Source organism: Panthera leo, chromosome A3, assembly GCF_018350215.1.
Source record: "Panthera leo isolate Ple1 chromosome A3, P.leo_Ple1_pat1.1, whole genome shotgun sequence".
In the NCBI taxonomy this organism is placed as follows: domain Eukaryota; kingdom Metazoa; phylum Chordata; class Mammalia; order Carnivora; family Felidae; genus Panthera; species Panthera leo.
This window is the reverse complement of record NC_056681.1, coordinates 11,822,297-11,964,176: the sequence shown is the minus strand read 5'-3', so window position 1 is coordinate 11,964,176 and position 141,880 is coordinate 11,822,297. Positions and strand designations below refer to the sequence as shown.

At 47.6% G+C, this 141,880-nt stretch overlaps 4 protein-coding genes and 2 long non-coding RNA genes across 13 annotated transcripts in view; 3 read left to right on the top strand and 3 right to left on the bottom strand.

The window, feature by feature from the left end:
* Positions 1–4,041, bottom strand: part of LOC122215436 — a 10,428-nt gene extending 6,387 nt beyond the window's left edge. For 2 of the 4 annotated variants that reach the window (XR_006200377.1, XR_006200374.1), the window contains exons 1-2: positions 3,442–4,041; positions 2,333–2,438 (exon numbers count right to left, since the gene is read on the bottom strand). This is a non-coding gene — a long non-coding RNA (uncharacterized LOC122215436). Of the gene's footprint in view, positions 62–1,798; positions 2,174–2,332; positions 2,439–3,441 lie in introns of those variants that run through there. The other 2 variants (XR_006200376.1, XR_006200375.1) reach the window with 2 other exon arrangements.
* A 10,013-nt stretch (positions 4,042–14,054) lies between these two features.
* Positions 14,055–17,732, bottom strand: LOC122214880. The gene is made up of 3 exons (XR_006200124.1): positions 17,606–17,732; positions 17,384–17,457; positions 14,055–15,661 (listed from the first exon to the last, which is right to left on the bottom strand). It is a non-coding gene; the product is annotated as an uncharacterized LOC122214880 (long non-coding RNA).
* Positions 17,733–39,746: 22,014 nt separating this feature from the next.
* Positions 39,747–110,127, top strand: SLC9A8 (solute carrier family 9 member A8). 2 transcript variants are annotated; one of them, XM_042930700.1, is made up of 17 exons: positions 39,747–39,857; positions 40,310–40,357; positions 41,736–41,914; positions 49,100–49,180; positions 62,233–62,291; positions 67,113–67,196; positions 72,123–72,224; positions 73,338–73,372; positions 78,838–78,981; positions 84,604–84,742; positions 86,203–86,308; positions 95,184–95,300; positions 97,480–97,562; positions 100,139–100,250; positions 103,209–103,429; positions 104,376–104,522; positions 105,454–110,127. In XM_042930700.1, the coding sequence occupies exons 1-17, from the start codon at positions 39,832–39,834 to the stop codon at positions 105,559–105,561; spliced, it is 1,791 nt and encodes a 596-aa protein (XP_042786634.1). In that variant the 5' UTR covers positions 39,747–39,831; the 3' UTR covers positions 105,562–110,127. The 2 variants fall into 2 exon arrangements, with proteins under 2 accessions (XP_042786634.1, XP_042786635.1); XM_042930701.1 differs by lacking the exon at positions 40,310–40,357.
* Positions 110,128–116,679: 6,552 nt separating this feature from the next.
* Positions 116,680–117,918, top strand: LOC122214879 (interferon lambda-1-like). The gene has a single exon (XM_042930107.1). It carries the CDS (start codon positions 117,142–117,144, stop codon positions 117,712–117,714), a length of 573 nt encoding a protein of 190 aa, XP_042786041.1. The 5' UTR covers positions 116,680–117,141; the 3' UTR covers positions 117,715–117,918.
* Positions 117,919–121,857: 3,939 nt separating this feature from the next.
* On the bottom strand, positions 121,858–131,695 carry SPATA2 (spermatogenesis associated 2). Of its 4 annotated transcripts, none has more exons than XM_042930695.1 (3): positions 131,542–131,695; positions 124,768–125,212; positions 121,858–123,838 (listed from the first exon to the last, which is right to left on the bottom strand). In XM_042930695.1, exons 2-3 carry the CDS (start codon positions 125,101–125,103, stop codon positions 122,612–122,614), a joined length of 1,563 nt encoding a protein of 520 aa, XP_042786629.1. In that variant the 5' UTR covers positions 125,104–125,212; positions 131,542–131,695; the 3' UTR covers positions 121,858–122,611. The 4 variants fall into 4 exon arrangements, with proteins under 4 accessions (XP_042786629.1, XP_042786632.1, XP_042786633.1 ...); XM_042930698.1 differs by lacking the exon at positions 131,542–131,695 and adding an exon at positions 128,084–128,997; XM_042930699.1 differs by lacking the exon at positions 131,542–131,695 and having other exon boundaries at positions 124,768–125,049; positions 125,128–125,192.
* Positions 131,696–141,450: 9,755 nt separating this feature from the next.
* RNF114 (ring finger protein 114) overlaps positions 141,451–141,880 on the top strand; it is a 16,012-nt gene continuing 15,582 nt past the window's right edge. The window contains exon 1 of the mRNA XM_042930694.1: positions 141,451–141,613. Coding sequence (XP_042786628.1) covers positions 141,474–141,613 — 140 coding nt within the window. The 5' untranslated portion in view covers positions 141,451–141,473. The remainder of the gene's footprint in view (positions 141,614–141,880) is intronic.

Genomic DNA, 141,880 nt, shown 5'->3' with positions numbered 1-141,880 from the left:
TGCAGTTGAAAATATCGTAACCGGTGCGGTCACTTTCCCCATGCTCTATTGCCCAGATTGCCTGGGGAAATAGAAGGAAAGGAAGGAGAAGGAAGGAAACCAAAGTTAGCAAACCCTCGAAGATGCAGGGCTCAGGGTTGCCGTAGAGGTATTTGGACTTTTCCTGGAAGGGCGACATCAGAAAATCCTCCCATCTCCAACTTGCTAACACCTCTGTATGACACGTCCCTCCCCCTGCTTCAAATCCTTCCATGACTTCCCGTTGCTCCCAGGACAGAGTTCAAACTCCTTGTTATAAAAACCTGCAAGCACCCTGGCATCGCCCTGACCCTCTTTATCTCATACTTAGGCTCCAGTCAGACTGATCTACTTTTAGCCCTCCAATATCCGATTTCACCTCTAGGCATTTGCATGTGCTAATTCCTCTGCTCTTTCCCCATTTCAACTGGCTCTCTCTTTACTATTTAGGTCTCAGCTCAAACGTTGTCTACTCCAGGAAGACTTCCTTGATTTCTAGACCGGATCCAGTAAACCCTTGCATCTCTCATTGTACCTTATGTTTGCTTCTATTAAAACACTCACTAAGGGGTGCCCGGCTGGCTCAAGTTGGAAGAGCAAGCGACTCTTGACGCCAGGGTTGTGAGTTCGAGCCCCATAACGGGTGTAGAGATTATGAAAACAAATGAACTTAAAAAAAGAAACACTTGTCAGACCAGTTTTGTAGTTGTTCTGTTCTCATGATTGGAGAACTTGTCTTTGCTTTCCACTATTCCACTCCTAGCTAGTCCTGCTGGCCAAAAGCTGTCTTAGGCCCAGGCAGACTCACAGAGGTAACTACTTCCCGTAGATCTCTCCATTAACTCCCTACAGAGCCTGACGTGGGGCTTGAACTCACGGACCGAGAGATCACGACCTGAGCTGAAGTCGGACGCTCAACCAACAGAGCCACCCAGGCGCCCCAAGAAATATTGTTTTTTAAAAAAGAGAGTGAGACAAGGGGGTGGGGAGAGTATTATTCAAAAATTTCAAAGTCACACAAGACAAAGAAAGACCGATGCCCCAGATGAAAGGAAATTAAAGAGACATGACAACTAAATGCAATATCTGACCCTAAACGGACTGGTTCTTGTGCTGGAGGAGAAAAAACACTTTAGGACATTTTTGGATCAATTAGCAAAATTGTATATTATTGTATATAATTGTATATTATTGGAATTAGTAAAATTTGTATATTATTGGAATGCAAATGGTAGAAAAGGTAGATTAAAGATTTTTTATCAATAATTTTAAAGTATGAAGATTGAGGGGCGCCTGGCTGGCTCCGTTGGTGGAGCACGTGACTCTTGATCTCGGAGTCGTGAGTTCAAGCCCCACGTTGGGCGTAGAGATTACTTAAAAATAAAACGTTAAAAGGAGCGCCTGGGTGGCTCAGTCGGTTAAGCGTCTGACTCTTGATTTCAGCTCAGTTCATGGTCTCACAGTTCGTGGGATCGAACACCGTGTCACACAGTCTGCTCGGGATTTTTCTCTCTCCCTCTCTCTCTGCCCCCTCCTGCTCATGCTTTCTCTTAGGTGTTCTTTGTCCCATTTTTATTCATCCAACTCTTCTGTAGGTTTGATATTATTAACAAATAAAAAAAAATTCAACACAAAAATTACAACGTTAGAGGCCAAACTCCTAGGTTAGCCCCGTCTTACCCTCTACATGGTAAACGCTTGCACAGGGCTTCAGGAAACCTTCAGACTAACAAGGAAGTTTACACAATTCAGCCCAGAGTGGTGGGGTCCTGATGAATTATTAATGCTTATTCAGCTGCAAGAGCTTCACGAGGAAAGAGTCAAAGAGGAAAGTGGGAGAAGCCTGACCGGCTGTAGAACCAGAACAATCTCAGACAAGTGGCAGCCTTTTTTGTTCTGCCTTCTGTGCTTTAAACTTCTAAAGTCTGCAGGTGGATCCGTTAGGGCACGTTTGGGCTGCAGGTAACCTGACACTCAGGAGAGCCTTAAATGTCCATCTTTATTATCTCAGGTAACAATAAGTCAGTAAGTAAAATGTTTTGGGACTGGGAACTTCGGCATCTCAGTATTAGGGCAACGGGTCAGTTTCTTGAGGATTCCCTCGGCCATTCCCTTAGAGTCTCAAAGTAAGTGCTGTAGCTCCAAAAGTCACATCCTAGTACAACCGTGTCCGAAGAATGGAGGAATATATGTATGAAAGAAAAGGGGTTGGGGAGAAAACTTGTCTCTTTTAACAGAAAGGAGAATCCTACCCAGAAGCCCTCAGCACACTACCCCTGCTGCCTCGTTGGCCAGGATTGGGTCCCATGCTTACCCCAAGACTAGGTCAAAGGGAGACAGGATTCCCATGCTGGCTTAGACCAAACAGAATTCATCCTCTGGGCCTTGCATGCTGCTCCTTGGTCCCGCAAAATTCGGTTCTGATGGCCAGGAAGAAGGGAAAAGAAGCAATCAACAGAGCCTGCTTTATGGTTTTGGATATTTCCTGAGTAGGAGCCTAATATTCTCCTTTTGTGATCTGAACCAAAGAATAACTTGGAGCCACAAGGGTGCCAAGAAGCCCAGAGCCCTCAAGATACATGGCCTACACCAGGGACTCCACACTGACCACAACCGGCCCTGCCTGTCCAGAATTCATTCCCCCACGTTTGCACACACCGCTCAGTACTTCTTCAGGGAACTTCCTCTCCCTGTGTCCAGGTGGGGCCATCCCTACCCCAACAGGCATGTGACCAGACCTGGACAATCTGAATGTCACCTTCCTTTGGTGACAGTGACTGGTTCAGAGACAGACCATGTCCTAAGTTAGTCCAATCCGAGCGGATGCTGGAATTACAGTAGGGTTTTCAGGAAATGACCCTCCTTTTCCCACCGGACTTGTACCCAGCAGAACGCAGGCCTGGAGCCCCACTTGCCATCTTGTCAAGAGGAGTCTGACAACGGAGCCAACGCACTGAAGAGAAAAGGCAAGAGATGGCAAGAGACTGTCTGGCGACCTCATCTGAGTTCGTGAATCCAGCTAGGCCTAAAGCCAGAACTCTTCGGTTACTTCAGCCAGTCCTTTTTCAGTTACTTCAGCCAATAAACTGCCTCTTTTGCATAAGCCAGTTTCGAAAGGGTTTTCTTCACTTAAATAAAGGAGTCCTAAGTTTCTTAACCTTTGGAGAAGCGTGTTTGAAAGACAAATTCCCGGGTCTGGTCCTCAAAGGTTATGACTGAGTCCCCCCGGGGCTGGGGCCTGAGACTCCACTTTGGAACGAGGTCCTCCAAGGCCCCCCCTCGAAGGTGGTCCCGCTCACCACAATCTGAGACTCTAGGACCTTGGGGAAGGACGGCCTGTTTTCCTAACTGGGGGTAAAAGGAAACCCAGACCTTTCGATCACAAAGTCCAGCTACCTTCTTGGCACAGAGTCGGGGAAATACCTTGCATTCTTTCCCAATGACTCTGGAGTTGAGGAAATGAAAAGTAGTTGATTTCTCAAACAGGTTATTCCGCCACCTTGAACGTTGGTAACTCCCCTTGCTCCACGATGTTGCTAAAGCGACTCAGAACACTCAGGCAAGAACGATTTCCCGGCCAAACCCAGGGACTGCAAACCCTGTCACTTGAGGGGCCAGATAGGGAGGGCAAACCCGAGGAGCTATGGGAAATAGGCCTGCCTGTGGGGAACAGGAGAGCTCAGGATGGACCAGGCTAATAGACGGCACTTAAAATTATACACTGCGCTGGAACCAGGGATGCACTAAGGCCACCTGGATCTGATTTCGCTTCCTCAGCTCAGCACCAGCATCCTCGGAGGCGGCTTCATCCTCAGAGAACACCGGCCCCCAACCTAACGTCCCAAGGGTTTGGGGACCGCAGCAGAAAAAGGTTCATGTTCCCAATCGTCTCGGTAGAAGTCCAGGAAGAAGCTGTCATTGGCCTGGTTGGGGGTCACGTGACGACCCCTGAACCAATCGCTGTAGCCAAAGAGGTATGGTGGTGTGATTGGTCAGCTCCGAGTCATGTGCCCATCCCTGGAGTTGGGGGATGGGGTCGGTCTCGTTTTAACCGCAGAGACAGAGACCCGGAAGTGGGGGGGAGAGTCGCGTGCCTTAGCTTGGGTTCCCGCACGAGGAGACCCTGACACAAAGATCTCGAGTACAAGTAGATTACTTGGGAGACGATCCCAGGTGGCACCATTTGGAGCTTGAGGGAATGAGACAGGGAAAAGAAGGCAGTCGATGGAGGGTGTGTTTTCACACGAGTTACTACTATAGTCAATCGGAGCTTAATCCCATCGGGGAACTCTGGGAGCCAGCATAGAACGTATGCCTCAGAGTTATCCCATTTTAGGGTTGAAAGCGCTAAGAGGTTTAGCTACCAGCGCCTGTCGATCCTTGTTGGAGAGCTGCTCCCACCGGCGTTAACTGCCAATTGCATAACTTTAAGTATGCAAGAGCAAACTGGTCCCTGGTGACCTAAGAAAGTCCTCGAACATGGACTGTTAGAACAGCGGCTAGGTCAGGAGATTGGAAATGGGCAGTTCGAGCAGAGTGACCAGCCACCCCAGTTGGGGACAAGAAGGGTTCTGGTCAATGGTAAAACCCAACTGCGGGATTTGTGGCCAATCCCACGTCGCCTGAGACCCCAACTCCAGTTTGAGAAGTTTATCCTCTGTACTGTCTCCTCTTCCTAACAACCTTCTCTTTCCCTGTATCAACTCCTCTTTGGCTAAAAGACGGCCGGGGCTCCTGCCTATGCTCTGTCCTGGTTGTTGGACCTCCTCGGCCCCCAGCTGTGCCCTGCCTCCTGGGAACCCCAGTGATGCCAGAAGCTCTGTCCAGCTCCCCAAATCCCCCATGTCCTACCATTTTGTTTTTCCATCATCTCAGCCCTGGGAGTCCAGGGCTTGCAGAGCTAAAAAGGAAGGATCAGAGTAGAGAAGGCACGTGCCGGTGTTTCTCACGGAAACAAAGTCAGGACTCAAACTCCTGGCCCAGGTGTTTCCCTCTGTACCCCTCAAAATCCTTAGTGTCTGTCATTCAGCTAACTAGACATTTCTCCAGAGCTGAGATAAAATCCTCCCACATGCCCCTGTGCTCAGCAGGGGGCAGAGGGCATGGCGTGTAATGTGGTCTCAAGAAACACTCTGCAGAATACCTCTAGGGTCCTCTTCCCTCTAGCTCCCAAATGATCTCAGGGATTGCTCGACTTGTCCAAACACAAGTTATCCCTTCCGTTCCCCAAGCCTGTCCCCCACCACCCCAGACAGCTGGAGGTGGCTTTTAGTGTTTGTTTATTTATTTAGTTATTTTGGAGAGAGAGAGGCAGAGAGCAAGCAGGGGAGGGGCAGAGAGGGAGACAGGAGACGGAATCCCAAGCAGGTTCTGTGCTGCCAGCACAGAGCCCAATGTGGGGCTTGAACTTGCAAACAATGAGATTTTGACCTGAGCTGAAATCAAGAGTCAGAAGCCCAACCGACTGAAGTACTCAGGCGCCCCTGGAGGTGGCTTTTACCCCAATAACAACAGGATCCTGGAGAAACTGGAGTTTCTCAACATCTGCACTATCGACATTTGGGGACAAATGACATTGGGGGGTATCCTGTCCTGTGCCCTGGGGGATGTGGAGCAGCATCGTTTGGCCTCCACCTACTAGATGCCCCCACTATTGTGATGATCGCAAATGTCCCTGACACTGCCAGATGTCCCCTAGGAGACAAAGTCACCACTGGTTGAGGACCACTGATAGAGACCATGGATGTTTCCTGACTATTCTATGAAGGATAGCCATAAGCAACTGAGAGAATACGGTCATTTTCATCGAGCTGTAGATACCATGTACGTAACAACCTCGAGCCCGTCACACAAACGCAGCTTGCAGTGAAGGCTCTGGCAACCGCTGCCCGCCAGTTGGCTTCTCCCAGTGGGTCACACACAGATTCTGGCACCGGGGCCACCAGCCGCCTCCTCCCCACCCCAACACACGCGCAGCACACACAGAACAATGGAGCCCTCTTTGGCTCTCTGAGCTACTCCACACACCCACTTAGCTCTATTTTCCTGCGCCGGAGAAGGTCTCTAGGTTGTGGGCAACTGTGTTTATGCTAAGGCAATAGAATGGTCTCCCTGGCCTCCAACTTCATGGCCCATTAATACATTTAACCTGAGTTTTTTGACCTTGGCACTATTGACACTTAGGGCTGGATAATTCTCTGTTGTAGGGGGCCATCCTGTGCCCTGAAGGATGTCCAGCAGCATCCTTGGCCTGTACCCACCAGATGCCAGGAGCACCCTCCCCCCATTATGACAACCAACGTTTCTAGACATTACTGCGTGTCGTTTGGGTTACAAATTCACCCCCAGTTGAGACCCCTTGTCAATCTGTCCTGCAAACGCTAAGGTTCATAATGTCACCATCCCTTTACGGATGAAGAAACCAGGGTATGGATAGGAAGGGATAGACAGGAAGACTTGCCTAAGCGGTAAAGGGCAAAGTCAAGGATTAGCGTTAATGTCCCAAACCAGTGATTACCAAATTCTCCAACTGATAAAAGCCTTGTTAACCGAAGTCCCAGACCCACCCAGACCCAATGCCTCTGAACTTTTAGGGATGCGGCGGGCAGTTCTGTATTTCCCAGCTATACAAGCCAGACATCAGCAACCCCCAGAAAACAGCAGTTCTCAATATGCCACGGCTCCCGTCCTCTGTCCTTACAGCTTTTCTCCTCATATGCACCCCCAATGTGTTGACATTACCTTGCTTATCAAACAAAACCTGCTTCTAATGTAATCACTCATACATATTCCAAATGGGATTAGCTGGATTAGCAAACTGAGTTAAATAACTGTCACTCATTGAGTGCCTATGAAAAAGTCAAAGGTGTCCCCAAACAGAGAATGAAGCCAACAGTGTGTCAAAGCACTGTTACTCTAACTTCTGCTGTATGTTGGGCCTTTTAGCTGGGTTATTATTTTTTTTAATGTTTATTTCTGAGAGAGAGAGAGAGTGAGTGGGGGAGGGACAGAGAGAGAGGGAGACACAGACTCCGAAGCAGGCTCCGGGCTCTGAGCTGTCAGCACAGAGCCTGATGCAGGGCTCGAACTCGTGAGCCGTGAGGTCATGACCTGAGCCAAAGTTGGACACCCAATACCGACTGAGCCACCCAGGCACCCCTTAGCTGGGTTATTTTTAAGGCCCACAGCAAACACTGGAATGTAAGAACCATTCTCATTTTAAAGAAGAAACTGAGGCACAAAACTTTAAGTGAGATCGAGCCCAAAGCCACATACAAAGTGAGAAAAATGTCATTACCTGCCTAAACCCACCACTGGCAAGTAGATGTTATGGCATTATCGTGATTCACTTAGGCTCTATAGGATTTACATGTATATGTGCACTCAGACACAGAAAATTCTAGCTGGAGACAGGCTCAGCCTTCCTCTTAAACACATGGCCATCCAGTGTTCCCCACCCCCAAATTGAGGTTCTGTAGGCAAGAAAGAAGGGGCAGGATGGTTATCAGATAGGTACCCATCAGTGTCTCCCTCATTTTATAGATGGGAAAGGCCCCACAGCGAGTTAATTGGCAAGACTGGACCTCGAGCTCCAGTCTGGGCCAGCAGACTCTCTGCACTGTTCCAAATGAGGCCTGAGTATCTGCTGGAGGCTGTTTCCTGGGGAACAGCAACCAGCCACTGGCCACAGGGACACACAGGAGCCCCCCTCCCCTGACAGCCCACCCCCCCAGAGACTCTGCCCAGAATCCACCTACTTAAGGAACAGAAGGTGACCCTTTGGTCACTAGGGAACTCCTTGTCCACGTGAAGCCCTGTGAGTCATTCTCCAAGGCTCCAAAAGGACTTCCAGACAGGGGCCCATCCCAGAAAGAAATAAAACGTTGGCTCGAGGCCCAGACTTTCAGGGAAACCAGCTGGCTCACTGGGGTGGGGGCAAGGGGAGGGTCACCTTGAACTGAAGCCTAGAAAAGAACTGTTTTCTTATTCAATAATTTGCGCATCAACTATAGTTATGCCTTTATTCCTTTATTCAACACATATTATTGAGAGGGGCAAGGTACCTCCTTATACCCTTTTGAATTGTATGCGTTTGGTATTACAAAAAGCACACACTCCTTTGTTCAGCTTTGTTTTTAGTTAATTTTTAATAACAAGTGATACATAAGCACATTCTCCTTGTAACCAGCATGAGACAAGGTAACTCACACCGTGACTCACAGGTAGTCTCTTTCCAGACTTCTTTTGTGCATATCCATGCAGATCCACAGAAAAGTTTTGAATTGTTTTGTGTGTGTTTGCATGTACGCTATCATGAATTTGTTTGTAATTTTAAAAAAAAAATGAAAATAGAATTTATTGAGATGCTATTATGTGCCAGGCCCATCTAGGTGCTAGAGATACCGCAGTAAACAAGGTACAGCTGCTCTGTGAGTCTAGCGGGAGATAGAGCCAAACAAAGCGATCGTTACAGTACAATCTAATAAGTGCAAAGAAAGTGGAGAAACAGAGTCTCTTGTGAAAGTCCAAAAGGGTACCCACTCCAGCCCAGGGTGTGTTCGGGTCCAGAGAGTATTCGTCGGGTGACAGAATACCCACTAACTAGTGAAAAAATATAAAGTGAAAAAAAAAAGAAAGAAAGGGAGGGCAATTCACTGGTTTATGAGAAATCGTGACATACAGTTGCCTTCACACATGACTGGATCCAGGGGCTCAAGTGATGTCAAAATCGACACCTCTGTTTCCTTCATCTCTCTCGTTCTCTCTCTCCACCTTTCAGCTCTGGTTTCCTCTGTTTTGGATCTACTTTCAGACAGGCTTTCTGCACTTGTTGGCAAAGATGGCCAGCGACAATTCCAAGCCAACTCAAGTGTTCTTTGTTGCAGGAATACATGCCCATCCAGGAACCAATCACCCGTGGCCAGGGGGATGGGATATGCTGATTGGCCAGGCTCACCCAAAGAGCTGGGGGTGGGGGAGCTCTTACCGGAACCCTATAGATAAGTGTAGGGGCGGGAGTGGTTCCCCAATGGGAAAGTGAGATGCTGTTTTCTGATCCAGAAGAAATCAACGTTGCAAGGTCAAGGTAAAAGATCCCCACTACTGAAAGTTTCCAGGAGAAGTTGACTTCTAAGCTGACAGGGAGAAAAGAAGCAGAAAGGGCGCATCTGGTAGAGGAAACAGCATGTACGAAGTTGTGGAGAACATTGCTTGTTCCAGAAATTGTGAGTGATTTGGTGTGACCCGTGCGTACTGTGGGAGGAGGGAGAGGAAGTGATGAGGTTAGAGAGAAAGACGGGATGCCTTGGGGGGGGGGGGGGAGGGGATTGCAATTGTAGCCGGGCCCCTCCCCTCCACCTCTCCACCCCCATCCCAGTCCCAGGACCATGACTCAGTCATGGGGTATTCACACTCCCCGGCTTCAAGTTTGGCACAGCTTCTATATCTTGAAAACGTGTCATCCATCAGCAGACCACATCGCCCCATTGATCCACTCTGTGGGTTCCTGAATGTCAGCTGATTGTCACAGATCAGACAACAACTCTTCCAGAGTTTCGTAAGGCAAAGGAACTCCAACTTGAAAATCAAGGGAGGATTGATACATACGACACAAGCCGGATGCATAGCACACAGATGTTCACGCAAATTTTCTGTTCAGTTGGAAAGAGGAGAATCACATTATAAGCAGGTCTACAACCGCCTTTTTTTTTTTTAAGTTTATTTATTTATTTTGAGAGAGAGAGCACACACAGGGGAGGGGCATAGAGAGAGGGAGAGAGAGAATCCCAAGGAGGCTCCAGGCTGTCAGCATGGAACCTAGCACAGAGTTTGATCCCATGAACCGTGAGATCATGACCTGAGCCGAAATCAAGAGCCGACTGCGCGACAGACTGAACCACCCAGGTGCCCCTGCAACCACCTTTCACTGAGCTGTCCCTAACAGCTCAGGCTTCTTTCCTCCTCAGAAGAACCTTATGAGGGAAACGCTTTGGCTGTCTCCACTTCCCAGATGAGATCAGGATTGAGGAGACTTGCCCCAAATCTCACATGCATGAGCTCTCTTTTATCCTCGCTGCGGTGCATCCCCAATTTAGAAATGGGAAAACCGAAGCCCAGAGAATTGAAACCAGAGTCATACAGCAACATATGCTGCTGTGAGGAATGAAAAATGGTGCAGCCTCTGGAAAACAGTTTGGCGTTTCCTGCAAAGGTGAAACATAGCATTACTAGCCATAGCACCCAGCAACCCCACTCCCAGGTGCAAACCCAAGAATGGAAAACGTACGTCCACGCAAAAACATGCGCGTGTAGCTTTAGAGCGGTGTTATCGTAGCCAAAAGTAGAAACAAGCCAAAATGTTCAACAGCTGATGAATGAATTTCAAAAAATGTGGTCTACAGCCCCTCTGGAAAACAGTATGGAGGTTCCTCAAAAAACTAAAAATAGAACTACCCTATGACCCAGCAATTGCACTACTAGGTATTTATCCAAGAGTTTTGAAGGGGCACATGCACCCCAACATTTATGGCAGCACTATCAACAGTCACCACAGTATGGGAATGTCCAAAGAGCCAAAGTGTGGAGCCCAAATGTCCATCGACGGATGAATGGATAAAGAAGATGTGGTGTGTATATGTGTGTGTGTGTGTGTGTGTGTGTGTGTGTGTGTGTGTGTATAATGGAGTATTTCTTGGTGATCAAAAAGAATGAAATCTTGCCATTTGCAACTACGTGGATGGAACTAGAGGGGGTTATGCTAAGCAAAATTAGTCAGAGAAAGACAAATATCATATGACTTCACTCATGTGGAATTGAAGACACAAAACAGATGAACGTAAGGGAAGGGAAGCAAAAAGAATGTAAAAACAGGGAGGGGGACAAAACATAAGAGACTCTTAAATACAGAGAACAAACTGAGGGTCGCTGGCTGGGTGTTGGGTGGGGGGATGGGCTAGATGGGTAAGTATCATAAGGAAGACACTTGTTGGGATGAGCACTGGGTGTTATACATAGGGGATGAATCACTGGAATCCACTCCTGAAATCATTATTGTACCAGATGTTAACTAACGTGGATGTAAATTAAAAAATAAAATTTTAAAAATCCAAAAAAGTAATATAAATACATAAATGAATGAATGAATGAATAAAGTGGTCTATTCATAAGAGATACATGTTACAACATGGATGGATCCTAAAAACATGCTAAGTGAAGGAAAGACCCAAAGAAGCACGTATTCTATGATTCCATTTATATGAAATGTCCAGAATGGGCAACTCTGGAGAGATGGAAAGTAAATTAGTGATTGCCTGGGGCTGGGCTGGGCTGGGCTGGGCTGGGCTGGGGGGTTGGAGGGAAATGGGGAGTTACTGATGATGATGGTTTGGGGTGATGGTGAGTGTCCGTGGGATCCAGAGCCAACGGCCAAGAAAGAATTCTCGAAGACGTCTTTGGTGCAAAAAGTGATTTTATTAAAGCACGGGGACAGGATCCGTGGGCAGGAAGAGCTGCCCCAGACCCTGCAGAGAGACTGGTTATATGCTTGGGAGTTGGGGGAGGTAAAGTCCAGGGGAAGTTTCCAAAGAGATTTTCATGTGCTAAAGAAGACTCAAGGCTACAGGAAGCCTAGCCATTGTCAAGCTCAGGTTGTTTCCCTCTGGCAAATCATTACGCTTTACTCTGCCTGCCTCTAGTGTTTGTCAATGGGCTGTAGGTGGTAAGGAAATTTAATTTTATCTGCCATTTCCTTCTGCCTTTGTTTCCCACATCAACTGATAATGGTGCGAGGTTTCTCTTTAGGGTGATGATGAAAATGCTCTTTGTGGGGTGATGGCTGTGCAGCTCTGAATATATAAAAAACCACTGAAGAGTGCCCTTGACATGGGTGAACTGGATTGTATGCGAATGATACCTCAATAAAGCTGTTAAAGAAACAAGTGTGATAGGAAGGGCTATGGTTATGACCATGGCCCCTGTTTGAGTATCTGCTACTACGTACTTGATCAACAAAAGGGGAAAGAGGTAGAACGGAAAAGCTCTCAGACATTTCAGGTTTGGCTACATCCAGGAGCTCCAGAAAGGTCAATGGGCCTTGTCATGCTCAGATCTGCCTCGGTTGCCTTTCCTTTCAAAGAGAAGGCCTTGGTCACCCCAGGCTGCCTCACTCTTAAACATCCCCGCCACCCTGGGAAGTACTGCACAGCTTCAGTAAAGGTTTGGGGGAGGGTTCTCACTGGCCTGGCAGGGATCACCTTTGAACTACTCACTATGACCAGGACAATTTGTTGCTCTGAGGGCCTGGGGCTAGGTGACACTGTCCATCCTAGAGTCAAAAAGTATGGTCAGCCGCACTCAGACCACATGGTCAGAAGTGGGGGCAAGAGGGTCCCTAAAAGATGACTGGGGTTCTGGGCAGGTGCAAGCCACAGATGCCCACAGTACTGCGGGATCATGGACCCACAACCCAGGTTTGACTCCTGCTTCCTCCACTTGCGAGCTCTGTGACCTTGGCAAAGTACTAAACCTTTCAATGCCTCACTACCTATAAAATGGAGTTAACAGTCCTGTGTCCCTCACAGGCCCGTTCTGAGGTATAAATGAGATGAATTCAGTGACGTGCTTACAGGGGTGCCTCCCAGACGATGAGCAGTCATTACAGTATCTGTTACTATCACGCACGCACTGCTAAACCATCTCCGGTTACCCATGTCACTTTGGGGGACAGCAGGAAAGCAGATACTAAAAATATCAATCAAGTAGGAGTTTGAAGGCAACCGTGAAGACAGAGGAAGAGACAACCCTGAAATTTCATGGGTGACTGGCTCAAGAATGTCCACGGCGCCTTGACCTCCCCCAGCAGAGTATCTGTCATTGTTCTGTAATTGCTCAACCCCATCCCTGGAAGCTCCCTCTCTGACTCTCGGTGGTGATGGGCTCTGAAGTTCATGCAGTTTTAGAAAAAGAATACAAAGCTGTAAATATGAAATAAGAAAGTATTTATTGACAAAGAAAAAAACAGCTCGTCTCGAGTTATTGGACACTTGGAAAGTCAGGACCCTTTCTTCTGAGATCTCTTTAGGCAATTTTCAGAGAAGTGCTTCCTGACTGTACCCTAGCTGCCCTTCAGTGACCCCAGAACATTCTAGAACTCTTAACACCTCCCAGTACCGGTAAATCGTGGTAAACCTGCCTTTGGGCCCAATAACGATTTTCAATAGATGTCTGTTGAATGACTAATTGGTCAAATAGCTACACCCTGGATTTTCACAATGGACAATGCACACCCACAGGGCTAAGAGCCATATGCTTTTTTATTTCCTTCCTTTATTCTTTCATTTAAACAATGAAAAAGTTTTTGTGAAATCTCCTCTCCTTAAAGGCAAAGGTCCTGCCTGACTGACTTCAAGGTCTTTGAAATGAGACTGACCTGGGTTATAACTTCTGATTCTGGTGAATCACCTGCCTTCTCTGAGCCTCAGGTTCCTCCTCCAAGCAATGGGCCTCATTGAAAGGAAGAAATGGGAATCATCTCAAGCATGTAATTGACTTCACACACTCCCTAGAACAAGTGTCTAATAAAGTAACTTCTGTTACATTTCACTTTTTACTGGTTTATTTGGCTAGGTCATATCTCTAAAAAGTACAAAAGGTTGAAAAGTGGGTTCTCTTCTTCCTTGTTCCTTTCCCCACCCATTTCCCCTCCTCTGACACAACCACTATTATGGGTTGCAAAAAATAGTTTCAAATTTACAGAAATGTTACAAGAATAATTTTAAGACTTCCAGTATACCCTTTACCCAGATTCACCAATTAAAAAAAAATTTTTTTTAATGTTTATGTATTTTTGAGAAAGAGAGAGCGAGCAACGGAGCACAAGCAGGGGAGGGGCAGAGAGAGAGGGAGACATAGAATCCCAAGCAGGCTTCAGGCTCTGAGCTGTCAGCCCAGAGCCCGACGCGGGGCTCGAACTCACAGACTGCGAGATCATGACCTGAGCTCGGCTGCTTAACTGACCGAGCGACCCAGGCACCCTTCCCCCGATTCACCAATTTTTAAAATATTTTGCCATGTTTGTTTTATCATCCTCTCTTTCTTCATGTGAATATTTGTATTCGTTATTAGTATTTATTTTCCTGAAGCATTTGAGAATAGATTACATACATTATGCACCATTTACCCCTTAAAATTTCAGCACATACTTCCTAAAACAGGGTATTATTTTCTGTAACTAAGTAAGCATGGTTACCAAATTCAGGAAACTTACTTTGATACAATACTTTCATCTACCAGCCATACTCCCGTTTTGTCATCTATCGCAGTAATGTCCTTTAACATCATTATTTCCCTCTAGGACAGGACCCAGCTCAAGACCATGTTTTGCACTTAGTTATTATGTCTCTTTAGTTTCCTCTAATCTGGAATGATTCCTCAGCCTTTCTTTGTCTTCTGTGACATTAACATTTTTGAAGATTACAGCCCCATATTGCATAGAATGTTCCTCATTGTGGATTTGTCTGCTTAACATTGCTTTGTAAAAAATTACCCCAAATTCCTACAGGACAGGAATTCAGAATCCTGTATTCAGAAAGAGCATGGTGGTGAAGCCTGTAATAATAAGAGACTTATTCATTCACCTGTCTGTTGATGCTGGCTGCTAGCTGGGCTTTAGCTGGGCTCTTGGTCTGGACATCCACACAGGGCATCTCCGTGTGTCCTGAGCTTCCTCACAATATGGTGGCTGGGATGAAAAGACGAGCATCCAAGTAAGAGAGAGAGAATGGAGGAAGCCATATTGCCTTTTATGACCTAGTCTTGGAGGTCATGCACTGGCTCTTTGACTGTTTTCTATTAGTCGAAGAAACTACTCTGTTCTGCATAGGTTCAAGGGCAGGGAACGTGGACTCCACTTCTGGAGGAGGTATGCCAATGTCACTTTATAAGCAAAGCATTTGGGGTGCAATAAATATTGGTGTGACCATCTTTGGAAAACACAGTCTGTTCCAGTTTGATTCAGGTTATGCATCCCCGGCTGAAATATGGTTTAAGCGGTTTGTATTTTTCTCAGGGAGTCACATGGGGAGCGACATAATGCCCCTCTCCTCTCCTTGATGATGTTGGTTTTGACGTTGATTTTGAAGGCATAGTTCTCCTTAAAACTGATACACAATCTGATTAGGGGACACGCGAACACCAATGAAATATTTGGTTCCTTATAAATTTCTCTGAGCTCTCAGATGAAGCATTCATTGATAATTTTTGCCTGAATCGGTCTGGGATGGTTTTAAAATATTATGTATATTTTTGTTCACATAAATCTACACATTCCCCCACTTTTGTTTGTTTTGTTTTCTTGTAAAGATTTATCTTGGAGTATATCCCATCGTGGTACAGTCGTTTCCAAGGTTAGCTTTCATTTTAACAATGATGGGTAAGTATACTTTTAGCGATGGTTGCTCATGCTACTTTGCTGCTTTTCCTCATGTCTCTGACCTTGATCATGTTGGATGTGCCCCACACCTCAGTCCTCAGGCATCTTCTCCTGCTGTTTCCTGGCTCGAAATAGCACCTCAACACTGACATCCTGGATGTATGTCTTCAGCCAAGACCTCCACATCCACGCCAACCTCAGTCTCTTTGGTACCACCTTCAAAACACATCCATTATCAACACTTCTCTGCTGACACCATTTCGAGCCAAACCACTCTCATTTCTCATCGGGATTGTTCCAGCAGCCTCCTTACTGGTCTCCTTGCTTTTTTCTTAATAACTTACTCTCAAACCAGTAGCTGAAGTTAAGATAGAATCAGACCACATCCCTTCCATGCTGAAATCCCTCTAATAGCTGCCATCTCACTCCGAGGAAAAGCTGAAATCCTCCCCTTGGCCCACAAAGACCAGAGGGATCTGCACCCTGCAACTTCTCTGACTTCAGCTCCCTGCTCTCTTCTCTTGCTAGAAAGTCCTTTCTTCACATCCTCACATGGCCCATACTCTCTCCTTCTTCAAGTCTGTGCTTAAACATCACCTCCTCAAGGAGGCATTCCTGAACAAAAGTTGCAGTCCCCCCCCAACCCGACTATGTCTTGCCTTCCATATCCCCATCTCTGCTTAATTTTTCTCCATAGCTCTGGTCACCATCTAAACCTTCGTTAACAAATCAGCTCTGAGAGAGCAGGGACCACCTCTGCTTCAACACAGAGACGCCCCCAGTACCTAGCACAGTGCCTGGTAAGTTGATATTTATTGGTTCAGTTGATATTTATTTCATGGATGAATAAATGAATGAAGCACCTTTGTACCAAACACAAACGTGCCTACAGCCACATGCTTATTGGGTACCCAAAAAGGGTTTGAATTAATGAAATAAAGAATGGACAGCACTAATCCCACTTGTGAGATCAGTGATCTCACTGCTGTTCACAGTGACTTATTGAAATTTCCCTGTCTAAACAAGTCTGTCCCACAGTGCAGGGGCTGATAATGCGGGCAGTCAGGCTGGCTGGCACCAGACTGGACCCGGATGTGGTAATCAGGCCACATCACAGGGGGAAGGGGAATTTTGTGGCCAGAGGCTCCAGGGGTGGGAGCCAAGTTGGGTATTCGGGGAAGCTGACGCCTATACCTCAGGATGAAACAGAAACTGCAGTGGCTGGTAAGGAGGGTTGCCCACTAACGGCTTCTGATACACCACAGATACTTTCTGGAGGAAACTCTTTATTGAAATGTAACATACACACAGAAAAACGCACACCTAAGTGACATTTGCACAAAGGCAACACACTAGGGTAACAGCCCCTAGACAAAGGAACAGAACGTTCCTGGTCCCTTAGAAGCCCCTTTCCAGTCTCTGCCACCACCCTCACCAGTAACCATGACCCTGATTTCCAACACCAATGATTATTTTTGCCTGTTTTTGAACTTCCCATAATGGCATCATACAGCATACATACATAATTCTTTTGTATATTACGCCTTTGCACCACAGTATGTTTGCAGCAACAAACTTTCGACCTCACCTCTTCCTCCACAAGCTCAAAGTGGGGGTGGAAACCTAATAACTTTGCTTGGCTGGTTTCAGTGCACCAAGCCATTCCTTGGAGCCTCAAAGCCATTACGTGGCTGCAATCGTCATTGTTTCCATTTCACAGATGAGAGGACTAAGGCACAGAGAGCTTAAACAATCTGTTCAGCTACCAAGTGAAGAGTCTACATTTGAACTCGGGTCTGTCTGATCTCTGAGGTCATTTTCTTACCCACCATGCATGTTTCTTATTGATAAAATGACCGTTTATTGAACACTCTACCTGGGCTGAACATTGTTCTTGAGCTTAATTTGATTTTCCCAGCCCCTGAATGAGTAATATACCTTTCTCCTTGCTTGACAGATGACGATGAAGCCAGGATTCAGGGAGGTAAGTAACTTCTCCCAGGCCATACAGTCTAGAAAGGCAGGACAATAAAGATTTAAACTTGACTATATTGACTCCAAAGTCCAATGCAGGGTGGTATCGGTGCCCAGCATGGATGAGCATCTTTCAAATACACCTACTGAGTTTTTCAAAGAAGGGACAGTAACAATAGCAGTTACCTTTTGTAGGGTTTCTCTGAGCCAGATGCTTTGGGTCAAGATTACAAATGATCCCCAGTACGTTCCTGCCTTCTCGCCACTATTAACAGAACAAAGGGTTTTTAGCTGGACACATGGCTTCCCACGGCTTCACCACATATCCCAGCCTTCTTTGCAGTGAGGTGGAGCCACGTGACTAAGTTACAGCCAATGGGAAGCTCTTCTCCCACACAGCCGCAAGACCAGCTTCCGGGTCCTACCTTTCCCGAAGAATGGTCGATGCTCTTCCTTCCACTGTACCCCTTCCCTCTGGCTGAGATGACAGCCATAGTACTGGGGAGCCATCCCGGACCTTGTAGATGAGGATGCCTCTTTAGGGATGAAAGAGGGCAAGGTGAAGGAAGCCCGGGGTCCCGCCCCCGTGGAGCCGTGCCTTCCTGGCCCTGGAGCACTGACACCCACACAGTTCCAAGAAAGATTAAAAAAAGAAATTAAGGGGCGCCTGGGGGCTCAGTCGGTGGAGCGTCCGACTTCAACTCAGGTCATGATCTCGCAGTTTGTGAGTTCGAGCCCCACGTCGGGCTCTGTGCTGACAGCTCGGAGTCTGGAGCTCATGCTCTGTCTCTCACATTGTCTCAAAAATAAATAAACGTTAATTTTTTTTTTTTTTTAACAGTTGAAGAAAGGAGGAGGAGAAGGAGAGGAATACACAACAGAGGCTTTATGTGGTCTGCAAAGCCTGAAATATTTACTATTTGACTTCACAGAAAAAGTTTGTCACCCCCTGCATTACACCATTTTTTTAACCTCTCAGTTTCTCTGCCTAGGAAATGAGGGTGTAGGCATTTAACAAAAGCAGGGACATAGGTATCAGAGTCACATAAGGCATGAATTGAAAGAAGCAGCTGGGTTGGGAGGGCGCTAAAGAGGTTATGGTTAAACAGATGCTGTTTATTGAGAAGCCACTGGCTTCTAGAGAAAAGATAGGTTAAGACAGAAGCAGGGTTGCTGCTGTCAGAAAGAGTGACCTTTGGGCAGGGGGTGTGGTTCTCATCTCTGCACAGGGTGCGATGGGGGTGTTGGACGACATCTGTCCTCTTGGTTTTATCTACTCAGAATCAAGTCCTTGTCCTCTGGTAACAGCACCCTGATTTTCCTGGGACCCCCCCTTCTCTACTCCCTGTCCCTGGGAGGCATATGGGATGAACTCCATCCTCGGCTCCAGGGAGGCCAGGTGCCCTAAGCTGGCCAATGAACATGGCATCCCTGTGCCCACAGGGATTGGTTCGGGGATGGGCACGCATCCCACGTGGACCAATGAGCCAGCCCTCGGGTTCTGGAATCACTGGCATTGCCTTGTTTTTCTTTCTGCTGTTCTAGAAGGGTGTGACGAGGGCCTGCAGCTCAAAAGTGAGAGACTCAGCTCCTATAACTGACGAACCCCTGAATCTAGCTAGCTGTACCTGAAGCCAGCGTATCCTTGGACATGTTATTCTCCAGGAGCCCATATGGCTCTGTTTTGGTTTACATCACCCTGGCAGACGATGTTGGTCCTCTGCCCACATCCCCCCTTGGCATTCATCGTTGTGAGGCTCAAAGACCTAATGGTTGCCAGTCCCCAACCCCTGTGCTCTCTGTCTGAGGGCTTTGTCCCCATGTGCATTTAGCACAAACAGGTCTAGAATGTATTTAGCACAAACAGGTCGGAGGGTTCACCCTCCCCTGAGAGCAGCCTTAACCGATGACTGGCAGGAGTTGGTGGATAAACACCCCTACTCTCTGGAGCCTCAGGTGGAAGATTCTGAGGACTCTTCTACTCCGAATCCTGGGGTTCCACAGTGGGGTTGAGCCTCCGTCGCCCAGAGTGACTACCTGCTCAGTAACTTCCTTCGCATTGCCTTCTTTCTCTTCCCTTTCTCACTTCCTGCGTCCCCCCCCCCCCCCCCCCCCCCCCCCAGGGATCCTCCTTGGGATCATCTCTTACATAAATTACACACAAATCCTTGACTCGGATCGGCTTCTGTGAGAACCCAACCTGAGCGCTTCCCAAGATCGGTTTTCTGTCACTCACAGACAAAAGTGCTCTGGCTGACACAGGGTTCAAGCATTCTTTGAACATATTTGCGTCATAACTATATTTTTCCAACCTGCTGTTCAGCTGACAAGCAGCACGTGCACTGGCCCACTGGTGTACAAAGCAGGAAGGGCCCCAAGAAGAGAAACCCCACTTGGGCTGGACCTGGGACAGCTCGGTGATCCACCCTGCCTGTTCCCTCCTTCCCACACTTCAGCCTTTCCCGGAGAGCATTCATTCTGAGGCTCCATCCGGCTCTCCCGCCCGCCCTGGGGAGACAGTCCAGCCTGCTCGTCAGACTCTCTTTAATCTGTAAGACCTCACTGTTCCGTCCTGCCAGTGATAAGACAGTCTACGCAGTCTTCCTGTCCCTGACCTTTGAAGGAACAGTGTGCATCCAGGGCCTGTGACGTTACCTCTGGGCATAAAAGCAATAGGAACAGGAAGACTCCTAAGAGGTCACCATTCATTCATTCATTCATTCGATGAGTATTTATTGAGTGCTTGGGCAAGGCATTCTGAATTGAAGACGGTAGAGTTAATTGGAACCCGCTTTAGGAGAAAAGGACTTGCTAAAGGTTTTAGGTAGCACCCTAGATGCTCAACAACCACAAACGGTGCTGGCAGAAGCACCCGATCCAGGAGAAACACCTTCACTGCTGAACTCTTCCAACAGAAATGTTGCCAGTGCTCCTCAGCTCAGGACTTAGGGAGGTGAGGATTGGCTGATAGCACCCCCCCCCCCACTATTCCCTAGAAAGACCAGACACTTCTAGCACTGTGCTTGCCTGAAAATGCCACCACTTGGCATCCCACAGCTTGTTTTTGCCTCTAAGGCTCACCAGGGGAACCTGGGCCACAGAAGTCACTCCTATTGCAAGGACTTCTGGGAAAGGTTTTTCGTTGTTGGTTTTGTTTATTTAGTTTTCATTTTTATGTTTGTTTGTTTGTTTCTGTGTTACTTTCTAGCCTTTACTGTGTAGGAAGCAACCTTAGAAAGGAATTGGGGTAGAGTAGGCAGGCAGGTCTGTAATGCCTGCCGTAGGCCCACAACAGTGATGAAGTCAGGAAAGTTCTCTGCTTTCCAAGAGCTCACGGTTGACGGGGGGAAACCAACACTGATGAAGTAATTCGAGAAGGGGAAAGCATTACTTCAGGGAAATTTTCGAAAATTATGGGAGCATAGACCAGGGGGACTTAACCCATTCCAGCAGGGCCTCCTGAAAGAGGTGTCATTGTATGTGACTTGCGAAGGTGCTTAGAGGCTAACCAGGTAAAAGAAGAGCAGGAGGGTACAGCGTTTTAGGCAAGGGGAAATGTCACGTGCAAAGGCCCAGTGGCAGAGAAGGTGAGGGTTTGGGGAGGGATAGAGAGAAGGCCAGGTGGCTGGAGGACAGAGAACAGGGGCAAATGGGGAAGGAGACAGAAGGGTGAGAAGAAAACAGATCCTGACTTTGTAGTCCATGTTGAGTTCAACTGTCTCCTGAGGACAATGGTGACCTACCAAAGACACATGAGCGGGGCAGTGACATAATAACAACTAATATCTATTGAACACTTATTCGGTGATAGACCTTTTTCTAAGCACTTAACAAGTACCACTTAGTGTCTATTTGCAATGATCCTAAAGACCAGGCTCTACAGAACAAGAGTGAGTTTCTCAGACCTCTCTCTGCACCTCAGTTTTCACCTATGCACCGTGGGGGTAATAATAGAACTTGCCACAAAGGGTTTTCACGAGGATTACACCAAGTGGCACATGGGAAACTACGTACGTGTTAGCCTTTTCAACTAGTATTCTCGTCGTACACATGAAAGAGCGGAAGCCCTGGGAGATGAATCAACTCGCCTGATGTCACACAGCCGATAAGCAACGGAACGGTCAGAACAGTAGAGGAGAGGCGGCCTGGTGGGGATGGAGAAGCCACATCTTTATCCATCCTGGGAGCGATGGGAACCGGGGACCGCCCCTCGGGGTCCGCAAGGTCAGCGTTCGTTCTGATTGGTTGGTGCCTGGGTCAAGCCACTTGTTAAACCTTTCAGGATGGCCCCTGCTATTGCTATATATATCGATATCGATAGAGATAGAGATAAAGATAGGGATATAGATAGATATATAATATTGTATTGTGGCTTTAACAACTACATAAATAGTACTAGACTAAGGGTTTAGTTCTGAAAATTTCTCACTCGACAGTGTAAAGACCTATTTAGATCTAGATTATTCCTTTTTACTGCTCACTGGTATTCCTTTATGGGAGTATGTCACCGTTGATTTACCCACTGATGTCCATCCAGTTGGTTCCAGTGTTGGCCAACTACGGGTGAAGCCACCACACCCATTTTCACATATGCTGGCGCTCCTCTGGGGTGGATACCTGCTGGTCACAGGGTACCTGCATTTTGGAGAGTATGGAAAGTTCCCATTTCCCCACTTCCTCACCAATAATAATATACCAGCACCATATATGGCACTCATTATGTGCCAGGCACTTTCTTGGCATTTAACATGAAAGAACTCACGGAACCCTCCCACGAAACTTTGAGGTAAAAACAATTACCATCCCCATTTGATAGATGGAGAAATGGAGGCACAGAGTGTTGGAGTGACTAGCCCCAAATCACTCAGCTAGGAAAGACAGAGCTCAATACGAACCCAGAGAGGCCGGTTCCAGAACCTGAACTGTTAACCACTGTTCTGTACTTTGGTATTTTCTGATTTTTCAAAGTGTTGTCTCTGGCTGTGAAACATCAGAAAGTATTTGAACTAGCGTTGCCTACTTTGGACAGACCTTGAGGCTCTTTCCATCCATTTGTTAGCCAGTTAGGTGTCCTCTTTGGAAAAATGCCTCTTTTTTTAGCCTTGGCTGCCCCTGAATTTCTGATCTTCAAAGCAAATGCTCCTGGAGTCCAGGACTCTAGGCAGAGCCTGCCTGGCACAGGGTAGGTGCTTGGTAAAAATATACCAGACTGGACTGGCAGTCTCTCACCCACCTTTCCTCCCAGAAGCCTGGTGGTGATTAATAACACTTCTGCTTATATTACTGGCCCATCATGTTTGTGCTGGACACACGAAGAGCTCCCTGGCTCCCAATCCATTTTCTCCTCTGTGACCTGACTCTAGTTTACCTCCCTGAACTCACTCATCTCCTTGTTTCTCATGAACCCTGTTGGCCATCATCCTGTCCCTTTAGCTGGCCAACTTCACTCCCACCTCAGGGCCTTTGCACATGTTCCCATGGCAACTCCATCTCATCCTTCAGGCCTCAGTTCAAATACCACCTCCTCAGAGAGGCTTTCCTGACTACCCCTTTTTTTTTTTAATTTTTTTTTTTAACGTTTATTTATTTTTGAGACAGAGAGAGACAGAGCATGAACGGGGGAGGGTCAGAGAGAGAGGGAGACACAGAATCTGAAACAGGCTCCAGGCTCTGAGCAGTCAGCACAGAGCCCGACGCGGGGCTCGAACTCACATACCGCGAGATCGTGACCTGAGCCGAAGTCGGACGCTTAACCGACTGAGCCACCCAGGCGCCCCTGACTACCCTTTTTCGAGGAAACAGAGGCATGAAAAGATTGAGCATAATGGCCAATAATTATACAGCTGGACTATGGGTAAGGTTTTTGAATTTTGTTGTCTTATTGTGTGCCTGTATTCCCAATTCGTTCTGATTTCTAATTTAAAATTAACTAAGAGCCAATCCTGAGAGAGGACAAATGAGCTTCTGAGGCTCGTTTTGCCAATTCCTCTGGCTCAACACTCCAGTGAGATTGAAATAAGATCCCAGCATTTTGCCACCTCCAGGATTTCCTTCCTCCCCACTCCCACCCCCCGACCACCTGACCATTGTCTGCCCTTGGCTCTGAATCATAAACCTAAAAGCAAAGCCTCAGATCCCAAAGCTTATCTGCTAAACAGTCTACCTCCCCTTTAGAGGTTTCTGACCAGCAAAATGGGGATAATAAAAGGACTTACTTCCAGGCTAGTATGAGGATTCAGTGTCATGGTGCTTAAAAAGCATCCAGCAGAAGGAAAGCTACTACCGTGTTGGAAATTACTGTGTGATAAGTTCGGAATCAGACAAATCCTGGCTCAGAGCCCAGCTCGCTGTGTTACCTTGGGCAACTCACTTGATCTCTCTGAGCCTCAGTGTCCCCATCTGTGAAATGACAATTTTATTTCATCATTAATTTTTTTTAATGCACGGAACATTCTTTTTTTCAGTTTCATTTATTTATTTTGAGAGAGAGAGCACAAACAGGGGAGGGGCACAGAGAGAGAGGGAGAGAGAGAATCCCAAGCAGGCCCTGGGCTGTCAGGCAGAGCCCAACATGGGGCTCGATCCCATAAACTGTGAGATCATGACCTGAGCTGAAATCAAGGGTCAGACACTTAACCGACTGAGCCACCCAACGCCCCTGAAATAAAGATTTAAAAAATCCATACTGAGCCCATTGGAATGTCTTTTGCTAGAAAGAAGAAGCTAATAAATTCACAGTGTCCTAGCCAGAGTAGGTTATCCTGCCCCCCGCCAGCCCCCTTGAGGATATTCAGCTTAGGCCAATGAAAGACAGTTAGTTAGATAGCCTAGTGCTATCATCCAGGACCCAGGCTCTTTCCATCTCTCTGTTCTGCGGACCAGGTTGGTTCTCCTTGTGATCACAGGGTAACTATGAGTCATCAGGGTCCCAGCCTTTCATGTCCAGTAGCAAAATTGTTTTACTTCCAGACCCTCTGTTGGAAGAGCGAGGGAGAATGTTCCTGGCAAACATCTCTCACTTTTCATTGGCCAGATTGGGGTTACATGCCCATTTTTGGGTACAGGGATGCAATTCCTACGATTGGCTCAGACTAACTGGGCCCAGGCCTGTGGCTGGGCGGGAATGGATGTCAAGGGGTCAACTGCACTGTCCATCAAACCTGCCTCAAAGTGTGGCAGGGGGAATGAAATGAGATCGTGCTTGCAAAGCTTAGAGCACACTAGATACTCAATAAACAGTAGTTCTTATTACTGTAATTATCAACATCGTCATCATTGGGGGCTCTGGCAACAGGCAGATTTCAATTAAACGGTTTCTCCGCCTCTTAGCATGGCCTGATAAAAGTTGCCGACCTTCAGTTCTATTCTGGAAAAGTGGAAATGATAAGAGCTCCTGTGCCACGTCACTATTGTGTGGCAAATCGTTAATGCTCAATCTGTGCTGGTAATGCCGTATTTTTGTTGTGGTTTTTTTTTTTTTTTTTGGTGTGTGTGTTGTGTTGTGTTGCCTTCCCGGTCTTCCCAGTAGCAATTTGGGTGGCCTTTTCCCCCTTCCGTAGATGTGGTTCAAGTGAGGGAGGCATTATCCTCACCTGGATTCCTGCATCCCCCAGGAATGCGGTGGGGGTGGGGGTTCAGGGAATACACGTGATCCAAAATGGATCCAGAATTTTGCTGGTCTTGCCAGGGAAGAGGGTGGTCTCTTTTGTCTCTAGGATTGCTGAGCCAGAGCAGAAGCTGGGAGCTGCTAGGGACTATCCTGGTCACCTCTTGGTAAGAGGCTGCCTGAGAGTAAAACCAACAAAAGGGGAAGCAGAGATAGGAGAGAAGATAGGCAGAGGTCTGTTGACGCTGTTGAGCTCCTAGATCCAGCCATGCCTGAACCAGTTTTGCCACCGGGCTTTTCCTTAAGTGAGCTAATTCCCCTTTCAAGTAGTTTGAGGTTCTGTTACTTGCAGCGGTGAGTTCATAGCGCAGCCTAGCCCCGCTAGGGTGGAGAATCAGAGAAGGAGATAGTCCTCTGAGGGCAGAAGCATGCCTGCCCAAATCAGTTTGGTGTCTTGAGAACTTTGTTCAGGCCAACGCATGGAGTGGAACTCTAGAAGTAACAGGAGTTAAAAGTGCAAACAGTCTGATGAGTGTCCCTGCAGACTTTTTCTCGATGCTCTAATAAACAGACACACACACACACGCACACACACACACACACACACACACACACACACGAGAAATATTTTTACAAAAATGGAATCACACTCTACGTTTTCAGTTCAGATGCCTTCTCCTCAGGGAGACCTTCTGTGACCGCCCCGGCTAAACAGTCCCGCCTCCATCACACTCTCTGGCATCACAGCATTTTTCATTACCCAGATTAACTTATTTCGTTTAGTTGTGCACTGTCTTTCTCTTCTGGCAGAATGTCACCCGTATGAGGACAGGGATTTTTCTCTGTTTGCCATTGCTATGTCCCCAGTGCCTTGAACAGAGTGGCTGGCTATTCAATACCTATTTATTAAATAAATATTCTGTGGCTGGTTGTTTAACTGAGCTGTGTGACCACAGATATCTTTCCAGGGTAATAGATATGGACCTGCCTCAATCTTTGATCCAAATGCATGGCAAACTATCGATTGGTTCGGCCATGTTCATTTTCCCAAACCCAGTTGGATGACTTGAATGAAATAAAAGGCCAAATGAAGCAGGGCTTGGGCGGGTCAGTACCTCCTCACCTGCAACACAGAGCAGGGCAGTTGGGGAGGAGAAACTGGCCAGCCTTTAACAGCCGCATCCTGATTCACAGGGAGAGGACGTGAGCAAACACGGGTGACTTCGTGTTCTAGCCAGAATTTCCCAGGCCAAAACGGTCCTCAAACACACAAAGGCGAGAACAAACAAAGAATTCGGTGACCACTCTGGCCCCGGAGGGCAGAGTTGTTTATTAAGCCCTCCACTCCCTAATGGAATTAATTCCATTTTTTCCATTCCAAAAAACTTTTCCTGGTTACAAAAGTAGCATTGAACTGTTATTATTTTTAAAATTTCCAGACAGTACAGAAAAGCATGGAGAGTGAAAAGCGGTCACAACTGCAGCGCATTTTATAAATTATATCACAGATTTTTTTCAATCTGCTGATACATATTTAATGCTAAAGTGAATTTGCGCTATGCTTTGTCCAGCAGTAATCACTGAAGTTTACTGAGTATTACAATGCATTTGCTGGTTGCTCCCTGTATATACACTCATGTTATTCTGATAATAAGTCTCTGTGGCGAGCACTCAGATTAACCCCATTTGGGTTAAACGAGCCAATATTGATGAAGTGCTTAGAACGATGCACAGCACGTGATAAGATGAGGAAGCTGAAACACAGAGAGGTTAAGTGGTTTAGCCAAGCTCACACAGCCGTAGGTGGCCAAGCTGGGGTTTAGACACGGGTGTCTATAGCTTCAAGGCCTGTGACCTTAACTACTACATTAGGTTGTCAAGGCAGAGGGCAGGCTTCTTCCGACGTCCTTCCTGATGATGATATGAGTCACCGTTTTCAGTATTTCCACTTATTCTTCTATTAATGGATAATTGGGACTTTCTAATATTTCACTATTAGGAAAGAGAGAGGAATTTCCCTTTTGGTCTTCAAATGAGGTAAGAAAACTGGGTGGGTGTTGCCACAACCAGTATTTCTAATCCAAGAGATGTGTAATCCGTGTTTAATGACTTGTGCTGGGCGCTAGTCTAGATATTGAAGCTCCTGAGAGTTTAATGGGGATAAATAAGGAGGTAAGTTTTTAAAAAGAAACAGAATATTATGCTAAGTGAAAGAAGACAGGCACAAAATGTCACATGCGTGATTCCATTTCTATGAAATGTTCAGACAGGCAAATCCATAGCGACAGAAAGTGGATTACTGCTCGCCACGGGATGGAGGAGAGAGAATCAGGCACAAGGTTTCCTGTGGGGGTGGTGGAAATGTTTGGAAATCAGATAACATTGGTGGTTGCACAACGTGATAAATATACTAAATGCCATTGAATTGTATACTTTTAAATGGTGAAGCTTATATTACGTGAATTCTATCTCAATAATAATTTTTAAAACGTTTTCAAAAAAGAGAGAAAGAAACAGCATTCGACATGCGCCACAAGGCCGAGAGTAAAATGTTGGAAGGGAGATAATAACCGGTTGGGGAAGTGGTCAGGGTGGTTGCTGAAGGCTCTTCTGAGGAAGTGACATTGGTGATGGGACCTGAATTATGACTAGGAGGCAGTGATAAAAATATCCGGAAGAAGGTAGATGAAGGATCAGTATGTGCAAAGGTCCTGGGGTGGGGACAAGTCTGGCGTGTTCAAGGGGCAGATAGGTGAGCGGAGCTGGAGCCCAGTGAATTGGGTGCTGTGAAAAGGTACAAGGGGGGATCAGAGACTCCTGCAGGGGCGGGAAGTAGACCAACCCAGGCCCTGCAGGCCACTAAGAGGACTTTAGATTTTGTTCTCAGTAAAACGAGGAGCCAAGGAATGGTTTGAGCAGGAGAGTAACTTGATCTGATAAATGCTTCAAAAGGACTTCTTGGACTGCCATGTGAAGTAAATAGCAGGTGAGTAAGCGTAGAGGCAGAAAATGTAAGCAAAGACCTTTGACACTGTGCCCGAGACTGGAAACGCTCAGTAACTGCCAGTCAGCTTTCATAAATTAGCAATATGCCAGCTTGTCACATTTATTTAAAAACAAGAAGTCAAGGCCACGGTTATTTGATACTTCTGTCTTTGACACTGCCTCGCCTCGCTATTCTGTGAGTCACCAAGCTCTGTCCGTTCTTCCTCCGTCACCCCTCACCCCTTCACCCTTGTATCCTTCCAACTGCCCCTACTTTGCAACCTGGTGACAGATGGGAACACTAGTTTCCAGGCTGCCCCTGGGCATGGCTTTTTTTCTTGCTCCCTTTTAAAAGTATCTTTCCTTCTCTCGTATTTTTTTTCACACTGTATTATCATTTGCAGAACAAAACTATTAAAAAATAACAAATAAGCAAGAGAATAGATCCACAATTCAGAGACAACCATTATTAAAACAACATTTTAATATATGTTATTCCTGTCCTTTCTTATTATTCAGTTTTAGATTTTGATTGTATCAAAATTATATAGTCACATAAATTGAAGAGTCACATTTTCTTTTCTTAAAAATTTTTAAGTTTATTTATTTATTTTGAGAGGCTAAGCAGGGTAGGGGCAGAGAAAGAGGGGCAGAGAGAGAATCCCAAGCAGGCTCCGTGCCATCAGCATAAAGCCCAGTGCAGGGCTCAAACTCGTGAACTGTGAGATCATGACCAGAGCTGAGATTAAGAGTCAGATGTTTAACCGACTGAGCCACCCAGGCGCCCCAAAGAGTCACATTTTCTAAAAACAGAAATCTTTGCTCCCCCCTTCCATTTCCCCCTCCCCGAAGACAACCACTTTGACCACTTTTAGGGGACCTTTTGATATTTAATTCCATAGCTCTAAATAACATGTTTCTATTTCCACTGCTAATTTTTTTTTCAGTTTCCGGTATAATCTGCTTTCCCACTATAGGATGTGAGGATCCTTCTCTCTTTCCCTCCCCACACTTGGCCACAGCACATATGCATGCCCTTCCCATCCCCCCCCAACCCCAACCCCCCCCCCCACCGCCCTCTCAAGACGGTTATATGGTAACTTCAGTGAGATCAATATATTCACTATTTACATAATTGTGACTATGTAAATGCCATTCACAGCTGAGCTCCACGGTAAACTAAGATGTCCTTTGCTTTCCTGCACAGCTTTTTAATTTTCCCTTGAGTTAATCATTGTCTTGTTCCCTACTCCCACCCCAAGCCAAACTAATTTTCTCAACATTTGTTATCAGTTCAACTCCATACTCTTTGCCAGGGTCCAAGTGTCCCCTCAACCTTCTAATGCCTCAGAAATTTTATCCATTGACCTTGTGGAAGAAATCTCTCCGGAGCCTTCAGACCTGTTGGAATCTGGACTGGTACCTGTTGGTACCTAGCTGTCATTCTGGATCTCCCTTCATTTTCTGGGAATGCTATCTGTTTCTCTCTTGTAACGGTTTTGTTTCCTGGGTCATGTGTCTTCCTTGTCTGATCCCCCCCCCCCCCCACCTTTTGGTAGCATAGCCTTCTGTAGCTCCCTGAGAAAGGGTGTTGGGAAATTGAAACGTTGTGCCTTTCCACGTCTGAAAATGTGTTTATCCTTTTGGTTCCCTTGATGATTGCTTGGCTGGGTATGGAATTCTAGGATGGAAATCATTTTCCTTCTGAGTTTTGAAGGTACTACTCCATCATCCACTTGCTTCTACGTTTTGGTTGAGAAGTCTAAAGTTACACTGCTCTCAATGCTTTAAATGTGACCCATTTCCCCCCACTCTCTCCTGGAAGTTTGTTCTTAGTATTTTGAAATTTCATGATGATGTCCTTGCTATGCATTTATTTTTAGCCAACGTACTGGGCACTCAGTAAACTTCTACTCTGAAAACTCATGTCTTTTAGTTCTGGAGAATTTTTGTGAATTGCTTTATCTGTGATTCCTCCCCTTCTCTTTCTCTTCTTTCTTGATAAAATGCCTATTTTTTCAGATGTGGGATTATTTTAGACTGGTCCCCTAAACATCTTATCCTTTCTCTCCTATTTTCTGTCTTTGTCTTTTTGTCCTACTTCCTGGGAGAAACCCTCAAATTTATCTTCCAGCCCTTTCATTACATTTTTAAAATTTCTACTGTCACGCTTTTCATTCCCAAGGGCCCCTCTTTGTTCTCAAAACATTTCTTTTTTATGGCGTCTTGTTCTTGCTTCAGGGTAGCTCTCTGAAAAGTTGTTTTTGCTTTTTTGATTTTTTTTCTCTTGCACTGTTTCTGTTTCCTCTGGTTATTTTTCCCTATTTATTTTAGTCTCAATTTTTTACGTAACAGGGCATGCTCTGATGTCTGATGTGTCTTCATTTTCTGCTCATGTTTAAGTGCAGGGAACCTAGAGGCTGATTATTGTGTATGTTGGAAAGGGGGCTATTGCCTTGGAGCTTTTGCGGGGGACCCCCGATGTTAAAACATCTTTAGGTGATTCCTCCGAGTCTAGTCAGATTTTCTGGAGAAGACTCTCCCAGTCTCCTACCTGGAACAGAATGAATGGCCTGGCTGGCCTGGTTCTTCTGTCGTGTGGGTGGGGCCACCGTATCCAATTTGCCGGGCCCCACTGGATGTGAGCAATGGGGCCGGCCCTGCAGATGCAGAGAAAGACGAGCGGAGCATAGCCCAGCACGCAGACCAGAAAACGGCCCACAGAAAGGTATCCACATCAAATCCCCGGACCCTGTGAACGTTACCTATCTCTGCAGCTAAATTAAGGCTCTTGAGATGAGGAGATAATCCTGGATTATCCAGGTGGGCCCTAAGCACCACCACAGGCATCCTCATAAGAGAGAGGCAGAGGGGGGGCCAGAAACGTGGAGGAGAAGACAGTGCGACGAGCCGAGGGGTGCCAACAGCCACCAAAAACTGGAAGCCACGAGGAATGGACTCTCTTCTAGAGCCTCTGGAAGGAGCACAGCCATGCTGACACTTTGATGTCTGACGTCTGGCTTCCAGGACACCCTGCAGTTGGTGGTGATTTGTTACGGCAGCCGCACGAAGTTGCTGAGGTTGGTTACTTTGTGGTTACTAGTGTCCCCTGCTTTCATTGTAGTGCCGCTGCCCTAAAGCATGCTGGGGTCCACAAGTCCAGACACACTCTGTTTTACTGTCTGCAAAGAATAGACCTTCAGTCTTCTGCCAGCAAGGGTGCCCACATACCTAGAATGCGGGGCGGGGGGTGGGGCGCAGAGAGCATGCAAAAATCTGCTTCTTTTTAGCCAATTTCCTTTATTTCACACCCTCTTCTCCTCTGCCCCCCTCCCACTCCCCTTTCAATTTTACTTTCAATGGTACCTGGTGCCACCAATTCTTGAGTGTTTTGGAGGAATTTTCCGGGTGGTGGTGCTGGTGGTAAATCAGGCTGACCATGGCTTTCCCCTCTGCTGCCTGAGAATTGGATTTTCTCAGTTCCGTGGAGCCCTTTAAACCATCTGCTTTCTCTTCCCCAAAATATTCTTTCTGTCATCTCCTCTCTCTGTTCTCCAGGCTTTAAGAGCTTATGCTTTTTAAAAAACGAATCCCTTCATTGCCAACCTAGTGGGGCCTAGAGGAGGAACAGAGTAGAAGCATGTTTAGTTGGCCCTCTTCGCCCAAGTCTCAGGGGGCTAATCTTAAAATGGCGCTCTCTTCATCTGCTGCAATCCCATTCCTCCTTCCCTAGAGGCCCAGGTCTGACTCAGCTCTCCATTCCCCATGCCAAGAATGGAGCCTGCACACACACGGTAAACAAGGGGATGTTTTTTAATGGATCTTCTTCAGCAGCAGTTACCTAGTGTGATCGCCATAAGCAATGGTTGAGGGGAGCGTCCTAGTTTCGTTTGCCCAGATATGGGAGTGGAGAATTCAGACACCCAAGAAAGAGAAGTCAATGTAGGTGTGTTATCTGTCAATTACATCTTAATTAAAATGACATATATGTTATATAATATATATTTTATATAATATAGGTGAGATTATAGATGAGATATATTATAATATATATTATTATTTTATATAATATAAAGAAAATATAATATACTTCATATAATTATATATTTTTATATTATATTTACACAACATAATATATTATTTTATATAATATAAACAAAATAAAATTTTATAAAATAAAATATAGTTATATATCTTTATATAATATATCTCATCTATAATCTCATCTATATTATATAAAATATATATCACATAGTTTATATATTGTTTTATATAATGTATTTAAATTTTTTAAAATGTTTATTTTTGAGAGACAGAGAGAGAGACAGAGACAGAGTGTGAGCTGGGGAGGGGCAGAGAGAGAGGGAGACACAGAATTGAAGCAGGTTCCAGGCTCCGAACTGTCAGCACACAGCCCGACATGGGGTTCGAACTCATGGACTGCGAGATCATGACCTGAGCTGAAGTTGGATGCTTAACCTACTGAGCCACCCAGGTGCCCCTATAGAATGTATTATATAGTCTATGTATAAAATCTGTGGGGAGAGCATGAAAATTCTTAAATTGCTAGATTTCAGAGTCCTGGAATCTACATGGTATTAGCTTGTTCAGTTTCATTTATAAACTGTATTTTCAGGGTATGTATTTTTGATTAAAATATAATTAGGAAGAAAGTTATTTGGGACATTTTCTATTATGCAGAATGCTAATGCTTATGTTTGTCCAAGGTATTCTTCCATTTCCTATGCTTTCAATGGTCTAAAAACCAAAAATGAATATAGAATTTAATATAAGTAATAAGAGTTGCTGTATGGGCATCAATATTTAAACTCTAATAACAAAAAATTTAACTTTTCTATTTCTCCCTGTGCCTTACAAAAAATTATTCATGAATTAGACAAGGAAGTAAATCTCTGTGAAGTCATAAAAACAGAGTAATGTTAGTTTATACCACCTGGTAAAATACAATGAAATTTGGGGCGCCCGGGTGGCTCAGTCGATTAAGCATCCAACTTCAGCTCAGGTCATGATCTCATAGTTTGTGAGTTTGAGCCCCTCATCGGGCTCTCTGCTATCAGCGCAAAGCCCCCTTTGAATCCTCTGTCTCCCTCCCTCTCTGCCCCTCCCTCGCTCGTGCTCTCTCTCTCTCTCTCTCAAAAATAAATAAACGTTAAAAAAATATAGAACGAAAGAAAGAGAGAGAGAGAAAGAAAAGGAAAGAAAGAAAGAAGAAAGAAAGAAAGGGGAAACTATGGGGGCGTCTGGCTGGCTCAGTCGGTAGAGCATGTGACTCATGATCCTGGGGTCATAAGTTCAAGCCCCACGGAGAGGGCAGAGAGCTTACATTAAAAAAAAAAAAAGAAAAAGAAAGAAAGAAAAGAAGAAGAAACTATAATGAGAGCGTCATGGGTCAAAACTCATGATATCCTCAAAGCAGATTTTCCAAACAAAGTAATAATCCTGGATGTTTGTATCAGCCAAAAAGAAAGAAAGAAATATATATGTAGGCGTATTGTCAAACAGGTCACCCCTGTGCGAAGCTTGCGCTGAACCCCACTGGGGAGCTCTGCTTAGAACACACATTTCAGGGGCGCCTGGGCTGCCTCGGTCAGAAGAGTGTGCAACTCTTGATCTCGGGGTCATGAGTTCGAGCCCCACAGTGGGTGTAGAGATTACTTAAATATATGAACAAACTTTATTTTTTTAAAGTTTATTTATTTATTTTGAGAGAGAGAGAGAGAGAGAGAGAATCCCAAGCAGGCTCCATGCTGTCAGCACAGAGCCTGAGGAGGCTTGATCTCGTGAACAGTGAGATTGTGTCCTGAGGTAAAATCAAGAGTCAAGATTCTTTTTTTTTTTTTAATTTTTTAATGTTTATTCATTTTTGAGAGAGACAGAGACAGAGTGCCCGTGGGGGAGGGGAAAGAGAGAGAGGGAGACACAGAATCCGAAGCAGGCTCCAGGCTCTGAGCTGTCAGCACAGAGCCCGACGTGGGGCTCGAACCCACAAACCGTGAGATCATGACCTGAGCCAAAGTCGGACACTTAACTGACCGAGCCATCCAGGTGCCCCAAGAGTAAGATTCTTAGCTGACTTAACTGACACCCAGGTGTCCCAATAAATACGCTTAAGAAAATAAATACATAAATAAACTTAGAAAACAAAAAAACAAAAAACCCTGCACGTTTCAGACTTGTCTCACCCAGTGGGTGACGGGGCGGGGGGGCATTTATCCTCCGTTTGTGCCAATCATTGGTTGAGGGCTGTTCTGGGAGCATTCACTCCCCGGCACAGCTGGCTTGTGCTGTGCTGAGAGGAAGCCTCTAAGAGGTTATGAACAGGCATCAGCAGAGTCTGCTAGGGGAGAGAGCCAGAAAGAAATTCAGAGTCCCAGGCCCCATACCTGGGACCCAGTAGGTCAGTAATAGGTCTGGACTCTATTTTTTCACAAACCCTCTCAGAAGGTGCACCCGACACCACTGAATTCTACAAGCCCAACCGTTTCATTGCTGCCTAGTAATTCTAGGACCTGTGACGTGCTCTGTGGCCAGGGCCAGATTAAAATACTCAAGTTCACAGGCATTAAAGAATTATACCAACTCATATGTAAATCTATGTGAGACAATACTTAATAATAAACGTGAAGGGAAGGTCAACACAGATTGTGTTTTCCCCATGGTGCTGGTAAGCAGAATAAAGTCCCCCCCCCCAAAGATGCTCATGCACTAACCCCTAGATTCTGCAGTATGTTATATTACATGACAAGGGGGAATTAGGGTGGCTAATCAGTTGACCTTGAGATGGGGAGATCATTCTGGATTATCCAGAAGGGCTCAATGGAAAGAAGGAAGGAGAGTCAGAGCCAGAGAAGATGACCAAAGCAGTGGTTGGACTGAAAAACTGAGACTAAAACAAATAGGGAAAAATAACTAGAGGAAACAGAAACTGTGCAAGAGAAAAAAAAAAAAAAAAATCAAGACGGTGGAAAGGGCCACAAGCCATGGGCCAGCAGTCTCTAGAAGCTAGAAAAGGCAAAAAAGCAGATTCTCCCCTACAGCCTCCAGAAGGAACGCAGCCCTGGCAACCCCTTGAACTTAGCCCTACGACACTTCTAACCTACAGAACACAAAGACGATAAATTTGTGTTGCAGGGTAAGGGTTCAAGAAATGTTAGAAGAGGTAAGGAATGGAAGAAAGACAGAAGAGAGAGACAATCTCCTGCCAGGGAGCTTATATCCTAAGAGAGGAAACAAGATGATCAACTCAGGAAGAAAAAAAGAAGGACAAAAAAATATATATATCTGATAGTGATAAGTGCCTCAGAAACACTGACGTTTAGGACTTTATATCAGGGGTCAGCAACCCTGGGAGGGGCAAATCCAGCCTGCCACCTGCTTTCATATGGCTCATGAGCTAAGAATAGTTTCCACGTTTTCAAATGGTTGAAAACAAGTATTATGAAAATGACAAGAAATTCAAATTTCGATATCCATAAAGTTTTGTTGGAACAAAGCTGCACATATTTAAATCATCTGTGGTTTCTTTCCCACTGCAACAGCAGAGTTGACTCATAGCAGCAGGGATTTGAATGCCCACAAAACCTAAAATATTTACAGTGTGGCTCTTGACAGAAAAAGTTTGCTGGCCGCTGCTTTAGACGGAGTGGTCAGGGAAGTCCTCCCTGAGGAAGTGATCTTTAAGCTGAGACCAGAATGGCAAGAAAGAGGAAGCTTGGGGGGGTAGGGAGGACAGAAAGAACAGAGAACTAAGGCAAGAGCTTTCTCTCTAATTCTATAAGAGCCTTCCCAAGAGGGGCTCTGGCAAAAACCATGATGGGACCCTGAGGTTCTGAGGGTGCAGTGGTGTCCCAGGGTCACAGAGCCGTGGGTCCTCAGTTGGGATAGGGAGCCAGGACTGCATGCCTTGTTCCAGCCCCTTTTAAGCCTGGCACAGCACAGGAGTCTAGGAACTGCATGTTGAATGGCTTTATTTGCCTTCCTGGGGGTAATGACCAGGAAATTTAGATGAGTTCCCAGGAATAGGTGAGAAGGGCCTGGGATTTGACCTCAGGCCTAAGAGCAGATGTTTTATGGCCTCCTGCTTGGTGGCAGGCCCAGGACGGTCACAAAATCCCAAAGTGGCCCTGATAACAAGATGTGGCAAGGACAGTGGGTGGAATAGCAGGTAGAATGGGGCAGCCCTCAGAGAATTCAGGAATTCTCTTTCATCCTGAGTAGCCCACAGCTAGCAGCTCAATACAAAAAGATCTCCCCACCCCCAGTCACAGGGCCCCGGCTCCAGCCAGGTGGGGTTTTCTGAGGCTGGAAGAGGAATAACAGCCTCAAGCTCTCAGGCCCTAAGTGTGGCTCAGAGAGAACCCCACTCTCCATCTTTTATGGGCCAGTTCCTCTCTGCCAGGCTCTGTGCTAAAGGAGAGAAATAGACTGTTAGCCCCATCTTAGAACCAGAAAAATTAAGGCAGTAGAGGGCAACAAGGAAGAGCAGTGTGGCAATAACAAGTCTGTGGTGGCAAAGCCACAGACTCTGCGCCTGAATCCCAGCCTCAACAGTTCCAGCTGTGTGACTTTAGGTAAGTGGCTTAACTTCTCTGTGCTTCAGTTTATAGAAATGCCTTGAAGAAGAAGAAGAAGAAGAAGAAGAAGAAGAAGAAGAAGAAGAAGAGGAGGAGGAGGAGGAGGGGAAGGGGGAGGGGGAGGAGGGGGAGGAGGGAGAGGAGGAGGAGAAAAAGGAGAAGGAGAAGGAGAAGAAGAAGAAGGAGAAGGAGAAGAAGAAGAAGAAGAAGAGGAGGAGGAGGGGGAAAGGGGAGGGGGAGGGGGAAGGGGAGGGGGAGGGGGAGGAGGGGGAGGGGGGGAGAGGGAGGAGGGGGAGGAGGGGGAGGAGGGGGAGGGGGAGGAGGGGGAGGAGGGGGAGGGGGAGGAGGGGGAGGAGGGGGAGGAGGAGGAGGGGGAGGAGGGGGAGGGGGAGGGGGAGGAGGGGGAGGAGGGGGAGGGGGAGGGGGAGGGGGAGGAGGAGGAGGAGGAGAAGGAGGAGGAGAAGGAGGAGGAGGAGGAGGAGGAGAAGAAGGAGGAGGAGGAGGAGAGGAGGAGGAGGGGGAAAGGGGAGGGAGAGGGGGAGGGGGAGGAGGAGGAGGAGGAGGAGGAGGAGAAGAAGAAGAAGAAGAAGAAGAAGAAGAAGAAGAAGAAGAAGAAGAAGAAGGAGAAGAAAAGAATTAAGGAAACAATAGCGGAGCACCACACCTACAGGAAGAACTCAATAAACGTTGGCTGGTCCTAAGCATATTCTCTCAGCTTTGTCAACAGCCCTAAGAGGTTTTGGAGTGGCAGGGGACTTTGGGTGTAAGCCAGACAGCTCTCTTCTCTACCTGGTTCTTCAGGACCGAAACCTTGAGGTCATCCTTGACTCCTCGCTTTCTTTCACACGCCACAGTCCCTCAGCAAACCCTGCCTTCAAGATGTACCCAGAATCCAATCCTTCCTGTCATCTCTAGCACATCACCTTGATCCAAACCACCATCAACTCTCACCCTGGTTAGTGCAAAAGCCTCCTAGCCGGCCAGAGGCCTGTCATCCACCCAACTCCCCACAGGCAAGCAAACTTGTCCCGATAAAAGTCAGGTCAGAGCACTCCTCTTCTCGAAACCCTTCTGTTTCCTAACACATCTAGAGTTAACTTCTTCACTCCTTTATTTATTTGATGATCCTTTATTATTGAGCACCTACTGTACGCTAGGTGCTGTTCTGGAGATGAAACAACAGAGCAGACAAAAACCTCCGCACTCAGGAAGTTTACATCCTTGTGGAGGAAAATGCTTTGGGGAAAAATAACTCGGGGAAGGAGAGGGGGCTTGGGTTTTAAACAGGGTGGTCAGCGAAGTCAGGATAAGGAAGGTAAGCATTAAACAAAAAGCCTAAAACTGGGAAAAGGTGAGATCCAAGGGACAACCCACAAGTGGAGTATTCTAGACAAAGGGCTGAGCAAGCACACCAGTAAGTACCTGGTGTGATCCCAGTTCACACAGAAGCCATTGTGACCACAGTGGAAAATGTGCAGGAGGGAGTGAGTCCATCCACCTCTGAGGGGTAAATGGGGCAGGGTTGAGTCTTGTGAGTTTTCTAAGTCTTTTTTCCTTTGACTGAGATTGGAAGCCAGTGGAGGTTCCAGTTTAAGCAGGGCAATGACTAGAGGTGTTTTGTTTTGTTTTAATTTATTTAAAAATTTTTTTTATGTTTATTTATTTTTGAGAGAGTGAGAGTGTGAGTGAGGGAGGGGAAGAGAGAGAGGGAGACACAGAAGCCAAAGCAGGCGTTGAGCTGTCAGCACAGAGCCCGACGTGGGGCTCGAACCCGCAAACCGTGAGATCGTGACCTGACCAGAAGTTGGACGCTCAACCAACTGAGCCACCTAGGCACCCCTTGTCTTTAAATTCAAGTTAGTTAGCGTACCGTGTAGTATTGGTTTCAGGAGTAGACTCAGTGATTCATCACTCACGTGTAACACCCAGTGCTCCTCCCAGCAAGTGCCCTCGTTAATGTCCACCACCCATTTAGCCCATCCCTCCACCTGCCTGCCCTTCAGCAACCCCCAGTTTGTTCTCTGTATTTAAGAGTCTCTTACAGTGTGCCTCCCTCTGTTTTTCTCTTTCTTCCTTCCCTTCCCCTGTGTTCATCTGTTTTGTTTCTTAAATTCCACATACGAGTAAAACCACGTATTTGTCTTTCCCTGACTTATTTTGCTGAGCACAATACACCCTAGTTCCATCCGCATTGTTGCAAATGGCAAGATTTCTTTCTTCATGATCACCAAGTAACATTCCATTGTAAATGACTGAAGTTTTAAAGGATCACTGGAGGGGGGAGGGTCTGGCTGGCTGAGTCCCAGGAGCAGGCAACTCTTGATCTTGGGGTTGGGTGTAGAGATTGCTTAAATAAATAACTGAAAAATGTTTTCCAAGGATCGCTGGAGCCCGCGGTGCAGAAGGCCGCGAGGAACAACAGCAGAGCCAGAGACAAGTTTACGGTTTAGGCAGCTACTACAGCTGCTATGAGATATGACGTCTTGGACCTGGAAGGAGGTGGCAACAGCAGAGGTGGTGTCCTATCCAAAGACCTTACACAAGGGTACCAGTCCTCCCGACGGGGTCCCTCTTACCCCTACAACCCTGCCTCGTTCCTTCCTGATATGCTCAACCCTACAGACCACCGCTAGGCACATGCAGTCGACTCCACGAACAAATTAATGAAAGATCCAGGACCAGATCGTCATCACCTACTTGAATGATAGGCATACAGTCAGAACTCAGTAATTGTTTACAGATAGAATACTGCACAATTCTGCGAGGCCCAAGTGGCTAGTCCTCTCTCTACAGCGAGGAAAACTGGGGCTCAGATCGGGGAAGTGTACCCCTGGGGTCCCTCCGCGCCGCCTCGGTTAGACGTTGCCTTCTCAACTTTCGGAACGCAGTCCTCCACACTGGATGGAGAGTGCTTGCTCTCAGGGTGAGTCACAACGACCTCACAGGAGCTTCCCTCAAAACGTCCCCGCCCTGGGATGAAGAAAGGCCAAAACTTCATGGGGCCAGAAGGTCCCCAGACGCAGGGCAGTCAGGCGTCCTAAAAGGGCCCTGGCACGGTCCTCCCACCTTCAGGCCACAGAGACGAAGGGACAGAAGGGCCGCCCTCGCGCGGCCGAGGCCCCGCCCCCCGCTCGTCCGCCAGCCCGCGCCTGCAGCGGAAGCCGGAAGCAAAAGCAGTCCCTGCTAGCCCCCGGCTCCGAACTCGGTGGTCTTGGAGGCTCCGCAGGATGGGGGAGAAGATGGCGGAAGAGGAGTGAGTGGGCATTTCCCGGGCGGCGGAGGCGGCAGGGCTGGGCCCCGGCGGGTGTGACAGCGAGCGCCTCAGGCCGCCCTCCGGCCCTGAAAGGCGGAGCTCCTTGTGCCGGTTGGGCAGGACTAACCATGCCGGCGCCAGCGAGGAGGGCGGGAGGGATGGGCCTGGGCCCAGCCCGGCCCTTAAGCCTCCTGGAGGTCAGATCCTCGTGCAGGGAATCGACAGCCCAGGGCAGGCCTCGAAAGCCGTCTGGCCGAAACCGCAACCCAGATTTCACTTTCCCATTTTTCGGTCTTCTGAATATTGGGGAGAGCTCCGCCGCCTCCTCCAGCAAGTCCCCTACCCCTCTACTTAGCCAGCTGCCTCTTCCATTGTAACGGTCATTTTTCTCTTCCGTCTCCTCCACCGAGATTCATTCATTCATTAACTGTTGGCCATTTACTCTATTCCAGGCCCTGGGCACATAGTAGTGAAGGAGGCCGACCAGGAGCCGCCCTCAGGTAGTTTACATTTTAGTGGGAATAGACCATCAATAGGCAAGATGACTTCAGTGCTCTAAAAGGAAATGGAAGTGTTAGGGCGGGCGTCCCTGCAGGAAGACGTGACATGCCAGCTGAAACTTTAAGGACAAGAAGGAGGGATAGGAGAGGGAACAAGCAAGTGCAAATGGCTGGAAGCAAGAAAGGGCTTAGTGTCTTTTAGGGACAGAAAGAAAGGCAGGATGGCTGGAATAGAAAGAGTGAGGGGCTAGCTGAGATGAGATAGAGATGTGTGAGGTGTCCAGTGTCCTCCAGGTACTTCTGGGGGAAGGACCACTCTTTAGTCTGTCTCCGCACGTGCCGGGCACAATCTATTGCATGTTACAGATGCCCTACCTATGTGGAAGGGTAGGTCAAAATTAAGAAGGAACCCCCATGGTTGAAATCTGACTCCCTCACCTGACATCTTTTCAGATACGTCTCTTCAGCTGGGTGGTCATTTCATCTTGGCAGCTTATTTACCCAGTGTGTGCTCTATTGCAGACATTGAACTGGGCCTCAGCAGCGCAAAGCAAAAAAGAGGTGGTATGGCCCCAGTGATTTCAAGTTTGGTCTCAAAGCTTGATTCTGCCGCTGGCTAACTGAGCTATTGGCCACGTTATGCAGCCTCTCTGAGTTTCAGTTATTCATGGGTAAAAAAGGGAAAGTAATCGTCCCCATCTCAGGCATGGTTTGCCTATGAAATGAGAGGTTGTGATGTTACCTAGTCTCTGGCATGAAGCATTACTCAATAAACACCAGCTGTTATAATCACAGTTGCAATGACTATTATATGAATATTGCCCTATTTAACAATCCCACCCCGGAGCAAGGAGAGCACTGAGAAACGGGACAGATGCCATATTACAGGGGACGTTGAGCCTTTGGAAATCTGAGAAGGATTTTGTCAAGTGGGGTGAGGTGTTCCAACCGGATCAACAGTTGGGTAAATTCAGGTGGCTTCGTCAACTTGCAGCTATAATTCAAGGAAAAGAATGTAAACTGGAGAAATAAAGGCGCCATGTAAATAATGTTGGATCTTGGAATGTGATGCCAGTCCAGTGTGCCTCCGTTTGAATCCCTTATTAAATGCCAAAGAGCAGGCAGCATTTTATTTCCACGCTGGCCCCAATTCCCCCCTTGTTTCTGTCCCATAAGCGGCTGGGTTCAGAGCACCTGAAGCCACTGGTACTCTCCTGCTGTGGCAGGCAGGAACTTTCTGGCTCAGTTTGGTTCTAAGACTTGTGAATCCATCATCCTCTTTGCCAGATTCCCCTTCTGCGTGTGTGTGCGTGCGCACGTGTTGGTTCTCAGGGCCCATTTCCCTTTATCTAATACTGCTGCTTTTTATGTCCAACAGGTTCCCTAATACAACTCATGAAGGTTTCAATGTCACTCTCCACACTACCTTGGTTGTCACTACGAAACTGGTGCTCCCGACCCCTGCCAAGCCCATTCTCCCCGTGCAAACGGGGGAGCAGGCTCAGCAGGAGGAACAGTCAAGCGGCATGACCATTTTCTTCAGCCTCCTCGTCCTAGGTGAATGTGGAGACACCCTCGTCTGCCATCCTGAGTGTCTGTGTGTGTTGCCCATAAGGTCCACCCTGTCTAAGCCACCATTTACTTGATGTCAAGTCTTCCTTCCATTTGGTTTTTGCGCTTCAGACACTGAGGGACGATGATCAGTTCATAACATAACAGGGTACTCCTTTTTCTTCGTAAAATCGCCGAGCTTAGCAATTCTGAAGAGCTCTTTCTATAATGTCTTAGATATCATTTGGAAGAAAGGAAGGATTTTTGACCGAGAAAGAACCTTGAGCATCTTCTAGTATAGTGGGTTTCAGGCTGTGCTCGTGAGTGTGTATGCTTGTGTAGATGGTGGTGATAATGGAGGCGGGGTAAGTCAAATGGGAGGGCATCTGCCTTTTTGACCAGAGACAGCATTTTGTCACTTTGCTCTCAGGTTTCCATGTAAATTTTATTAAAGGTTTTGCCGCTGAGTAAAAGATCAGACACCCTTGCCCTAGCACACTTTTTTCCTTCCCCTTTAACTTTCCCATTAACTGTGGTTGTGACTTTTACCATATCTGTGTACCACCCGTGCTGTTATTTACTTATGTAATATTTTTCTTTGAACAGATTCACTCATTTTGTTCAACCTCCTCCTGTAACGGGTGAGAAAATTTAGGTCCAGAGAGATGAAGTGATTGACTTGCCTGGTTTTGGGGAGACTAGAGATTAAAATTTGGGTTGCCAGACATCAGTCAAGAAGTTTAGGTAATAGGTGATAGTTTAGATGCCTTCTGGAGACCGTAGAGAACTGTTTTAGACAAAAACAAAAAACAAAAAAACAAACAGATGAAACTACATAGCCACCTTGGACTAGCTGACTAAGGAAGAAATAGCTTTGAATTTGACCCAAATCCACACTCTATTTTGAAGAGTGAAGTTGGCATATTTATATTTTCTGGTTAATGGTCAAATAGTTTTAATATAATAATTTTGTTTGAAATCCCAGGACTCGAGGTGCCTGGCTGGCTCAGTCAGAAGAGCATTCAACTCTTGATCTCAGGGTCATGAGTTCAAGCCCCACGTTGGGTGTAGAAATTACTTAAAAAGAAAATCTTTAAAAAAATAAATAAAATCTCAGGTTTTCAGCCTGAGGTTTCAGCCTTATCTCTCATAGATTCCAAAAAAACTTAAAAAAATAAATTTTTTTATGTTTATTTTTGAGAGAAAGAGAGAGACAGAGTACGAGCAGGGGAGGGGCAGAGACAGAGGGAGACACAGAATCTGAAGCGGGCTCCAGGCTCTGAGCTGTCAGCACAGAGTCCAGCTCAGGGCTTGAACCCACGGACACGAGATCAGAGTCGACTGACTGAGCCACCCAGGTGTCCTGAAAAACCTTTTAAATAGAATACAGAAAAAGTACACAAACCACCGGCGTTCATCGTCCCGTATGGACTTGATATGCCCAGATAATTTTTTACCTTGTGAATGTAGTTGAATTTTGTTTCTGTTTCTAGGGGATGACTTCAGCAATCAAGGACTCTTGTTTCTCCTTTTTACTCTGTGATGGTAGTTGAATGTAAAGAAAAACAGTTCTTGGTCAAGAAATCTTTAGTACTTGAATCCATAATCTTGAAGGACGAGTATTCCTAGTCTCTTTACATTGTTGTCCGCTTCATAATGGCAGAGAACATAAAAGGCAGAGACCCGGAAGAAAACTTTGGTTTGTAGTCTCCTTTTTTCATGGGAAGATAAAAAGAATAAGTCAGACTTTCAAAGTAATTTTCAGGGTGTGGAGCGTTTAAGGTTGGTTTGTGCCTGAGACCACAAAGCAGGTGGTTATAGTGCTTTTAATCCCGGCCAAACCCAGCACAGCGGTAACACATCTTTGGGGCCAGAAAGGTCTAAACTGTTTACTAGTGTCGTGTATTTCACTTGGATATCTTTTCAAACAGATGGTAAACCTGGACTTCACAGTCACACTAGGGTCAGGTGCGTTTTGTTTTCACCTAATCAGACCGTTGGCAGTCTAGGAATTGATGTCTCCATTTTTTATGGATAGGTCAGCACGCATTAGCAGAGTGGAATGCTTTCTTTTTAAATAAATTTGAAGACATTTTTTCTCTTGTATATTATCAACAAAATATGTATCTTGTATATTGATTCCTGATTAGATGTCCAAACATATAAATCTGATAAAAAATTGGAGTTCATAGGTATTTTGCTGGGGCGCCTGGGTGGCTCAGTGAGTTAAGCCTCAAACTTCAACTCAGGTCATGATCTCACAGTCCGTGAGTTCGAGCCCCGCGTCGGACTCTGTGCTGGCAGCTCAGAGCCTAGAGCCTGCTTCAGATTCTGTGTCTCTCTCTCTCTCTCTGCCCCTCCCCTGCTTGCATTCTTGTCTCCCTCTCTCTCTCAAAAATAAATGAAGATTAAAAGAAAAAAAATTTTTTTAAATAGGTATCTTGCTAACTCACTGAGTACATGAACTGTAGTGAATTGAGGGAAATTGGGGTCCGTGATTTATTCTAGACTTCAGGAACTCCTAACCTGGAACACATTTAACCACTTTTGCTTACTGTTTTAGTCAAGTCAAATGAAATTGTAACTTTTATGTCCTTTAAGCTTGTCAAAGGATTACAGTGTGTTCCCCTTTTTTGAGAAAGGATGCCAAAACTCTAGTTACTTTTGACTTTAGAAGCTTGAAATCAGGGGCGCCTGGGTGGCGCAGTCGGTTAAGCGTCCGACTTCAGCCAGGTCACGATCTCACGGTTCGTGAGTTCGAGCCCCGCGTCGGGCTCTGGGCTGATGGCTCGGAGCCTGGAGTCGGTTTCCGATTCTGTGTCTCCCTCTCTCTCTGTCCCTCCCCCGTTCATGCTCTGTCTCTCTCTGTCCCAAAAATAAAATAAACGTTGAAAAAAAAATATAAAAAAAAAAAGAAGCTTGAAATCAGTTGACTTACATTTAACCCTTGCTGATCTTGGACTCTGCAGAAACAATGGTGAGTCATTTTTATTGACCTACTAGAGTTAACAATTAGCATCATTTGGCACATACATTTTATTTATTTACTTTTTTATTTTTTTTATTTTTTTAAATTTTTTTTAACGTTTATTTATTTTTGAGACAGAGAGAGACAGAGCATGAACGGGGGAGGGGCAGAGAGAGAGGGAGACACAGAATCGGAAACAGGCTCCAGGCTCCGAGCCATCAGCCCAGAGCCCCACGCAGGGCTCGAACTCACGGACCGTGAGATCATGACCTGAGCCGAAGTCGGACGCGTAACCGACCGAGCCACCCAGGCGCCCCAAGGCACATACATTTTATATAACTCCATTATGCACATGCATTTTATTTAACTCCATTAAACTGAATGGAGTTACTAAAATTGATACGCCTGTTTTGATGAACTTTCCATAATGATTACTTCAGGCATGAATGTTTAGAAACATTAACTTGCGGTGTACCTACCCTCCATACCTCACAGAAACCTTTGCCTCTTGCTCTGTTTTTTCCAAGGTTACTTGAAAACGTGTACTTGTGTGTGTATCTACATATATCCATTCATATGCACATTCATTTGTAAAGGCACATAGAGCTTGGATTTTGTTTGTTTTAATACAAACAGGATTCAGTAACTTGCTTTTTCATCTCACAGATGCCTTGGAGATCCTTTTATGTTCTATTTTTTTATATCTGCTTTTTTTTGAAGAATGTGTGTTAAAGTAAACATAAAATATATACCATTTTATCTAAAGTGTACGATTCGGTATCATCTAGGACTCTCACGATGCCGATGCAACGATCAGCATTATCTAGTTTCAGAACATTTTCATCACCCCAAAAGGAAACTCAGTGTCCATCGAAAGCCGTCACTCCCCATCTTCCCCTACCCCGGGTCTTTACTAAACACTATTTTGCATTCTATCCCTAGGAATTTGCCTACTCAGAATATTTCAGACACAACTAGAATCATGCAACATGTGGTCTTTTTTTTTTTTTTTTTAATTTTTTTTTTCAACGTTTTTTGTTTATTTTTGGGACAGAGAGAGACAGAGCATGAACGGGGGAGGGGCAGAGAGAGAGGGAGACACAGAATCGGAAACAGGCTCCAGGGTCCGAGCCATCAGCCCAGAGCCCGACGCGGGGCTCGAACTCACGGACCGCGAGATCGTGACCTGGCTGAAGTCGGACGCTTAACCGACTGTGCCACCCAGGCGCCCCCTATACGGGGTCTTTTATGTCTGGCTTCTTTCACTTAGCATCATGTCTTCGAGGTTCATCCGTGTCATAGCATGTGTTAGAAGTACATTCATTTTTATGGCTGAATAATAATTCCCTTTATAGATATTCCACATTATGTTTATTCACCAGTTGACAGACATTTGGATTGTTTCTGTGTTTTGGCTATTGTGAATAGGGCTGCTGTCGACATTTGTGTATAGGTTTTTGCGTAGATGTATGTTTTTATTTCTCTTTGAGACATACGTACATACAGGAGTGGAGCTGCTGGTGGTTGCTCTATGTGTAACTTTCTCAGGAACTCATACTTTGCACAGAGGCCGTACCATGTTTCGTTCCCACCAGCAATGGCCTAGAGTTCCGGTGTCTCCGCGTCCTTGCCAACACTTGTTATTTTCCATTGTGTTTTGTTTTATTTTTTAATTATCACCATCTCTTACTCATTGGTCGGTGTGAAGTTGCATCTTGTGGTCTTGATTTGCATTTCTCCAGGGACAAATGAGGTTGAGCATCTTTTCATGTGCTACTTGGCCATTTGTTTGTTTGGAGGGATGTCTATTCTGGTTCTTTGTCCATTTTCAAATTCCATTGTTTGTCTTTTTGTTATTGAGTTGTAAGAGTTCATATGTATTCTGGTTGCTAGACCTGTATCAGATTAATGATTTACAAATATTTTCATCCATTCTTTGGGCCATCTTTTCAGACGTCATTCTTTTAAACGGTTGAAGACCATTCCCTGGCATTGCTGAACCTCCTACTTAGCACTCTCTGTTGATAGATGGTTTTCCCCTTTGTCTTAAAGGGGCAAATTGTTGTTTGATTTACAAGAATAAACTATTTATTTTTAAACTTTGAAGTTTTTTTTTTTTAATTTTTTAATGTTTATTTTTGTGAGAGACAGACAGAGCGTGAGCAAGGGAGGGGCATAGAGAGAGAAACAGAACCTAAAGCAGGCTCCAGGCTCTGAGCTGTCAGCACAGAGCCTGACACGGGGCTCAAACACAAACTGCGAGATCATGACCTGAGCCGAAGTCGGACGCTTAACCGACTGAGCCACTCAGGTGCCCCTAAACTTTGAAGTTTTTTTTTTTAAAGTTTACGTTTATTTATTTTTGAAAGAGAGCAAGAGTGCGTAGGGCAGGGCCAGAGGAGGGTGGACAGAGGATCTGAAGCAGGCTCCGTGCTGATGGCAGAGAGCCCAACACAGGACTCAAACTCACGAACCATGAGATCATGACCCGAGCCAAAGTCAGGAGGCTTAACCCACTGAGCCACCCAGGCACCCCGAGAATAAACTTTTTCAATTAATTTTTTCATCTAGCTTGGTGCAAAGAAAGATCAGAAACTGAGTGAACTCCCTAGATCTATATTCAGCCCACTTATGTACCTGCCTTTTTAGACAGTAGGCCTGCTCACTAGTCACATGTCGTGCTTACGCATTAGAACATTTTTCTTGCTCTTGGTATTTAATGTAGGAGTTTTCTAACTAGGTTAAATATTTATAATAAAGTAACACCACAGATTGATAGTTGAAAGCACAGAATGCAAGAAGGACAAAATTTCTATATTTACAACTGTTTCCTTTTTCTGGCCACCTGGTGCTTTTTGGTGGGCCTAACAATATCTGGTCTGTCAGTGCAGGCTCTGAGGGTGGCCATTTAACCACTATGCGGATTGTTTAAACATTTCCTTTTACAAAAAAGGCAACAGTTATACTTAGTACTGTTAAGATAGTCCTGTGATTGATGAGATGCTATCCCACCTAGGTGCATAATAAAAGAAAGAGATACGCACACTTGCATTTGGGCCATGAAATTACATTTAGGAATTATTTATGTGAAAATACACTCTTATGGGGGGGAGGGTCCAGAGATACTTATCTCTTTCAGTTTTACGTTCTTTTGTTTCTTTTCGTGACCGCCCCACTTGTGAGCAAAATTAAACATGACTCCTGTTTTGGTGACTGAGGAATGAAGACAGGCGGAAGGGAGGTGGTGGATGCCTATGGCTAAAGGCACAGGGTTGGGGGGCCTGGGGGGGCTCGGTCAGTTAAGTCTCCGACTCTTGATTTCGATTCAGGTCATGATCTCACAGTTTCTTGAGTTTGAGGCCTGCATGGGCCTCTGCAGTTGCACCCTCTCTCTCTCTCAAAATAAGTAAATAAAACTTAAAAACAAAAACATAAAGGCACAGGGTTGGAATCGGGCTCAACCCTGCAGCACCTATAGTGACATGACCTCTTGAAGCCTGTTTTTGTGCCTATAATCAAAGGAGATTATGGTAATAATAGCTCATTAAGAGGGGTGTGGGGGCTAAATGAGACTGTGTTTGAGAAGTACTCAGTGCAGTGTCTGGCCATGGGGAGCCCTCAACTAGTGGGAGCCCCAGTACCTAGCTGAGGAGCAGGCACCCCATCTTTAGGTCTCGGATGTTCTCCCCACCAGACCACAGTTTTGACTTAGTTCTCTGTGGACTATACTCTCACTTCATTCTCTGTGAAAAGAAAACCAATCCCATGGTGGCAAAACACTTTGTGGCAACATATTCTGTTGCAGTTATATTTGATTAAAGGGATTGATTTCCCTGACTTCCTCCTCCCATTTCAGATTTTCCAGGTGATTACTTCCAAAAAGTTGAAGACCATTTCTCAGAATTAGAGATTTGAATACATGATTGTATAAGGTTTATGCAGTTAGGGGAAAAGATTAGATGTCTGTTGCTCTTTGAGCAACCACTGGAAAATAAACTAGTTCAGGCATATAAAAAATCTGGAGACAATGTTACAAAACAGTGAATCTCCTTCCAGGTTAAGAAATAAGAGATTGGAAAAAGAACTGAAGTTTCCCATGTCATTGTCCGCTGTCCATTTTCCTTAGCAGCAGCACCCCCCCCCCAGAAGTAACCATTGCTTTGAACTTGGTGTTTATTATTTGAAATTGTGCTGTTTTAACAGTGTCTTATTTTTTCCCACAGCTATCTGCATCATATTGGTGCATTTACTGATCCGATACAGATTACATTTCTTGCCAGAGAGTGTTGCTGTTGTTTCTTTAGGTAAGTGCTTGTCAGTGATCCTATAATAAAAGCAGTAATAATACCATTTTTTGAGTGCCTTCCTAGTGCCAGAAACAGCATGAGATGTGGTACATGCCCAATTTCATTTAATCCTCACTGCAACCTGCCACGAGGGTGTTATGATCCCATTTTACAGATGAGGACACCGTGACTCAGGAGTGATGACCTCCTAAAGGTCACATAGAAGCCCCCCCCCCCTCCCCCCCCCATCCCCCCCGTCCCCCCCGTTCTGCTTCTAGAACTACCCTCGGGGCACACTGACCTCTGTTACTAGGTTATGCAGACACCCAAGTCTACTAAGGCAAGTAATGGACACTTAATTCATAGGGTCACTGAATTTTACAGCCAAAAGGAACTCTCACTTCATGGTCTAAGAAGGAGAAATGGCTCACTCTAATGTCAGAATGAGATCTAAGGTGTTCAGGAGTATTCCATTCTACCTCACTTGCATGTCTTTCTTGTTTCCTGTGGCAATAAATTGTTAAGATAACTAGCCTCTGTGTGTCAACTATACTTCAGTAAAATTAAAAAAGGAAAAAAAAAAAAGGTAATCAGCTCCTATTTAGAGGGAATGAATCAGTGTAATAATAGATGTGAGCTCACATGAAAGTTAATTGAAATGGTTAATGAAGGAAGAAGCAGGGACCTTCCTTCTCAGTAAGGATTAAAATCAAGACAAAAATGTGTTTGGGGGTGCTTAAGGCATGGTAAATAAGGTTTCACTGAGACCCGCTAAGGCATTTATCAGTTTATGATATTGTGTTGTTTTTTCCACTTGCCTACTCATGAGATTTAATTTTCCCTCATCACCACCGATGCTCTCTGTAAGTTAATTTTCTTTGCCTCACAGGTTTGGTTGAGTAATATTTTTATAATACATTGATGGTTTAGCTTAACTTTGGAAATGAATGTTCAGACTTTGATTCCCCGTCCCCTGTCATCGTCTGCATTCCTACTAAGCTGGTTCAGCCCCTCCTGTGTTTTCCCTGGGCTTCACATTACTCCTCTAAGTGGTGCCTAGTTCTCACCTATGAGCTTTTGCATTGCCACCTCATGTGAGCCTTGTAACCCCCCAGTGATGCCATATCTTAAGGAAGAAACACCACTGGATAGTACTGATCTTCAGTCAAGAGTTGGAAAACAATTTTACTTAGAGTTCCTATTCTCTGTTTAGCAGGCTCTTGAGCTGCACATCCCGGCAGATTCTAACAGCCTTAGCTAACGAGATAGAAAGCCTTCAAGGTCTAAGAATGTATGATCATCCCTTTTCTGCTATCAGGACACTGAAAATAGCCTACACAACTAACACCTATTCTGGGACATTCAGTAAAGACTTAAAACACCACTCCAAGGAATGTACAGTTTTGCAGTCAGCTTTCATAGTTTCTTAGAATAAGAACTATAGCTGATGTGTGTTTAGTTATTGTGCCATGGAAATGATGGTTCTTATCATTTGGTTTGGAATGTCATGTTCTTCACTCTTTGAATGTTTGGGTAACTGTAGGTCAGTGAACACCAGTGCTTGTACTAGGAGTTATAGCAGACACTGTCGGTTGCCTACCCAAGGGCCATTGCCCCTTCTTCCTTGAAAATAGAACCCTAATTTTGATCAGGTATCTTGCCACAGTGCACTCAAGGAAGGCGTGCCCCTCCAAGTCAAGACTGCTCTTTGCCATCGTGATAATTCCACTCTCCTTTGCCGTTGATTGGTTGAATGAGGTGAAGGCAGCAAGGCAGTGTGAAACCCCATCCTGGCCAGTGAGACCACGGGGCAGAGTGTGGGGGTGGAGTGTGCCTTATCCTCTCTGATGAGAAGTTTCCCGTACCTTTGATTCAGTTGTGTGACGATCTGATGCCTGGAGCATTGGGAGCCATCTTGCCATCACTGTGGCTCAAAGACAAAAGCCAGAATGCGAAGGATCGCCAAGGAGACAGATGAGAAACCCAGATTCTCGATTGCATTATTGTTTTGTTGAATTGATAGCCCTGGGGCTGCCTGTTGTATGAAATAAGAAACATGTGTTGTTGAAGCCATTTTTAAGCAGGTGTTCTTTTACTTGCAGCTAAAAGCATCTCAACAAATATAGGGCTCTTTCCATTCAAGGGGCAAGATCAGTTCAAATTGATTCAAAGAAAAATTGGCAGGGGTGGAGTTGCAGACCCATTGGCCTTTGGAGCCAGAAAACCTACCAGTGACACTGGCTTCAGACTCAGGTGGATCAAGTCTCCTAAACTCAAGTTTTCTCCACCTCTCAACAGTGCTTCCCTCTGTTTCGGCTTCAGTCTCAGGCAGGCTCCCTCCGTGTGATAAGCAGTTCCAGCTTCGGGCCTACTACCCTTACAGGAGCAGTCACAGTGGGAAAACGTGGCCTCCTCTTCTTCCTGTTTCCACCAGAAGTTGTAGGATGAACTCTGACCTCCTGGCTTCCCCATTCTGCACACAGGGTGGGATGGTGTTGGGGACTGGCCAAGGCTCTCCATCCACAGGGTTCACTTCTTCACTGATGGAGCAGAAATAACTGTAGCCTGTAGGCCCGGTCGTGGGAGGGTTGATGGCAAGTAAATCTTGCTTTCAAAACTTTTGTTAGCTAACTTGGGTGATTGGAATGCTAAGGGTAATTCCAAGAAGAGTGCTGGGGTCCAGAAGGTATTTTTTATTATGTTAGAAGACGTTTGGTTAGAATTTAGAAATGCTGACAAAGCTATCAAAATAGTTTTATATTTCATAAAGCTATGTAAATTGAAGGAAAACTTTTTTTTCTCTTACTGGAGCAAAGTGTAACAAAATATTGAGCTATCCACCATTTCAAGAATTTCCAGCTTTTGTGCCAACGAAGAATCTAGATGAAGCTGCCAGAGAAAATAGAGTTTTCATTCTTTAGGGATAAACTCTCCCAGCCTACCTCTTCTAGCCCAAAGTTACTTTTCAGACTGCAGTCATTGAGAGACATGATTGGCCTTTCGTGTTACAGTTAAACATTCAGAGTACCTAAGAAACTATTAGTATAGAAAAGGACTATCTACACTTTAAAAGCACATTTTCCCCCTTCTATTGTCTTGTAATTTCAAATGAGCCTCCAGACTTTTCTCATTGTTTCTAAAAAAAAAGTATCAACATGAAATTCTAAAAATATTTTCTTGACCCTTCTTCAGAGCTTTTGGATACTTTCTGTACTTAGGGAATTTTGTAGCTTAGGCCTTTAAAAAAAAAATTTTTTTTTTTTGCACAAAGAGCTAGACAGAAAAAGAACAATCCTTTTCATTGACAACTTCAGCTATTTTCATTCTGCTTCATTCCCTTCCAAACCATATGTAGATTCGATGACTTTACTTGGTTTGAATTTGTATCATTTTTTGTGTTCTTTCCTTTTTACTAGTCTTTTCATTAAAGTTCACATATTTACTTCTGTCAGTGCTGATTCACTCTATATTTAGGACTGAAATTTACAAGGAATAAAAAGGAAATAATTGTACTGCCCACTATCCTCTGTCACGTATAGCGAAACAGGAGATTTTCCCTCCCACAATCATACTTTATTTCAGAGAGAGGAAAGGCCAGAAGGGGTTAAGTAAGGGCTGGAAATTTGCCCTTTCAAATGCCAAGGCCTAGCCTGAATACTACTGATAATTAGAAACACTGGATTTGATCGAATCATTGGTAGGATGCACAAAAGTGCTTCCTTGTCATAACTTTCTTAACTATGTGCCTTTAGTATTATTGACTCGTTCTTGTTCTGACTAAAGGATTTCTTTTTTTTTTTTTTTTTTTTTTTTCAGTAGGAGAATAGTGCTCTTTGTGGGGCATCTGGACGGCTCAGTTGAGTGTCTGCCTTTGGCTCAGGCCATGATCTCACGCTTCGTGAGTTTGAGCCCCACATCAGGCTGTCTGCTGTCAGTGCAGAGCCTGCTTCAGATCCTCTGTCCCCCTCTGTCTGCCCTTCTCCCCCTCGTGCACGCACTCTAATTTACATTAAAAAAATTTTTTTTAATATCCATTTGTTTTTGAGACAGAGACAGAGCATGAGTGGGGGAGGAGGGGCAGAGAGAGAGGGAGACACAGAATGCGAAGCAGACTCCAGGTTCTGAGCTGTCAGCACAGAGCCCGACGCGGGGCTCGAACACACGAACTGTGAGATCATGACCTGAGCTGAAGTCGGACGCTCAACCCAGTGGGCCACCCAGGCGCCCCCTTCTCTCTAAAACAAACATTAAAAAAAAAAAAAAAAGAATAATGCTCCTTGTGTCAGTGGGTGTTTTGAGTGGAAAGCGATGAGAAATCACTCAATTCCTGAGTTACTAACTAAAGGTAATTCCAGAAAAAGCAGATGTAGTAATGATATTTTTAAATTTTTTTTTAATGTTCATTTATTTTTGAGACAAAGAGACAGAGAGACAGAGTGTGAGTGGGGGAGGGGCAGAGAGAGAGGGAGACACAGAATCCCAAGCAGGCTGCAGGCCCCGAGCTCTCAGCACAGAGCTCCATAGGGCTAGAACTCACAAACTGAGATCATGATCTGAGCCGAAGTCAGACGCTTAACCAATGGAGCCACCCAGGCGCGCCTGTAGTAATGACATTCTAATTGTAGTTAAGTTCTTAAAATTTTTTTTTAAATTTTAAGACAAAGGGAGAATCCTAGCTGTAACTGTAACAGCTTTTGTTACTTTTTACACTGTTAAAGTCTAATGCTGACATAGCTTCCAGTGTCTCCCCGGAAACTCCTCGGATCTGAGGGGCTTTGATTTTTATTAGAGACGAAACAGGCATTCATTTGTGGGTATTAGAGTAGCTGTCTTAGAGGCAGAGGCCAGAGTTGGTTGTCAGACTGACAAAATGATCACGTTAGACTCTCAGGATTTTCAAGGCTGTGCTCGAGGCAGGGAGGAGTGCCAGCACAGACTCAGTTTGTAGACACACGGGTCAGAGGGGACATCTTGTTGCTGTTCTGCCATGAACTAAATGCGTGCCCTCTGCGTGGAGTAAGTTCCTCCTTTTTCCTGGAGTCCTGCCTTGACTTACCTAGTTTTATGGTCATCTCCTCTTGGCTAAGCCTTTTATCATCCATAGGTTAGATTTTATACTCAAATCTTCCAGTTACACCAAAATAGATAGTCTAAATTTTAAAAATGATAAATAAATAATAACTGTTAAATAATTGTATTCTGAAAGTTGCTACATTGGGGCTGATTTCTCTGACTTCCTCTTGTACCACATAAATGTTCTCCTCTGTGCTTGAAAAAGGAATAACATTGCTCTGAAAGGGTGAGCTGCTTTAAAAACGAAACATTTGGACAGCCTTTCCCCCCCCAGAAAACAAACTGCCCTGAGGGATGGATTCTCATTTTAGAGTCTCTTTGGGGTAATTACTGTAGGTAGCAGAGTCAAGGACTGGATTTTCAAACTTACCTTACCAGAGTATAACTTGGCTCTATAATTACAGCTGACAAAATGTGCTAAAAATATATTAACGTATTTTCAAAAAATCGTCTGTGGTTAAAAGAGGATTACGTAAGTAAGTATATCCCTTTTTGCCTCATTATATAGTAGCAGACCTGTCTCCTCATGATGATCAGGGTCAGTCATCCCTGCCAGTATCGGTAAGCCTTTTCTAGGCCTGCTGGTCTGTTGACTCAAAGTGCCCAAGGGACCAGGCAGCAGCCATTGTAACGCTTACTATGTGAACCCTGGTGGAAAGGTCACCTTCTGGGAGCCAGGACCTTTCGACCCCCTGAGCCTGTAGTTTCAGGCTATGGGAGCAGAAGTTCTCCCAAGTGGGCATCCCTACTCCCAAGGGAGTCTCTGAGAGTGATGTTGAATGGGGCCACTCCTACAGTAAGCAGGTGCTGTGCCCCGCTTACTCTTAGGGACGTAGTGCCCTATAATGGCCATTGGCTTAAGGAGTCAGTCGCATCCCGGGGGAGAGCTCCAGTCTTCGTAGGATGTCCTCTCCGAGCTGGTGCCTCAGCTTCTTTATGAGACCCTCTTACCACTCTGGCTGGCTGGCGGCTTCTGGATGGGGTGGCGTATTAGTGTAGGACCACGTGGGGTCCATGGTCGCACGCCCACTGCTGCACCTCCCTTGCCATAAAGTGAGTCTCTTGGTTTGACACGCTGTTGGGCGGTGTCCCGCTTTAGTGGACCAGACACTTGTGAGCCCTGGGACAGCGGTGCGATCCAAAAGACATACCCGCCGGCATACTTGTCCATCTCAGTCAGAATGAACTACCAGGGTGGAAGGGGTCTGATACAATCGAGTGGCCATCATTGCGCTAGCTGGTCTTCACAGGGGATGGAACCACATCAGGTGCTGGGTGTGGGTCCGTGTGGCTGTCCAGTCACGCATTCAACAACAGCAGCAGCTAGAACAGCCATGGTGGGAGGGAGTCCACGCTGTTGGACTTGTGCACAACTCCCGTCTCTGCCATCATAGCTGCTGTGTTCATGAGCCCGTTGCATAAACACTGAAGCGGCCAAGGTGAGAGGCTGACTGAGTCACCCATGAACCAAGCTGCTCATGGGGACCTCCCAGCGAGGCCGTACGTAGGAACGGAGGGAGAGGTGTTGATGTCACAGCCGTAGAGGACGCAGAGGCCCGGGGCACCTGTTCATGCAGCGTGCTTGTGCCCGCCGGACCTGGCCAAGCCTGATCTGTAATGTAACACTGGGGCCTTACAACGCACTGCTGCTGGGCCCACCCAGCCTCATAACTGGGTGGTTATGGCAACGCCACTTAGGAAGCACAGTTCTGGGCACATGAGCACTTGACGTCCCATGCTCAGATACTGTCTCTACCAGAGCCCAGTAGCATGCCAGGAACTATTTGGGTTTTTTCCTCCCGTGTTTTTCGAATGCCGTGTAGTTCTCTGCTGCAAATGGCATGACCTTGTTCCAGAACCCTAGGGATCTGTGCTGAGGAGCCCTCCTATTGAGGCTTGCCCGAGATGTCACACGCCATCCCTTTCTACCCCAGATACTTCCGGGGCCAGGGGGTCTGCCAGATGGTATGGCAGAAGCGGCAGGCGGCTTGAACTGCAGCGGGGCCCTTTCTTGTGGTCCCCACTCAGAACGCTCAACCTCCCACAAACCAGTAAATGGGTCAAAGTAGTTTTCTCAAGTGTGGAATATATAGCCTCTAAGCCTGGAGGAGGCCTACCCAGCATCGCGCTTCTTACTGGTGGGAGGTGGAAGGTGCAAATCTTGTCTCTTACTTGAAGGCAGTGTCTTGTCATGTTTCAGACCACTTGACCCCTACCTTCCCAGATGGGCGGTCCCCTGAAACTTTCTGTCGTCTGAAGCCTAGGTGTCTTATCAAGACATCCACTTGCCACTTCTTGCTTGTTGTGTCAGATTAGCATGCTGTCCCCCTAGTCTAGTGGACCACGGTGTTGTCCTGGGCAATGTCCATATGGTCTAGGTCCTTTGGGACTATGTTAATGACAGAGAGCAAGAGTTAACATAAGGTGCCTGCCTTGTTTGGACTTCTGTGTAATCTTGAAACAGCCTGGGGAGGTCTTTATGCCAGCAAGGAGGTGGGGGCACTTCAGCTGGCCCAGAGGGTCCACAGGAATCTGGAGATTGAAGGTGCTCATGTAAATCTCCCCCAGATGACCCTCCGCCACGTCTCAGAGTCGCACATCTTCCTTAGCAGGGCCTGGCAGGAGAGGACGTACGTAGCTTTACCCTCTTGAGCTCAACTTTCTCAAGATCTGCCACTCTTGGAGTTAAGTCCCGTGCCTGATCTTCGCTCTAGAAGCCCTCCAGCTGCAGCAGGTGAGGGCCTGCTTACATGTTGCCAAGGAGGCCCTCCGACTCTCACTTTGCTCTCAGTTGGTGATTGTCTGAGCCTGTCCTTCTCTCTTTTCAAAACCTTGGCTGGGGGGGCAGGGGGCGCACCTGGGTGGCTCAGTCAGTTGAGCGTCCAACTTCGGGTCAGGTCATGATCTCACAGCTCGTGAGTTCGAGCCCTTCATCGGGCCCTGTGCTGACAGCTCAGAGCCTGGAGCCTGCTTCGAATTCTGCGTCTCCCTCTCTCTCTGCTCCTTCCCCGCTCCTGCTCTCTCTCTCCTTCAAAAATAAGTAAGAACATAAAACAAAAAACCTTGGCGGCCCTCCGCAAAACCACACCGTTCCACTGTTCTCATTATTTCCCCCATAACCTCTCCAACACCACACGTGCTGCCTGAGCCACTGCCTCCCACCCCGTGTCCCAACCCAGTCACCACGAGGGAGTCTTAGCAGTGGCACTGCTACCCCATTTGAGGGACTACCAGTACTTCCCCACCAGTGTTGGGGTCCTCACTGCCAGCCGGCTGCTGAGAGATCCACCTCCCTCCTCGGGGAGCATCCTTCGAGTGTGCTTCCTGGAACCACTCCGCTCTTGGAACCAGTTGTCTTAAGTTGGGAGCCTAAAAGCAGAGTCTTGAGACAGGAAGTTGGGACATGTAATTTATCGAGGGATGCTCTTCATGAATAAATCTGTGAGGACACGAGACTAGGGGAGGAGAAGGAGCCAAACACCGGCAGGGATCTCCGTTTAAGCCCAGCCTGAGCCTCAGTAGGAGGGCTCTGGGGCAAGAACCCACACTGTGGTCGTCCCTCTTTAGAGCGAAGGGGCTGGACTCCTAACGCCCTGTTAGTCATTGGCTGTGAACCGGTGCAGGGTGGGCACAGCTTCCTGATAAGGTGCCTCTCAGCAGCTGACGACGCTCTTCTGGAGAAGGGGACAGGTGTGAGCACTCAGCTCGGCCTTCTCAGCAGCTCACACAGATGGGCTGTGTGAGGACAGCTGGGCAGGCCTCGCGGCGTGAGAATTAAAAATGCCTGTAACCTTGATCCACCCATCCCTCTTTCAGGGGTTTTTCCTCTGGATGCCCCCGCACACATGGGAAATCATGTATTTACTCAGGTGGGAAGGGCAGTGATAGCAAAAACCTAGAAAAAAAAAAGCCTGGAGACTCAAGTTTTCATTGAATACTCTTTGGTACCTTTAAAAATTTTGTACCATGTGCACCTGCTATATAGTCAAATAAAGATAAAATAATTCACTTTTAAACAACTCTGTATCTGCTATTTACTAGGTAGGTGATGCCGGGCCTTAGCTTCAGTTTCCCTATCTGTAAAGTGCAGGTGATGGTGCCTTCACGTCCTAGAATTGCACATACTAAACATGCTCATGGATAGAAGCCACTTAGTGTGATGCCTGCCTGCTGAGTAATCAGTAACTATTAGCTGCTGCTGTTAATATTATCATCTGTGTTATCATGGTTTATTGCCTTGCAGGGTAACTGTGGGGATGAACTAAAATAATGTGTATTTTATACATCAGCACAGTGCCTGGCACATAGGATGTGTGTGTGCTTCTTTTTCACACAGGGCAAATTAATACATGTATATATATACACACACATGCACACACACGTATACATACATGTATATTATGTGTGTGTGTGTATATATATATATATATATATGTACCAGTTCAAATATAGATATGTGTATGTATATATATGTACATCTTTTTTAAGGGAATTGGGATCAGGTTTTGCAACCTGATTTTCTTCCTTAAAACATTTTCAATGTTTTTCCTGCAACATTAATTATCAGGATCGTTGCACAGTGATGCTGGTAGAGCAGCATTGCACCCTGGGAGGGAGGTGAGGGTTCACGGGTTGTAAAGGCAGGTGTAGTCTGCCTGTGTCTTAGCGTCATGAACTGGTAGGATGTCGAGTCCCTTGCTAGCTCTGAGCCATTAGACTGGCTACTTCAACTCTGAGCCTTCATACCTGAAGCATTCTCTGGAGGATTAGAAATAACTTAAAGCGACAAATCCTAGGGGCGCCTGGGTAGCTCAGTCAGTTAAGCATCCGACTTCAGCTCAGTCATGATCTCACGGCACGTGGGTTCAAGACCCACGTCAGGCTCTGCGCTGACAGCTCAGAGCCTGGAGCCTGCATCAGATTCTGTGTCTCCTTGTCTCTGCTCCTCCCCTGCTCATGCTCTGTCTCTCTCTCTCTCTTTCTCTCTCTCTCCCTCTCTCCCTCTCAAAAGTAAATAAACATTAAAAAAAATTAAAGAGAATTGCTCAAGTAGTAATAGTAACAGTAGTGATAATATCACATCATATTTTACAAAGCTTTCCAATGCCTCATAAATAATAATATAGAAACAAGCTTAGGCAATAGAATAATTATGATTATAGTCAATAGATGTAATAATAATTATGAATAATTATTTTTCAAATGCAGCTGCTCCATATGTAATTACAAAAGCATTAACCATGGTATTAAACTTTGGTATACATTTACAAGGGAAAGGGAAAGTTGAGGTTTTAGTAGAGCAGAAAAGCGCTAGCTTTGAAAATGAAATCGGAAACCAGGAAAAGAGGTTCAACTTCCCCAGTAATCAGGAGTGATTACTGAATGTAGATTAACTGTCAGATGCAAAGTGAAACAGTGCAGTGCAACTTCTTGCCCATCATATGGGCAACAGTGTTGTTCGGATGATATCCAGGGTTCGTGAGAATGGGGGAGCCTCTGGTGCCCAGTGTGACAATTTGGCAACATCCTCAAGAGATAAAACTGTGCTGTGCCGTTCATCGTCTCTGGATCTGCCCCAGGGCAACACACTTCCACAAAGAGGCGTGAACTGACAGGTTCATTGCAAGTCCGCTGTGAGCAGCACACGATGGGAGACAGCGATCATCTGGGGACTGATTTAAAAAGTTGTGACTCTTGAAAAATTTAAAATGTAATTCACATACTGTAAACTTCACAGTTTTAGGGTGTACAGTTCAGTGTTTTCAATATGCTCACAGGGCTGTGCAACATCACCGCTATCTAATTACAGAACGTTTTCATCGCTGCAAAAAGAAACCCTCTACCTACCTACTAGCATTCACTTCCCATTTCCTCCTTTCCTCCTACCCTGGCAACCTCCATCCTGCTTCCTGTCTCTGTAGGTTTGCCTAATTCCACACATTTTGTATCAGTGGACTTGTACAATCTGTAGCCTTTCTTGTAATGTGACAGGTTTATTGAGATATATAATTCACATATGAGTTACCCATTTAAAATGTACTCTCCGATGGGTTTTAGTATATTTGCAGAGTTGTGCAACCATCACCACAATCGATTGTAGACATTTTCATCACCCCAAAAAGAAACCCTATTCCCTTTAGCTATCACCGCCAAGCCCCTCTTCCCCAGCCCAAGACAACCATTTCTATCTCTATAAATTTGCCTACCCTGCATATTTCATATAAATGGGTCATAAAATACATGTCTTTTGTGCCTGGCTTCTTTCACTTAGCATTTAAAAAAAAATTTTTTTTTTTTAACTTTTATTCATTTTTGAGAGACAGAGACAGAGCATGAGCGGGGAAGGGGCAGAAGGAGGGAGACACAGAATCCGAGCTGTCAGCACAGAACCCGATGCAGGGCTCGAACCCATGAACCGTGAGATCATGACCTGAGCCGAAGTTGGACACAACCGACTGAGTCACCCAAACGCCCCAAATGTTTATTTTTGAGAGAGGGAGACACAGAGTGTGAGCAGGGGAGGGGCAGAGGGAGGAAGACACAGAATCTGAAGCAGGCTCCAGGCTCTGAGCTGTCAACACAGAGCCCAACACGGAGCTTGAACTCACGGACCATGAGATCATGACCCGAGCCGAAGTCGGACGCTCAACCGACTGAGCCACCCAGGTGCCCCATCACTTAGCATGTTTTCAAGATTCATCCACCTTGTAGCATGGATCCCTCTGTCTCTCTCTCTCTCAAAAACAAACGTTAAAAAAAGAAGTCCTTAAAATGTATACAAAATTTGGAAAGATAAGAAATAAAAAGCAGCTGGGGAACCCTGGAGAGGTTAGAATGAGTGCTTTCATGCCACCTGGAAAGTTGAATTGGGCAACTTGTGTTTTGAAAATAGGTTCATTGACTCCCTTTACAGCTCAGATCTATTTTGTCTTCGTCTATCTTTTGAAGTAATTTTGTTACTGTCTTAATAATATGTACCAGTTCAAATAGTAGAGAGGCTTATAAAGTTCAAGTTGCTCATCTCCTCTCTTCACCTGAAACCCCTCCCCCACAGCAATGAGTGTTAGTGCAATTCCTTTTCCTGATAAACTTCTCTGTTTCGTATTGTCTTCTCGCCCCACCCCACAAAGTGTGTTTCTTCAGCTTTCTGTTGTCGACGTGGAAAAGCTCCTTCCTCTGCAGGGGGAAGTGGGTCTTTGTCTGTAAGCGTGGACAGTGGTCTTCAGGCTTGCTTTGTATCACCCCCTACCGGAGATGGTGACTTAGGAGGTCTGGAGTGCTGCTCAGGTGTCTTTCTTATAAAAAGCTCCCATGGTGATTCTAGGGAGGCAACAGGGTTAAAAATCATTTATCTAGTGAGTAACAGAGCAATCTTAAATTGTACCCGTGATGCTTCTTTGAGAATTATTTTTGGTAGGTTCTTTATGAGAGAGTAATGAGCCTGTCAGCCTTAAGGAAACACGCCTGAACTTAGATGGTCTGTTTCGTTCCAGGAATTTCACAGAATTTTTACTTTAGGTTATTTTTAGCATCGGGGTTTTATCTCTAACGAAACGCTCTACATAGAGCTGCCATCTGAGTCTAAGAAAGTGATCTGGGATTCTTTTTTGAAAATGGTAGGAAAAGCAGCATCAGGCAAACTTAGCATGTAAGCTTTTGGTCGTTTCACATTGAAAACGGGGGGATGTAGCAAACCGACAGGCGGAAAGACTGTCCTTGGGTCTGGTTTTGTCAAGCTTTCCGTTTCCCCAGCTGTACCCCTGCCCCCAGATTGTCGTTGACTTCATTAACGGTACGTTTACCTGAGATGCAAATGAGAAAGGAACTTGTGACTGAGAACGTCACATTGATTTCCATTCTTAGGTTTTCAGACATAAGACTTGCAGAAACCCATAAAAGCTATTTAAAGACATAATAATCAGATTCTGTACGATGATAAACCTGAGTAATCTTTCTCATAAATTAAATTATGTTCAACTTTACATTTTCTCTTCCAGGTATTCTCATGGGAGCAGTTATAAAAATTATAGAGTTTAAAAAATTGGCAAATTGGAAGGTAGGTTTACCCAACTTACGATTTTTATTGATTATCTTTAATTTTAGGAGCACTGATGGTTAGTTACGGTGGCTTATCATTGCTTCACCATGAGGGAAGTTTATATTGTCCCGTGAATTTTTTAACGTTCTGTTGGATTAGGGTTGATATCATTACCTCGGACTTCTCTGAAAAAGTATAAATCTCACGAGTTAACATGGGAGCACTCAGTGTCCTATTTTGTTATTTATTTGCATTTTTATCACCTTAGACTAACCTGCTCTCTGGGGGAAAGTCTCTAATTAGCATAAAACATGTATCAGTGGTTACCGCTGACAGTGGAAGATAAAATGTATTTGTCCAGCGCCAGAGCTTACAGTATGCTTTATACACTGTAGCTCATGTTGTCCTCATGACAACCACATGATATAGATGACCACATTCTGTCATCACTCTGGTATTACAGATAAAGAAAGCGACCACAGAGAGGTTGAGACACGTCCAACATCACAGAGCTAGAAAGTAGTTGAGCCTTCTGTCCAGCCCTGCTGGCCCCATGTGTTCTCTGTTCTCCGCCACACTGTGCTGTCCTCAGGGTGTGGGTGTTCATACCCTCATGTTCACACAGTGGGTAGAGCGTGAGCATCATCTTGTGGTACAAGGACTAAGTGAAACTCGAACTTAAATGTGTGTACATCCATAGTAAGTACTGAGATTAAAAAGTATGTGACGGAATTGATTTTGAGGAGGGGAACAAGGTTCATTTGAAAATATTAAAGAGTTATGTGGCTACACTTCATCCCATTCAAACTCTTCCTATTTTGATTCTGCTTCTAGGTGCTAGGATTCGTTTACCTGTGAAACTGTAGAGTGTAAAATGTGCAAAACAAGTCGCACAGTCTGACCTAAAACACAATTTGAAACTGTTATAAATAATACTTAGGAAATGTTGTATGTATTAAATGGAATCTCAAAATCTATGTTGAGCTCCTGCCATTACAGAACTCCCCTGAGCTGGGGAAGGGACTGGGCAGGCCTCACTAGAGCCCACTGTGAATGATGTCTCTGCCCTCCTACAACTGGTTAAATTGAGTCACCCTCACAGTGGCTCATTCTAGGGCAGGGGACACAGACTGTAACCCTTGCCCTACTCCTAGATACAGCCTGATGTGTTTTGATTGTGCTTGATTTAAAATCAGTTGCTCAAAATTGGAATTGACTTTTAAACAATTAAAAAGCATTAGCTTTATTTTAAAATATTTTCTATCTAGATAACTTTCTGGGAATTTCACATAGAAATCTGAATCTCGAGCTTCTCTTGAAGAAGCAGAAACTTTTTTTTCTTTTGGAACTTATATGTTATTTAAATTTATTTTATGTTTAATACATTTATTTAAATTCAAGTTAGTTAACATACAGTGTAGTACTGGTTTCAGGAGCAGAACCCAGAGATTCATCACTTACATAGAACACCCAGTGCTCCTCCCAGCAAGTGGCCTCCTTAATGCCGGTCACCCATCCAGCCCCGTCCCCCAACCCGCCTCCAGAAACTCTCTTAGCACCAGGCCCACATTCCACCCTGCAGAGATCCAGCGGCTGCCCCTTCCGGGAGTGCTGTGTGGCCAGGGAGGCCTGGGAGATGGTGGCCCCTGTTCGGAGTGGTGGGAACAGAGGAGGTGGGGGGAGATCGTCTTCCACTTTTGAGTTTTATATGCTTCGGTTTTGTTGAATCTATTGTTCAATACATGTTACTTTTCAAGTTAAATAATAGTAATATATTTAATAGTACAGGCAAGTGAACCAGAGTTGGGTAGTGAAGGTAATGGAGTGCCTAAAGAGCCTTCCAGGCAGCCTGGGCTTGACCTCAGAGAAGGGGTCTATCAGGCCCTCTGAGAGATGGGACAGGCTTCCTGGAGGAACAGGTGTTTGTGGAAAGCCAAAGCAGGAAGCAGGACACCTGTTTGGAAACCAGGTGCTGCCGGGAGCAAGATAAGAAAAACAAGGAGCTTGGTGTTCATTGCATGCAGTTCTTTGGCCAGACCGTCCCGCTGGGCCTGCCTTCCGCCTGTGTTATCATGTGCTTACATATTTATTTCTTGAAAGCAACTTGCTTTTTTTATGTATATACATTTTCTTGTAGTAGTTTTTTTTTAAGGCTCTTGTTGTGGTAAAATATACATAACATAGGGGTGCCCAAGTGGCTCAGTATGTTAAGTGGTTAACCTACTGACTCTTGATCTCTCACAGTTTGGTTAGTGGGATTGAGCCCCAAGCCCCCCGAGGCTCCGCGCTGACAGCTGGAGCCTGCTTGGGAGTCTTTCTCTCTCTCTGCCCCTCCCTGTCTCTCTCTGTCTCTATCTCTGTCTCTGTCTCTCTCTCTCCGTCCCTCTCAAAATAATAAATAAGCATTTAAAACTATATATATATACGTAACGTAAAATAGCGTCTTAGTTATTTTTAAGTGTACATTGCACTGGGGTTAAATACCGTTCACAGTGTTGTATACTCACCACCATTATCTGTTTCCAGAACTGTTGCATCATCCCAGACAGAAACTCTACCCAGTAAACAACTCCCCGGTCCCCCCGCCCCACAGTCTGTTCTGGTTTCTATTTTTTCAGTATTTTCTATTGTTTTCGTAGCCCCCATTCTACTTTCTAGCTTTATGAATTTACCTATTCTAGGTACTTTATATAAGTAGAATCATACATTTGTCCTTCTGTGTCTGGTTTATTTTACTTAGTGTGATGTTTTTAAATTCATTCATACTGTAGTTTGTGTCAGAATTTCCTTCCTTTTTGTGGCTGAATAATATATACGGGTCTTTGTTGATCCATTCACCTGTTGATGGACCGTTGGGTTGTTTCTCCCTTTTGGCTGCTGTGAATAATGTTGTGAATGCTGGTGTGCTATACATGTTTCTTTTAAAGGAAACATTATAACACTGCGGAAACCAATATTTTTATAAATAAATATGATAAAAACAAAGGAGTAGAGATGCCTGCTGAAGCCCCTGAGATCAAGCCCGTTCTGTCAGAAAGGGAGATCAGCACATTGGAGAGAGGCTTTACTGCCTGTAATGCCAAACTGTGGTGTCTTTGACTTAATTGAGACCAGAAAATGAATCAAAAAGAGTGGACTTTCTCAATCTGGGGGCATCAGTGGTATATGGCATCCACTGCTCAAGTGTCACCTAAAATCACCTTATACCATCTGTGGGGAGGTGTTGCCAAAAAGAACCTGGGATCTTTCTGTAACACTATTCACTGCAAGGCGGTACATGCATAAATTACCAAAACCGGTTGGCTTAAGACCCCAGAGAGTTATTCTCTCAGAGTTGTAGAGGCCAGAAATCTGAACACAGGATGTTGGCAGGGCCGTGTTCCCTCTGGGAGCAAGTCCAGGTGGTAGGAGAGAATCCTTCATTAGCTTTGTAGCTTCTGGTGGTCCCAAGCATTCCTTGGCTGTGGCAACATAACCCCTTTCTCCTGTGTCTTCACATGTCCTTGGTGTCTGTGTGTCCTTTCCTGTCTCTTATAAGGACACTCTCACTGGGTTAGCTGGATTCTTCCCTTAATTACATCTGCAAGGACCCTCTTTGCAACGAAAGTCACATTCTGGGGTTCCAGGTGGACATGGATTAAGGCTGGAGGACCCTGTGCAACCCACTGCAGGTGGGTTCTATACAGTGGTCCCCTGCGCAGATCCTGAGGATAGGTTGCCCCGCAACACACAGACCGGCCCGTTTCTTTTCACATGGTCCCAGTCTGAGGCATGAGCTTGTTGCTCAGGCAGCTATTTTAAGACTTAATAAGGCATTTTCAGCAGCCATCATTTGCTTCTAGTTTGAGCCTTTGAATGTTGTTTTAGGCTTTATGGCAACAGCTGTACAGTTGTAAGAATACACTTAGCCATTCTTCTGAATAGGGATTTTGACAAGAAATCAGACTGTCAAGACTGTAGCATGAAATTTTCCTATGAAAAAGGGCCTAATTTTGCAGTGTTAAGGAGACTCTGTGTTACATGTAGTCATTTCGGATTTGAAGACCAATATGGATTTTCCCCCTGATACACCAACAATTAGAGATGTTAATATAGAACATGAAATTATGATGTCATTCCTCCCAAGATGGCCATATTCTAGAAATACCTATCATAATGACACTTAATATTTGAATCTGGAAGCATAGCAAGGGGCTGACTTTGTAGCCATGTCCCGAGTCACAAGGGCATCAGGTGGGCATTACTTCATCACAGCCAGGTTTAGGAAAGTGGCACAGTTAGTTGTCTGTGACAGGCAGAGAAAAGGCCAGGGCAATTTTAAACGTGTATAGGGTTTAGTCTTCCTCCAAGTGGATTGTTCTAAGGCTTACTGTTAACTTTTTTTCTGGAGGATTTCAGTTTGTGGACTTGTTTTTGTAAGCGTTCTGTTTTCATTGAAATGTCTTCTGTATTAATATTAACTTCCTTTCCTAAGTAAAGAATAAAAAGCATACAGGGTGTGTTTGGAAGCACTTCATTCTTACTTATTTTGCTGGTCACCTTTAAAATCACTTGTCCACTGGGTGTTGTATGGAAACCAATTTGACAATAAATTTCATATATTACAAAAAATAAAAAAAATAAAAAATAAAATAAAATCACTTGTCCTACATTTATTAGTGCAGGTTTTGTGGTGTCTTTGGTTTCTTCTGCTGCTTGGTTCTATCATCAGGTTCTTTTTTAAACATTAAATATTTCCACAGGGCCTACGAGAACAATTACATTGGCTCTTCACTGACGGATTTTATTTCTTAATATATAACTTCCATGCTTCTGAAAATACCCATTTTACATTTACAGGAAGAAGAAATGTTTCGTCCAAATATGTTTTTCCTTCTCCTGCTTCCTCCTATTATATTTGAGTCAGGATATTCATTACACAAGGTAAGGCCCAGGCACGCGCTGGTGCTTTTGGTCTAGGTGGCTGCCCGAGTCGGTGAGACCAGCTCCTTGAGAGCTTGGGTTTTGACCTTGCAGTGGTGGCTCTGTGTGAGCACCCCGGGGGTGCGCTGCCTGAGGGAGAGGGGCGCACGTAGCACTTAGTGGGTCGCTTTACTGGTTTCAGGCCGTGTGGCTTATTAAACTAGTATTTTCCACAGAGGGTTACTTTTCCTAGGAAGTGATGGCCAAAGTGATTTTTAAGTGTACGCGGGCAATATATTGACTCTTCTTTTTGGACACAGACTGACACATGTTAAGAGGACAGCATGTCCCAAGCCTTTTGATTCTCAGCTTCCCATGTGCGGCTTTTGTCCCTCCTTCGGCCTCTCCATCCTTCAGGGTCTCCCCTCTCAGTGTCCTGCCCTAACTCCCCCTCTGATGTCCCCTTATCCCCGGACTCCTTTTCTTTCTGCCATCTCCCTGGCCCAGCTTCTCCTTCCCAGACTGGAGCCTCATCCTTCCCCAGCCCTCCAGCTCCTTCTGACCCATCACCTAGTCTAGTCCCACAGTTACTCTGCTCATTCTTGGCTCCTCAGCCTAGAGAGCGGCCTCACCGGCCCTTGCCCACTTCCCCGCCTTGCCCCAGCATTTCTGGTCTCTGCCCTCCAGCTTCCAGTGGGACTCATTCTGCCTGGGCGGGAGCTTCTCACTTTTAAGCCAGTTTGTGTGTATGTGGGGGGTGGGGGAGGGGTGTCTTTTTCTTGATGTTTTAAGTTTATTTATTTATTTTTGAGACAGAGAGGGAGAGCGCACACGTGCACGCCCACACCTGTGCAAGAGGCGGAGAGAGATGGGGTGGGGGGAATCCCAAGCAGGCTCCATGCTGTCAGCACAGAGCCCAGTGTGGGGCTTGATCCTGTGCACTGTGAGATCATGACCTGAGCCAAAATCAAGAGTCAGATGCTCAACTAACTGAGCCACCCAGGTGCCCCTCTTTAAATGTACTTAAGTTTTAGGGGCGCCTGGGTGGCTCAGTCGGTTGGGCTTCCGACTTCAGCTCAGGTCATGATCTCGTGGTTCGTGAGTTCAAGCCCCGCGTTGGGGTCTGTGCTGATGGCTCGGAGCTTGGAGCCTGCTTCAGATTCTGTCTCTGTCTCTCTGTCCCTCCCCTACTCGCTCTCTGTCTCTCTGTCTCTCTCTCAAATGTAATTAATTAATAAATAAATAAATAAATGTACTTCAGTTTTAAAATAAAAAAGTGACTCAACTTAAAATATTAGTAATACATCAGTTATTTTGTGAATGTGATTAAAAATTGTGAAGGTTGGAAAGTTTGGCCTACCCTTCGACAGAGGAAAAGAGCCTGGACTTTAGAGCCAGAGAGACATAGGTCTAATCATGCACTGCCTCCTACAGGTGTCTTTTGGGTAGAGTCAAAATTAAAAACAAAAAAATCCCCCATACCCTACCTCCTGGGTTGTTTGAAGGTTTGGACAAAATGAAAGAATGTATGCAGAGCATGACCCACCACATTAAATAATCGATGGTGTTCCTTGTTGTTGTTAACATCATCTATTATTAATATGACCACTGTCATTATTGATAACTTAGTAAATGAGTTAAATCTAGTCATGAGAGTTTTGTCAAAACATACTAATTAAATCTTTAGTTTTCCACCTGGATACTAAAACATAAATATTTTAAACTGTTCAGTCCAGGGGCGCCTGGGGGGCTCAGTCGGTTGAGCGTCCGACTTCGGCTCAGGTCATGATCTCACGGTCTGTGAGTTCGAGCCCCACATCTGTGCTGACAGCTCAGAGCCTGGTGCCTGTTTCAGATTCTGTGTCTCCCTCTCTCTCTGACCCTCCCCTGTTCATGCTCTGTCTTTCTCGGTCTCAAAAATAAATAAACGTTAAAAAAAAAATTTTTTTTTTTAAAAAGGAACAGGCAAGAAGAAATTAAAAGTCAGTGTCTTTCACACTTTCATTTTATAAACAAATCTTAAAAGAACTATACGCAGATAAAAGAAAATATTTCAAAACAATGTGAAGTGGGAGTGCCCGGGTGGCTCAGTCAGTTAAGTACCCTACTCTTGATTTCCACTCAGGTCATGGCGTCAGCCATGAGATTGCGTCGGGCCCCGTGCTGACAGCCGGAGCCTGCTTGGGATTCTCTCTCTCTCTCTCTCTCTCTCTCTCTTTCTCTCATTCTCTCTCTCTCTCTCTCTCTCTCAGAATAAATAAACATTTTTTTAAATAAAAATTTTTTTTAATTTAAAAAACACTGCTGAGGAAGTTGATTTGATCTTTGCTTAAAAACATGACACTGTGATATTATATTAGAGCATATAAAATTTTTATTTTCTAATTTTTTGGAGGGAGGGAGATAAACTTGTTCAAAATTTGAGGAAAATAACAGTTTCTTAGAAAGACATTTGTTTGAAGATGGCTCTCCAGCAGGAAATGTGACAATTTATGTGAAATGGACTAATGTGAGTTAGAAATGTGAATTCAGAGACTTCTGTTCACTTCTGTCCTCCCTAAAGAAGATAGGAAGTCAACTTTGAATGTTTTTAATATTGCTGTATTTGTTGATGTAAATTTGAACTTGGAATAAAAATTTCAGTGAGATTCCCATCACTTAATATGCATTAGATAGGTAGCTATTGGTTCTTTAAAATTATTAATATCATATAAAGAATAGGACATTAGTTATGTCAAAGAGAAACAGATAAATTTGCTCGGCGTAACAAAGGGAATTTCTTTTAGTGTGGTAACTTGAATTTGGGTAAATTTTCAATATCCAGATTACTATTAACCAGCTACATAAATTTATATTAGCATTAGATTCCTATAAACAGATCAAGGCTTAATTTAATCTATTTTAATCTATTTTTAACAACAAAAATAAATTAGCTCTTTGCAGAGGAAACTCCTAGATGAAAGCCTTTGGTTTAGAAAAAACAAATCATTGTGTTTGCCCTGAATATTTTAAAGTTTTTTGTGTGCTGAAGATTGATAAACCAGACAAAATAATTGAATGTTAGATTATGGGCAGCCAAATCAAAATTGCAACAAAAGAAGCAAAAAAGGTTCCTGAAGGAGATAGGCTTGGTGGGGCCGTTGGTGTTGAGGTGAGGACGTAACTTTTGAAGTCAGCTTTAAAATAGCAGTTCCTGTTGTCTGTGGCTTGACAGTTAAGTAAAAAATGGGATTCCTTGTCTATGCCCACAATCAGGTATCGAGGTTCCTTGGTGTTGTTCCTAAGTGGAGTCCACAGGATTCTAATAAGTAGCTTAATTTTTTTTAATTTTACGGAAATTTGAAAGATTTACCACGCTACCAGGACGCAAATATATTCTCTTAAATGCTGTGAAGTATAGATGGAAATATGTTTTATCCGTCGTATTTGATGAGGATACTAATAGAGTAAAATACAGTTATTTAAGGGGCACCTGGCTGGCTCAGTCAGAGGGGCGTACGACTCCTGATCTTGGGGTCTTGAGTTCAAGTCTCACGTTGCATGGAGAAATTACTTAAATAAGTAAACTTTAGATAGATAGACAGATGGATAGATAGCAAGCCCTGGACAGCAAACAGGAGTTTTTGATCATGTAACGTATTATCTTGACATACTTTGTAATAATTCACCTTTTCCGGGGCGCCTGGCTGCCTCAGTTGGTGGAGTGCACAACTCTTGGTCTCACAGTTGTCTGTTCAAGCCCACATTGGGTATAGAGATGACTTTAAAATCTTTAAAAAGAATTCGGCACCTTTTCTTAATTAGTTAAAAAATTATAATTGTATAAATTTTGGACTTTGATCAGATGTGAAACACAGTTAATTCCTTCAGTACCTATTAATTATCTTCTATCTGACGGGCATTATGCCAGTAACTATGTTATATAACAGCAGACCAGGTCACTGCCTCCTCCACTGAGCTTATAGCTTAGTGGGACAGACAGACCTCAGTCAAATAGTTACATAAATGAATATAAGATTTTGGGCATGGGGCACCTGGGTGGCTCAGTTGGTTAAGGCATCTGACTTCGGCTCAGATCATGATCTCATGGTTCATGAGTTGGAGCCCCCATCGGGCCCTGTGCTGATGACTCAGAGCCTGGATTCTGTGTCTTCCTCTCTCTTTGCCCCTCCCCTGCTCGCTCGCTCTCTCTCCCTCTCTCAAAAATCAATAAGCATTAAAAATAATAATAATAATAATAATAATAATAATAATAATAATAATAAAAGATTTTGGCCATGTACCAGGAGAGGGTCATTGTGCACTGAGAGCATAGGATAGGATTTGCCCTGGCTGAAAGATCAGAGCCGGCCTCCCTCCTTCAGGAAGAGTCAAGCTATCCTCGGATCTTAAGATGGTTCGGGTTCACCAAGCAAGGAGAAAGGAAGAGTGGTCCAAGCCCAGCAAGCATAATGTGTTCTAAGAACCATAAGCTACCAGTGTGACCAGAACCCAGAGAACAGAGGGGAGGTGTGAGGCCTTCACAGGGGGTCGAACCATCCAGGCTTTGGTTGGGTTTTAGCTGTGTTTTGAGTGGAAGTGGGAGGTCAGGGTGGAGGCATCATAATCAGGCTTGGCTTTTCCAAAGCTCATTCCCGAAGCCCTTGAAGAGCTAGAGGGGGAGGGGCCCCGCTGGTTCGGGCAGTTCCTAGCAGCAGTCCAGGGTGAGGTGATGGCGGCTTGCATGCACGAGGGCCCCAGCGATGTGAATGACTCGGGGAAGGTCACACCGTGACACCTGGCTCCGCGTCAGGCGTGGGGGTGAGGGAGGACTGCCAGGTCTCCAGCCAAACCAGGTAGGCGGCGGTGTCCTTTGCAGAGAATCAGAGGGCTGGGTGGGGGGTGCGTGCCTTCACTGACTGGACCGGCTTCCCTAATCAGTCCTCTCATTTCTGCTTTTTCAAACAGGGTAACTTCTTTCAAAATATTGGTTCCATCACCCTGTTTGCTGTCTTTGGTACGGCAATTTCCGCTTTTGTAGTAGGTGGAGGGATTTATTTTCTGGGTCAGGTAAGAAAAACATCTTTGAAAAATCCTGAAAATCTTACGTTCTTAGAGATAGTGCAGGGGGGTGGGGTAGGGACAGACACCTCGTGGGGCCTGTGTTTCATGTTCAAGGTAAACACTGTCCTGGAAGGAAATCCAAACTCACATGAGGCACAGTAAAAGCATGCTGCAATTGTTTCTAAGTGTCCTCGAAGAGCTTTGGTGTGTGGAATTGAGTGGATCTTCTCCATCATACCCAAAAGTATTTGATCTTACCTGCAAACCAATAATTTAAGACCTAATACTAAAATTAAGGCAGAATATATACCATCAAGGTCTTTAGATTATAACAGTATCAGTTGTGTTCTCAGGTAAATGGAATCAAAGTTAAATACTGTGTCTCAGTAAAAATTTGCATTTTAAAAATCAAACTCGATTCTGAATATGTTCACTCAATTCTAAGCTGTCCACCTGTAGAATTGTATACTCCGGATTTTCCACTATTGCTAAACCAATTCCCAGTGTCATCAATTGGATGTTCTGTACTTTGAGTTCAAATTAATTTGAACTAATTTAAACCAAACCTACCCAGAAAGGTACTATGTATACTTTTGTACTCTGCATGTCTATGCACGTCATAGTTCTTTTCTTTTATGGCTACTTGCACAAAGTTTGCCTGCCCCCGTTCTGTGGACTGAGGGTCAGAGTCGGGCATCTGGGTGACCAGCAGGCCTCTCGTGTGTGTCAGGTGTGTTTGCTTCTGTTGGTGGCTGTCGGCCAAAGCCCACTGCCTCTGATTGTCCCCTGAACTGCTGCCACAGTGGCACCAGAATAGATCTGTCTGTCATGCAACCTTCATTGCTCAGCTTCTAGTAGCAAATGGGAATAAACTTCAGAAAACTATACTTAATTTGGCTTGAAAAGGTAGCATTCTTTTCTGTACTTTTGTTGTATAATGATTGAATGCATGCTTAAACTGAAACTTAGGAGTTTTCTTTATGTTTCAAGTGGTTTGGGGACTGAAGATTAATGTCCTTATTAGTTTCTAATAAAGCACTAATGGACATTTTAATCTTCTTGGCTGTTCTCCAGGGGTTTTTTTTTTGTGTCTATGTGTTTGTGTGTTTTATTTTACAGGCTGATGTAATCTCTAAACTCAACATGACAGACAGGTAAATCTTTCATACTGTCACCCCCGTGTGACTACTTTTCAAACTGGGGATAGTTTTCTCCACCTTGATTCCTGGGTGCGGTGTTTCTCTATTCTGTCTCTCTTTTTGTTTGGCGGATGATTTCTGCTGAATTAACTTGTGGCTCAGAAATTAATCACAACCATATTGTGGAATTTTGAATGTCTCTAGTCAGAGCATTGCTGATTGGAATAATTGATTTAGCTTAAGCCTTGGAGGGAATATCTCTGGTCAGTTAACTGCACCCCGTCCCCAACACCACTCACTGCATCTTGCATTATCCAGAATCCTCTTCACCCAATTTCTGAGTCTTTTCAGTGGCCACAGTGGAAAGTTGTCCTCTTGATAGATCCGGGATGGAGGGGGGAGTGAGGTGTGCATCTTTACTCTGGGGTTCCCACCAAGCCAGGCGTGGGGTAGGGTGCGGGGGGCAGGCAGGGCCAAGGTCTCCACTGTGGATATCTTCCTCAGTCTGAAGCTACTCCAGTGAGCACTCAGAGTTGCCAAGAGCCCAGCTCAGGAATTTCCTTCATCAACTTAGCAAGAAGCAACCTAGGCCGCTGTCTCCCGGATGGTACCAGATCCAGTGCTAAGAAAGAAAGTACACAAGCAGAGTGAGGCCTGGTTTCGTCCCCTCCCTGGGAAGTCTAGCGAATGTACAGCCTTGGTCTGTGTTTCTGTACCATGAGTGCTTGCCTTTGTGGCCTGGCTGGGGGCTAGGAAGCAGGGCTCAGGTGTCCGCCCCAGCTCTCTCCTGTCAGGCCGGTCAGAGCCGTCAGTCTTCAGCAACTTGGGGACTAGAATCTCGAAGCCATTTTCACGGGAAGTGTGCCTCTGAGAACAGCCAGTGCAATCTCCTCTTCCCCCAGGGACATAAATTTTGGAGCTTTTGTTGTAAGATAGTCTTGTTATATAAACAAGTAGCAAAAATCACATTCTTATTCTGTAAGGAGCTAGAAAGAAAGCAGCACTGAGGCCCCGCATTTTGTAAGTATTTTTTGCAAGTGAAGAGAACTGCCCCGTACCTAGTCATACAAAGGAAGATGTCACAGCATTCAGTCCTTCAACCTGTTCTGGGGCAACTGGTTAGAGATACAGAAATGCTTGATAAATTCTTGTGAAACGGAATTAAACCGATGTTTGTTGGGAGGTTGAGGGAGGGAGGAGTAAAAGAATTGTCCCCTAGACAAGCAGAATAAGCCAGGTAGGGATTCTCTCTTGATGTGCAGGCACTTCCTTTCCTGTTAGAAAGTGACCTTCCCGCAGACTGGGAGTGCTCTGGGGAAAATTAGCCAACAGTTGCAAACCTGCAGCCACAGGGCCTGGCCAAGCACTTACCAGAGGGAACTTCCACGTGTCTGGGGGTGGCCGCGGTGGGGATCTGAAGTGTGCACCCTGTCTGAAAGGGACAGCCGCTTCTCAGCTCTACCTAGTCATCGCCCTGTGGGAATGCAGGCACAGAATTACTGGATATTAACAACATTTTTTTTTTTTTTTCAAAAGAGGCCAGGTTTCTAGATTTTAATTAGGGAATTTCCTACTTTTTTTTTTTTAATTTTTTTAATAGTTATTTATTTCTGAGACAGAGACAGAGCATGAGTGGGGGAGGGGCAGAGAGAGAGGGAGACACAGAATCTGAAGCGGGCTCCAGGCTCTGAGCCGTCAGCCCAGAGCCCGACGCGGGGCTCGAACTCACGGACCGTGAGATCATGACCTGAGCCGAAGTCGGACGCTTAACCGACTGAGCCACCCAGGCGCCCAAGGAATTTCCTAGTTTTTAAATGTTGACAACTTACTTTTTTTTAAGTTTATTTATTTATTTTGAGAGAGAAAGAGCGAGAACACACGTGTGCATGAGAGGAGCAGAGAGAGAGAGAGGGAGAGGGAGAGAGAGAGAATTCCAAGCAGGCCACGTGCTGTCAGTGTGCAGAGCCCAACGCGGGGCTCGAACTAACTCACAAACCTGCGAGATCCTGACCCGAGCCAAAGCCAAGGGTCAGACACCCAACTGACTGAGCCACCCAGGTGCCCCAAAAGCTGACAACTTATAATCAGTTTTTCAAAACACCACTTAGGTCAAACATAAGACCCACAGACCTCTGCACAATAGAAAACATAAAAATAACTTTGTTAAACAGAGGGTTGTATTGTAGAGACGTTTCTGCTGGAGAGAGATGTCACTTGTAGATACATCTGAGTCCCTTCTCCACCTCAGTCTGTTTCCTTTTCGCTTGGTTGGTGTTGCTGTCTCTTTTGAGACGATGGAATAAATCAAGAAAACACACTTCTCAGCTGAACTTGTAGCTACTGACCTTTTAGAGGACGAGCCATGAAAGAGGGTGAGGCAGCAACTCACGCCACAGCGAAATGACTCCTTAGAGTCCGACCTCTTGATGAATCAGGCCGTTCATACTTCAGTCCTCCAGGAAAACTCTGCCCCAGTACAGATCCCCAGCCCAAGCTGAGTGTGTTAGATGATTTCTGCAAAGCATTGCCCCCCAACTGTTTGTATGAAAATTCCAAACACAGAAAAGGTAAAGCATGTGCAGTTCATGCCCAGAAGACCGCCAGTTGGGTTCTACGATGACTGTGTCACTGAATTTGCTTTAGCGCAGATCTTTCCATCCGTCCATCCCTCTGTCCATTCAACGGTTGGTCTTTTAGCTCCTGCTCTGGCTTCAGTTCAGGCTCCCACAGGGACCGTGACGAAGAACATCAACCAGGCCTCTTTTAGCACAACTGATACCCAACACAACTAGTTTTAGCAGAAAACCAAAAAACAAAAAGTTGTTGGCTTATAGAACTGAAGGGTCCTGGAGTGATGGCTTCTGGCCTGACAGCCTCCAGGACTCTCTCACTGTGTCTCCGTCCGTTCTTCCTGACGGGCTTCATCCTCAGACACACTTGCCCCGCGTGGCAGCACTGGTGGCTCTGGGCTCACCCCCCCTCCCCCGCCTCGCTTTAGCATCTCTGCCCAAGGGGCCAACCTGATTCCCAGTGGCCTGGTAAAATGCCCAGTGATTGCCCTCTCTGACCAAACTCGGGTCCCCTGCCCACTCCTAGAGCCCCACGCAACTATACGGGTGGAGGGTCGGAGAGGTGTGGCTCCCCAAATGGAAGTTGGGGTGCTTGTTACCAAAACCGGGGGTGTGGATGCTGAGCACAGAGAACCATAGCTGTCTGCTTGGCCTCACTGTCCTCAGAAATGGAGGAAAGGGACCAACCCAGCCGCACAAAGTCGGCACCCGACACAGGAGCCACCAAAGGCTCCCAGGTTCCTCCTCCGTCACCTCCCTCTCTCCTTCAGAGTATCCTTTTCAGACGTTGTTTTTCCTGAGGCCCGTGGCGATTTGCCCTGGGTGAGGAGAGGGAATCAAAGACAAAAGAAGAGACCAGCTCTGTGTCCGGGCTGCAGCAGGAGGGCCTCAAGGCCGGGCTGCCCACAGAACAGGGCCCCTCGGGTTGGCAGCCGTTCGGTGGTGTTGCCTGTCCTTCTCTCCCTGGCCTTCCTCTTCCCTCCCTCCCTCCCTCCCGCCTGCCTTCCACAAATTCCTCTGGGCCGTGCTCAGTACAGATCCTGAGAATGTACCCATGACTAAAACATAGTGCCCACCTGCTTGGCACTCACAGTGAGGGCAAGAGGCAGATGGCATGTGTCAGCCTCGGTGAGAACAGGGCATGTCTTGAACTGAGCTCTGGACTGGGACTGTCTTTCAGGGTCCGCCCCTCAGCTTGGGACCCAGCTGTCCTTGAGGTGAGCAGGCTGTCCCGCACGAGTCCGCATTAATTCAACACAGGGAGCTGCCCGGGAAACCAGCATGCCAGATGACCGACTTACAAAGCAGGCTGTGGCTGGCAAGGCAGCAAGGCAGCTCATCCCCCCGGCTCTGCTCACCCCGAGCCTGGGCTCACGTGACTGTGCAGAGTGACTGAGCGTGGGCAGGCCCACCACCATAGCTCCCCTTTCCCTTCCAGGCTGCGAGCTTGGTGAGGGCATGAAACAGAGACAGATGGTCTCTGGCTTACATCTCTCCCCGGGTCTGTCCCCTTGAGAGCCCCTGTTTTGTCTTACTTGGTGGAAGGGGGCAGACCTAATCTGTCTGCTGATCTGGAAAGGAAGAGCCAGGCACGGCATGTGGCATTGAGGGGATCGCAAGGCCTGCAAGGACTCCCAAAGGGTAGAAAGAAACAGGCAGAGAGGATAAGTCATCCAGACTCCTGGGGAGGCCCACGGGGCCCTGCCTCACTTGCCAGCCTCTGACATCTGCCGCTGCCTCTCACGGGGCCGCTGCCACACTCACCGGCTTCTCAGGCCGCCAAGTTTGCCCCCACCTCAGAGGGAGCTTGCTGCTGTCTCTGTCCCCAGATCCTGACTTGGCCATCTGCTTCCTGTCATGTAGGCCCTTGTTTAAGTAAGTGTCATCTCTTCAGAGAAGCCTTTTCTGACCATCCGCTGTGAGTGGCCCACCCCCTGCCACCCACCAGATCACTCTGATCTCCCGTGTAACGCTTGCCATTTTTCCAAACTGGCCTTAGTCTCTGGATGTTGCTGTAACCAGTGTCTCGGTGAGGAGCACGGACTTGGGGCCAGGCGGCCCGTGTTTGGATCCTGGGTCTTGCCACTTCTCAGCTGTCTGACCTCGGGCAAGTTGCTTACCCTCATTGTCCCTCCACCTGCGCTATGTAACCGTGGTGGTAATGGTACCACCTCACGTGGTTGCCGTGTGGAGCGCTGAGTTCCTAGATGTCAAGGGCTCGGACCAGTGCCCGGGACGCGGCAAGTGCCACACGAAGGTTTGCTGTCATTACGGCCTCAATGCCTGCAACATGCCAGGCAACTAATACCTCTTTGTCGGAGGTAGTTACACCTTCCTGGGCACTGTTGGGGAAACCCCTGGCCCGGAGGGAGGCAGCCCTGGTGTTGGTGTCCCCCAGCCCAGCCACCCATCCCCTCGAGGCACGGCAGAGTTGCCGCGGACTTCGGCACTTTCTTAGATGCTGCAAGTCTGAGTAGAGGCTGTGGTCGGTCACAGGGGCACTCTAGTGGCCTGGTGGCAAGGGGAGAAGCAGAGGTCACACCCAGGAGTTCGTGGGGCCTGTGGGTGAGGCCCCCCTGAGCCATCATGCTTCCAGCTGCTCTGACAAAGAGCTAGGCTGGGATGTCTGTAACGTCCATCTATCTGTCACCGGTCAGATAAAGTCTTGGTACTTCGGTGGAAAACCAGGCCGTTTCTAACAAAGGCTTGTGGAGCGGGCCTTTCACCGCCCCACCCGCAGTGTCAACCAGCAGGTGTTACAAGTGGGGAAAAGACACCACCTTCTGGAGTTACTTCAGCCCCAGTGTGTATTAGTATGTTAGGCCACATGCAGTCTGGGCTTGGATGTTTTATATGTGGACTATGTGATAAGCATTGCAGAATTACCCCTTCTTTTTCTCTTCTTTGCAGCTTTGCATTTGGCTCCCTGATTTCTGCTGTGGATCCAGTGGCCACTATTGCTATTTTCAATGCACTTCATGTGGACCCAGTGCTCAACATGCTGGTGTTTGGAGAGAGTATTCTCAACGACGCCGTCTCCATTGTCCTGACCAAGTGAGTGTCCTTTCTTCAAGGACGGCACTGAAGGTCCTTGTAGCAAAGGGACAGGTATTTGCATGCAGTCCTTGTGGTCTGGGTGATGGGTTCACTCGCTTCTCGGTCTTCTGTCCTGAGAAGCCCTGTCACCCCCAGCAGAACTGTCAAGGTCCCGGCTGATTCGAGGAGAGCCTGCCTTCTAGGACCTACCTTAGAGCGGTGGTTTCGAGTCCACCTTCTTGTCAGCACCCCTGGGGGCGCTCATTAGCCAGAGCACTCCCAGGCCCCACCCTCACAGCTTCTGATTCATTTGTTTGGGGGTAAGTCCCAAGAACTTCGGCTTTTGGGAGTTTGTTTTGTTTTGTTTTAGAGAGAGAAGGCTTGAGTGAGCAAGGGGGCAGAGAGAGAGAGAGAGAGAGAGAGAATCCCATGAGGGGCAGAGAGAGAGGTGGGGAAAGAGAAACCCACCCAAGCTCCTCACTGTGAGCTCGGCGCCCAGAGCGGGGCTCGAGCTCAGGATGAGGGAGCAGCCAGTTGAGGGATGGGTGTTGGGACAGCTTCGGTGCAGACGACAGCAGTAAACGCAGGCCCTGCTCTCCCACTTAGGAGCTGTCTCAGGTCACCTTCCCGTTTCACAGCCATAAAATAAGCGAGTGATACTGACAGGCATGTCCCACCTCGAGATGCTGTTGTGTGAAAGCTACCTGGGAAACTGTAAATTTTTTTCAAATGTTCATTGGCATTACTGCCCTTGTTGATAGCACCTGAGAAATTATAGATGAATCATAAAATGTCAAGAAGCCATTGAGAAAGAGAAATGAAACGAATTTAAGACCATCTCAGATGCATTTATCGGACTCAGGGCTATTTTTCTTGAACTCTGTCTTTTGTGGCGTTCATTAGCACGTATGGGCAGGAGACCCAAACAGTTCTACCAAAAACAGAGAAGGCACAAAGCGGTTGGAGAAAAGAGCCCTGGACAGTGTTTCCCAGACGAGCTAAGAGAATTTTAGGAGTCCGTCCGTGTTCCGCTCAAGAATAGAATCTCCGTTACCTGAACACTGACTTGTTTCCTTTGTTAAGGGATTCCTTGCTAAGCACAACCACTCTGTAGTAGTTAGCATTTTCTTGAAAGCTTTATTAGAGGTTACATTTAGAATTTTTACGTTAGAATAAAATGACATTTTTATAATGGAAGGAACCCAGGGTTTGGAATCAGGCTGACCTGGGTTCAAGCCCCAGTGATGCCACCGATAGCCGTGCGACCCTGAGCCACTCTCTCTGAGCTACATGTGTCTCAGCAGTAAAGTGAGGGTGATAATGCCCCAGCCCAAGGTTAGATTTGAGGATTGAATAACTACAATCCTGCGTGAAAAGCATTGGACATCAGTGAATGTGAGACCCTTTCCTCTTCTACACCTGTCCCCCAGGCACGGTTTCATGTCTTTGTCCTAGTTTTGTCCTACTTTTGCAGGAAGAACTTTCTCAAATGTTGCTTAATTAATTGCAAGAGGTGCTTAGCAGACCTTAAACAAAACCAAAAAAAAAAAAAACTTTAAACTATTTTTGTTATTCTGAAAGTAATACCTTTATTCTTTATATAAAAGAAAACACAGAGCGCATTACGTGCGATACTATTACCCAGAGGTAATTACAGTTAACAATTTGGTGGGAGTATACATACATTTTATTGAGATGGGCTTATATCCCGTATACTGTATTGTAACTTTTTCTCTGAGCAGAGTTGAAAAATAATGTCACATAACATCATTTTCCTTGTTACAGAGTATTCCTTTCTACAAATGTACTATGATCTGTTTAGCAAGTTCCCCCATTATTGGCTTTTTCACATTTCTCTTGGCAAAAATTTCTATGGCTTTATTAGGAAATTCTCAGACATCATGCTGTAGATAAGACCTTTAAAAAGTCTGATGGCAATATTTTTTTCTTGTTTAGGATCTACTCTGGAAAGCCTTTTAGCTTTTGGGTTTTAACTTTGGTTCCGTGTCTTGGCTACACGTACTGAACATTCGTGATAAAGTATTTTGTCCAAATTGGAGGTGACATCATGAGTTATTTTTACACATTGGGAGCTCAACTCAGCTGCTTTATGTCTAATTTATTTTGCTTTTAAAAATCTGTCAGAAGGAGGATCTCTTCTGAGCTTTTCCAAGAGGAAAGAAAAGGTTAAAGGTTTTCTGTTAAAGACTTTGACAGAAGGGTAAAGATGAGAAGATATTTTCTTTTGAAAATGAGAAATGATGGAGTCGCTGTAACTAGCCAAAGTTTCTTCCCGGAAAAGTGCTTTTCTGAAGGCCAAGATCGCCTGTGATGGCAGTTCCCAAAACCGCCTCCGTGCGCCACAAGCGTGTGTAGCTTCCAGCCCCGCCCCCCTTCGCCACTGCTGGTATCCGGCCCGGGGTGGAACATGCTAAAGGCCGGCCGTCCACCCCCAGCGTCTGGCGAGGGCCCTCCATGTGCCAGACGTCACTCAGAGACCCGCTGGACTGGACGGAGCTCAATCCAAGGTGGGGGAAAGCTGCTCACGGAAAAGTGCGCACAGTGCCTTGAGTACGAGAGACAGACAGCCATGCTGAGGGGTTCGAGTGAGGCTTCTCAGCCAAGTTGTCCGTGAGCCCGTCGGCATATTCAGGTTGAAGAGGAGAGAGAGGGGAGGGTCGGGGAGCAGTACAGGAGAGGGCCGCTTCAGCTTTCCTTGGTTATAGGGTAGAATCACGTCTTGTTTCAGAGTGGGCTTCACAAATGGTTGCTTTCGAAGTGACCTGACACGTTTATCTTTGCAGCTGAATATGTGAATGAATTACCCCTTTTTTTGAGGTTTTCACTTTCAAAAGTTCCAGAAAGCTATCTTCTGCTTCTTCGGGGGCTTTAAAATTTTTTTTTTTTTTTAATATTTATTTATTTTTGAGAGAAAGACAGAGTGCGAGCAGGGAGGGGCAGAGAGAGAGGGAGACACAGAATGCGAAGCAGGCTGCAGGCTCTGAGCTGTCAGCACAGAACCCAACACCGGGCTTGAACCCACGAACCACGAGACCATGACCTGAGCCAAAAACGGACGCTTAACTGACTGAGCCACCCAGGCGCCCCTTCGTTAATTTTAATTAAATTATTTTTAGCTTTGATTTGTTAGTATGACGATTTATTCTTACAATAATTGCTGTAGAGGAAACCTTCTTGCGCTCTCCGGCCGCAGCGTAAGCTCACAGAATGGATCCTGAAGCAGCCTTGTCTCTTCAAAGTGTGAGAAAAGGACCTGAAAAACAAAAATGTAGAAAGTTACCAGGTCAGAAAGAGTCCAAATTCTAATTTCATTTATGTTGAGTTGAGAAATCGTTGGCCTCTGTCCTGGGTCTCCTATCAACCCTTGGTGTGACCTCACCAGTGAGTCGCTTCCGTGGGGCCTCCGCATGAACGGAAAGCAAGGCTCCAACCCGTGTACCAGCCGTGGCGGCGATATGGGGGTCGGGGCCGGGCACTGTGTGCGGGTGGCCTGCAGATCCGTCTGGGAACTGTGGGTGAGCACTGGCCCGGTGAGAACCCTTGCTGGCTCTCAGCACTCCCCAAGGTGGGGCGTTAACCTGTGGTCTGCTGGGAAAGAAAGGGGTGGGGGAGTTGTGCAGTCAGGTCACTTTGGAAAACTTGTGCGAGAAAAGTTAGATTCCTTTTTTGCAGGAGTTTTCAGAACCTTTGTTATGTTACACTGTGCTGCGAATCACTACTGAAAACTTCCTGAGGTTATTTGACCAAGCTACACTTTTATTAGAGATTATCCCACTTTAAAATGACAGCAATTCATGAAACACTGATTCATGAAACTGAGTATTTCTATTGACAATTCTTTGTTTTGTTTACGGATTCAGCAGAAATTTACTGAGTGTCTTTGTATACTAGGCTCTGCCTTAGGCCCTGGATATGTGGCAGTGAACGAGATGGATGCAGGCATGGGCTTCATGAATGACTCATGACTTTGGCACTTGCTGTGAAGAAGTAAGGGACCAGGAGAGCCTGTAATATGTGAAGGGGTCAGGGCGGCTGTCCCTGAGGAAGTGACACTGGCCCTCGGTTCTGAGGAACAAACTGGGGAGTTAGCTGGGGGCAGGGAACAGTGAAAGATGACCTACAGAGAGGTGCCCATGACAGTGGGGTCCTTTCTGAATGAGGAGATGGGGTCATGAGGGCAGAGGAGTCAGCTCCTGCGTAGACAGACTGGCCTTCCTCCTGAAAAGCAGCAGGAAACTGTTGCTGGGTTTGAACCGGCCAGTAACCCGATCAGATTGTGTATTTTAAAGGGATCATCCAGGCCAGTGAGGGGAGAATGGGTCAGTCCCTTAGGAAGACAAGGATGTTTGGACAGAGTGATGGAGCCCAAGGCCCGGAACAGAGGGTGGTAAGGGACGGAAGGAGAGAAGTGGATGGGCTTGCGAGTAGTCTAAGGGTAGAATCCGTTAGGAGGAGGGTCTTTAATGACAGAATAACTTCGTTGTAATGGTATAATGGTTTTCCCTTTGGGGAGAAAACCGTTCATTGAATTTAATGGCTTCCGACATTTCACTTTGTTCTGTTAGCCTAAAAGGAAAGTTCTTTTAATTCTCCCTAATGCCTCCTAAATCCACTCTCTTAGCCTGTACCCAGTGACACTTCTTTTTTTTTTGTAATTTAAGTTTAAGTTTATTTATTTATTTTGAGAGAGAGAGAAAGAGCCTGAGCAAGAGAGGGACAGAGAGAGAGGGAGAGAGAATCCCAAGCGGTTAGCACAGAGCCTGACGCGGGGCTCGAACTCATGAACCGTGACATCATGACCTGAGCTGAAACCAGGAGTCGGACAGTTAACCCACTGAGCCACCCAGGCGCCCTCCCAGGTCGCCCCATTCTCCTCTGATTTCCTGCCATGGCTTCAATGATCCCCCCCAGCGGGATCCCCCCCAGGATCCCCCCCCCCAACCAGACTGGAAACACTGCCCATGGCTCCCTAGTGCCTTTGGGATGAACTACCATCTCCTTAGGTTGGTTCATCAAAAGCCTTTCACACATCCGCCATGGCTGCTGGTCTTGCCTTTTCTCTTGCCGCTGTTCTCTGCACTGGCACCCCCGCCCCTGTCCCGTTTCTGTGTTCTGTCCCTGCTAATCTCTGAAATTGAAGCTTCCGGAATGTGCTGTGCATTCTTGGGCTCCTTGCCTCTGCACATGCTATTCTCTCGGCCCCGGGCACTTTCCCTCATTTCTTCACCTGTTAACTCTTCTTTTTTCTAACTCTAAACCTGGCTCACGTGTCATGAGGAACCTTCCTTGACCACTGCCAGTCTGAGTTAGATGCCCCACCCCGTGTTTCTGCACCCTGTGCCCTTCCCCGAGTGGTCATTTGTTCCCGTCTTGTTTGTCTTCCTCACCAGACTGAAGGAGCCCTTCCAGGGCAGGGACTCTGCTCTCTCATCTCGGAACCCCCTGAAACTAACACCGTGCCTGCAACAAAGTAGGCAAACAAATAAGTGACCCAACCCGATGATGGAATGAGCGAATGAGCGAACGCCTAAGCAAGAATCCAGTTCTGAGTTTTAGTTAACTTCTAATAACTTTGTCTATAACATTTTAACTTCTTCCTGTTTTTCTTTTATTTCCTAGCACAGCTGAAGGTTTAACAAGGAAAAATATGTCAGATGTCAGTGGGTGGCAAACATTTTTACAAGCCCTTGGCTACTTCCTCAAAATGTTCTTTGGCTCAGCAGCACTCGGCACCCTCACTGGCTTAATCTCTGCACTAATATCCTTTTAATATGATGAGCACGCGTGGCCGAGAAGATTTTCTTAATTACATTCATCTACATTCAGCCATTTTCTCCCCTTCCTTCTGGAGGCCGGGGGCCAGTTTTAGTCTAAGGTTGAGTTTGAAGAAGGATCTTTATTTAGTTTGGGTTTGAGGATCACTTTAATTGAAACTCAAGGATTTTTAGATTTAACATGTTAAGATTTAGGACGTCACTGTTCAAAGTGTCAGATCTCAGTTGGATCTGATTTCAGGGGAGCTTCTCAGTTCAGAAGATTTTCAGTTTCACTGCCTCACTTTTCACATTCAGAGAACTGGAAATTAATTTCCTCTGAAAATACCAGCTTGACTAAGTCTTTACCCCACTGAAAGTGTTTATCTGGAAGACCAGACAAGAGACTTTTAAAATGAGCTCCATCCAAGTTATTCGCACTGATGGCATTGTTTAACAGCCCATAAGCTTTTCCAGCCGGAGGAGGAAAAGGCTCGTTAAGGCCAATGACACCTTCATTGCTGTAGAAAATTTGTCCTGCTTAAAATAGGAACAGGCACCAGACCATTTCTGTGGGAGCCTAAGCCTGTGTCTCAGGGAGTTGGCCGCCTGGCCCTCGTCCACGAGCAGTTTGTTCCACAGATGGCCGGGAGAGCCACCCCTGCCTGTGACAGCCATGCTTGTCTGCCGTCCTGTTGAATTTTGCCTTCACCTCCTTTGTCCAGAAGTCTAAAGGCATTCTATTGTTGGCTGACAGCGTCTCATATTGTACCAATAAACGGGATGGAAAGGAGAACTTTTTCTAGTTCAGCGTTTTCCTCCATATTCCTCTCGGGGGACAGGGGGGCGGGAAGCATCGGCTGTGATGGAGCCAAGTAGATGGGTGCTGTGAGCCCAGCATAGGCACGTGGGCTGTATTTGAATACAGAGAAGATTCTCCTTCCACAAGGGCGTGAGTTTAGAAGTCTCCAGGGATAGGAAGGAGGGTCCTTCTGCGGGGCCTTTTACCCTGGAGTTCTGGGCACCCCGTTAGCGGTCTCCTCTGACGTTGGAGGAGGGGTGAAAGAGTGACTCGGCCCTGGAAGGGACCTGCCATTGTGGGCTGTCCTCAGTCTGGCTGCGGCCCCAGCTCTGCCCCCGCAGCCCCAGCATACTGCCAGCCTTCCGAGTCAGCATTTTTTAAACACGTTGACTTAGGTTGATTTTAATTTTCCCCCCACCATTTGTCTTAGGAATTTACAGCTCTTAGTGTTTTGTCAGCTTCCCTTTCTTAAAACAACAGTCTCCCTGCAAAGAAGAAAAAAAAAATCCATAATGACAGGTTTTCATGTGTTACCTTGGAATGTCCCAAACTCTTTTGTGTTCGTTGTTTACCGTGTGTATTTGGAAAGCAGCGGTTTTGTGACTTTTCTACATCTCCCGTCAACTGTCCCTTGGTTCTTTTTCCTTGACAACTGTTATTTACGTGCTAAAGCATATTGACTTGAGGAAAACGCCTTCCTTGGAGTTTGGCATGATGATCATTTTTGCTTATCTTCCTTATGGGCTCGCTGAAGGAATCTCGCTCTCGGGTAAGTGACAGAAACATGAAATGCTGGGGTTGACGGCGGTCCTGCCTGGTGAAAGAGGTTATGTCAGTGGGGTCACTTTCAATCCCAAGAGACGGTCACAACTCAGAAGAGCTTAAGCAATAAAGGGGATTTACCGGCCCTGTAAGGACACCTCTGAATTTAGACCTGGCTGGATTCAGGGGCTCAGTGTCATGGTCACATTTTCTCTTCACCCACCATCCTGTAGTGGAGATCAGAATATCACTTCCAGTGCTGCTGCTTTCCCAGAACAAGGCCTCTAAGGGGCCTTCACTCAAAGGATGGGGTCAGCCTGCCAAGGGCAGTGAATCCTCTAGCCTGGCCCTAGCCCCTGGTGCCCACTGATCTGCTATATTCTGTCATTACAGTTTTGCCTCTTCTAGAATGCCGTACAAATGAAATCATGTAGTGCATAGACTTTTGTGTCTCCTTTCTTTCAGTCATCATAATGCTGAGACACATCCATGTTTTTGCAGGTATCAGTAGTTTATATATACATTCTCACAGCACCACATTTTATCCATTCGCCATTTGAAGGACGTTTGGGTTTTTTTCAGACTTTATAGCTACGAATATTTGTGCCTATTTTCAAGTATCTTGGATAAATACCGAAGGGTGGGTCGCTGGGTCATATAGTAAGTATATGTTTTATGTTATTAGAGACTGCCAAGTGTTTTCTGGAACGATGGGGCCATTTGGCATCCCCACCGGAATGTTAAGAGAGAGTTCCAGTTGTTTCACGTCCTCATCAACACTCACTCTAATGTTTGAAAGTTTAGCCATTCAGATATGTGTGCGGCAACTTGATTCTGATGTGTTTTGGAGTAATTCTTTCTATTCTGCTTGGGGTTCATGGAGCTTCTTGGGTTTATACTTTATGAGGTTATAGCTCTTCACCAAATTTGGTAAATTTTTACCCATTTCTTTAAATGACTTCCTTCTGTTCTCCCATCTCTTCCCCTGTTGGGAGCCCAGTTACTTAAATTATGATAGACAACATGCTATCATCCCATAATACACTTTGCTTTTCTAATTTTTTTCAATCTTTTTCTTTTTTTCTTTCTAAGCTTTACTTTGCTTCGGCCAGTTTCTGTTTCTGTGTCTTTGTGGTTTGGATCTTCTGCCTGCCCATTATCCTGTCGGTCCCATCCAGTGTATCTTTTTTTTTTTTTTTTTTTAATTTTTTTTTTTAACGTTTATTTAATTTTGAGACAGAGAGAGACAGAGCATGAACGGGGGAGGGTCAGAGAGAGAGGGAAACACAGAATCGGAAGCAGGCTCCAGGCTCTGAGCCATCAGCCCAGAGCCTGACGCAGGGCTCGAACTCACGGACCGCGAGATCATGACCTGAGCCGAAGTCGGATGCTTAACCAACTGAGCCACCCAGGTGCCCCAGCATCCACTGTATCTTTCATTTCAAATATTGTGTTATTCACCTTACAGAAGTTCCCTTTGGGTCATTTTTATATCATTGTTTTCTCTCCTCACGTTCATGATTATCTCTACATTCTTGAGTATATGGAATACATTTATTTATTTAAAAATTTTTTAATGTTTATTTTTGAGAGAGAGAGACAGAGTGTGAGTGGAGGAGGGGTAGAGAGAGAGGGAGACACAGAGTCTGAAGAAGGTTCCAGGCTCCAAGCTATTAGCACAGAGCCCAACGTGAGGCTCGAACTCATGAATCACGAGATCATGACCTGAGCCGAAGTCGGACGCTTAACCGATTGAGCCACCAGGCGCCCCGTGGAGTACATTTATAAGAGCTGCTGTGCTGTAATGGCCTTGTTTGCCAGTTCCATCCTCTCTGTCCATTCTAGGACTCTTTCTGTCAGTTAACTTTTCTTCTGCCTCTAAGTCATATTTTCCTGCTCTTTGCTTGCCTATTAATTTTGTATTGAATGCCAGTCGTTGTAAACTTTATTATGTCTTTGACTACTAGATTTTCTCGTATTCTTCATAGAGTTCTGGATTTTCTTCTGCCGTGTCTCTAAGTTTCTTGGCATCCATATAATCCTTTTGAAGTTTACTTTTAAACTTTGTCAGCAGGTCCAGACTAGCACTAGGAAGTAATGCAGTGCCCTTCTGAGGACTCTGCCTCCCACTCTGGCCTGTAGGAACGCAAACTTCCCAGCCTTATGTCTCCTTCGGGTTTGTTGGCCTATTGCTTTTAACAGTCCGGGATTCGGGGGGCCACTCTCGCAGTTCTCTGGAGCTCTCTTTCTGTGCAGCCCCTCCTCTCGGGTATCCTGGCTGCTTCGGGTCCCCCTCTTCTCAGCTACACTGACTGTGCTGGGCTCAATTTGGAGTTCCCCTCCCCGAGCCTCAGCCTGGAAACTATGTCAGGGCAGTAAAGTGGGCTGGGGCCTGGAGCAGGAATGGCCACTTTGTTTGTGTCCCTGTCAGTAACGTTTCCCTTCTGACAGTCCCACCCTGTGGTGCCCAATCCAGAAGACAGTTTCGTTTCATAGCTTTTATCAGGCCTTCTAGTTGTTTATGGCAGGACGGCAGCTTTCACAGCAGTTATTTCTTCATGGGCGAAGTGGGAGTCCCCAGTGGTTTTTAATGACTGTTGAGCAGAAGTCTCCCCACAGATCACTCTCTGGAATTACACGTGGGAACTCTGTGAGCAGATCTTGCCAAGGAGGACGCCGAGAGGACTCTGGCCATTTTCAATGGAGAACTCTTTGTAAACCTCATGGGGTTTTGTTTGTTTGTTTGTTTGTTTGTTTGTTTTTAATTTGATTTGTGCCCAAGCCAGTTCTCTTGGATAGTTTTGTCTCAGTATCTGCCATCAAGTTCCTTCTCTTCTCTTTCCTGAATTTTGGCACTTACATAAACATTACCTGTGAGTCATTGGCTGTAGCCTGGCTATTTTTACCTCTGTTTTTCTAAATTGCTCCCCACCCCTTTGAGATGAACACTGAGTACCTGCTGGCAAAGATAAATTTCATGCCTCTGTTTGGAATTTGTGATTAAAACAGAGGAGTGTGTTTCTTGTTTCCAGAGAGGCAGTGTGAGTTCTGTGACTAGGGTTTCGTTTCTTTGAGGACCTTGGCTGCACACACCAGTAGGGCCGAAGACAGCACGTGCAAGCCAAGAGCACACACGGCCACCTCTCGACAGTTGGCCTGGCTGTGCCCACGTTAGTCTTCGGGATATCTGTCACACAGGGTTTTCAGAGAAGGCTAGGATGTCCCTGATGTGTTGTGAGGACCTTCTAGTCCGTCGGAAAAGGAGTACATCAGGAAAGGTGATGTTTGCTGTCCCTCCTTCCTTTCCACGCGGTGCTTTCCCTGTCACAAAGGCTTGAGCGAGCAGTTGCCAAGAACACGGAGCAGGACGCTGCCTCCAAATCACACACCTAAATCACGTGTTTGGAACACAGCGGTTAAGGACACCGGACAGACCTGGGTATGAGTCCCAGCCCCGCCTCTCGTTAGCTGTGTAACCTCACACGCCCCATGTAACCACTCTGAGCATCCACTTCCTCCTCATGAAATGGGGCCACCCCGAGGCTTGTGGTGAGGGTTAAAGGGAGCGATGCAAGGAAGAATCCTGACCGAGGGCATCAGTGCGTGTTATTAATAGGGTGACCGCACATCCTGGTGGCCCTAACATGTAAATTCATCACTCTCAAAAATATCCTGGTTTCAACAGCCAATTGAATAGTCCCCCCCTAATTATGAGTTAGTGTTAGCTATTCTCAGAATCTTTGTTTTAATTCTATCAGTGTTAGTTATTCTATTCATTTAGGCCAGTTTTGAGGGCCACTTTACCCTCTAAGGACTGAAGGATGAATAGACCCCCACCTTTGTCAGTTTAACCAACTGTGGGCTGAGGGAGGGGGATTGGGGCAGAGTGACACTCTGTCATGATGGGTCACAGAGGATGGAACTTTTGGGGTTGAAGGGTGAGCTTGCAAAATTGACCAGGACGTAACACGTTCTGCAAAAGTTTGGGAAGATGTGGGCCAAAGGTGGAATGTGTTGTGCAGCCCTCACGTGCACAGGTGCATATCCAGGGAATTCCTTTGCAGCACTACCTGTGAGAGAGAACATTTGTGTGTTGGAAGCAACCAAATGTTCATCAGTCATAGGAAATTAAGGAAGTTTGGGTCTGTTCTCAAAATGGAATCCTGTGCAGCCGCCGAATAAATGAATTTGACCTATTTGTGCTGCCACAGAAAGAACTCCAAGATGTATTGTTAAATTTTAAGAAAGAAAATTGGAACACCGTGTATTCATCCTTTCTACAAATATTTATTAAATGCCTATCCTGTGCCGAGAACTGTCCTTGGTACTGGGGATGCAGTAGTCAGCAAGACAAGAGCAAAGGAAAGACAGTTCTTTCGTAAACCCATACGGCAACTTCAGGTAGTGAGAAGTGACAGGAAGGAGAGAAATCAGAGCCATGTAATAGTGGCGTGGGGGGGCAGACACATCATGCCTTAGGGGATCAGGAAGGTCTCCTCAAACAGGTGGCACCCAAGCTAAGACCTGCATGGTGAGAAGGGAGTCAGCCAAGGAAGGGTCTGGGGCAGGAATGCTGAGCAGTGCTAAGTGTCCCAGATCCACATGAGGGAACTTGACGCCCTCCAGGAAGAGCAGGAAGTACAGCATGGCTGAGGCACAGGGGTAAGGACCCCAGCCCACGGGGTTCTTAGGCCCGAGAAGGAGTTGGGATTCTGTGATGTGTGCAAAGGCAGGTCAGTGTTGGGAGGCCTTTTGAAGATCCCTCTGCTGGTGATACATGCCGTGTACATAATGCAATCCTATTTATTGCTTTTTATTTTTTATTTTTTTATTTTTTTTAACGTTTATTTATTTTTTTGAGACAGAGAGAGACATAGCATGAACGGGGGAGGGGCAGAGAGAGAGGGAGACACAGAATCGGAAGCAGGCTCCAGGCTCCGAGCCATCAGCCCAGAGCCAGTTTGACACGGGGCTCAAACTCGCGGACTGCGAGATCGTGACCTGAGCTGAAATCGGACGCTTAACCGACTGAGCCACCCAGGCGCCCCTATTTATTGCTTTTTAAAGATAGATAAGCTTTATAATGGCATAGGAAAAGAACTGGCAATCTGTATAGGGAACTGTTAACAGTAGTTACCTCTCTAGGCGAGGTGATGTGAATGGAGATTATCTTGTTTTACTCTGTACCTCGGAGTCTGGATGTTTTAAAGCAAACTATGTTTATTTTGAGGTAATTAGCAAAGAAAACTGACTATGGTTTGATCCAGACTTCAGCAAGTTCATCATATTTTACCTCCAGTAAGGTACAGTACACTGGAAGTCGTACCACATGACACGTTTCACCTTCTGCCTTTGGACTTGAATCTCTATTCATCACCATTCTTCATTATGTTTAAAATAGTGGGTTTAGGGGCGCCTGGGTGGCGCAGTCGGCTAAGCGTCCGACTTCAGCCAGGTCACGATCTCGCGGTCCATGAGTTCGAGCCCCGCGTCAGGCTCTGGGCTGATGGCTCAGAGCCTGGAGCCTGTTTCCGATTCCGTGTCTCCCTCTCTCTCTGCCCCTCCCCCGTTCATGCTCTGTCTCTCTCTGTGCCAAAAATAAATAAAAAACGTTGAAAAAAAATTTAAAAAAAAAAAATAAAATAAAATAAAATAAAATAGTGGGTTTAACTGAGACTAGAAATAGATTTCCCCTCTCCCACCCTCCCCCTTTCCTTCCTTCTTTCCTTCCTTCCAAGAAGCTGACCTTTTTACTGCACTGTTATTTACATCCTTAAATGATTTTGCCTTCTAGAAGAAGTACACGTGTCAGAATTCTTACAGGGCATTTTTTTTTTTAATGTTTATTTTTGAGAGAGAGAGAGACAGCGTGAGCAGGGGAGGGGCAAAGAGAGAGGGAGACACAGAATCTGAGCTGTCAGCGCAGAGCCCGACGCGGGGCTCGAACTCACAGACCGAGAGATTATGACCTGAGCCAAAGTCAATGCTCAACTGACCTAGCCACCCAGGCGCCCCAAGGGCATTTTTTAAAATACCCAGACCTTTTGTCTCTATAAGTGAGCCTATTTGCGCCATTTTCCCCGTGGTGTTTTTACAGCATGTGTGGAGGGCACCTGCAGGGGGTGAAGGTGGTCTGGGTGGCGGAAAAGCTACCTGAGCTTAGGGAGCACTCAGGGCAGACACTTGAGCTGCCCCTTGGGCTTTTGCACCCTCTGCTGATGCTGACTCTTCCCTTTCCCCAGAACTCGAGAGATGTCCCCACCTCAGACTAGCCCGGGGTAAAGGCGGTGGCTGGCTGTTCACTCTTGCATTGGACAGAGGGCTCATTTTCATATGGTCCAAATTCACCCTCCAGATGGGGTTTGTTTATCTATACGGAAAAGTTGTTAATATTTGAGTCGGTTGTCGTCATTAGAAGCTGGGAGATTTCCCATAAGAAACAGATTTCTGGCATTTCTCAAAAAGCCAGAAGGGAGACTGGTCAGCACTTAGGCCCCCCACCCACAGGGCTGCCATCAGAACTTTGTAGGTGGGCTTGTGTCTTCTTCGCCCATGTGCTGGTCACCCTTTTTTAATTTTTATTTTTATTGTCTGGCCCCTAGAGATTCTGTTTCCAAACCCTGGCCTAGGGCGCCAGACTGAGCAAGCCAGCCAGACCCCTTCTGGGCTATGCTTGTCCCCTTGCTGCAGAGCGCTGAGGCAGGACGGGCCCGAGGGTGGGCAGGAAAGGTCCCTGGGGCTCTGGCAGCGGGTGCCAGCATTAAGTCCCAAGGCAGCTCCCACATTCTGCTGTCACGTCTGACTTCCCAGAGCCTTTGGCTTTCTTGGAGTTGTCATTTAATGTTGGGACTCCAGTGAGTGGTGATGACCTCTGTGGGTGGGACAACAATGCCGGTGGAAGCCCACTCGTGTCACAACCCAAACGTGACTCAGGCTCCTCTGGGGCTGACCTTTACTTCAAGGTGAGCACTGCAAGGTCTCAGCTTTGCCAGTGAGTTGATAACCCTTCTCGAAGCAGACTGGTGAAACAAAACCCCTTGGAAGCCCAGAAGCTAGGAACTTTTGCCGCTGGACTGTGATGCTAAGGCTCAAGTCCGTAAAAACTGAAGTGTGTCTGTGCCTCTGTTCGTGATTGAGCCTCAGTTTTCTCATCTGGACATTGGGACTGACAGCACCCACTCATGGAACCATCAGGGGCTAGTGAGGACAAGCCATGTACAGTGCCCGTCACAGGACCAGGGCTGAACAGGTGTGGGCAGTCTCGCAGCTGTTCAGTGGAGTCCCACACCCAGCCTCTGGTCTCTCCCCTTTTTCACGTTGCTTTGCCTTCACTGTTTTGTTGCAGCGTCAGAAAGGGTCAGCAGTCTGGAAGGTCACCTGCAGGAGCGGACTGGGACAACAGCTGGAGGCTTTCTTGTGTGTGTCTTATCTAGCGGAGCAGTGGTTCAGAGCGACTCTTGACCTGCAGAGTCCTCTCGGTGCCCTTGAGGAGCAAGGAAAGCTGTCGCCCGTCCTCCCCTTTCCCTGTCCCATCTTGCCAGGTGTGCCTTATGGGAAACATTGCTGGAATTTTCCTGCCCAGCCTCCTCTGTAGGAAAGAATGAAAGAGCAAAGGAATTTGCTGTTTCCCAAGAGAACTGGGAAATAACCTGGCTCTGCCGCGGCTCTCCCTCAGGCCAGCAGTGCCTGGTGTGCCGCACACAGAGGGGGCCTGCCTGTATTTGGAGGTATTGTTTAGACCACAGGCTGAGCCCTTGAAATGTCTCCGATGCAGTTCTGTGATCACCCTTTTCCAAATGGGGAGTCAGCCAGTAATCCCTGTCTGTCTACAGAGTGGCAGGACTGAGTTAAAATTTTGCGTATAAATTTTGACTTGTAATTCATACATTTGGGCACCTTATTTAATGCCTTTGTAAAAACCTCAGCTTCCTTACATGAAGACGAGACCCCCTTTCTGCTGCGGAGGCAGAGGGCAGCACTGAGAGGTAACCCAAGCACAGAGCTTGGGGAGTAGTGAGGGGCAGTGGGCAGATGCAGAGATCAGTCCTGAGTGACCAGTAGAAGGGGTGGACTGTCTTGTGGAACTTTAGACAAAGGACACAGGGGCGCCTGGGTGGCTCAGTTGGCTGAGCGTCCAACTTCAGCTCAGATCATGATCGCACGGTTCGTGTGTTCGAGCCCGTGTCGGGCTCTGTGCTGACAGCTTGGAGCCTGGAGCCTGCTTCGGATTCTGTGTGTCTCTCTCTCGCTCTCTGCCCCTCTCCCACCCACACTCTGTCTCTGTCAAAAATGAATAAATGTTCAAAAAAAAATTTTTTTTAAGAAAAGACACATAGCCTTTTATTGTCATTCTTCTCTGTTTATATTATAGGAGTAACTCCTGGTGATTATGGGAAAATTAAAAATTAAATAAAAATCCACCCATTCTCCACATCCATTCTCGTGCTCCCTTTCTTCCCCAAGAGTGGTTCACCTGCACCCCTTCTCTCCATGGGTGATGCAGACAGCTCACGCCTGTTCGGCCCTGGTCCTGTGATGGGCACTGTACGTGGCTTGTCCCCGTTCCCCTCTGACAGCTCCATGAGTGGGTGGTGTTAATCCCAGTGTCCAGATGAGAAAACTGGGGCTTGGAGAGGGGAAGAAGCTTGGCCTGAGGTCACCCAGCCTCGGGAAGGAAGCTGCTGGAGAGGGGGGCCTTTAGCATTTCTCTACAGCCTCTGGGAGGCCCCAGCTATTCTATTTTTTGCCTTTTTTTTTTTTCTGAAAACACGTAATCCCAGAGGGTCCAGTGACTTGTAGAAAAGTGTGATATTGTTTGCGTATCACGTAGCAGGTGCTTTTCTGCTCTCCTCATGTCTGCTTGCCTCTTGCTCCCTCGCTAGGCATCATGGCCATCCTGTTCTCGGGCATTGTGATGTCCCACTACACGCACCATAACCTGTCCCCGGTCACCCAGATCCTCATGCAGCAAACCCTGCGGACCGTGGCCTTCCTGTGCGGTGAGTTCTGCTCTGTGTGGTTCTGCGCAGGCCTGCCCACAGCTCACTGCTCTGCCACACCCTGATGCAGGAGGCCTCAGATTCTCCCTCTCGGGAGAGACAGCAGAATTCCTCAGAGCCACATACTGCGCTCCCTTATCTTTTGTTTGTTACCCTGGCTTTCAGATTCCATAATGTAAACCTAACTCCTGAGAACTTTCTGGAACATTTGATGGCCTACAATTTTAAGACTAAAAATAATGAGACGCATATGTTTGTAATGTTTCAAAGTGACAGTCCCAAAAATGTGTTCCTTGGCACTGGCATTGGTGAGGGTTAGGTGGGACGAGACTTCCCAGTCCGACAAGAGTCTGGAAAATCCTGGGGAAAATACAGTTTCAGCTTGTGAGCTGCAGGAGCATCTTGAGTTACTGAGGAGGGGGGTGGGGAGTATAGTTAGAGCATTTCCCCAACCTGTCCACAGGCCCCTTTTCCGCTAGAGCGGCTTGAAGGACATGATCCGGGAGCTGGCACACTGATGCTCTGTTGGGCGGGGCCCGCTGTGAGGACTGTTTCTGTCAGACAGTTTCAGTGTGAGCTCTTGCTCCCCCACACTCTGTACCTCCCTGCCTCCTCCCTGGTTAAGAGCTGGCAGCAAAGGACGCACGCTCACACGGTCCCTCCCCTCCGGCTTCCCGGGTGGCAGGGCCCTGGCATCATCGCCAGCATCTGCCTGGCGCTGCGGCGGGGTTCCTCTCATTTCCAAGCACAGGCGCCACACCGTCACGTGCTGGGAGGCAGGGCCAGGCCGTGCAGAGGCTTCCTTCTGCAGCCCAGGGGGTTCACATGCCCAGAGGTCAGATGACCTGCCCGCGGTTAAGAATTGATTCTGGAATCCAGGTCTGTCTCTTCCTGGTCCGGGGGGGCTCTTTTTTCCACAACGTCCGACTCACAAAGTCCTAGCCAGGGACGCTGAGCCTGACTCTCACAGTTAAAGTAATATAAAGCAAAACACCCATCTATTTTGTACCCATCGGACTGGCACGCCTTTGGTTTGCTAATACCCACTTCTACCGTGGGCATATGGAACGCAGGCCCCACTGACAGGCGTGGGCACTGATGCCATCTTCTGGGTTTCAGAGCCGTATGCTCTTTGACCCAGCAGTGCTCCCATCAGGAATTTAGCCTGGACATTTGTCATAACTGGTAACAGCAGAAACAGAAACAGCTTAAGTATCTATTGGTGGAGGCTTTGTGAAATGAGCCGTGACATACCGATATAATGGAATGTGTGCTGCCAGGGAAAAGCGTAACATAGATCTGAGTAGGTTCTAAATGAGCTTATTTGGAAAGATCACAAAAATGTTTATTAGATAAGAAAAAAATTCAGGGAGAAGGGTGGGAGCAGCTTGTGCACTTGCTTTAAAAAGAGACACGTTTGGAGGAAAAACGTGGCTGAAATGTTTTAAAACAGCCTCTGTTGTAGGATGTTCAGCTATTTTAAAATGCAGTCTTTGTCTCCCTGATTATTAGACTATTCTGGGGGACACCACAGGTTGAGCAGGGAGACTAGTGCTGGAAATTCATACGATGCTTTTTCTTGGGATATACAAGTGCCTGCTTGCACAGACAGTAGGTGTCAGACTCTTTCTGACTTGAGGGGTGAAGCCAAGAGTTGGAAATACCCTCCTTGCTGCAGACCCTGCGGGCCTAAGCCATCTTCCCAACCCTGTGGCGGCATTAACTACGCGAGGTCGAGCATTTAGCTCAGTCCGCCCCGGCAAGGAAGTCGGCAGAGGGCCCTTGCCACATTAGTTATGTGGTGTCTGCGGCCATTTGCTCCGAATTTTTGCCGCTCTGCTGTAGTCGTGATCCTTGCTAATCACAGTGTTCGACAAATAGACAAGTTCGTGTGTTCATCATCTTCCCGGGCGGGAGAGTATTGATTTGCATGCGTTTGACAGTTGACCCACTGCCTGGGGAGATTCTGAACAAGCGCGGGTTGTGTGTGTGAGAGGGAAGAACGGAAGACGCCAGGCACACGTTCCACCAGGATCTCGGCCGTGGCATTTTCCAAAAAATAAGCAGAGTGTTACAGCGGACTCTCACTCGCCGTGAAATGTTTGCTTGCTTAACAATTTAGTACTGTGTTAGAAGAAAATAGTTGGGGCTGAATAATCCATTCTTTGGTTTGTTTCAGAAACATGTGTGTTTGCATTTCTTGGCCTGTCCATTTTTAGTTTCCCTCACAAGTTTGAAATTTCCTTTGTCATCTGGTGCATAGTAAGTATTTTCCTTGTTTTTTATTTAATTACTTATTTGTAGATCAATAGCCACATGTTCTGGATTCATTTATGTAACTGTTAACTGTTCAAGGTCAACAGCTACATAGACACTCTTCTGTTTAAAGTTTCTTTTGTTAAAAAATCACAAACATACAATAACAGGAAAAGGGATGGAATTAAGTGAATGAATATCCCTGGGAATGAATTTTTACTTCTTTTTAAATTTTAAACGGCCTTGAATTTATGGTATTGTCTAAAAAGTAAAAGTTTATCTGTTTTCTCTGGTGGTAAAAGCAGATCTCAGAATTGGAACACATAATTGACCATAACCATGTAAAAACATCATGCATAGAAACAAAAACCATGTTAAAAGATATAGCTCAATGTTCACGGTGGTTATAGAATTGGGGATGATTTTCTTTTCTGCTTTTTCTGGATAATTTATAACGCATATATTTACTTATTACTGTAATTTTCTTCCAATGTGTCCATTTTGGAACGTGACCTTGGACACTTGTATGAAGTAAAGATTACCAGGCCCTTACCTCCCCGGAGGTTCACCCAGAACAGTCATCCCAGGTGATTCTTACGATTCAGAAGGTTTGGGAAACTTATCAGTGGACTCGAGGCGGCGGGAGGAGACAAATTAAAATATACCTTTAAAAAGGGAAAAGAAAAGTTTAATCATTCACAGTAGAATAAAATCTTTTGGAGAATGGAGTGGGGGAGAATAAATGTTTAGCATTTAAAACAAAGGTCCAGCTCCCTCGGGCGTCTGATGGAAGTGACATGAATGGCTTCTAACATGTGGGCATTTAGCCTGGCGCTCCCAGGCCTGCCTTCCCTTGGTGTGAGCTCACCTCCCATAGGCCCGCCTGCTGATTCATACTGTAATCCCTAATTTCATCTTTGTTGTCCTTTTAGATCCACTGTTAATTTAAGACATGTGAGAACACACCTTGTTGTTGCTGAATTATCATAATTCATCTTCAGTTCGCTTTTATTACCAATGCCACTTAACAAAACCCAGCTGTTGAGAGGCAGGCTTTTTTTTAGCACTTTCACCTACCGTGTGCAAACCAGTGAGGCCTACCTGTTTGGCATGGGGGGAAACTGAGGCACAGAGAAGCTAAAGAACCCTGAGGAAAAGTGTTTCTCCTTGCAGCAAGAGCCCTTTGCTTTTGTCACTGTTATGTGTCCTCCGAACTCAGGTTTCAGGACAGAGAGAACAGCAGCAAGAGCCATTTACAGAAAGTATAGCAGCCTTCAGTGTGGTCCCTGGGTAAAAGGGGCCACATGTGGTCAAACCCGAAACCCAAGTGCGGGAACGAAAGATCAGATTTCAGTGGGTGAAACGAGATGGCTCTCTCAGCCGTGGGCTGCGAGCCAAGGGAAAAAGGGAAGGTGCTCCGGAGGGGGAGCTGGGGCTCCCCCACCGTTGCCGGAGGCTTCCCCGTGCTATTCAGACGGGTCACCTTCCGCTCACTCAGTGGTCAGGGGCACGGGCTGTCGGGGCTGACCAGGTTTGGGACATGGCTCCACAACGTCCTGCCTGGGTCAGCTTGGACCTGTTACTTAACTTCTCTGTCTCTGCTTACTCCTGAAATGGACACAGTAATACCTGCTTCATAAGCATATTGCAGGGATCTAAACTGAACAGGATAGAATGCATAGAAAATGCTTAGCACAGTGTCTGACATAGAAATGTTACATGATTGGGAGCCATTGTTATTAACTCGGCCATCCGAGGCACACGGTCCAAAGCAGGCTGTTTGTGCTTGTTAAAAGAATAAACTTAGAGTCTACCGAATGTACACGTGTGTATCGTACGTATGCTATTTTAAGTTAGTTTAGTGAGAACCAAGATGAAAACAAAGAGAGCAAATTAATAGTAGTGCTAGGTATCCACTTAGAAAAGATTTCAACCTTATCTAAAGCTGTATTTTGTTAAGACCGACTCTGGAGATGGTTAGGAGCCAAAAGCCATGGCAAGCAACTGACCAGACAGGGTGTGTGTGACCTCCTTCTAGAACATACCTACACATTCCTTTTTCTTGGAGAGCAGCATTTACGAGAAGCATTACATGGGCCCTTCTCAGTGATCACTCCTTTCCCTGAGGAGTGGGGCACCCACGGGAGGGTGAGGAGCACCTTGTCTGTCCCTCCAGAGCTAGCCCATTGGGAATGATTAGCGCAGGCCCGTCCCATGGCGGAGCACCTTGGGGGGAGTGAGATTGCCCCTAAATTAATCTCTGGATAGTTTGGCATGGCCTCTTGCCATTCAGCTTTGTTCTGCTCTCGTAACGAAAGCCGGCTTTGATGCCTTGTTAGTCGTCTCTTTCTGGCTACGGAAACGTAACGTACAAAGTGCTACCCTTTCCCAGACTCCTAGACACTGGCGTCTAGAGCGGCACGCCCCAGCTGGGTCTCTGCCTAGCACTGTCATTCATGTCTCTCATGGCCAAGGGGAAGGCTGTGTTTATTACGGGCGTGTCACAAGATCTGTGTTAGCTTCAACAAGCTTAAACTTGGAAGACCAGAGGTTTCTGAGACTTAGTTGGTTGTTATTCACAGGTACTTGTACTGTTTGCCAGAGCGGTGAACATTTTCCCTCTTTCCTACCTCCTGAATTTCTTCCGTGATCATAAAATCACACCGAAGATGATGTTCATCATGTGGTTTAGTGGTAAGTCCAATGCTGAATGAACAGTGGAAGGAAAATACGTCGTATAAAGGCACACGTCGTGTAGAGAGAGCCCTTTGACGATGAGCAGGCCTCAGAAGGCAAAAACCATACGAGCTCCCGCTTAACAAGCACCTACTGTAACCCAGGCCCCGGGCGAGTCCCTTGCAGACAGGACCCCTCACAGCCTCGGTGCCATGAGTAAATGGGTAGAGTGCACATCTCCTCCACACGTGAGGAGGCTCAGGCTCGAGGGCAAAGGACTTGAGTCGGGGGACGACAGGAGGCAGAGCCAGCATTTCCTGTCTCTCTGTCCCTGCTCCTCTGGACAGACAGGGCCGCCCGGGTGAGATTCGAGGCGCAGCTCTCACCAGCCTGCAAGTAACGAAGGGCTCAAAATAAAAAAGTTTGTTTAAACTTTTTTGCCAGTACAGGCTGGGTTTGGATATTTTTTTAATTTAGTCACTGAGTTCTGAGAGTCGATTGGAACATTTTAGTTTCTGTGCAAATTCCTCTACCTTTTAAAGGATGGGAATGATTTCCTATTTGGTACCTAATGAACTGGCTCCTTAGGCATCTTTAAATTTGTTTTTGAGCAATATGTCCAGCTCTTTGTACTTTCTTATTTAAATAATATAATTTAAATATTCCACGTGGGTCAGGGTATAGCAACATGCCTTATAAGCTGTTCTCTACTCAACAGCATTATCTATAATTCCTCACAGATTTCTCTCCTCTTTCAAAAGGCCTTGTTTAAAATATTTATGTGTGTCTGTGCGAGGTATGTATGTATGCAGAGCGAGAGAAACTTTTTTCTCGATCTTTCTTGCCAGTGAGAAAAAAGTTTTTGTAAAGTAGTTGATTTCAAAGAACATCTAAGAGATGTTGTATCAGATATTTTACATGTTACGTGAGCTTCGTGGGAGAGGGGCGCAGGCTAAGAGACCTCTGTGGGCACGGGGCGTGCTGCTTTAAACAGTGAGGGCTGTTGGCCCCAGCGGTTTTCTGAGCCCCCTCCCCACAGATTTTCACCCTCTCTTTGCTGGATCCTCAACCTCTGTCTCTACTGAAGCATCATCATTGAAACTCTTGAAGATTCTTCTCTTTGCCTCTAAAAACCCAGCAACTTCAACCCAGATCCCTCCCACACACCCCCTCCAGCTGCTTCCCGTCTCCCATCACAGCCAGACCTCTTTAAGCGGGCTGTCCTCACCTGTTTGCTTCACTCTGTCACCCCCTGTTCACGGGGCTGAACTTGGCCTTGCCCAGGTCACCAGCGACCTTCTGCAGCCAGACCTGGTGGGCCCTGGGTAGCCCTGGTCCAGCCCAGCTCCATGGCTTTGAGCTCCTTCTTCCCACCGACCTGCTTTCTGCCCGGAGACCCTCTTCCCTGGGCCTCCGGGCCATGCTCCTGGTTGCCCTCTTTTCCCTTTGGGGTCTCTGCAGTTTCCCTCCCCTCCTTTACAGACCCCTCAGTATTGGCTTCCTCAGGATTCAGCCGCAGACCCGCTGCTGCTCTTGTGTTCCCACAGGCCCGCTCATCCTGCGGCAGTTCCCATACTCCCAGAGCTGTTTGCGCTTAGATCCTGACTCCTGCGTCTAAATCCTCCTTCAATGCTTTGGAGACACTGCGATCTCATTGTCTAGGACTGAACTTACCTTTCTGCCCAACCTGCTGCTTTTCCAGCATCCCCTTTCCATGGAAAACAATAATGTGTATTACAACAAACGTGTGGCTAACTCAGTGTTTGCTGTGTCTGCACCTGTCCTGTTCCAAGACATTTTATCCTCAGGCCACCAGCCTGGCAGGCCCTGTTTTTATCCCGTGTGACAGGTTGAGAGGTTGAGTTGAGTCTCTCGCTTTAACCTGAGAGGCCTGGGGGAAAGCGGGGCATTAGGGGGTAAATCCAGGAGCTAGACTCCAGACCCTGTGCCTGGACCACTCCTAGGACGCCCCACCATCGTCCGTGCCCTTCTCTTCCTCGGCCACCCCACCTCCCGCTCGCCCCTGTGGCCTGTTGCTTCCACTCTCCATGTCTCTCTTAATGCCATCCCCCTGCTGTGTCCCCGTCTTGGGTCTACACTGCTCCTGTGGTCACACCCCCATCATGCTGTGATGCTCCAGCCTCCGTGTCCGGACCAGATCCTTCACTGTGTGCCCCCCCCATTCCCCCCTTCTTCTGGCACTCACCATCTCACGGGTCCTTGTCTGAGGTCTCCCCTCCCCGGGACCTCCCCTCTCTGGCACCAGGCAAGCCAGGAATTTTGCCGGGAAGTGCTGTTTTCAGTGCAGCCCTTCAGCCCAGCTAGCAGCCTTGCGGGGGACCACACCAGGAAGGAAGAAGGGAAGAGTTCATGAAGCAGTTCCCAGCAGCCTCTGGCCAGCAGCAGAGCAGCCCCGAGCCTGTCAGGAGCTGCGCAAGGGCAGCATCTTCAGGAACCAGGGGCCGCTGGCCAAATTGCCTTCTTTGTGTGGCCCCGGGAGGACATGTCTTTCTCAGTCTCAGTTCCACATCTATCTAACTATCTATCTATCTATCTATCTATCTATCGTGAAGAAATGGAGGACCAGCTTTACCGGCTCTCCTGTGAAGTCCAGCGAGATTGTGTGCGCAGAGCCCTTAGCACAGGGCCTGGCACACACACGGGGAGTGTGAGCCCTAGGCTGGATAATTCTCCCGCATGCACATCTGGGGCTTCGTGGCCCGGACAGGTCACCTCCTGTGAGCTGCTCGGCCGTCCTGTGAGGTGGGAGTGGCATGAGCTCAGGTCCCACTTCTCTGCAGCCTGCTCTCCTCACACCCCTGAGCCTCACGGGAGGACCTCGCACTCGGCAGTGGGGTGCGTTAGAATGTGCGGCCGGCCTGAAACAGGGCCGTGCCCGGATTGCCAGGGCGCCCGGTCGGTGACGCAGCTCCCTCCTCCCTGTGCATCCCCTCTGACCCCCTCCCCTGCCCCCAGGCCTGCGGGGGGCCATCCCCTACGCGCTGAGCCTGCACCTGGACCTGGAGCCCATGGAGAAGCGGCAGCTCATCGGCACCACCACCATCATCATCGTGCTCTTCACCATCCTGCTGCTGGGCGGCAGCACCATGCCCCTCATCCGCCTCATGGACATCGAGGACGCCAAGGCGCGCCGCCGGAACAAGAAGGACGTCAACCTCAGCAAGACAGAGAAGATGGTGAGTGCCGCGTGGGCCCGGGTCGGGGGCAGGGGCTTGGCCTGCACCGTAGCTGGGAAAGGGGGAAACGAGACACGATTTGAGGACCTGAGCACCTACGCACGCACGCAGAACCAGAATTCTGAGGGGGAGCCTGGGGGGCCCAGCGTTTTGTGGATTCCCAAGCCCTCCCGGTGATGCTGATGCGGCCGGAGTTTGAGAACCACCGCATCCACGTGCCCTCCACGCCCCTCCCCCCTCCTGCACCCGCACCACCGCCCGGGCCCGCCAGCGGAGGCCACGTGGCTGTGGCTTCAGAGCCAGTCCTCCAGCAGAGCAGCAGATGCTACGTTCACACTCTGGTGGCCTTTGGTCATCCCTGCGGAGGGCGGGCCTGGCCTGGGCCCGGGGCCTGGAGCGGTGCTGACCTAGATCCAGTGACCTGACACCGCCTCCCCCTCCAGACCGGCCCTGCCACGCTACTTGTTCTCCTTGCCCTCCGGCTCCCACCAGGACCGTTCCCCGCCCCCCACGCTGACCAGGAGACGCCGGCCCAGGGCAGAACCACAGCTGGTGCAGCTACGGGCAGAAATGACGAAAGAGCCTCCCTTGTTCCGTTTTCTGGGAATGAAATAACCTAGGTGGCAGTTCCCAGTCCTGCCTGCACATTAGAATCACCCTGGAAAGCTTACAGACCAAACCCCAGCCCACACATAAATTCTGGTTTATTCGTAATTCAGGTTTATCCCTGGGTATCCATCGTGTTTTCACAAACCTTTCCGCCTCCCCGTGGGCTCCCAGGAGGCGCTTTGCTGGCCACAGACACCCCGCACTGATGCGAAAGCACAGTTAGGGCTGGGGACACTGGTGGCCGGAAGCGAAGGGCCGCTGGATGGGCCGGGTGGTGTGGGGCCCCCCAGGAAGACGCCCGCTGATGACCCTCAGACCGCCTCCCCTCCCCCCGCAGGGCAACACCATCGAGTCGGAGCACTTGTCGGAGCTCACAGAGGAGGAGTATGAAGCCCACTACATCAGGCGGCAGGACCTCAAAGGCTTCGTGTGGCTGGACGCCAAGTACCTGAACCCCTTTTTCACGCGGCGGCTAACTCAGGAGGTGGGACACTGGCCCGCGCCCCCCAGCTGAGGGTCCCTCCCCTTCCTCCCTCAGGACCTGCCGCGGCCAGGAGCAGGTGGGCAGCGGGGAGCCGGCCGGGCCAGCTCCCCCCTACTCGGCCCTCCCCAGGCCGGCAGCTGGATACGCTGTGGAACTCAGCATCTGCTGTTTTTCCTTCACTGCCATTTTTAGCGCTAGTTTAATAATAGACTCGTCAACAGTTTGGTTTTCCTGGATGATAGACTCAGGACGTTGATCGGCTACTGAGTCTGAGCTGAAAATTTCAAACATGCGGGGCCTCGGGCATTGGCTTAGGGCTCTTGTCCATCCCCCTGGGCACAGCTGTCCTCTGGGTGACAGTGACACAGTCTCCTGGGGACCGGCTTGGGCCTGCTTTGCCGAAACTGCCATCCGGCCCCACCTTGTTTCTGAGCCACTTTCCCTCGCCGGCGGTCATGATCGCCGTCAGCGTGGGAGCTCTTGCCGAGCCGGGTGTTGCGCCAGACGTTAATCATCGTAGCTGCGTTTCAGCCTCCCGACATCTTGTGTCGTGGCTGCAGCTGCTCTTTGACTGGACGCTGGGGAGACTGAGGCCTAGAGAGGTGAACTAACCACCCGGGGTCACACAGCTAACACATGGCAGAGGTGGAAGCAGAGCCCCAGTGTGTCTGATTCCAGAAGCCATGTTTTTCAACATCACGCCATCCTGCCGCCTACTCCGGCTTCTGAGTGACACCCCCTGTTATCTTACCCCTACAGAGAAAAATCCCAGCTTCAGTTAGTCCGTTAAGACTTTGAAATTGCCCGTGGCCATGTACCCTGCCTCCCTGAGGTATAAAGCAGCCCCCCCCCCCCGCCCCGCCTTCCTCAGCCCTAACCCTGACCTGACCCAGACCCACTGATGAGGGCTTGGCTGTGTCTTCTGCCCCAGGACCTCCACCACGGACGTATCCAGATGAAAACCCTCACCAACAAGTGGTACGAGGAGGTGCGCCAGGGCCCCTCTGGCTCTGAAGACGACGAGCAGGAGCTGCTGTGATGGAGCAGGGCGCCCCGTCGGGCCCCCCCCCACGGCTCCCGGGACAGACACTCCGCGAAGGCCCCCGGTGCTGCTTGCATCGGGCGGCCTCCTCAGGGCAGATGGAGGCGGGGTGAAGCAAAGGCCACGGTCCTTTTAAACCCGGCTAAACCCGGCGTCCCCGGCCCTCGGAGCCAGCCGTCTGCTTCGGAAACAGTCATCCCCCCAGGCCTCACTGAGCCGGACCTCTGCTCGCCGTGTTGCTTCTCAGCTCGCAGATCAGAGGGACCACGTGTCCAGGTAAATTCTCCTCTTCTGCACCCAGGGCGAGTAGTCCTCCGCCGAGCTGCGGCGCGTGAGGAGAGAAATGGCGCTGCGGAGCCCGGCCGTGACCGGGGCGGCCAGGGGAGCGCCGGCTCGCAGCTTCCGCCGTTCCCAGCCACGGCCTTCGTCCCGGGAGCGCCTGCTGAGGCCGGGATGGGTGTCTGTTCTGGCGGGGCGAGGAGCCAGCCGTTTCCCCTTGGTCATCGAGGTGCCTCCGGCCTCAGCAGCAGCAATTCTGACTTAAGCGCTGGGCTCCGAAATCTGGAAAATGTCACACTCCCCTCTGTGATGTTGCTTGCACTCCTTGAGAAAGAAAAACCGAGTGACAAACTTCATTACCTCTGATTGGGCCCTCGCGGGCCGTCTCCCTGTGTGGCAGGCAGTAGCTGCCCTTCTCTGGGAATACGGTGAATGTTCACGCCGGTGCGGAGCAGGGGCACGTGGGCCCTTCTCTAAAGCCCCATTGGAAGCTTGGGTTTTGGGGTGAGGAAGCCTAGTCTGTGGGGTCAGAGCGCCCTCTGGAGGGAGAGGCTAGCGTTACAGGGCTTATGCAGGCCGGCATCTGCTGTCTTCTAATTGAGCTTAAATTCATGCACTTTTACGAAGTAGTGAGAGCCTAGCAGTTACCTCCCTCACTCGGTGGACCTTATTGTCCATAGGCCCCATTTCCTGGGCTCCACGCAGTCTGCCCACTGTTTACCTGCTACCCCCTCCTTCCCTCTCCCAGTTCTTTTCCATCTTGGGTCCCAGCTCGCCCAAGAACTGGAGCAGGGGCCAGAGCGGCAGCCCCCTGCGCTCCTCCCTGCTGCCCCCACCCGGGACTCGCCCCCGTGCACACCCCCTGCCCTGTCCCCGTGGTCCCGGCCCCTGGGCCGTCTAGCAGGGGGAGCCGCCCATCGTGTCCAGATGAAGCGGTCACTGACTTTCACATCCGCGCCTCACAGCTGCTAGCCTTCACCCATCTGTGGGCCGGTGGCAAATCCCCTATGTGGCTCAGGGTCCCTGCCTTGGGACTCGGCACCCTCTGGCATGGCTTGCTTCATCACGTGCGTTCCTTGGTTCTCTGTGGGGACACCGTGGGCCAGCACGGACCCTGGGCTGGCAGCACGTATGTTTCCATCTCTTCTGCCTCAGGCGGCAGGGCTCTGGACGTTAGCAAGGACTGAACTCGGCAGGTCTCTGCTGCCCAGACCCCTTCCCCTTTCCCGAAAGAGTGAGGCCTGTCAGGCTGGAAGCATATGGTTTCCTTTCTATGCGTGAAAAGTAAATCTGTACTTGATAGGGTTAAAATATGGCCACTTCTCTTTTTGTAATCTCCTACTTTAACCCCTTAATTTAAGCCAAACAGGAGCATTTTACTCCGCCTCATACCTTCCCTGGAGGAGTAATGCCATCGTAATTCTGGCCTCCATCATGTCCTACTTGCTTTTAGGGGAAGAGTAAAAGAAGAGGTCAAAGAGGGAGGGGACCTTGTCCACCCCTGGAGGGAGGTGGGCAGGGATCCCCGACTAGAGTGTTCTCTCATTCCCAAACCCATAAGTAATCTTTCTTCCTTGAAATTCAGGGTGTGATCTCAGAAGTGCAACTTGCATTGCAAACTCAATAGTTTACCAGAAAATTTAGTGGGGAGGGGGCTGTGAGTTCATAGATAATAGCAGTGAAAACAGGATCTCCTCGATTCAGACTGCCCCTGGTCACCAGGTCCCATCTGGCCTCCCGCTTTTAGCTGAGACCTGAAAACGACACTGAAGTAGAGAAGGGTCCCCGGGGTGGAAAGTCCCCAGGGCCTGGCTCAGTGGGCAGGGGGCACCTTTCCTGGCAGTTACCAGCACCAGCATGGGTCTCCTGTGATGGGTCTTCTGCCCCCCGCTGGCTAAGGGAGGTTTGGCAGGCTGGAGAGCATTCCCACGAGGACAGGTGTGTGCCCTATGTAGGAGATGGGTTTTCCCATCCATATCATGGAGATGGGTTTTCCTGGTGGATTTTTAAAAGTGTCTTTGCCTGAGAATCAGAAATGTGCTGTTGGCTACCTTTAGCGTACCTAATAATTCTACTATTGGGGGCAGTAAATGCCTAGTCGATTAAAAAAAATATCCAGCATAACTCCAATTTCCCACAAATTTACTTCGTTCTGGGTCTAAGCCGTGGGACAGGGAAGCCACAGCACATAGACAAGGTCACACTTTAGGGTGAGGTGAAGGCTGTAAAGTCAGTGAGGGCCTCTGGGGAAGCTGGCCAGTCAGCTAGTTAGCCAGTGAACTAGAAGGTGCTTGCCTTGGGGAGCCATGTGGCAGCAAGCACCCCCCCACCAAAAGCGCCCCCCCCCCCCCCCACAGCAGGCCTAGCGATTTTGAACTCTTGAAATAAGTCACATGGCCTGTCGTTGTAGGACTCCTGGGAACAACCGTACCCCGAAGCTTGTGGTGTGGGTGTTACGGGGAAAGGAGGCGGCTTGCCCTAGGTCCCCCAGAGATCAAGTTTTGGGCTAGGCTAAGCCAGGGCCAGGCAGGAGGAAGGTGGCTCAGTTCCACAGTGTGGTGCTCACTGAGCCCAGCAGCAGAAGCACAAACCTCCCGCACCCAGGCCAGCTACCTCTCTTCACAGTGGAAATGCTGGCCAGGCCTTGGCTGGTGTAAGGCCAAGGGGCAGGGCCTGGGACACCATAATGTCGGTGATCCCAGAGGACCCTAAGTCAGCCTAGGGGGGGTCCTGGTTTGCCTGCAGATTCCTTTGTGTGCCATGGAATGTGGAGAGATTCGTGAGTGGGGCTCCTCCTCCCCTCGGAACCTATGTCAGAGCTACAGACTTGGCCTCTGGCCTCGGGGGGTCTCGGTTCCACATTCCCACAGGGGCCCGCACATTTGGCAGAGTCCTCAGCGGGGTGGCCACAGCCGGGATCCCACTTCTGCTTTGGTGGGGAGGCTGAGGGTGGGGCAGGGTGGCGGCCAGCTTCTCCTCATCCGAGTTACAGATGTCAAAGGTTCAGGCCTTAGAACTGGTCCCTGATTCAAGTGCAAGGAGGAATCAGCATCAATGATCTGCCATTAATTAGGACTTTAAATGCAAAAAAGAGAGAGAGAGAGAAAAAAGGCACCCTGATCCTCCCCTATTCCCTCCAGAACACGTACCCCTGTTTCTCCTGCTGGTTGACGGTAGGAAACCAAATCTGAACCGTTCCCAAAACAGCAGCCAGAATCATTAAGAAGCTGCTGTATGTACCAGGAACTCCGTCTCCAAAGCCCTAGGCGATACGTCTGAAATGCAAACACCCCTGTGAGAGGAAAGCCTTAAACAGCCAAGTAGCCACCCTGCCTTCCATTTGGGTTCCTGCGATTTCTCACGCAGATGGAGTCAGACATTCAAGAGCTTCTGTTGCTGTTGGCCACGTGACAGAAGAAGGCTGCCTTTATGTTTCCCCTGGGCCGTCCCATCCCACTGCCCACCCCATTTTTTCACTTTCCCGCCCCAGCCAACGTGGTCCCGGAGGGAGAAAACGTACTTGGCCTCTCTCACCGGCGAGTCGGTCTCCCAGGCGGCTCTGCGCGGACGGACGGGCCCGACTGGGGGTGAGAGCACCGCGTGCCCTCAGGAGCAGCTGCAGGAGCCTGGGCCGCGTGACCGGACGGGGAACGTGCAGACGGTTGCTCAGGAGGGAAAGGTCACCCGTCACCTTCGCGAGCCTGTGCTCCCAGGAGCCTGGCAGCCACGTGGAAGAGCCACGTCAGCACGTTCTTGGCGCTCCCTTCTCGAAGCCCCGGCCCTGCTCTGAGGAGCCTTCCCGCTACCGGCCCGGGAAGGCTTGTCACTCGCTTCGGGGCTTTGAGGTTGGTGGCTCACCCGAGGCTTTAATGTTTTCTCCAGCCCAGCCTGTGCCAAGCTTGAGTTGTTCTCAAGGTTAATCAGAAGTTTGAATTCTTTTGAGTAACTTTCTTTGTAAAAACGAAGGAATGTTTACAGTGCTGCTTTTTTATTTGTTTTGAGACTTTGGCGAAGGTCAGGCTTATCCTTTGTCCTACCCCATGCCACGTAAGTCGTAAGAGGTATCTGTCAGGTCCTGGTTCCTGAGAAAGGATTTGCTGCTCCTGTCGATGAGATGGGATGGGGGGGGGGGGGGGGAGGTAGGTCAGAGATGGGGCGCCTGTAGCTGCTCTGCCGGAGCCCCTGCTTCACCTCACTGGACTCTTTAAAGAATTCAGAAGCGGATGGCAAACAGTAATGTCACTGGATACTTATTTAGAAATAAAAACGGACGCTGCTGAATCAGAGCCAGTTCCTGTGTTCGTGTTCAGGTGGCTTCGCAAATACATGGGACTCAGCTGTGTCACCACCTACCAAACTCGGGGGCCAGCAGCAGACGTGTCGCAGACCCGGGCCTGATTCCTGCCCCCAGCCCTTAGCGAGGAGCCCGGAGGCCTAGCCTCCCGCCGGCCCACGGCCGCTTCTCCCCGCGGGGGGGGGCTAGGGACCCATCCTCCCCAGGGCTCCCTGGGCTACCGGTCTCCTGGCGCCTGGGACAGCAGATCAGCCCCGACGGGCCTCTGCCGGGCGGTGAAACCAGGAACACGCGGGTCCGTCCTCCAGGTTCTCGATCCACACACACAGCTGGAGGAGGCTCTGTGGAAGGTGGTGGCGTTAACCTGTGGGAAGCCTGGAGCTTCCGTTCGTTTTTACCCCCTCACCCTTCCAAAAGGCATCCAAAGCTGCTTATGGTAACAGGCTCAGACACAAAACATGTAATAGTGAAAGCAGGCAGGATGGCCTGTCCTGATCCCAGGCACTTCACCAGAGAGTGAAGAATGGTTTTTAACATCTTCAAGTAGTTGAAGAAAAATTCACAAGAATATTTCATGACATGAAAATGATAGGAAATTCAAATTTCAATACCCACATAATAAAGCTTTGCATTTTTTAGTTAAAAATTCATAGGCTGGGAGATGCCTGGGAGGCTCAGTCGGTTGAGCATCCAACTTCGGCTCAGGTCATGACCTCGCAGTTCGTGGGTTCGAGCCCCGTGTCAGGCTCCATGCTGACAGCTCAGAGCCTGGAGCCTCCTTTGGATTCTGTGTCTCCCTCTCTCTGTGCCCCTTCCCCCCGCTTGCACTCTGTCTCTCTTTCTCGCTCAAAAATAAATAAGCATTAAAAAATTTTTTTTTCGGGGCGCCTGAGTGGCTCAGTCGGTTAAGCGTCCGACTTCGGCTCAGGTCACGATCTCACGGTCTGTGAGTTCGAGCCCCGCATCAGGCTCTGGGCTGATGGCTCAGAGCCTGGAGCCTGCTTCCGATTCTGTGTCTCCGTCTCTCTCTGCCCCTCCCCTGTTCATGCTCTGTCTCTGTCTCAAAAATAATAAAATAAACATTAAAAAAAAAAAATTAAAAAAAAATTTTTTTTCATGGGGGTGCCTGGGTGGCTCAGTTTAAGCGTCTGACTTCAGCTCAGGTCATACCTCGTAGTTAATGGGTTCGAGCCCCGCATTGGGCTCTGCTGACAGCTCGGAGCCTGGAGCCTGCTTCAGATTCTGTGCGTCCCTCTCTCTCTGCCTCTTTCCCACTCACACTCTGGCTCTCGTTCTTTCAAGAATAAGTCAACATATAAAAAAAAAATTCATAGAGGGGCACCTGGCTGGCTCAGTCAGTAGAGCATGTGACTCTGGATCTCAGGACCATGAGTTCAGGCCCCACGATGGGCATAAAATTCAGTTTTTTTTAAATTACGGAAATTTTTTCTCTCTTGTTACATAAGTACTGACGTTAACTTTTTTTTTTTTTTTTTTTTTTTTGGCCTCTTGGCTCCCAAAGCTGAAAATATTCACTTCCCAGCCATTTACAGAAAAGCCTGCCCTAGAGAAATTCTTACACACTCTTGCCCCAGGAGACACCTGTAAGAATATTTGCAATAGCACATGATTAGAAACAAGCTAAATGTTTCTCTCCAGGATAAGCTGTGGCAGTCACGCAAGGTATTCTGTGCAGCGGTGAGAAAGGATGGGTGAACAAGTGAAACTTGCATGAACATATCAGCACAGATAAATCTCAGAGCAGCGAGAGGAGGGGACAGCAAGCTGCTGGCGAGCACGTATAAAACCACGCGAAACGACGTGACATGAGGTGCTTAAGGATGTGGACAAGTGTGGTGAAAGTGTAAGGGCTGGGAAGGTTGACACTGGGAGCAGGGGCTCATCTGGGGCAGGGAAGGGAAGGTACAGAACTGCATTTGAACCGCATTCCCCCCACTCCGGCTTCACCTATCTCTGATGTCTCGTTTACTAATGGAACCATGGGCAGCCAGGAGTGAACCCTACCTGTGAAGTTGCAAACCAGAGCCTCTGTCATGCCCCACTCAGTAGAGGGGAGGGGTGTGTAACTGAGACTCGCTCCCAGGGGCCACCCCACACCATGACTCCCTCCTCTCGGTCAACAGTAGGTCTCGTCATAGGTGGCGAAATTAAAATCCGTGATGGCTTTCCTGGAGTCCCTGAGAACCAGGATTCCTAGCATGGGAAAAACAGACTGATGAGGTTAAGTAAAGATCCTATAGTCCTGAATTTTAATTTAAAGTAGAAGTGTGATCTTATGACATATTTTGTTCTGGAAAGAACGTCAACTCTGCTCATAAAAAAGACCAAGAAGCAATGACTAGCCCAGTGGCAGTGAGCATCCCTAGCTCTCAGACCGTGGTCTCCAAATGTCACTTCACAGTGACAGGACCCCTCTCTGGAGAAACGTGATTCCAGGACCTGGGGAGGAAATGTACAAGATGAACTTGGAGCACCCTGTCCTACCAGAGAGTGGAGGCAATCAAAGGTTCCAGGGTCAAGTCAAAAGGATTCAGGAAGGACTGGAAGAGGTCCCTCCTGGCCAAACACAGGAATCTGAGCACCAATAACAATAATGTATAGGAATGAAATATTTAAAACATACTGAAATCAGTGAGTTCATACTTTAAAAAAATCAGTCACTGTTGGGGGATTCTAAGGCATCAGCTCATTAAGTAAAAATAAGGCAAAGAGGGGCACTTGGCTGGCCCATGACTTGACTTTTGATCTCAGGGTCATCACTTCAAGCTCCACACTGGGCCTTAAGCTTACTAAAAAAATGGTAATAATTGGGGCGCCTGTGTGGCTCAGTTGGTTGAGCATCCGACTTCGGCTCAGGTCATGATCTCGTGGTCCGTGGGTTCGAGCCCCGCTCTGTGCTGACAGCTCAGAGCCTGGAGCCTGTTTCAGATTCTGTGTCTCCCTCTTCCTCTGACCCTCCCCTGTTCATGCTGTCTCTCTTTCTGTCTCAAGAATAAATAAATATTAAAAAAAAAAAATGGTAATAAAGGCAAATAATTAAGCGTTGATCTCGCTTAAACTAGACTACTGGTAGTCAAATACTAGCTGAAAGAAGTTTCATTTTCTTTTCAAAAAAATAATTATAAATTTACAGGAAGTTGCAAAACAATAATACTAAAAGGTCCCAGTACCCTGCACCCAGTTTCCTCAGTGGTGACATCTTGCACAACTACAGAAAGTATCACAACGAGAAAACTAACATTGGTACAAGCCACACATCTTGTTCAAATTGTACCAGTTTTACATGCACTGGTGTGAGAGTGTGTATTTAGTTCTATACAATTTGATCACATATGTAGATTCACACCACCACAGGGAAGTTTCTTTTTATAGAAGTATCCCAGTTGCCAAACAAAGAAGGAATACTAGCATTGGAATATCTACGTGTTGCAACTTCCAATGAAATGACCGGTCTAAGGACTAAACAGTCCTAATGGCTGCTACTCTCCCAAAAGGAGAGAATCCAACATCATGTGCCTCCTGATGAAAGAATACAACATCCCCAAAACTCAAACCAAATCTGAGCAAGCCTCAAAAGTCAACTACCATGAGATATGCCACATTAATAGAATGGAAGACAAAAAAAGTCACCTCAGTCGATGCAGAGAAAAAGCATTTAACAAAATTCAAAACACTTTCATGATAAAAATACTCCACAAAGTAGGAATAGTAAGAAATGACCTCAACATAATAAAGGCTACACATGAAAACCTATGTGTCTGGGTCGCCTGGGTGGTTCAGTCGGTTCAGCATCCGACTTTAGCTCAGGTCATGATCTCACAGTTTGTGAGTTCGAGCCCTGATTCGGGCTCTGTGCTGACTGCTCAGAGTCTGGAGCCTGCTTCAGGTTCTGTGTCTCCCTTTCTCTCTGCCCCTCCCCTGCTCGCATTCTCTCTCTCTCTCTCTCTCTCTCTCAAATATAAACATTAAAAAATTGTTTTAATTAAAAAAAAAGAAAACCTATGTGTCCCAGTGAACATCATACCCAATGGTAAAAGACAGAAAGCTTTTCCTCTAATATCAGGAACAAGACAAGGATGCCTACTCTTGCCACTTGAGTTCAACACAGTACTGGCAGTCAGCCAGAGCAATTAGGTAAGAAAAAGAAATAAAAGGCATCCCAATTGGAAAGAAACAAAATTGCATCTATTCTCAGATAACAAGATCTTATATGTAGAAAACCCTAAAGATTTCACACACACACACACACACACACACACACACACACACACACGAAACCTGTTAGAATAAATGAATTCAACCAAGTTGCAGGATACAAAACTAGCACATAAAAAAAAAAAAAAATCAGTTGCCTTCTATACATACACAATGAGAAATCTGAAAATGAAATTATAAAAACAATCCCATTCACAGTAGCATCAAAAAGAATAAAATCATTAGGAATAAACTCAAGCAAGGAAGTGAAAGATTTGTACCCTGAAAACTATAAAACATTACTGGAAGGAATTAAAGAACACACAAATAAATGGAAAGATATTTTGTGTTCATGGGTTGGAAGACTTCATATTATAACAGTGTCCATACTACCCAAAGCAATCTACTGGTTCCATGCAATCAATCCCTGTCAAAATCCCAATGGCATTTTTGCAGAACTAGAAAAAAATGGTCCTAAAATTTATACTGGATCTTGGGAATGCAAGCTGGTGCAGCCACTCTGGAAAACAGTGTGGAGGTTCTCAAAAAACTAAAAATAGAACTACCCTACGACCCAGCAATTGCACTACTAGGCATTTATCCAAGGGATACAGGTGTGCTGTTTCGAAAGGAAACATGCACCCCAATGTTTATAGCAGCACTTTCAGCAATAACCAAATTATGGAAAGAGCACAAATGGCCATCGATGGATGAATGGATAAAGATGTATACACACACACACACACACACACACACACACACATACACAATGGAGTATTACTCAGCAGTAAAAAAGAATGAAATCTTTTGCAACTACATGGATGGAACTAGAGGGTATTATGCTAAGTGAAATTAGAGAAAGACAAATATCCTATGACTTCACTCATACGAGGACTTTAAGACACAGAACAGATGAACATAAGGGAAGGGAAGCAAAAATAATATAAAAACGGAGGGGAACAAAACATGAGACTCTTAAATATGGAGAACAAACAGAGGGTTACTGGAGGGGTTGTGGGAGGGGGGATGGGCTAAATGGGTGAGGGGCACTAAGGAATCTACTCCTGAAATCATTGTTGCACTAGATGCTAACTAACTTGGATGTAAATTTTAAAAAATAATAAAATTTAAAAAGAAAAAGCTGGTGGGGGAGGGGAACTCCTCCTCTTCCCTGAGAAATTGCTTTTCACAACTTGTCACAGGCTTGTCACAGTATGACCACAGAGCTGATATGAAGATGTTGGAAGAAAATGAAATATTACTTATCTGTATTGTGAGCTGGAGAAGAAAGTAGAGAGTGGGGCCATCATGCACCAACCAGATCGTCCGTGATTCTCCCAGAGTAGCAGCTGGGTCAGGGACCACTGGCCTTCTTGGACTTTCAGACCATAGGTCAGGGAACATTTTCTATAAAGGGACTGATAATAAATATTTCCAGCTTTGAGGGCCACACAACTGTTCAACTCTGCTGCTGTAACCTGAAAGCAGCCACAGATATGAGCATGGCTAGGTTCCAACAAAGCTTTATTTATGGACATTGAAACTTGAACTTCATGTAATTTCCACGTGTCATGAAATATTGTTCTTCTTTTGCTTTTTTTCCCACAATTTAAAAAGGCAAAAAAAAAAAATTTATACTGGATCTCAAGGGGGTACCCTGAATAGTTGAAACAGTCTTCCTGATTTCAAAACATATTATATACAAAGCTACAGTAATCAAAATACTGTAGTACTGGGGGGCGCCTGGGTGGCTCAGTTCGGTTAAGTGTCCGACCTCGGCTCAGGTCATGATCTCATGGTTCGTGAGTTCAAGACCCGCATCGGGCTCCGTGCTGACAGCTCGGAGCCTGGATCCTGCTTCAGATTCTGTGTCTCCTTCTCTCTCTGCCCCTCCCCCGTTCCCACTCTGTCTCTGTCTCTCAAAAATAAACAAACACTGAAAAAAATTAAAAAAAAAAAAAACTGTAGTACTGGCATAAAGATAGACTTAAAGACCAATGGAACAGAATAGAGCCCAATAAACCCTCGCATATATGATCAAATGAGCTTCAACAAGGGTACCAAGAACATACAATAGGGCAAGGACAGTCTCAACAGATGGTGGTGGGGAAACTGGAGATCCAAACGCAAAAGACTGAAGTTAGACCTTACCTTACGCCACATATAAAACTTAACTCCAAATGGATTAAAGGCCTAAATGTAAGATCTAAAACTATAAAACTCCTAGAAGAAAACGCAGCGAAAAGTTTCGTGACAGTGAATCTGGCAACGATTTCCTGGATGTGACACCAAAAGCACGGGTAACAGAAGCAAAAGTACACGAATGGGACCACAGCCAACGAAGACTGCGCTTCGAAGGGAAGCCGCCTCTGCCGCTCAGGCACCCTGGCCCACACTCCTCGCCCCGGCACCTGCCTCGGCCTCGGTAAGGGGCTCCCCACAGTCAGCTGAAGGCTGCCCCAGAGAGTCCTAAACGCGACTGTCCAGACCCTGGACTTCTCAGAAACAAGGCGTTCTCCTATGAGGGAATTTCAGTTTCTCTTTCCTTCTCGGCACAAGTCCAGGGAAGGGACCCGTCGGATGCCCTTTCTCTGCGGCTCAGGCAGCCTAGCCCACGCCCACGTGCTCACCTGCTTCAGCGCCTGGCTCCGCCTACTCAGGCCTTTTCAGGCCCAGTGGAGATTCCAATTTCCACTTGCCTTTTCACTTTACATACATCAGCTGGGATTGCCCAGCGAGCCTGGCTAAAAGCGGAGCCATGCGGCCGGGGAAGCAGTCGAGATCGGGCCATGGCTCCAGCTTGGGTTGTGGTGCTGGTGACCGTGGGGCTGGGCTTGACCAGCGCGGGCCCTGTCCCCACTTCCAGGCCCCCCCCAACCAGGAGGGGCTGCCACGTGGGCAAGTTCCCACCTCTGTCGCCGAGGGAGCTAGAAGTCTTCAAGAAGGCCAGGGACGCCTTAGAAGAGTCACTCCCGCCGAAGAACTGGAGCTGTGGCTCTCGCCTCTTCCCCAGGACCAGGGACCTGACTCGACTGCAGGCCTGGGAGCGCCCTGCGGCCTTGGAGGCTGAACTAGACTTGACGCTGAAGGTCCTGGGGAACGTGACTGACTCATCCCTGGGCGTCGTCCTGGACCAGCCCCTTCGTGTGCTGCGCCACATCCACTCCGAGCTCCAGGCCTGTGTCCGGGCTCAGCCCACGGCGGGACCCAGACCCCGCGGCCGCCTGCACCACTGGCTGCACCGGCTCCAGAGGGCCCCAGAGGAGTCCCAGGGGTGCCTCGAGGCCTCCGTCACGTTCAACCTCTTCCGCCTCCTCACACGGGACCTGAAGTGTGTCACCAGTGGAGACCTGTGCGTCTGAAAACCTGGACCCGACCCCAGCCCGTCCGGGACCCAGACCTTCTGTATGCACCAGGCCTCATCCTTCCTTAAGTTATTTCCTTTCAATCCCTTATTTATGGACCTGCAGCCCCGCTCCATAGCCATAGGAAATGTTTATTTTTCTACTTTTGTGCAATGTGCAGCAAATAAACAGTAAGGAAGAGAGAAAAAAAAAGAGCCAACTGCTCCGGAGATGGAGAGAACAGAGGAACACGTTAAACAACAGTGGGAGCTGCAGTCGGCAAAGTGCAGACTCTAGCGAACTCTAAAGGACTAAAAATCCAGCTTGACAAAAACATTTCAAGGAAAAAAAAAGAGAAAGATAGGGTCCCTATACTCTACACGAACAGCTTTGAGGGTAACGGTGATTTAAAGGTCTATCCACGAAATGCAATGTGGAGACCTTATTTGAGCCCTGATACAAACTGTTTTTAAAATATGAATTTAGGGGCACCTGGGTGGCTCAGTCGGTCGAGCGTCCAACTTCGGCTCAGGTCATGATCTTGCGGTTCGTTGAGTTCGAGCCCCGCGTCGGGCTCTGTGCTGACAGCTCGGAGCCTGGAGCCTGCTTCGGATTCTGGGTCTCCCTCTCTCTGCCCCTTCCCCGCTCATGCTCTGTCTCTCTCTGTCTCTCAAAGATGAATAAACGTTAAAAAACAATTTTTTTAATATGAATTTATACAACTGGACATCGGAACATTGACTGCCTATCTATCGCTATTAAAGAATTATAAAAATTTAGATGTGATAATGGTATGGTGTTTTAAAAGTCCCTTGTCTTTTAGAGACACATACTGAAATATTCCACTGAAGCAGATGTCTGGAATTTCCTTCAAAGGAATTTAGGAGGGAAGTGGACGGACAGGTAAAAAGGAAACCAGGTTGGCCACAAGTCGGTAGCTGTTAAATCATGGAAGCTGGGTTCATTTGTACCTCTTTTGTAAATAAGATGGCTTCTTAAATGAGAATATGGGCCGGGGGAGGGGGGTGGCATTTAAGCAAGATAATGGCTCATTCCTCTCTCACATAAAAACTCTGGAGGTAGGCAGGGCAGGCTGGCTATGATGGCGGCTTCTTAAGCATCAGGGACCCAGCCGCTCCCAACCGCCCCTCCCTCATCACTTGGCTTCCGCCTCAGAGTCTCCCTGGGCCGCTCCATTCCAGCCAGGAAGGAGGCTCGGGTGGGAAGAAGAAAAGATCCTTCAAAGACATGTCTGAGAAGCCACACGAACCACTTCTCCGTCCCACTGCCCAGACACGGCCACATGACCACGCCTGGCTGCAGGAGCGGCTGGGGAAGGCAGTCTTTACTCTGGATGGCCATGTGTCTAAAAATCAGGGCTTCTATTACCAAAGGAGAAAGGGTGAGAGGAGACGGGGGTTCAACTCAAAGTGTCTGCCACAGCTCTTCTCTCTCTCTCTGAGACTGGTAATCGGGCGGGCGGGGTGCCACAGATCGGTGCTCAAAGCGGGCAGCAGAGCTACTGGGCAGCTGGCGGGCACGATGATGTTAAACATGCTTGTCGTTTACATACACAGATTAAGCAATCGGCTCTGAAGCCACCACTCTGCTCCGGGTGCAGCAGCGAGTGTCTGGCTTCCTCCGCTCTCCCAGGCTAGGTGCGCATCTCTAGGAAGCCGCTCTTCCTGGCGGTGCCATTTCCTGGGCTGCAGCTCAAACCCAACCCAGCTCTTGGGCCTCGGTCTGGCCCGAGGCCTGGATTATTTGTTCACCGGCGCACGAAATGGAGAAACCTGCTATTCTCTGACTGCTGAGATGCCTTGTAGGGGCCAACCCAGCAGTGGTCACCATCATGCAGAGACCCTGCTGCTACCAAAAGCCAGGATGTCCCAGGGCGCCTGGGTGGCTCAGTCGGTTAAGTGTCCAACTTCGTCTCAGGTCATGATCTCACGGTTCGTGGGTTCGAGCCCCGCGTCGGGCTCTGTGCTGACAGCTCAGAGCCTGGAACCTGCTTTGGATTCTGTGTCTCCCCCTCTCTCTGCCCCTCCCCCCCCTCAAAAATAAATAAACATTAAAAAAAAGTTTTTAAAAGCCAGGATGTCCCAAATCACAGCTGCTCTTATGCCACCCTCAAGATTTTTGCCACGTATCTTGCAAACCCTCCTTTTGAAAAACACTTACGTTGATTTTTAAAGTGATCTCTTGTCATTGCTATAGATGGAAAAGCAGTACGGCCTGCTCCAGACAGAAGGTAACGGAACACCTAGCTAAGACTCTGCCTAAGGCTCCGAGCCTAACACCTGCTTCCTCTTTGGTAAAGACAAGCTAGCGTTAAATGGACTTTCTCCTTAAGGCATTTAAACGGATTGAAAGAAAAACGTAATTAATTTTTTTCATAATGTCCTTCAATGTTATTTAATGCCTGTCAGTCACCACCAACAATCATTTCTCCTGGAGTATGTAGTCCCACTCCTAAGAAACATGGCTCAACTTTGCACACCTCAGTTTCCCCACCTTACAGGTGGGGATCGTAACACTACCTAGTTTACAGGATGACGGAGACTATTCTGTGGAATCACGCATGTGAAGGGTCAGCATGCAAAGTACCCGGCTCACAGAGTAAGCACTCGAAAGCGGGGCTCTCATCAAGTTATCAGTTTTGTGGAAGAGAAAATGAGAGTCCTGTCATCAGAGGATACAGCTTGAGCAAAACAAACAAACAATCCAAGCAGCCCAAACTTCAAAAGCAGCAGGGAGGGAGGGACATAAAACTCCAAACACTTTGTTTAATAATGGAAGACACTTTATTATTTTTTTGAGTCATCTCTCAACATTTCAACTCTTGATAGAAAGCAATCGCAAAACATCTGTCTTTTTAAATTAGCATGTATTTACCCATCTCAATCACAGCAACCTCATACAGTAAGGTACACGCCAAGGACACGGTCAGAGATCTCCTATTCCAGTCTATAAACACGGTATCTCCATGATGACACGTGTGCCGGACTTTCTCTCCCAGGACGAGGTGGGCACTCCTGCTCCTGCCCACCGTAGAAGCTACCTGGCCTCACAGTCGCTTAAAAGTTCCTGTAGTGCTGGAGCGATCTGGGAACGGAAAACTAGAAAACTAGAGCTCTCAGGAGTAAAACAGGCATCGACACTTCTGAAACGTGGGAAGGAAGAACATCAAAGATGATGACCCCAGAACGGGCTGGTCTCAGTAATAAAGGTGTTGAAACTCAGCTGTATATACACATTGAGTATCTACATGTGCTGTACTAGATATATAAAAAAGAGCCACAGAAGATTTGGAAAACCTTAAAATCACTCCACTGCATTGGAAGAACATCAGCAAATTCACAGTGGCCTCAGGATTCAGCCAGAGCTCAATGTGTTCGAGAGCCGAACACCTCCTTTCTACCAGAAAACCCACTGCACGTAAATTCCTATATTCTGTACATCACAAACACGTATGGCTAAAATATGTTAGTTCACAAGGAAGCGGTTTTTAGTTTCAAACTCTTGCCCCACTCCTGCTCTGCACCCCAAAAGCAACATCCAGGGGTCATTCACATGAGGAGTTTAAGGGGCCTTCAGGTTTGGAAGCGCTTAGGCTCAGCTGAGCATCTCAGGAGACGTCCGTCTGATGGGCACACGCTGACCCGGGCCCACTTTTAGTGCAAAAGGATCACCGACGTGGCAGAGGAGTCCTGGAAAGAGGCGAAGAAGGCTGAGATGGAGGGGCGGGGAGATCCCAAATGACGTTCCTGCTCAAACGAGACTCAAGAAGTTCGGAGTGCAGGTTCACACGCAGCAAATGGCAAAGACCAGGCTGTAGGTCCGCAGGGTGAGGTTCCTGAAGGGTCACTAGGGTATCACAGTCCGCAGGTGCACAGAACTCCCGGCCCGCACTAGCCCCCTAAGTGTATGCTGGAGGTAGGTATATAGAGATTTATTGGAGGGAAGACAGTGGCTCGCCACCAATTCTGGGACATCGTCTGTTCCTCCTCTGCCCCCACACTCTCTGCTCTACCCTTGGGCTGTGGTGTGTGTAGGACACAACACGGAAGGGGAGGAGACCCTCCCTTGGAAGACTAAAGAACCCAGGCCATTTGTATAAATAGCTACATGATCAATGTTTTAACCACTGTGAAACACACGGCAAGTTGAATATTTATTTAAAAATAAATCTCAAAAATATCTATTTACAGTACAGTAAGAGGGGCATGTGCAAACAACAGAAAGGGGGAGAAGTCCATCCTGCCGTGGAAGGTCCACGCTTCAGTGCGTCGGAGCAAAGTGCACAAACGCCACGGGCTGAACTGAGCTGTGGTGGCAACAGGATGCCGTTCGGTGAATACCGGACTCAGTCCACCTTTGAAACCCAGACGGGTGGAAGTCAGGGGCGGGGAGTCCAGGAGGGGATCCTTGTGTCCGGGAAGGGGGTGGCCAAGGGATGAGCCACTGGAAGAGGCCCGGTGTGGCAGGAGGGCTCATTTCACAAGCCAACAGGCCTCTAGCTCGGCGCTCCAGGTGGGCGTTTGGAGGGGACCTGGAGGGCCCTTCCCAGTCCAAGTTGGCTTTGCAGTGGGAGGGGTGGGGGTGGCAAGAGTCTCCGAGACAGAAATCTTCTTCAAAAACAAACAATGGAATAGGGAGTGGAGAGATTAGCAAAAATGAATGTGAACGGAAGTGCCACCCTCTCCCTTGTCAGGTGACAAAGCAGCCATCAAAGGAAATACCTGGGTCGCCAGGTGAACGCGCACGTGGTGCGGGCGACCCCACGATCCCCTGACACCTACACGGTCAAAGGCAGGCCTCTGCTTCCGAGATCAATGCGTGAACACTTCTTCCCTGGGGGGACCCAGAAAGTCGGTGGTGTAGCCCTTGGAGCAGGGGGGGTGCAAGGTCGAGTCTATCTGTACACGAGATGGGAGAGCTGGGTGGACTTGTAGTTCAGCTGGTTGTTGGGCATGAACTTGTGCAGCTCACTCTTTTTGCAGCAGGGGTCATAATGGTAGGCGCCGAGGCAGGTGTCGCAGGAGACTTTTGAACACTGGGTGCAGGTGTTGGCCGCACCCGGGCGGTTACAGAAGCCACAGCGGGAGGTGGCTGCGGCCGAGGGCTTGGGTTTCGGGTGGAGGTGCGGCAGCCGGTCGAGGCCCTGAGTCTGGCCCGCGTACTTGTCCCGCAGAGACGCCCCGTGGGCCAGGCTGTCGTGGGCAGAGGCCTTGCCGGGGAAGGCGCCGGGCCTGGGGGCCGGGGGACCGGCAAGCAGGCCGTCGCAGCGCTGGCAGAGGGAGGAGCTGCAGGACAGACCGCAGTTTTGGCACTTGGACAGGGCGGACTCTTTGGCAGGGGGCGAGCGCTTGTGGTAGGGGGCGTGGGCATCGTTTCTGAGCAGCCACACGTCCGGCCGCAGGGCGTCCTGCCTCCGGGACGCGGCCCTCGGCTCCGAGTCCGTGTACAGATCCACGTCATCCTGAGCGGAGAAGTACGTGCCACGCAGCGGGCCCAGACCGTTGTTCGGCGAGGGGGGCGGCAGGTCGTCCGGGCTTCCGTGGGCGGAGCCGGACACGGCCAGGAGCGAGGGGGACGGGCGGACGATCTCGTCCTTGAGGCCATCGCCCACGTCTGCGGCCACCGGCTCCTTCCGCAGGCTCAGCGAGGCCTTCAGGGGCGGCTTCCGGCTCTCCCAGTAGCTGTCATAGGCGTCCACCGACCTCGAGGGCTTGGTCACCCGTGGCTTGTAGTAGTCCTTGGCCGCCCGCTCGCTGGCTGACTTCTGCAGCGCCACGCGGGCCATGGAGGCCGTCAGGTGCTCCCGGCCCTCAGCCCGGCGCCGCAGGGCCTCCGAGCAGCCCCGCACGTCCTCCGCGCTGCTCTTGCGCTCGCTCACCACGTCCAGCTCGGAGTAGCCCTTGTCCTTGACTTGTGAGTGGATTTCCAGCATCTGCTCACACTCCACCTTGGCCAGAAAGAGCTCAAAGGAGACCATCTTCACCTGGAGGGTCTCCACAAGCTCTTTGAGTTTGTACGCAGTCCCTAACTCGGGCACGTAGCCCATGTAATGCAGGATGGCTCGGATGTCCTCTTCCAGCAACGACGACTTGACGTAATAAACGAAGGGGCCCGTGTAGGTCTAGGAGAAGGAAGGGGGCAGAAAAAGAGAGGCGGGATTTGCTCTCTGAGGCACACGTGGTCTGAGCACACCCGTGTGTGAGCAGGGGGAGGAGAGAGGAGGGAAAGATCTCAGCAGTCCCCCCCCCCTCCTCCCCGCCCTGTAGCAGACAGAGGCCAGCTGGGCACACGGGGCGAGGGGAGCTGCACGGGCACCGCCTGGAGCGGGAGGGCACAAAGCCACCAGCTCCCTGTTCGGGCTTCCGCGGCTCTGCACCATTTGAGGAAACAGGGCAAAGGTGGTGAAGAGAGGGGATCAGAGCCGAGGCGGAAGGCCCAATGAGCAGGAAGAATATTCCTTTCTGGATTTCTGCGGAGTTCTGAAGAACAAAAGCCTGGCTTTGTGGCAACTCTCCTGAGCCATCGCTGCCTTCGGAACGATTCAGAATTCTCTCGCTCTCTTAAATCCATCCTCCACTCTCCTGTCTGTTCCCACTTAGTGCGAACCGCCTCTCAGGGGACCCCGGCGTCTGCAGCAGCCTCCTAACTGGTCTCACCGCCCCACTGGTCTCCTTCCCATACAACAGAATGCTTTCCAAATGTAAACCCGATCCGGGTCTGCCTTGCCTCTCGGCCTACTTAGGGCAAATTCAAGCCCTTTGCCCTGGGCTTCGAGGTCCTGCGTCACCAGGGTGCTGCCTGCCTTTCCAACTTCACAGCTTCAGACGGGAGGTGCCAGGGGCAGGGACTCAGTAAAGAGAGGACACTGGTCAGACCGGCAAGGTGGGGAACAGAAGAGGGTACTTCTAGTTGTTGGACCAAAGGCGGTGGGCAAGATACCCGGACGGGTCTGCAGGCAGAGGAGGGATGTAACTGGCACAAGCCCTCTCAGGTCGGACTGGGAGGGGCAAGAAGGGAGACCGGTGTGCATGGCCCTTCCCCAGACCTTACCTTGATGCTTCTGAATTCCTTCTTCCACGGGTAGAGGAAGAGGTTGACACCGACCGTTTCCAGCACACTGAAGGCGCAGGCCAAAGCCCGCAGGCTGGAGGAGCTCAGCGAGCGCAGGGAGCTCTCCACCACCTCATAGAACTGGATCAGCCGGAATCGATAAAAGGGATCCACCTTGTGCAGGCTGAGCAGGGTCGAGGCTGCGACCCGCAGGTACTCATCGTTGCCAGGCCGCTGCTTGCTGGGGGTGGCATCCACTTTGCCCTCGTGGAACTGCACGTACTTCCGAAATAAATCATCCTTGTATTTTGTATCCATTGAACTGGGCTTCCCCATCCGATCCAGGGACGGGGGGGCTACCTTATCTCCTCCATGGCTTCTGGGTTCGAGGCAGTGACATCGCCAAAAGCACTGACATGCTGCCCACCTGGACTAGGGGCATGCGCTGGAAGGGGAAGAACAAGAAGCACATCATTCCTCGAACGGGTCCACATACCAGCTTGTGGCTGCCGAGGCAAAACGCAAGTCAGAACTGGCCTGAGCTACAACTGGGCACCACCAGCCCCGGGCCCCTCTCTGCGCATCCATGCAGCACATTTAACTGAACACGTACTATGTTGCAAAGCTGTGGTAGAAACAAGACAGGTAGGTCCTTGACTTTGCTGAACTCATAAATGAAGAATGTGATTAGGAGCACCCAACCTGGTTTTGGAGGGAGGAGGAGAAAGTTTAAAAAATCCCCCCCACCCCCTGGAACCAGGGCGTATTATGCTAAGTGAAATAAGTCAGAGAAAGACAAATATCCTATGATTTCACTCATATGTGGAATTTAAGAACCAAAACAGATGAACACAGGGGAAGGGAAGGAAAAATAAAAACAGGGAGGCAAACCATAAGAGACTCTTCAATACAGAGAACAAACTGAGGGTTGCTGGAGAGGAGGTGGGTGGGGGGATGGGCTAAATGGGGGATGGGCATTAAGGAGGGCACTTGTTGGGACGAGCACTGGGTGTCATGTGTAAGTGAGGAATCACTAACTGGGTTCTACTCCTACACTGTATGTTAACTAACTTGAATTTAAATAAATAAATAGGTATCTCCCTACCCCCACCCCAGGCAATGAAGGTTAGACTTGAAGGATGAGGAGTTTGCCAGGCCAAGAGTGGGAGGGGAATGTAACATCAGAGGCGTCCCTAGGGAGGAAGGCCCTGAGCTAATGCTGCCAGGCACTCACTCATGCACACTAATGCCCTTCGTCTTCTTAAACCACCCTAGGAGACACGGGCACTACTACTCTGATCCCCGTTTTACAGGTGCAAAAGCCAAGGCAGAGAAATGTAAAGAACGTGCCCAAAGTTACAGAACCACGAAGAGGCAGGGCTGAGATGAGAGCCCTGGCAGCTGGGCTCCAAGGTCGACGCCCTTACCCACCACTCCCTGCTTTCCTGAGGCAGGAAGGAGCTTGGCGAACACAAAGAAGGCCAGGATGGCTGAAGCGGCCAGGGGGAGGGGAGTGACCAGAGATGAAGCCGCAGGCACCAGCAGGGCAGGATCCTGTGCCTTGAGGCTCAGAGAGCAGAGCGTGTGAAGAACTGTGTATTTTATTCCAAGAGGCATGTGAAGCCCCAGAAGAGCTCAAAGCAAGGCAGGGAGGGCCGTGATCACATCTGCAACTTTAAAGGAAGACCACACTGGCTGATGCCCCCTGGAGGATCTCCGACAGCCTGATACCTTAGGAAAGGTTTACAGTTCTCCAATACCTATAGCTTATTCCCCTATACTTAGGAGAGGTTTACAGTTCCAATGGACAGGACAGAACATTCTGAATTGGGGCACACCAAATTTGTACTTTTTTTTTTTAATTTATTTATTTTAAGAGAGAAAAAATGAGTGCACATGGGCACGAGGCGGGGGGGGGGGGGGGGGCGGTTAGAGAATCCCAAGCATGCTCTGACTCGAGGCTTGAATTCATGAACCGTAAGCTCATGACCTGAGCCAAAATCAAGTTAACTGACTCAACTGCTGGGCCACTCAGGCGCCCGAATCTGAACACTTGCTGTCTGCGGGGCCACTGGTTAGAACACACACAGAGTAACCAGCATGGTCGGTGCCACAATGCTGGGAGCAAACCTGCATTCATCGAGGGTACTGCCGGGGCCACAGGAGGCAGCACAGCACAGATCTGATCTATGAACAGATCCAGAAGCCTGACTGCCTAAGTGTGAATCCTCGGTCTGCTTCTCTGGGCCAGTCAGATAAACTGCTCAGCCTCTCTGGGCTTGTTTTCTCATCTGACAGTGGGGGTTGATCATAGTACCTAGAGTTCAGAGTCGGTGTAAGGATGATGATCAGGATATAAAGGTCTTCAGAGAGGGCTGGCTCGAAATACGCCCTTGAAAAACATGAACAGCTATTCCTGGTATCTGAAGGTGCTATACCCCTGCCAAAATGCCAGGCGTTTTCTTTTATTTTTTTTCTTGAGAGAGAGAGCAAAAGCAGGGGAGGGGCAGAGAGAAGGAGACACAGAATCTGAAGCAGGCTCCAGGTTCTGAGCTGTCAACACAGGGCCTGACACAGGGCTCGAACTCGTGAACAGTGAGATCATGACCTGAGCCAAAGTCGGACACCTAAGCGACTGAGCCACCCAGGCACCCCTAAAATGCCAAGCATTTTCAAGAAGGTAAGGTGAGCGTGGGCAAATATCTCCAGCCAGGTGGGGGATGTGCATTTTCACAGTCACCCATCCTGACCACAAGCTCCACGGGTGCAAGGACCCTGACTGAATTACTCAGTAAGGTAACTAAGCACAGAACCAGAGGCGGGCAGGGTACGTGCTTCAGAAACACCTGCTAGCTAAGTGGAGGGGGCTCCTGCTGGCTGTGGAGACCACATGGGACTGAGAAGGAAGCTACAGTGAGAAGGGACAGGCCCAGCAGTCCTTCAGATCTGAGTTCAGCTCAGGAAGTGCTAAGGGCCCACAAACCTGGCAACGATCATGACGTCAATAAAATCATCCACTCTCAATGAGCCACTCACCTGGCTTCTTCACAGTTTTGGGGAGACTCCAAGGATCTTAACCAGGAAGTGAGGGGTGAGAGGTGCAGGAGAAGTGGGGACAGAGAGGCCACTTTCTCCCAACCACTGCCCTCCCAAGGGAGCCCCGTGCTTCAACACATACACCCAAGGAGCACAGGAGGCACATGAAAATCCATTAGGATAAAATTCTACCTCCTGACCAAGGCCAAAGGCTTCTCACGGTCTACCCCTGCTCATCTCTCATAGCTGTCCTCCCCTTCCAAGTTCCACCCACACAAACCTTTCTGTTGTTCCTCAAACACGCAAAGCTCACTTCTGTCTCAGGACCTTTGCCCGCGTCGTTCCTTCTGCATGTTCTTCCCGATTCTTCCCGTAGCTGGCTCACATTCGTTTTTCGGGCCTCAGCTCCAATGTCACCCCTCAGAGGCCTCGCTGACAACCCCAGCTCAGGGACTCCCACTTTCCTAGTCCCTCATTACCCCATTATCCTGGGGTAATCACCAGCTGAAAGCGTCGTTATTCATTTACTAACTTCCCCTCTTGGTACCCCCACCGTAACCCAGCATGCTTCACAAAGGCAAGGACCACATCTGTTTCATTCACCACAGTGCCTGGAACACAGCTTCGCACACAGTAGGTGTTTGATAAAACAGGAGAAATGAATGAGGCGTTCGTGATGCCATGCCTTCAGCTTCTCATTGAGCTCTCCCAAGATTCCAGGGAGGTCAGCTCCATGACAGGACATGCTGTTAAGCAGCCAGAGCTACTGGACCCAAGATTCCAAGCCTGACCTTTTGAGGCACCCGTGTTCCTCCCATACCTCCAGGACTCCTGGGCTCAACAAGTATTTATGCAGCACCTGTCTCATGCCAGGCCCTCGGATGGGTGCAGTGGGGGGATAATCAGGGGGGAGGGAGCTGCAGTTGGGAAGCCACAGCCCTGCCCTCGATCCTACTTACAAGAGGTCACTATCAATGTATGTATCGCAAGCCGAGAGAAGACATCACTGTCCTTACCAGTAAAAACCGGTATGTATTTCCTATTTTGTATCTACAAGAGAAACTTCCATCCTGCCTTTGGTCCCAGGGACTATTTTTTGGTACGTCTGAGAAAAATGTAAACAAAGGGACATGAAGCCTCCTAAACGCGGCTGTGACTTTTCTCTGACGAAGTCAGCGCTGAGCCTATATAGAGGCTGATTTTTTTTTTTTTTTTTTTTTTTTTTTTTTTACAAAGTCAGCCACTCTCAAGCTCACATCACAGTCCACACCCGTGTTTGTTGCTGGCACACAATAAACAAGGAAAAGGGATCCAAAAAGCCCAATCGGTGTTGGTGTTCCAAATCCTCAAGTCAAGGATGGGAAACCCATCTATGATGAATCTTGAGTCAACCTAGGTAGGTGAGGAAAAAGGTGAAAGAAAATGAATGCTAAGAGGTAATTAAAGAAAGGGAGACGGGAACGAATCGTCACCGAGGTCCTGGGTCTTCTGCATCATCCCATTTAATCCTCATACCAGCTCTAGGAGGAAGCCAAAGGTCAGCCACGAAACAACCAGCCCAACAGAGCTCCCAAGGGTCCGAGCTGGAATTTGAACTTGGGTTGGCAGGCCCTGAGGCCTGGGTTTTTTCCCCGTTTCCCCCACTCATTTATTGCTACAATCTACCATTCACTAAGGGATCAGTACATGAGGGCCCTCTGCTGAGTGCTCAATGAAAATCAGTGAAAGCCACAGGACAGCCCCAAGGTTAAAGAGGAAACTGAGGCTCAGCGAGGCCAAATCACTTGTCCTGAATCACAGGGAAGGAAGAAGTAGAATCTGAGGTCCGCACCAAGGTCCGATGCCCAAACCCTGACTCAAGCTCTATGCTGCTTCTGGGCTGCACCTGCCGGACAGCTCTATTTGAAAGGGCTAGGCTAAGTTAGAACATCCCATGGCAGGGCAAGCAGACTTGAGTTCTAAAAATTGCTATAGTAGCAAAATTCCCATCTTCCCACGCCGAAGGGGGCTGGAAGAGCTGCAAATCTCTTTAAGATGTAAGCTCAAGGGCCAAGGGAAGAGGCTGGCCAGAGACCGGCCAGTGGTAAAGCAGCTGACATCATCCCTCCTGAATACATTTTCTGAGAATACAGGCTGCATTGTAGCTGGTCATAGCTGGTGTCTTTTCTGAGCATAGAGCCAGCAATTTATTCCCAGCACTCTGCAAGAACAACAAAAAAATACGCTCTCTGCAAAAACAGCGTGGTTACAGGAGACTAGACAGCGCAATGACAGAAGCCGTTAATTTCTCCAAGCAACCCAAGGATTGGAGCGCCATGACGTGCCAGTCTGGTGGGGGGGGGGGGGGGGAGCGGGAAATGGCACTGTGAACATCCCTAACAGCGTCAGGCGGGTGCCCAGAGCCAAGAGGCCTGGTCAGCACTCCCTGCACCCACAATCTGGACTCCCTTGGAAAAGCAACTCAATGAAGAGAGAAGATGTTACATATACACTCAGGAGGTGGTGGTTTTTTCATGACGATGATAATTTTTTTAATGGTTATTTTTTTTTTTTAATAATGTCAAAGGAAAGCTGTATCTGTTTCAAACCCCACCGAAAGGAACTGAAATGATTTGGGGTAGCAAAGCATTAGCTTGGCTTTACCTTAGCTGGCCCATTCAAGCAGAAACATCCCCCAAGCAGCATCTCAAGGAGCCCCCTCCCTGCACAGACATAGGCTATTTAGGACGCATCATTGCCCCAGTCCACAGGTTTACAGATCTCTGGTCTAGCTTCAGCCAGCTCAGAGTTCCCTCGGCCTCCAAACAGCAGCAAGAGGAGAGCAAGCCATTCAACCTCTTCCACCTCCGTACCCCACTCTTTTGCACTCATTCCAAACCCGAGGTTCCTGAGACACATCCAAGGCACCTTGCACTGTCTGTGAAACACCAGAGGGCCCCCATACCCCAATCAGATTCCAGAGAGATTCAGAGAGAGGTCTTGCAAACCTCTGAAAATAACACCAGCTATATAACCTGCTGAAAACGGGCTTCCCTACTGGCAGCTGCCTCTCAGAGAGGCTCTGAAGGAAGCAGTTTCCACTCCCTGCTGGGGACAGGAGCTGGCGGCTGCTATTCCCAAGCTGGTAATTCCTACAGTCTCTGAGGGCCGTATCAGTTGTAAAAAACACCCCAGTCCCAAACTCAGGCCCCATCTGGCTTTGTGAATGAATTCACTGCCGCTATCGCTTATTGGACGCCAGCTGTATGCCAGAGACCGTGCTTCACAAGCATTATCTCGTTTCATCCCCACTACGGCTCTCGCAGGCAGGTTCACTCCCATTTAAGTAATTAGGCAAATGAGGCTCAGAAAATGAAATGACTTGTCCAAGGTCACACAATAAGTACAAACCCAGATCGGCTGCCAGACACTGGGCTGGGGACCACTGCGCGGTAAGTGCCTCGCGGTGGGGTCGGGTGGCCTCCTACTTGGTTAGTCGCCGAAGAGGGGGTGTTCCTCCTGAGCTGCCCTTAGCCACCCATGGCCGGTCCCAGGAATCTGCGAGGCAGTCTCCGGGGGAGTGGGGATCCTGAGGACAAGCTGGGCCTTCGGGACGCAGAAAAGGCGGGCCCGCCCGCCGCCCCCGCCGGCCGCGAGGGGACCCCGCTCTCGGGTTGGCCGAGCCCCGCCGAATCGGGCGCCCCCTCTGCCCTGGGAAGCGCCGGAGGCCGTTTCCGCTCGCGGCCGCCCCGCACTCACCCGGCACTGCCGCCAAGGACGCCCCGGCCGAGCGTTTCCAGAAGGAGCCGCGGCCGCCGCCGGAGCCGGGCCCCGCTGGGCTCTCGCCGCTCCGGCCGGCTGCAAGGGACCGAAGCCAGTACCCCGAGACCAGCGGCGACCCGGAAACACTAGGCCAGGAAGTGACGCCTCTCTGAGGCGGGCCCAAAGGGAGGCTGGGCCGCGGCTGCGCGTCGTACCGGAGCGAGGCCGATGGCCGCGGGCGACGGAGGGAGAAGCGGGAGGTAGAAGAACGAGCGGAGGAGTCGCGGAATCCGGCTCTGGGGCTGGCAGGGCCGCCGCCTCGGCTCGGACTAGCCCCGGAAACAAACGAGCCGGACGTGACGCACGCCAGCCCCGGGATGGTGGCTGGCCGGGTTGTCATGGGAACCGGTGTGGAGCCGGGCGGTGGAGGCTAGGAGCTGCTGACTGAGTGATCCCCGGCCTCCGCCTCCCGGACTCGCCCCTTGTCCAGATGATCTGCGAGCAGCTCTCCCGACTGAGCCTGAGCAGGAGCCGACAGTTGGAGTCCTCGCCCCATTTTACAGACACAAATACCGAGGCTTAAAGAGAGCAAGTGAGGTGCCAGGATCACGCGAGATGGAATCAGGCCTTGAGAGGACTGTCTTTAAGAACGGGGCTCCCAGCTTTGCCTTTGCCACTTACTAGGGGCGTGACCTTGGGCAAGTTACCTCGCCTGTACGAGCCTCAGCTTTTTCACTTGCCTTTCATATTGCCTCCTTGCTTTGCGACTTTTCACCAGACACCTTACTGCCAGCATGGTCTACACTGGCTTCAATCATGGTGTGGCTTGGACTTGTCTATACTCCCACCAAACATATTGACCGTGAGCTCACCGAGGACTCAGTTTTTGTGGTTCACTACTCCACTGAATCCTTAGTGATTGTCTAACACGTATCCAAGACTTTGTCAGACATAGTTGCGATTGGACCATGATTCTCTCTCTCAAACTTAACCCCAGACATTCATTGAAGTCTCGGAGCCCACTCCATGCCCTGTTCTCTTCCTCCATCATGCTCTTCTACCCTTCTGGCCTCCGTGCCTCTATATGCTGTTCCCTCAGTGTAAATGTTTTTCCCTCTCACCTCTTTCCTTCCCAAGATAGAGAAGTAGATAGATAGATAGATAGACTGACTTTAAACCTGACACCCCCACAAAACCTGGAGCTCCTTACTCATCTGTGTTTCCCCTGAGCTCTGCACGCGTCTGATCTGGATGTGCCCAACAGATGTTCCTTGATGGCAGGATTCTCTCTCTCAGTCTTAGTGTCGCCAGCTAAAGCCACTGGGTCTTGTCTCAGAGGAGCCAATGACAAAATACACAGGGAAACATTTGGAGAACCAGCAACCCGCTCTTCAAACAGCAGTGATGACTACATCTGTTGCTATCTGAACACCACTCAAGGTCTTTGTGTACTTCAACCTGTATCAGCTCAGGTTTAGGCTCCTCTCTGAATTATCTGCAAAGTGATGGCGAGAAAAACTGTCCCACAGAACTCTGCCTTTGCAACAACTCAAAACTTTCCTTTGGAAACTGTTACAAGACTGCACAATGGTGGCTAAGAAGTCCCTTACAGCTCTGTGGTTCTGGGGCAGCCAAAAGGGAAACAGATTTTTAAGGAGACTTTACTAGTGGGAAACCCTGGTCATTGAGATGCAGTGACATTTTATATCAGAAAGGACCCAGGGTCTCCCCAAGGGAGTCATGTTTCTCATCTTTTAGACAGGGTTGAAGGCCTGAGATTTCTCTGCTTGGTGATGTGCAATGATAGAAGCATCCTTTTCAGATTTCATTACATAATGATTAGCAGATTATATAATAGACATGTGAACAATGATTAGGCACCTCTACTTCCTCAGAGCCAACAACACGAAAAATCTACCTACTTCTTTCTATTTTTTACTTTTTTTATCACAAAAAAATAATGCATGAATTTCAATGATACAGATGTGTTTAGAACAAAAAAGGAAAAAGGAAAGCAACCCTATGACACAGCAATTTGATTTATTGGAATCTACCAGAGAAGCAAGCATAAGTACACAGACCTGTTGCATCCTTGTTTGTATTGCAAAAGCAAAAACCAAAAACATTCTACGTGTCCATCAATAGGGAAATGAAGTATCCATCCTAATGAATACTATGTATCGCTTAAAAAAGATAATGTAAACCTACCTTACTCTGCAGTACATTTTGTGGAATGAAAAAAGAAAGACATCCCCCGGAAATGGAATACAAAACATCAACCAATATTATATACGTTCTAAAGGTATGTGTATATGTATAAAGTCAACAGGAGACAATAATGCAAATATCGATCATTTGTTTTTTAAATCATTCTACAAATACATATTACATGATTTTTATTAATATCTCCCCCCCCAAAAAAGTAAGCTCCATGAGGTCATAACTATACCTGTTTTTCTCACAATTATATCAACACTATCCCCCATACATATACTACCCCACACAAAACAGAAGGTTCAACAGTATTCGTGTGTTTGTTTTTTAAGCAAGGCTCCACATCCAAAGTGGGGCTCGAACTCATGACTCTGAGCTCAAGAGTCCCAGGCTCTACTGACTGAGCCAGCCAGGCGTCCCAACAGTATTTGCTTCTGACGGAAATTTTCACTGAATGCCGGGTTTGATATTAAGATTTCAGGGGCATGACCACGAACAAGATGGACACAGCCCCTGCCTCAAGGAATGTATAGTCTCCTTACCAGAAAGAGAATATTAATAAGACTAGGTTCCTATTGTCCAAATCTGGGACAATCTGAACATCAAAATACGTAATGATACTGATGAATTATAATACTTCGGAGGGAGGGGAAGAAACCATGATCCCGTGCTAATACTAAACATAAAAACATGAAATGCTGTGTTTGTCGGAGGAACATGCCCCTGGGCTACGTGTGGCCCTGGGTGCCAGGTCTGACCCCTGCACTAAGGGTGGATGAGAAGCAACAAGTTAGTTCATCTAGTTAGAGAGATGAATGCACGAGGCAAGCCGAGAATGCGTTGATAGAAGGGCAGCCCAGTCTCTGAGAACCTCAAATGTCAGGCCAAGTGTCTGGGTTTGCCCCTGTGAGCACCGGGGAACCACTGAAAGCCTGTGAGCAGGAAGGATGGTGGTTACAGCCCTTGCTCTCCAGACCAGGTGTTTGGTGCTTGGTAGATAAGAAATCAGCACGTAAGGCCCCTAGAAATATGGCGCAATGGAATAGAAATGACTCTGCGGCCAGTGGACCCGGGTTCAAGTCCCTGGTGCTGCATTTAGTAGCCCCATGAGTTGGACAAGCCACTCAGTCTCTCTTAGCCCCTCTACAAGCCTGGACTCTGGAACCAGAATGCCTAGATTGGACTTTGCTGCTTCCTTGCAGCAAACATAAATATATACAAATATATATAAATAAATATAATATATATATTAATATAAAACAAACACAGCAAAATAGGAACATCCAGGAATGTGGGTGAAGGAAGGGTGTATACCATTGTATTATTCTTGTACCTTTCCTCCAAGTTAAAATTAAAAAAAAAAAAAGGTTGAGAAAAGCAAGTATCAAAATAAACTGAAGAACATATTCTCAGTTGGCTGTATCACAAAAATGTGAACCCAGATGTATTTAATTTTTTCAAAATGTTTATTTATTTTGAGAGAGAGAGAAAGAGAGAAAGCACACATGCTCATGTGCAAGCAGTGGAGGGGCAGAAAGAGGGAGAGAGAGAATCCCAAGCAGGCTCCACACTGTCGGCACAGAGCCGGATGCGGGACTTGATCTCACCAACCCAACTATGAGATCATGACCTAAGATGAAATCAAGAGTCAGCAACCCAACCGACTGAGCCACCCAGGCACCCAGCTATGTTACTTTAAATGTAATTATGCTGGAGTGCAAATAGGCAAGTGCAAATATCATCTGAAAAGACATGTTTCTTTTTTTCTTACTTAGAAGTATATAACTTAAAATTTTTGATACTAGGAGATAATTCTCATTAAATGTTAATATTTGCTAGCCTTTGTGGTAAATTCTTTACATGCATTAAGTTTTTTGTCTTTTAATTTTTATTTTGAGTTATAATTGCACAGATCTTAACAAGTTATAATTCACTGAGTTTTGACAAATGCACTCACCATTTCTTTTAAAATATAGAACATTTCCAGGGCGCCTGGGTGGCTCCGTCAGTTAAGCAGCCGACTTTGGCTCAGGTCATGATCTCACAGTTCGTGAACTCCAGCCCCACGGCAGGCTCTGTGCTGACCACTCGGAGTCTGGAGCCTGCTTTGGATTCTGTGTCTCCCTCTCTCTCTGTGCCCCTCCCCTGCTTGCACTCTGTCTCTTGCAAAAATAAACATAAAAAAAAAAACCAAAACAATAATAATTGAAAATAAATAAATAAATAAATAAAATAAAATATAAAACATTTCCAAAACCCCAGAAAGTTCCTTCACGTCCTTTCCAGTTAAGTCCACACGCAGAGACAATCACTGTTCTTATTTCTTTCACCATGATTAGTTTAATCTGGAATGTCATGTAAGTATAATCATTGGGGTCTGGCTACTCTCAGCATACTGTTTGGGGGACTCATCCACATTATAAGTATGACATGTTAATAGTTTGTTCCATTTTATTACTGACTGGTATTCTATTGTATGAAGATGCCACAACTTTACCCATTCACATGTTGATTTACTTTTGGGGTATTTCCAGGTTAGATCTATTTGAACATTCTCTTACAAGCTACTATGAGCATTCTCGTACAAATCTTTTTTTTAAATTTTTTTTAATGTTTACTTATTTATGAGACAGAGAGAGACACAGCACGAGCAGGGAAGGGGCAGAGAGAGAGGGAGTCACAGAATGTGAAGCAGGCTCCAGGCTCTGAGCTGTCAGCACAGAGCCTGATGTGGGGCTCGAACTCATGAACTGTGAGATCATGACCTGAGCCGAAGTCGGACGCTTAACCAACTGAGCCACCCAGGCGCCCCTCTCGTACAAATCTTTTAATGGACATATGTTTATATATCTTTTGGGTAAAAATTTGTGAATTTTACTTAAATTTTTTCTTTAGGGAAAATTGGGGTCACAGAGTGGACTTTTCCATAAATGGTGTTGGAACAACTGGATAGCCATCGAGAAAAGCTAATGTTGGATCCACCCGTCATACCACATACAAAAATTAATTTGAGACAGATCATAGATCTAAATATAAAGGCTAAACCCACAAAACTTCTAAATGAACATGTTGGAGACTATCTTTGGGCAGATAAGGATTTTTTTTAGGACACAAAGCCTTAACAACAAAAGCGGGGGGAAAAGACCTTATTGAAATTAGAATTTTCTGCTCATCAAAAGACAATTAAATTTGCTTCAAAATAATGCAGGTGGTGGGTGAAGGGAGGAACTGAGGAGGGTATAGAACAAATAAAACTTGTCATAAGTTGATAATTAATAAAGCTGGGCAATAGGTACATGTAAATTTATCATTCCAATTTACTTTTATATATGTTTAAAATTCTCCATAATAAGTTTTACAATGTGACATATATGTAAAAAAGACGCAGTTAAGAATATAAATAGGCAAGCCACAGACTGAGAAAAAATATTTGCAATACATATATCTGGTAAAGGATTCGTATCCGGAATTTACAAGGTGTCCAAAAATTTGGTGGGGTTCTAAGAGTTAGGCCTTAAATAGCTTTAAAGTATGTAAAGCTCAAAATTGCTTGTGTGCCACATGTGGGGGTGGGTCTATAGCAGCACTGCCCACAGAACTTTCTGTGGTGATGGAGATGTTCCATATCTGCTGTATCCAATACATAGCCACTAGCTATAGGTGGCTATTGAGCTCTAGAAATATGACTTGTGAGACAGAGGAAATGAATCTTTAGTTTTGTTTTTAATTTATTTAAATTAAAAAAAAATTTTGATGTTTATTTGTTTTTGAGAGAGAGAGAAACAGAACACAAGCAGGGGAGGGATGGAGAGAGAGGGAGACACAGGATCTGAAGCAGGCTCCATCCAGGCTCTGAGCTGTCAGCACAGAGCCCGACGCAGGGCTCAAACCCATGAACCGTGAGATCGTGACCTGAGCCAAAGTTGGACGCTTAACCCACTGAGTCACCCAGGAGCCCCTAATTTATTTACATTTAAATAACCATAATATTGGATGGTTCAGGTCTATGGGATAAAGTCCTGAAAATAGAAGACATAAATCAAAGGGTATGTGCTCTTGTAACTTAAATAATTATAGGGAAATGGCCCACAAAGGAGATTATATTGTCCATCACTGCATAACAAATGACCACAAACTTAGTGGCTTAAACAACACATGTAGATTATCTCACAGTTTCTGTGGGTGAGGAGCATGGGCACGGCATGACTGGTTCACCTCACGCTACAGAAGACAGATCTCCTTGCAGATTTCCTTAGGATCATTATTTAGCTGAATAACTTTTTAAAGGATCTGCCTCCACCCACCTACCTCACTGCCCGTTAGAGACCCCATATTTCTTCCCTGAACCTTGCAGAAGGCCTGGCACACAAGAGACCCTCAGGGACTCTTTGTTGCCTGAATGAATGAGTCTACGTTGGTGGCAAAAATTGAGCCTGCCAAGGAGCGCCTGAGTGGCTCAAGTGGGTTAAATATCTGACTCTTGATTTTGGCTCAGGTCATGATCTCACAGTTTGTGAGCCTGAGCCCCGCATTGGGCCCTGAACTAACAGTGCAGAGCCTGCTTGGGATTCCCTCTGTGTGTGTGTGTCTCTCTTAAAATAAATGAATTAAAAAAAAAAAATCAAGTCTGTGAAGTCTTAGAGTAGGACCGACACCCCCACTCGAGGCTCACAGAAGATCTTAGATGATGTGGGCAGCCTGAGAGACGCTGACAAGGGCTCCAGGAGAGGAAGAGACTGTTGTGGGAAATGGTTTCCTTGAGGACATTAAGAAGGGAAGGTTCGTTGATTTAACACACATTATTAGGCTGATTGTGGTTTGAAAAACAGCCAGTATGAGTGTGGAGGTGAGAACTGGCAACGCATTTGCAAGCTGAGAAGGGATAGGGAAGAAATTCTCACTGGGGATGCTTAGGAAAAACAGGAAGTGATGTAGCACATTCAAGCTAGTCTCAGCACTGATGGGGGGAGGGGAGGATAGTGTAGGCTAGCGGTTCCCAAAGCATGGCCCCTAGTCCAGCAGCAGCAGGCCTCACCTGGAAAACTGTTGTAAATCCTTGGCCCTACCTCCACTGGCCTGCTGCATCCGGAACTCTCAAGGTTGGCTTCAGCAATTGGTGGTTTAAGGAGCCTTCCAGGTGACTGATACTCTTAAGTGCACAGGTCCCGAAGCCAGACTGCATGTGTTCAAATCCTGAGTACCATTTTCCATTTGTGTTAAAAGGTAATTTCATTTCTTTCTGCTTCAATTTGCATAGCTGTAAAATGGGGATAGTGGAACCTAAGTCATAGGCTGCAATGAGGATTTATGTAAAATGCCTAGAATGATAAGCACAAAAAAAGTCCACTATTAATATTTCAATCCTGTCCTTTTGTCTCTGTGACCACGTGTATAAGCTCGTGGTAAGTTCATCTCAAGAGGCCAAACTGGAGGCGGTCAAACTGAAGCCCAGGTCTGGGGCTCCCCTGCCAGGGTCTGGCGGCAGCTACAAGGCTAACAGAAAGTCTTGTAAATACCTACAGCACGTCTCTGCCTCTGCCAAGGCAACCCCATCCCTGGAGGGGAGACAAGGCATATTTGGCTGGAAAGAGATCAGATGCATGGATGCCTGCCATAGGAACAGGAAAAAGAAACAGTAAAGTGTCAACATGGTCCCCCTTGGGCTGCTGCATATACGTGCCAAGTTATTTATTGGTGAAAAGATGCTCACATGGATCGCTAAAAATAATCCTCTTGCATTCAATTAACCTGGTTAACAAACAGGATTTATTTGTCCTGTGTAGTCTACAGACTGTGAGGCCTCTGTGGCCTTTCAGAGTGGAAGTGTCATTGATCAATGATTATCCTGGTTAAGAAAACCTGGTTAGAATTGTTAGCGGAGCCTGCCTTTTAACAAGATGTGTCTTTTGGTAAATGGGCTGGCCACAAGAGCCAATTTGGTGCAGTAGAAAGTGGAGAAAGTTGGAATTCAAAACATCTGGGCTGCAGGTCTGCCGCCTTCTTGTGAGATTCAGGTCTCAACTACCTCAGGAAGCCTCAGCTTCCCTGTCTACACAGAGCAGGAGTTGGGCCCCATCACCAGGGCCAGGAAGTGTGTGTACACAACACTGAAAAACGGTGACTTCCCGAGGGATCCGAGCCTCCCATTTCTGCTTTCACTGGGCCGGTTCAGGGTGGCCGTGGCCTGTCTTCAACGCCTCTGGTCCTGGCTACTTTCCCTTCTCAGCGTCAGCGTGAATTAATGATTCTGTCTTGTTTCCACTGTACTTTTAAGGTGCTCTTAGAAATAAGGCAGATTTTTTTTTGGAATGTAAGCTGGTGCAGCCACTCTGGAAAACAGTATGGAGTTTCTTCAAAAAACTAAAAATAGAACTACCCTACAACCCAGCAATTGCACTACTAGGCATTTATCCTAGGGATACAGGTGTGCTGTTTCAAAGGGACACATGCACCCCCATGTTTATAGCAGCACGATCAACAATAGCCAAAGTATGGAAAGAGCCCAAATGTCCATCGATGGATGAATGGATAAAGATGTGGTATATATATACAATGGAATATTACTCAGCAACCCAAAAGAATGAAATCTTGCCATTTGCAACTATGTGGATGGAACTAGAGGGTGTTATGCTAAGTGAAATTAGTCAAAGACAAACATCATATGACTTCACTCATATGAGGACTTTAAGAGACGAAACAGATGAACATAAGGGAAGGGAAACAAAAATAATCTAAAAACAGGGAGGGGGACAAAACAGAAGAAACTCATAAATATGGAGAACAAACACAGGGTTACTGGAGGGGTTGTGGGAGGGGGGATGGTCTAAATGGGTAAGAGGCACTAAGGAATCTACTCCTGAAATCATTGTTGCACTGTATACTAACTAATTTGGAAGGCAGCTATGCTCACCACTATACCACCAATGCTATACTAATTTGGATGTAAATTAAAAAAAAATAAATAAATAAAATAAAAAAATAAACTGTCAACACTCGTAAAAAATTAAAAAGAAAAAGAAATAAGGCAGATTTTGGGGCACCTGGGTGGCTCAGTGGGATTTCGGCTCAGGTCATCATCTCACGGTTCGTGAGAACAAACCCTGTGTTGGGCTCTGTGCAGGCAGTGTGGAGCCTGCTTAGGGTTCTTCTCTCTCCCTCTCTCTCTGCCCCTCCCTCACATGCACTCTCTCTCTCCCCTTTTCTCTCAAAATAAATACATAAACTTAAAAAAACAAGATTTTTCTGTTTGTAGCTCAGGAGTGGTCTCCCTTCAAAATTTGCCTAAAAAATAAAAGTAAGTAAAATTTGCCTAAGTTTAAAGAAAAGGCAACTCGATTTGGGGTAAAATATTAAGTAATAGTGATGACAGTCATGATTTAAATCGAGGAAACACCTGCAGTGACACAAGGCCTGTTCCAATCCTTCCGGTCTCTGGATGGGACTTCCACATTTTCCAGATTTCCCTCCTCTCACCCTCCCTCCCAGCCTCCGGTCCGAGGGCCAGGAGGAGTGGCCCATCCTCTGGCCCCTCCCCAGCCTCGCGCAACTTCCCATAAGCCACGCCCCAAGTGCCCCGGACCGCACCGCGTTTCACCCGGTCCCTCCCCCGTGGGCCGCGAGCCCCGCCCCCAGCGCGCGCCAGCCTACTACCTCCGCCCCGCCCCCTCGGGCTCCTCCTTCTCGGCCGCCGTTGCGCCGCTCTGCGCGGCAGCAAGATGGCGGCGCAACAGCAGGACCGTGAGGGTGGTGCGCAGCTGGCTGGGCCCGCCGCGGAGGCCGACCCCCTGGGCCGCTTCACGTGTCCTGTGTGCTTAGAAGTGTACGAGAAGCCGGTGCAGGTGCCCTGTGGTCACGTGTAAGCGGCAAGCCTGGGCCTGGTCGGGGGGAGTCTGGTAGGGAGGGGCGAGACCCGGGCTGGGAGGGTTCCGGGGCGGAAGCTCAAGGACCGGTCCACAGGCGGCTCTTCGCGGGGCCCTCCGGGGTTCCTGAAGGTCTGTGGAAGTTGGCGGGGCGTGCTTCTCCGCCCTGCTCGCTTCCAAGTATCCCGCCGTCTGTCGAGTGCCTACGCTGTTCCAGGCGGCCTGTCAGGCTCCTTCTCATCGCCGATAGTGGAGTGGCACCC

Bases quoted from the DNA above. Each gene is read 5' to 3' on its own strand.
- SLC9A8 (XM_042930700.1), top strand. From the start codon at position 39,832: ATGGGGGAGAAGATGGCGGAAGAGGA. The intron at 41,915-49,099 runs GTGAATGTGGAG...TTTTTCCCACAG, and splicing joins CTTCAGCCTCCTCGTCCTAG to CTATCTGCATCATATTGGTG. The intron at 49,181-62,232 runs GTAAGTGCTTGT...TTTCTCTTCCAG, and splicing joins TGTTGCTGTTGTTTCTTTAG to GTATTCTCATGGGAGCAGTT.
- LOC122214879 (XM_042930107.1), top strand. From the start codon at position 117,142: ATGGCTCCAGCTTGGGTTGTGGTGCTGGTGACCGTGGGGCTGGGCTTG.
- SPATA2 (XM_042930695.1), bottom strand. From the start codon at position 125,103: ATGGGGAAGCCCAGTTCAATGGATACAAAATACAAGGATGATTTATTT. The intron at 123,839-124,767 runs GTAAGGTCTGGG...TCCTTCTCCTAG, and splicing joins AGGAATTCAGAAGCATCAAG to ACCTACACGGGCCCCTTCGT.